General features: G+C 39.0%; 7 protein-coding genes across 24 annotated transcripts; 4 read left to right on the forward strand and 3 right to left on the reverse strand.

Annotated features, from left to right (window-relative positions):
• Window positions 1-9434: 9434 nt before the first annotated feature.
• Window positions 9435-15610, reverse strand: LOC137100315 (somatostatin receptor type 5-like). 2 transcript variants are annotated; one of them, XM_067478068.1, is made up of 4 exons: window positions 15291-15610; window positions 13106-13828; window positions 12648-12992; window positions 9435-12226 (listed from the first exon to the last, which is right to left on the reverse strand). In XM_067478068.1, the coding sequence occupies exons 2-4, from the start codon at window positions 13805-13807 to the stop codon at window positions 12155-12157; spliced, it is 1119 nt and encodes a 372-aa protein (XP_067334169.1). In that variant the 5' UTR covers window positions 13808-13828; window positions 15291-15610; the 3' UTR covers window positions 9435-12154. The 2 variants fall into 2 exon arrangements, with proteins under 2 accessions (XP_067334169.1, XP_067334170.1); XM_067478069.1 differs by lacking the exon at window positions 15291-15610 and adding an exon at window positions 14849-15280.
• Window positions 15611-24775: 9165 nt separating this feature from the next.
• On the reverse strand, window positions 24776-26048 carry LOC137100504 (myeloid-associated differentiation marker-like). The gene has a single exon (XM_067478365.1). The coding sequence runs from the start codon at window positions 25828-25830 to the stop codon at window positions 24973-24975; it is 858 nt and encodes a 285-aa protein (XP_067334466.1). The 5' UTR covers window positions 25831-26048; the 3' UTR covers window positions 24776-24972.
• Window positions 26049-26400: 352 nt separating this feature from the next.
• Window positions 26401-28942, reverse strand: LOC137100505 (myeloid-associated differentiation marker-like). The gene is made up of 2 exons (XM_067478366.1): window positions 28660-28942; window positions 26401-28222 (listed from the first exon to the last, which is right to left on the reverse strand). The coding sequence occupies exons 1-2, from the start codon at window positions 28924-28926 to the stop codon at window positions 27638-27640; spliced, it is 852 nt and encodes a 283-aa protein (XP_067334467.1). The 5' UTR covers window positions 28927-28942; the 3' UTR covers window positions 26401-27637.
• An 8268-nt stretch (window positions 28943-37210) lies between these two features.
• LOC137100220 (LITAF domain-containing protein-like) lies at window positions 37211-43013 on the forward strand. Of its 2 annotated transcripts, none has more exons than XM_067477889.1 (5): window positions 37211-37456; window positions 39879-40020; window positions 40562-40603; window positions 41994-42138; window positions 42266-43013. In XM_067477889.1, the coding sequence occupies exons 2-5, from the start codon at window positions 39894-39896 to the stop codon at window positions 42369-42371; spliced, it is 420 nt and encodes a 139-aa protein (XP_067333990.1). In that variant the 5' UTR covers window positions 37211-37456; window positions 39879-39893; the 3' UTR covers window positions 42372-43013. The 2 variants fall into 2 exon arrangements, with proteins under 2 accessions (XP_067333990.1, XP_067333989.1); XM_067477888.1 differs by having other exon boundaries at window positions 37222-37456; window positions 39873-40020.
• Window positions 43014-44526: 1513 nt separating this feature from the next.
• LOC137099678 (interferon-induced protein 44-like) lies at window positions 44527-47544 on the forward strand. Of its 2 annotated transcripts, XM_067476829.1 has the most exons (8): window positions 44527-44637; window positions 44862-44873; window positions 45003-45036; window positions 45130-45325; window positions 45596-45745; window positions 45915-46086; window positions 46194-46309; window positions 46435-47544. In XM_067476829.1, the coding sequence occupies exons 2-8, from the start codon at window positions 44864-44866 to the stop codon at window positions 46597-46599; spliced, it is 843 nt and encodes a 280-aa protein (XP_067332930.1). In that variant the 5' UTR covers window positions 44527-44637; window positions 44862-44863; the 3' UTR covers window positions 46600-47544. The 2 variants fall into 2 exon arrangements, with proteins under 2 accessions (XP_067332930.1, XP_067332931.1); XM_067476830.1 differs by lacking the exon at window positions 44527-44637 and having other exon boundaries at window positions 44711-44873.
• A 2035-nt stretch (window positions 47545-49579) lies between these two features.
• On the forward strand, window positions 49580-52967 carry LOC137099679 (interferon-induced protein 44-like). The gene is made up of 8 exons (XM_067476831.1): window positions 49580-49699; window positions 49915-49926; window positions 50055-50085; window positions 50464-50659; window positions 50986-51135; window positions 51798-51969; window positions 52055-52155; window positions 52304-52967. The coding sequence occupies exons 2-8, from the start codon at window positions 49917-49919 to the stop codon at window positions 52463-52465; spliced, it is 822 nt and encodes a 273-aa protein (XP_067332932.1). The 5' UTR covers window positions 49580-49699; window positions 49915-49916; the 3' UTR covers window positions 52466-52967.
• A 2689-nt stretch (window positions 52968-55656) lies between these two features.
• On the forward strand, window positions 55657-79293 carry spag9a (sperm associated antigen 9a). Of its 15 annotated transcripts, none has more exons than XM_067476808.1 (32): window positions 55659-56178; window positions 59102-59222; window positions 60951-61021; window positions 61155-61243; window positions 61790-61940; window positions 63793-63879; window positions 65453-65588; window positions 65704-65797; window positions 65893-66014; window positions 67549-67560; window positions 68074-68088; window positions 68362-68419; window positions 68540-68692; window positions 68790-68841; window positions 68987-69117; window positions 69331-69387; window positions 70508-70672; window positions 70829-70958; window positions 71525-71614; window positions 71725-71838; window positions 71966-72152; window positions 72305-72520; window positions 72870-73080; window positions 73279-73395; window positions 73604-73684; window positions 73769-73836; window positions 73910-74061; window positions 74250-74421; window positions 74647-74760; window positions 76340-76516; window positions 76689-76823; window positions 76942-79293. In XM_067476808.1, exons 1-32 carry the CDS (start codon window positions 55879-55881, stop codon window positions 77058-77060), a joined length of 3897 nt encoding a protein of 1298 aa, XP_067332909.1. In that variant the 5' UTR covers window positions 55659-55878; the 3' UTR covers window positions 77061-79293. The 15 variants fall into 15 exon arrangements, with proteins under 15 accessions (XP_067332920.1, XP_067332909.1, XP_067332911.1 ...); XM_067476810.1 differs by having other exon boundaries at window positions 71725-71832; XM_067476809.1 differs by having other exon boundaries at window positions 55660-56178; window positions 73913-74061.
• The last annotated feature ends 35322 nt before the right edge of the window (window positions 79294-114615 follow it).

A 114615-nucleotide genomic window follows, 5' to 3' on the forward strand; every position in this document is an offset into this window, starting at 1 on the left:
ATGTATTGATTATTGAATCAGACCTAAACGATCTTCATTCTGCTGCAACATTTCTGTGTTTGTATGCTGAGCAACAATTTACTCCCTCCTTTGTAATCATCACAATCATAAAGTCTGAAAGCATGTTTTTGTTGGGATGCACTAATTTAGTTCCAATTTACCATAATTTGCAATCTTGTTTATTGTCAGTTTTATAGGTGTGTAGCTACAGATCCAACCGGTGACTTATTTGATGCAAAGTTATGATCAAAAATAGCAGTCAATACCACTTTGAAAATGCAGCAATTTCAACTTTACTTATTTATTTTTTTTTCACTTTGACTTTGCTGACATCCCTTTCCATGTCCACAAATCAAAATAGGGTTCTTCACATTTATCTTGTTGGCTGAGAGCATAACAAAAAAGGCAACAGAATTATACCCCTGAGTATGTTCTAAATTTTAAACATACAGCTTCTATAATTATAAAACAGTATATTAGGCTCACATATACAAATGCACACTGTATTGTTCTGGTATTTGCCCTTCATCAGTTCAAATCAAAATAGATTCCTGGAAGAACATGCAGCTCGTGCACCAACATCACAGTAGCTACTGTAATAAGAATATTAAAAACCTTCACAATAATTAACCTCGCTGCAGCTTTTTTCCGCCCATTATACACATTTCTTTGTGTGTCATGATGTGAGGCTGAGGGGTGAGAATAGCCAGAGACTGTGTAAAGAGAAATACTACTAAGAGTTTGTCACAATTAGCAAAGCTTTACTGAGAATTAGTAAATGTTTAATGAAAGTTCTTTATTGCACCTTATTTATGTGGATTATTAGGAGCTACCACAGACATTTAATGGGTTATTTTAAACATTTTCCTATCAAGTGGAAACATTAATTCCATAAACACCTGAAGCTTTTATAGTGTGCGTGCTGTGCTTCAGCATCTTTTTAATTTTCCACTCAGCAGTCTTTGTATACAGATTCCTGGGGAACTGTAAACACCTGAAGTTAACAAGATACACTGTGCTCAACATCTTGTTTGAGAAGAATGTTTGAATATTGTATGTTGCAGGTTTGTGTGGATTTTTGTTTATTTGGGTTTGTGTGAAAATAATCAGTCTGCCCATTTCTCAGTTTGACATTGTCCCCTGTAGTATCAGCTCCGGCTCACCACAGCTGTTATGGCAACAACCCAATTCTTCCATGGGGAAGGATTCTGTTTTTGCCAAGCCTCGTAAATTTCTGATATGGTAAATTATAAGCTTCAGGGTACTAATTTATAATAGAATCCATGATTTACATTTAGTATCATTACATCAGTATAAATTCAGCAGCATTTGCACAAACAGAGACAAATCTCTGGGCCAGTGACAGCTGCCATTCAGTGTCAATAGAAAACTGGGGATTCAGTCCATCCTGCTGTGCGAGACAGACAAAATGACTCCAGTACTATAACAGGGACAAGCTGAAGAAAGCTATACATTATGCAAAAATGCTGTTATGGAGTTCAGCGATAGCCGACGAAGACCCAGTTGTGATCATCTTGGTTCTAGGAAACATGGCAACAAACATTACATGTAAATATGCAAAAATACTTATGGTCCCAGACATTCAGATTCCTCAACCAAATGCCAACCAGTTCCCAGACAGTTCCAGCTGTTTTCCAAGTGACCCTTTCTCCTGTTGTCTTGATTCCACAGTAAACATGCCCACTGAGGTGTCACTCATTCGATAGCAAATTGCCACAGAAAAACTCACCCACCCGGTTCTGCAGAACAGCAGCGTACTTCTTTACATTTGGTTGTTTAGATTACAAGCTTTCTATTTTACTAAGGAACATTTCAGCAGTATGTTCACCAGTGTAAGAGTTAGAGAGCTTGAAGTAATGAAGGACCTGTCAATAATTCATGGAGTACACTGCACTTATTGAGGTAAATAATTGGCTGTTAGTTATTAGTGATGATTTTACCAGCTCCTTTAAATCCAACCATGTCCATGTCAGTTTTATTCATATTATTCAACCTATTTTTTTATATATATATATTTTTAATACACATTAGGTGATTCAGAGTCAAAACACTTAATCTCTTTGTAAATGTTTGAGTCCAGGGATCAAATGACCTCTTAGCCATTGGAGGACATTATTTTTTATACTCCATTAAACTTCATCTGTGTTTCCCAGTGCTGTACCCACTCTTTCCCATTGTATCACTCCTATCACTCATGTCAACGTGTGCTTTTTCTCACAGGCTGTTTACTGGGTGCCTCCGTGTCAGCGACTTCTACCCTTTCTTTCACCTCTGCTAAAATAAATGCTTAAATTCCTTTCGGTACCATGACCACACAAAATGTCAAGTAGTTTATTTAGTCAGACAAAACACTCACCCTCCTCCGCTTGTGTGTTTCTGTGCGATCTCAGGGACTTCACAGTGCCAACAAACACTTCTTGCTTGTCAATAAGCTTGGGCTTGTCTCCTGATGTCTGATTTATGTCCTCACAGAAAGCACTAGTGCATTGATGACATGTCCCATGCTCAGAATTATTTTCCACTTAAAATGAATCACACTGATTTCCTGAAAGTGATACTGAGCCCAAAACACAAGTGTTGCATAGCATGAACCTGAACACCTGATAAAAGCTGCCCAAAACAAACAAATCAGCTGTCATGAATTTCTTATAAAGTGATATATCTGAAGTTAAGCAACTTCATGAGGTGCAGAGAGTCTTTTTCTATTGATTCCTTTTATTTTTGAATCCCTCAGTCACTGCTAAGTCTGTTTAGTTGTTATATGAACTCTTAAAGAGAGCTGCTACTTTCACTGTAGACAAAAGACAAAAAACAATAAAAGTACCTTAGGTCATATAAAACAAAGGGGCAGATTTTCATAGCCGTAGCTGCATCTACTAACCGTTGATTTCGTGAGAATAAACCTCGTTAAAACTGGATCATACGTCATAAATCATGGATTTAACAATTCTTTTTAAAGGGTCACCGTGTTGAATGATAGTTATGGCAGGAAACCACACAGTAGGTGTGCCTGTGAGCTGGCTGCTCTTTCTTTCAATAAGTAAAAAGGCAAACTTGCTGGTTGGATTGGGTATATGCAGGTATTAACTTATAAGTTTAACATTTGGTAAATAAAGATTATTTAGACTGAATTGACTCAAAGTTAATTAAGTCTTAATAATGGGAAACATGTTTTCACCTCTACTATAGTGCCCATACTGTGTTTGGATACTTTTAGACTGGGCTTGTTTAAAAAAGGAAGTTACTAAACTGGAGTCCATGCTGGTGTCCAGCTGTGTGTCTTTAAAAGCTGTTTTCCTGATCTCCATTTGTCCGGTGGCTCTGTGAACCACTGCTTAAATAAATCTGGGGTTGAGGGAGAGCACTGGGGACACAGTCTTTCCTTTAGCACAAAATGTATCACGTCCACCACAAATGAGAACTGCCGTTCTCTTCCAGCTCCCATGATATGTGGTTGGATCCCTAATGAGCATGTTAGTCCTGTAGAATGGGCCTGAATGTTTTCAGGCTTTAAAATAATCATTTCCCATAAATAAATCACTTGTTGTCCCACGAAAATAGGATTTCTCTCATCAGTTGATTTCACATGAAAATGATGGCTCTTGATGCACGTGTGATGCAGGAGTCAGATTCTGGTTTGGCAGCTCTAATGGGAAAATCTACATGTAGCTAATTTTCTAAAGGTGTGTCGGAGACTGTCCTCGTTTGTACAAGGGGGCGACATAAATGCGCTATCATGGTTAGAAGTAGCAGTTTTACGCGTGGATGGATGGGTTAACAAAGCAGACGACTTTCCCACGGAAAACTGGGGGTAAACAGCTTTCTATTGTTTCGTTGTAACAAGTCACATGAGTCGAGCCATGTGAGTCATCTGCATATCTGTGAATTCACAAATTCACCAAAAATTACAACAATTAAAAACACCTAACCATGTTTTTTTTTTTTACTACCTAACCAAATCTAACCTACCCAAACATCGGCATCCCTGTGTGGGCGCATATGAGAGGGTAGTGACAAATGACATAGATGGGTGTTTAGGCTGGAGGACTTGTTGGTGTATCACCACACAATCATAATATTGGACAATCCCAAGATTTAACAAAAGTAATTAACTTAACTGCAGATTTTCAATATTCAGTAGGCTTCTGCTTGAATGCTTGTAACCATTAGCTCATGTAACCTTAATGTGTGCAAGTGCCCACAACAGAAATGACAGCTGGCCAGAGGTTCAAGCTGACCTTCAATGATACAGGTGCAGGAGCCACTTCAACAGGGAAGTAAAGCCCAAAGTGAAAGCTACAAGCTTCTCTCCTGTGGAACCAGCTCCCTGTTCAGGCAGAGAGCCTCTCTACTTTTAAGACTATAGGCTTTAAACTTTTCTTTTAGATCCATCCTATGTTCAGAGCTGTATCAGGTGACTCTGAATCAGCTTTTTGGTATGCTGCTGTGGAGTGCACTGAGCTCCTCCCCTCCATTCCTTTCCTTTGCTCCATATGTATGTATATGTCTCAATTTCATGAAATTTTCTTTGTGTCTTCTTTCTACCGTAGCTTCTCCCTCTGTGTCTTCCTCTCTGCACCTTTCTGCAACTCTGAAAGTGTGTGATTTCAATGTGAAGTTGCACCCTGCCCAGTATTTGGCAGTTGAGTTAGTTGCTCCCGGTGATTGTTGGCAAGCTGCACAGACGCTCCACTCTCAGTGTCTGTGATTGGGATTGTGGATGAGAAGCATTTTGGTAGCAATGATTAAAAAAAAGCGATTTACAGTATAAGTGCAGACAGAGCTTTCAAGGTAAATGGCCGCTTACCCTGAGCCTGGTGCCTTCGAAGGCATCTTTCAGAGGTTGTTTCTGTAGTTTTTCCTCTTCCATTTCCATTCCTTTTTGGTCAAGGGGAATTTGTTTGTTTCTTCATAAATCTGTCCTGTATAATCATGACTTTATCATATATATACTGCCTTGAGATATATATAATTTTTAAATAGGCTCTTTAAAAATAACAAATAGCAAACTTTGCCCAAATAACAATTTTTTACCTAAACAAAACAATCCGTTGTAACTCCAATAACAGAAAGAGCACATGCCTCGCAAGATGGCACCCACATCCCCCCTAGAGTTAACATGGCATAACTTCACATTCGCTCTCTATCCATTCTTTTGCCAGATATGACAAAGAAGAGGTTGTGTTTTCCCGGAATTATCTGGTGCTGGCACCTGAAAGTGGCTTATCACCCTCCCTCATTATTGTACTTTTGTTTGTTGCTTCTTGCTGCTCTTCTTTTCTTTAGTCCCTGCTCTCTGCTTACCCCAAACGGTTGAGGCAGATGGCTGCCCACCCTGGGCCTGGTTCTTTTTTTTTGTTATAGGGAGTTTTTATCTCCCCACTATGTCCTAGTTCTTCCTCATGTGCCTTGACAAGATGTCCTAATGTTTGGCTTGCAAGCTAATCTGCCAACTTGTCTTCTGACCATAGTAAATCAACTGCACTACTGAAAAGGACAAATGTATTTAATAATCACAATCTTCCTGCTATGATTTGGAGAATTCTGTGCAGACCTTTGAGAAATAGTACTGTAATACAGGTCATTTTGTTTTCAATTTCAAAATAAGTTGTTTGCATGACTATTCATATTTAGAACAAAGTTGTGTTTGGTATTTAGTTTGTTTAGTTGATGGCATGAGCTTTTGTCTCACTGCACTAAATAGAGGTGAGACAACAGAAGAAGTGTGGCAGGTTGCTTAACAAGTTTACCGTGTTTTCTCTCTTGCATTCTCTACCAATTTTCCAAAATAGTATTATTGTGTTTTTCTTTTGTGTTTACCTTTTTCTACGAATAGAAAAGCTAGCAAGAACATCCAAACAAAGATCCCAAAGTTAGCTTAATGACCTGACCTCTGTCTGTCACATGACCCTTGTCTTGCAGGTTACATGCTGTGCTCTGAATGAAACTTGGACCCATGAAGTTGACTAATTCACTCTTTTGGGATTATGTGAAAATAAATATGCCCACTGCAGAGCTTCGGGCCTTCTGAGACTAAAGTCAAAGAATGTCCAAACCATTAGTAGTACTGTACATGGGACCAAAACTGTTTATTCTTTTAGTATTGCGGCCAAAAAACATGTCCAAGGTTTGTTGATGAATTAGAGCATTTTATTACAATGCAAGCTGACAAGGAAAATGTAGACCAAGTTAGTGTACGTGCGCAGAACCATCACATTCATTATTCTATTCAGTAACGAAACATTAATGTGCCCTTTGATCAAGTACTTAGAAAAATTTTAACCTTTCATGGCTGATTTTTCTTAGAAATCACCTGAGAGTCAAAAAACAGTTCTGGTGTAATGTGCACTTTTCTCTGTTTGATAATAGTACTGGTTCTTTCACTTGACATTGAGGTCAATAGAACAAAGGCTGCATGACCACAACCAACAAGGTAACCAGAAGCTGCAGAAGGCACAGAGTGTGTTTCTACCCCTACAGCCTGCCACAAAACTGGTTGCCTGTAAACACACATGGAATAAGGGCTGAGAAAAAAAACTGCACTATCATTTAGAGAGGTAGACTATAAAGGGATAAAGAAGCATGTAAACGCAAGACTGAAGAGTGGAACGGATTAAATGTTAAAAATGGGAGAGTTGGTGGAATGAATAACTCAAGCAAGACATAAATAAAATGCTGTGATATACAAAATCAACCATCTATACTAAGTGCACTGCATTTGCACATGTGTCTCAAAAATGCGTAGTTGGCCCAAGGCGTTCAGGAAATTTACTTTAGCTGCCTAGGGCCCCTTGGCCACTAGGGAACTCTCAAAATAGTAAATAATGCATGCTAGTCAGTGCTCGCTTTTTGTCATCTGAAGCTTCAAAAGCTTCCCATACGGTAAGAAAATGTGAAGATTTATATGTGACCCACCTGCAACAAGCCGAATGGTTATATATGTTCCTTCATTGTCCCACAGTGGCCTGATATTGCAAAGGTAATGCTAGCTCAGGAGAAAAAGCTGGCCAGTTGCCCTGTAGAGGTAAAAATCCATCTGAGAAGCTGTGGGGGGCAGCTTTATACAGCATGTTGTTTTGTACAAGTTGACGTTTCCCCCCAGTCTCTGTTAAAGAGCTGGTAGTGACCCATGCAAAGTCACAATGCCATTAATGAGAAACATGTCACGTTTTGTTATGTTGGTCATAAACACCCACATAATTTTAATCCTGTAGGGATTTAATTATTAAAAGCTGCCTTCGACTTTACAAGTATGAGATTTTCAAGGAGGTTTTACGGTGCTGGGAAGTCATGCAGTGATGGTGATGAATTTGTTTTACTTCTCATGCAATAAACACTGAGGAAATACACCTTTCTACCACATTTACATGTGTCACTGTAGTAGCAAAGACAAAAAGTCATAAAGATTGAAATAATGTAAATCAAATGTAAATGTAGATCGCTTGTTCTACAGGCCATTCGTTTGCAACAACAAAAACAAGAGTTTGCGAGCCAAATCTCTTATCATGCTCATTGATAAACTTCATATTTTTTGGTTGCATATTTTTGCATAGATATTTCACACTTGATTTAACACTTGATTTATACAGGAGAAAACAGTAATGAGAAATTCCCTAGCAATGAGGTTTGTTTCAGATGTCAAATAATGAAAAGTCTACGGACAAAGATTTACAACATATTCTGACACAGCTCGGAAACAAAGGCCTCAAAGGAAAAGTTCAAAGAATTCACCTTTTTTAAAAATGTAATGCAGCCAAGCCTGGCTAAGTAGCAAATTCACCAGATAGGCTTTGGATTGTAACAGGGAGGGTAGAAAGCCAGGTCAACATGCACAAGGGAGAAGGCAAAGGGCAAAGTCCAGAATCATGCAGGAGGCTTAAAAACAGATAAGCGCTCGCACAGACACACACAAACATCTGAAATGCTACAGGTGTGATGTCACAAAAGACAACATGGTTGACTAGTGGAAGTGGAAGTAAACTGGTGTATATAAAATATACTATGGAGGAACGATGAGAAAGAGGCGAGTAGGTAGATGTGAGAGACGACCACATTTTCATTTCACAGCATCAGATAATTACGCTTCCCACGGCATCAAATATTGATGTTTATTATGCCCTTTGGCATCTGATATGAATCTGCTCGTACCTTTAGTGTAGAGACACAATGCCAACAGACTTGACAAAGCGGCCACTTTTGACGCCTTGGAGAGGAAATCAGGCAGGAGAGAATCAGGTCACAGGGAAGACAGGAAGGTTGGGGTCCTGCAGGGTGGCTGAGATAGCCCAGGTCCAGAAAGATGAGACAGTAAATGATGGCAAACTCAATTTGCACATTTGTTGCACATAAATTGTACATGAAAATGTTATAATGTACATCTAGCATAGGGTGTAAGGGGAAAATTTAGATTAGGGCTTTTCCTAGGCTATGTAGATTTCTGCAGGGTTGTTTTATTTACCATTTTTCTTCGCTTTATATCCTTTTCAGCCTGATGACTTTAAAACTGCGTAGAATGTAAACAGTAAACGGTCTCCTTTTATAAGACTTTTATCCAAAGAAACACCTCTTCAATCTTTCACTGTGCATAGGACATTAAACTAAAATGGACAGGGAAAAAAATCTAAACCTCTTATTTAAGCACTTTGCTAGTGACACTGTGTTTCAATATGATTCATTTATTAAAGGTACAGTAACAGCATTGCTGGTCCATTATTCTGGGTATAAACAAGCAACCAAACAAAACCCCATCACCATTAACAACACATAAAAAGTCAGCACAAACGAAAATGTAGAACCATGTTTAGCTTTGCTGTCACCAGCTTTTTGGGTTTTTATGTAAATGTTTCAACATAGCATAGCTTTGTTCTACAGTTTTATTGACATGTAATACATCAATATCAGTTCCTATTGCCTGCCCTGGAAAATAAAGATATGTATTCCACTTCTTCCCACTGTGTACCACTAAAAATACCTACACTTACATTAGAAAAATAAAAAAGAAATACATTGGATTATGTTGAGAGACATTAACACTGAGCTCCCACTTTTCGGTTTCAATTTGAAAAAATTACAGTCTAAAACATAAACCTGCCATAATATTGATAAATCAAGCCGACTATAAACATCAACTGTACCGTGTGTTCATAGCTGTACACAATAAAGAGCTTTGTTTCATGTAGGCACATCCCAGCAGCAGCTCTGTCGGAATAATGCGGGGAAAACATGATTAACAGATTTAATGCCTTATTTATACTTGTATTTCAATGGTACCAAGACTTCATTTTGTCTCAATTCGGTGTTCAGTAACTCAGTATAAACATCAATCACAAGGTCGTTGCTTATCTCAAGTTACAAAGTTGGACATGCAACAGTGTTGTGTAAAATATCAAAACTCAAAAAAGTCGGGCAGGAAAATGATTTGACCTTTTATTTCACCATGGCATCGGTTCCAACAGTTGCTGTTTTAGGAACAAGGGAGAAATTAGTAATTCACTAGTGGCTATTGTATTTCTAGGTCTTTTTCACAGCTGGTGTCAAAATGTCAAAAATAGCCTATTATATCTAACAAATAAGTCATGACCCATCAAACACATTTCAAGTAGTCTGACATCAACCAACAGCACATTGTGTAAATGTTACTGCAGTACAAATACCGTAAATTACGAAAAAGAAAGAACCACGATTGAATTTAAAATGTTAGCTATGGTAATAGCTGGTGTGTGTTTTCTCAGTTGAGAAAATCAAAGACAGTATAATATGATGACTCACATGGCTTCACTTTGTACTATTATACTACTATCCACAGAAGCAGTTTCTCTTTTTGAGCAAAAGTTCAGTTTTTTGGGAAATATAAATTGTTGCCTTTCTAGCAGACAGTTAGATCAGTTCACCATCCATCTCCTGTTCAGTAAAATCATAGAAAAAGTGTGTTTATTGCTTTGTTAATGCAACAGCTCTAAGGCAGCTCAGAGATAAAAACGCTAGCTAAAGAAAGAAACACATTTAGATATAAAATACTGAAAAAAAGGATTTATAGCATGTGACAAGAGATAAATGAATAGTAAATAAATGGACACATGATTACAGCTTAGAAAATGTACTTTTAAGACACTGTTTCTTTTACATCTAAGACCACAGCTAGCTTAGCTTAGCATAAAGACTGATAACAAGGACAGTTATTTTATTTTCATTTTCTGTCGTTGCACCTTATCCCGTGAGTTCAGGTTCGCCACAGCGGATCATTGTCCGCACATTGACACTTATAATTAGACATTCAAAGCAACTTACAATTACACCATCGGGATTTAGTCTTTGCTTAGTTTTAGTTTAGTTGGGTTTGGGTCTTGCCCCAAAACACGAAGGCGTAAAATGTAAGCGTAAAAACCATTTAACATTTAATGTGATACTATGTGCCAGACAATGCTTTTGCTGGGAGCATCCCACTAAGAACATATATTAGTTGCCGAGGTTCAGAGGTGCTGTTAACCAAATTTTGTTACGGTTCGACAGAACCAGGTTAGCTGTTTCCCCATTTCCAGTCTTTATTGTAAGCTAAGCTAACCACCTGCTGGTTATAGCGTTTTATTTAACAAAGAGACATGGGAATTGAATCAATCTTCTCATGTAATTCTCTGTCAGAACATTATAATCATATTTACCAAAAGACTAAAGCATTACTTTCATTTTCTCACTAACTGGTTAATTTCAGTCACTTGGACTTAAGTCTGGCCGTACTGTAATAGACGGATTTCAGAGCGATGTGATCAGTGACCTGCACACATCTCAAGAGGTAGAAAACATCTTCAAATGAAGGGGAACTAATCACAAGATCAAGTCGCAAAGTTGTTTTTGTGGGTAAAACTGTACAAATCACAAAACGAATGAAAAGAAAAGAGCGGAAAGTTTAACAGTTTAAGTTAGAACAGGTCACATTATTACTGTGATTCTGACACTGCTTCGTTTAATACATCCAGGGCTCTGTGTTTAATATGGGTTTAAATGAATATTTTTGTAAAAGGTGACAGACAGACGTTTGCGAAGCAGACGTTTTTTGTTTGTTTTTTTTTGGGAAAATTTTGCCTTTGTTGTTCTATTTAAAAAACCTATCACATAAAAAACAATGAGTTGGTGAACACAGTGTCTTTTCACGATATATGTTGGATCATTAATACTGATTAAAAAACTGCAGTGAAGCTTTGCCTGTTTACACTGCGGTCATCTCTTTGAGTTTGCATTATCATTAACACGCTTTTCATGCATTAGCTATATGTTAGGTTTAAACTGTGCTTTCAGCTGTATTTGAAACCCTGCGGGTCATTTCTGAATTGAATATTATTAACATGAACACTACTGGTATTATAGCTAACTTAGCTGTCAGAAAAGTTAATCAAATGTGAAGTCCAGAAAGAAAAAATGTCTATTATGTGATGTGTGTCACAAAGCTTCTGCCTATATAATAAAAATATCCATATTTACATGATCGTATTATTGGAGAAAAGTGTTTTCTACTCCCTTCGAGGTGTTTGCATCCTGAATTGTTTGTAAACGGGAAACCCGTCCATATATTCAGTACACCTGTCGGTTAGTGTTATAAAATGTAGGCCTTCATTATACTGAATTTATCAGGGCAACAATTAAATGAAATGTATAAGGGCTGTTGAGTGTTCTACGTAATCTCTTACAGCAATAGCAGCAAATACAAACAAATACATATAAGAAAACAATGATTTCACTAAAATAAACAATGATTTTACTCAAATATGAATATAAAATACCATTAAGAAAACAATTGCCTCTCTCTATTATACACCTGTTTGACAATAAAAGCCTATTGCTTTTTGATAACATACATTTAAATGTATCTTACATCACAACATGAACTTGAGCTTTATACAATGCAGTCAATCAGGTGACAGTACAGACGCATAAAAAAACTAACAGAGAGGCCAAGTTCTGTGTTGTATGCTGTATTCTCTCCTTTGTCACTCCCCCGGCCATCTCTAAAAATGTTCCCGTCAGTGAGAGAGGATCAACAGCATAGAAACACCAGTCAATAATAGATCCGGGGTCAATTGTCCACGTTCCATGTACAGTACTAGTGCACCAGTATATAGTGCTTGAAAACTCACAGTGATCAATGGCTATTCCCTACTTTTGAAGTGAAAGGGTCACTCTCAAGGTTCCCAATAACATCCATCTGGAGAGACTGAAAGTGAGGACACAATAAAGACAGAATCAGAAAGAGTATTGTTAATGAACGTAACAGAAAACTTTGACATAAGCTGTTGCTCTCAATGAAGCAAAGCCTGAAAATTAGAAAAGGTTACAGAAAAGAGAACATTAGGCAGACAATCACCTTCATCATTTGGATGGTGAGAGCTGCTGCACTTTTTTAACAATTACTTAAGGACCAAGTGGTCCTACACAGGACTTGTTGCTTAGTGAAATTATCAAAAAATTACTGTGATGTATTTATATCAGTCCGAACGATTGTCTTCCAATGTGTCCAACCATTGTTTAATGTTAGATTGTCTTTAAAGGCAGAACACCTGGTGTCGACTGTAGCCACAATTAATAATGTATCTATGTAGGATTTCTGGGTGAGCAAAATAGACTTGTTGGTTTACCTTGGGTGTCATCCGTCTACCTCCCATGTTGTCTGTAGTGCCAACACCATTTGGTTTGTGGAAGCAGAGCACCTTCTGGAAGCTTTGTTTGAAGTTGTCAGACAGGAAGCCATAGAGAAACGGGTTGGCACAGGAGTTGACGTAGGTGAGAATGACCGAGAAGAAGTAGATTGTAGCAGTCGTTTTGTTCTCAGGGATGATATGAACCAGGTTGACAATGTTGACAATGAAGAAAGGCATCCAACAAATGACAAAAACCAACACGATGATCACCACCATGTGTGTCACCTTACGCTCCGACCTTCGCCGCCTAGTCAGGCCTGCACGCACGCCTGCAGACCTCACCTGTATGATATGGTTAGTAGAAAAGGGTTATGAGAGCAGAACCTCACAGTAAAACCTAAAAATGATGTAAGACACCAATTAAAGCCAGAGGCCAATTTTATCTGTACTATTACCTTGATGACAATGAGCAGGTAGGAGATGCAGATGACAATAAGAGGACCGAAGAAGCCCAAGATAGATGTGTAGAGGATGAAGGCAACAGACCACAACTCATTTGGGTCAGGCCAAGATATGTTGCAAGTGTTAAAGTCCTCCTGCACATGGGAGTAGATGGTGACCGGCAGGACAATCAAAAAGGACACCAACCACGCCATGCAATTGAAAATCTTGGCCACCTTTGGCTTCCGGAATTTGGCACTGCGAATTGGATAAACCACAGCGAGGAAGCGATCAATGCTCATCACTGTCAGGCAAAAGGTGGAGGTGAACTGGCTCATGGCATCAGCAGTCATGCACACCTTGCAGAGGAACTCCCCATATGGCCAATACGAAAGTGCACTATTTGTGCCTAGGAAGGGAATTCCTAGGATGTAAAGTTCATCAGCCAGTGCCAAGTTGAGGATGTACAAGTTAGTTACTGTCTTCATCTTGGCATAGCGGACCACCACATAGATAACTAATGTGTTACCCAGAAAACCCACGATGAAGACGATGGTGTAGATGACTGCGGTAACCAAACTGAAGGGCATGGGTGCCTGCGGGTCGGAGTTATTGTTGGTGTTGTAGCTGGGCTGGGAAGAAGACATGTTGACACTCTCAGACACTGATGTCCAATTGTTGCCATCCGCGTTGAAGGAGGGAGTAATGATGTCCATTTTGCTTACACTATCCAACAGCTCAAGACAGAAAAGACAGGAACAAATACAGAATTATTATACGGGACACTTACACTTAACCTGTGTTAAAAACATAGCTTTGTATTGTCGGTGGTCTACGGCTCTGTGAGTTTCTCATGATACCGTTTGCACAGTACACATTTAGGACAACAAATGGGTGCTCTCTGGGCAAGATGCCCACACTTCGCAGGAGACAAACTTTGTGCAAAAACTTTCCACCGAATTGTTTGGGCAAGTGGCCAACACGCCATTTCTCTTAATGGGAACTGCACTTTTGAAGACGACCACATTAGTTAAGCAGGTTTCAAGTATTTTCAGTGTTATTAGATTAGATTTAAAACAGAGGGACAGAGAGTGAAACACTATCAGCCAAATGGCAAGAAGCCCAAAGCCTTCGAACATTAAGATTGCTGCAGTGACGAATGAAAATGATGTTACGTGGGACATTGGCCTAAACTGCGAATGATTTTGTAAGCCCCCTTTGCACAAGTGAATATTAATTGTTTGTTGAAAGACAACTTTAATGACTAACAGCACTGATTTCTGCAGCGACCTTGCTCTTGGGCAGTCATGCACTAATACATTATATAATTGCTGCAAAGTTTAGCAACAACAAACAAACAGACAAAACAAATGAAAAGCCAGCTCCTGTCCTGGATCTGCATCCTTTGGTTTACACTCACATCTTTCTGTTGCTTTCGCTGCTTTCAAGTCATTTGTCACTCTGCCTTGTAATATAATGCAAACATAGCATTTGCCACATATTTTTGGTGTTTGATGACCATTTGAAAAATGATTTCATCTTAAAAGGGCAAGGTCATCTATATTTTTCCTAACGTTTTCCTTTATTTTAGAATGACTTATCTACATAGAGGTTTCTGATTTACAGTCTGTGATGCAATAAAAACACCAAAACACCAAAACCCTAATAATGTTGAGAAATGCCGTATATATACATATACATTAATATATATCCCACACAATAGATTTAATGTTAAAGTGGCCTTTGCATGTCCTCACCTGATGCCTTGTGGTTGACCTGGATTAACAATAATATTCAACTGTCGTTGTCAGACGTTGCAACCTGAGGCTGAGAAAAGTGTTGCGCAAATAAATAAATTGGTGAGCAGATTTACTGAACCGCACTCCAAAACAGGGCAGCCCGCAGCATGATGTTGGGAAAACAAACACGAGAAGCCCCAGTCCCCTTCAGACTGCTTCAGCCTTGACATTTTTGTCCACTAAACTCTTAAGAGCCAATGTCCACTGCAGCCAGGAAAGCATTTAAAGCGTTCCCATGCCCGACTCGAGTTCATCAAATAACACTGAGGCAAATAAAACTTTTCCAAAACCCGATAAACTAACCACGTCCTCTGCTGGGAAACAATTGTCTAAAAATTCCAATCCATAAAAATAATTTTCTTGTAAATGCCGGGGCATTCGCAGGCGGAATTCCACCTACCCGTGCGCTCCCCGTGCGCCTTTTATCCTCTCCACTATCCGGATGCGCGATGCTCGTCTCCAGGAGTATTCATGGTGTTCTGCAAATGGGCACTGTCGCTGAGGTCAAAATCAAGTCTTAAGCATTTTCCTGTCGTCGCTTGATAGAGAAACCACATAAAACTTGGCATCTCATCTTTAGGCATTTTCTTCATGTCAGCACGTTCGAATCTCCATAGTCAACGGCGTTGAATGCTCAGGGCATTTTCTCACAATTCAGTTGTGAAACAAATCCTGAATACGTTCCCAAGATGATGAGGATGATTAACATGGTCATTTAGTGACTGGACTCACGGATTGAGTATTTATATGGAAAACATCACCCCGCCTTTTGCATGTGAAAGTCCCACCCACGGGTTTTACAAGTCACTCACAACTCTTGTTGTACATTGCAGAACCCTTTTTACCAAGTACACTTTATAAACAGTCTCCAAGTCAATCATGATATTATACTAACTTTCTTTGTGTGTGAAGTACAGAATGAAATGGAGCAATACCCAGACCCAGCTTGGGGAATAAATGACCTGGTGGCGACCTGATTTACCTGAGACTGGGAGAGAACTTCTCGATTATAATTGCCTGGGAAAGCTGTCTACTTTTATAACATTTGCTTCATGTTGTTGTCCTCCGGGTTTGTGCCGTGTTAAAGACAGGCTGTGGTGCACTCTCAGCCTAGCAGTATGTTTCAGTGTGTGTGTGTGTGTGTGTGTGTGTGTGTGTGTATGTATATAGTATGTAATCAATTCCTTCATCTGTACTGTAAAGCACCCTGCAGGGACAGTGGGAAGTTGATGACATCTTATACTTTATGGGCCCCATTTGACTGCTCCTAACCCCCCCCAGATGGGCAGATTTATGAGACCTGTGAGTATATACGTAAACACCGTCAAACAGCTGTTATGGAGGCCTGGCCTGCAGGTGCAAGAGTGTGTAGTGCTACTCAGGATGCCAAGATAATGATATGCCTCATTTACACTGTGTTTTCTTTAGTGCGGGCGATGGCAGATCTCATTTTCAAGGTTACAATGACTATGTCAGTACACACCGTTCCTAACCGCACCAAATCTTCAGTACTCGAGCAGATAAACTGGCTGCCAAAGACTGCTGGCATCACAGAAAAAGCACCAAACCTAAAGGCGTCAAACCGGACTGAAAGCTACAGTATAGTAAGCAGAGGGAGGCTATTGAATTACACTCAGCTGCAAGTTTATTAAAGGGCAACTCCACCAGTTTGACACATCAAAGTCAAGTTTGCAGGTCAGGGTGACAACTTTTAGTCTACTCTTGTTGATAAAATGTGGATAATGTGAGTTTTCGTTTACTCAGTACCTCATTACTAAACTGTTTTAGGTTTATGCAGCAAAATGCACAATCACACTCTGATTGCACTTGTTTACTTGTGGATATGTAGATTTTCACTGTAGTCCTCAAATCCCCCCTGACTTGTAGTGCTCATTTTATATTCCACTAGTGTGGCCCCTATATATATATATACACTTGTAGTAGGAGGTTTACATTTATATAAAGCTGTAAATTAGGAACTAGTGTGTGGACAATGAGCTGCTCTAGCTGCTGTAGGTTACAGAAATATGTTCAATTTACAAGAAAATCCTTAGGGGATTAACATAGATTTGGCAGCAAATGCTTAGTAATAAATTATTGTGCTGTGTGTAACTACTTGACCTGTGAGAATGGGTGAGATGTGATTAATTGCACGTATGCAGTAGTTGTACGTGTGGAGACAATATACTGCAGTACGTGCCACGTAACCTTCTATGTTCCAGTCATAATATTCAGTTTTTAATTCTTATCATTAAATCTGTGGTAAAAAATATTTATTATAACAATGATAATTCATATTTTTAGAATAAGACAAGCTGTTATTAGGCGATAAACTTTTTTTTTTTTTTAACCAGTTCTGTCGTTTCTCCCCCTGATGAGTCAGTTTGGGATCAAACAGTTTGTATGAACCTCCTGCCTTTTTAAATCAGGCTTCCTCTCTGTGGGCATGTGCGCTGAGATCACATCAGCACTGTTTTGTTTTTGTTTTTTGTCTGTTTGTTTGTAAAAAAAAAAAAGAGGTCAGTTGACACCACTCAGGCTGGCGACAAAAAAAAAAAAAAAACTGTCAGGGATCGATTGGGAACTCTTGAGGTAACAGGTGTGCAACTTATGCTTATGACATTTAATTGTGGCTCATGAGGACCCTCTCATCCAAGATAAATCAACACTCCACCTCTGATTACGAGGCAGAAGGGCTAGTGTGTCTGTGTGTGTGTGTGTGTGTGTGTGTGTGTGTGTGTGTATTGATGGAAAGAAGCAGAAAGGAAATTAATGAGATGATGTCCAAAGTGGCGACTCTGCGGCTGCAGCTGTGTGTAAGGGTCAAAGGATGAAACAATTAAAACTATTTATGGACAGAATGTACTACCAATCAGTCAATCTCTGTGACTAAATGTACCCTTACCTCACAGTTGCCCACGTGAACATCACTTGTGAGTTCACTTTTTAAAGTTTATCATCTCCTGTGGTCTGTTTATATCATGAAGTGCCCATGTCATATTCAGTTTTAATTAGATCAATGTGTACATTTGTTTTTTGTTTTTTTGCTAAATGCTGTAGCCTATTTCTGCTTCGGAAAGCATTAAGAGACACCGGGAAAGTTATGTAGATTCAGGTTTGTTAGAATTGTGCTTGAGGCATTAAAGGTTAATTGCCAGTTATTGTTACACAGACTCCAGATGGAGCTGTTGACTGTGGAGGTCTTTGCTTGCGTTAAAGGCAGCAACTCTGTGCGGCTGCCATTGCAAGCTAACTGGGGTAACACTGCAAAGTTTTAATGCGACGGGTAGTATGAAGCTCGTCTTAACAGATGCATGTGCAAATTTCAGGGAGATTTGAGATTCTTTAAAATCACAGTTCTCAGTAGAATTACTCAAAAGGAGGCCTTAAATGTGAAGTGAGGACACTTTAATTAAAATGTACTTTTTATTATTAAAACCTTTGTTTGAAATACAGGAAACAATAAATGAAATCAATTGGATTGACCACACTTTGCCTTTAAAATAGCAAAAAAAAATATCTGTGGTTCACTGTTTTTCAAGGTACTGTATTTGCCAGGTTGGTATCACTGAGCATGTTACAGAACTCATCGCAGCTCCTCTGTGAATTGAGATGTTTAAGCATCTTCTGTCTACATGAAATCCCAGACTGACTCTATAAAATGAGGTCGGGGGCCATACTATCTGTTGGGAAGAGAATTCTCTATGACCCTGGCTGTACTGTACGTTCGGGGTGTTTGCTCCCCAATGATACTGTGTGATGGATAAGAATCAACATTTGCATAGCACTGTGTGTTTCTCCAGTGTGATTCCACTGTTATTCCTATCACCCTGCAAATTGCAGAGTTTGGATTAAGTGATACATGTAACTCAGTCATGGATTGTCCTTTTGTGGTTTTCTGTATACTCAGGTTGAGCTATGACTGAGGCCTGCAGCAATCCTATGTGAGGACTGAGGTACAGGAGTGTGATTGGATTGTTCCCAGTTTGACAGGAGTTTTTTAAACTTTCCACTAAGAGACTGTGTCTTGAGCAAAACAGATAAATTTCTGTCTGTTACTGCACCCATGAAAGTAATAAGTCCATGTAAATACACTATATTGAGCAACTCGTTTCACTTGATGTTGGCCCACAGTTTCACCATCACATCTGGAATTCATTTGAGGCTTTGGGGGGTTTCATTTCAAAGTTATGATGCTTTCAATGTAAATTCCTTAGCCTTTTCTATATGACCCGTTGCTCACAATAGAAGTCATCTCTGGCGCGTTATGATCTCTGTGTGCTGTCTGTTTCGCATACAAATATTGTTTCTTGCATTAACTGTGGACTGAAAGTAAATGAATTCAGAACACAGACTATTTTGTTCCAGGGAATAGTAGTTTAGTAGTTTTTTGAAAGCAAACCAATACTTTGTTGTCTTTCTAAATTCACTAATCCAGGATGAATTGGATTGACAGAGCCGTTAAAAATCACCTAAAATTAAACCCATTCTTAGTAAATTCTTATTAAACTCTTGGCTTCCTGTTCTAGTGCATTTTCAGTGCGGTTTCGTGTTTCTTTTGATTGTATTAATAAGTTGTTGAACTTAATATTTTTATTACCAACTGAAACCAATTTGACAATTATAGTTATAACTTGTCAGGACAGTATGTTTTCAATAGCTAGCAAGTGGATGAAGCTAGAATTCTCCAAAAAAAGACATATAATCAGGCATTCGGGCAACATTTGGCTTTTACATAAGTGACGGTGTCAGTTTGTATAAATCCTCTTCCTGCAGAAAAGGAGATCTCCACAAAGTGGAAGGAGTCCAATACAACCACTCCAGAAGGCAGGTGTTTGTATGTGAGAGAAACATTTTGAAGAAAGCACCAGCTTAATCGAGTATAATGGAACTTGAGTAACATAATACACAGACCCTTGTAACCTAGGTGAGCAAACATCTTATGGAGCTGAAGAAAGAAGGAGACTTTCCTCAAAACAAGTCATAGTCCTTAAGGTTTGGAGTTTGAAAACCCTGAACATAGAATTTGCAGCAATAGCATTGCAAATGTAACCGTGCTCTACTGTTACCGTGGAGTCACGTCATATAATTTGCAGTTATCAGTGCACATTAACCCATAATTGTTTTTGGAAGTAACGTTGTGAACCTGCTAATGAGTTAGATGTGTTAGATAACAGCAGAATTTCCTGCTCTCTATTTGGTTTGTCCACGTTTAAACTGGCAAACTTTAGTTTTTTTCCCCCATCCACAAATCTTTTCTTTTTATTGTAATTTTATATAATTTTCTGTAGTTTATGTTAGGAAAACATTTATTTAAATACCTTTTTTTTTTTTTCATTGATAAAACTGTACAATGAAATTGTAGGACTGGTTGTGTCCTGCAGTAAAATATGCAAGATGAGCTTCTCTTGGAAAGTTCCAGGTCAATATTTAGAATTTCTTAAGACTCTTTACAGTTTTCACCAAATTCTTGGAGTTTTAGTATTTGAAATACAAAGCCTACTTTTTTCATTTATATGTTAAAAACAGGGACCCATTATCAAAGACTGTCTACCACCTGTGTAATCATACCACATTTATAGAAGCTAAACTAAGTGTCAAATAGAGAAGCTTGGATTTGTCTGTAGTGTTTTTGCCCCAAATATGGTTAAAAAAGGTCAAGGAAAGTGGTGTGGAAATAAAGGGGTAGAGAAACGATTGGCAGTATTAGATCTGAACCTATTGCTGACAATGTGGCAGAGCTTAGTGTATGTCAGGCTGAAGCTCATATGCATGACACACGTCTCCCACACACAATATTAGCATTATTAGATTTAGCAGCTGGGTTATGTTTTGTGTACATGGATAACTGGGTTAGCTTGATTTGATTGTTGATAGTTTGACATGGGCCTGTTTTGTTTTTTTCTATTCAGATTGAAGCTGGCCTAAAAATGATGTAGAGCTGTTGTCAGAGCAGAAAATCTTTAAATCAAGCCTGTAGAGTAACAAACTCACGGACATTCAGTTGGAAATTACGGAGAATATTTCTATTGAAAACATATTTGGAAAAAGGTATATTACAGTTTCAAAAGATAATATGTAGGGCAATAACTAATAATTTAGCCATTTTCAGCGAGGCAAGTGTCACCTGATCATGGAAAAACTGCTTTGCTTGTAATGTAATGATGGATGGTTTTTTTAGAACTGTAAAATAGTAGATTGGCCTTAACATGGATGACAAAAGTGACACTTTTTAGTCCAGCAATCCGGGGAATTTTAGAGTGGTGAACCCTGATCAACATGGAACAAACAGTGTGAGATGGTTGTTTTGCCACTCAGATGGGAACATAGCTTGAAGCAGTGGTTTACTTTTCAAAAAAGGGTGCAACTCACAGTAAACATCTTATATACACAGTATACATATACACAGTACAGTACAGCACAGTACAGGTGTACAGTAGAAACACACCGGCAGATTTGCTCACACATTTTATCAAATATAAGGTCTGTGAGATTTTTCCCTCCTCATACCTGTGAACTTCGTACGCAATACTTTGTGATGATTCATTTTCACAAAGACCTCCTCCAACCCCAGGAGGGGGGTATGACTCTTAGATTTGCACAAAGACGAATCATAGGCCACTAATCAGAAAAGAAGTTTAATAAAGGATAATGACCACGAAAATCCGACACAGAGTAGGTGTGAGTGTCAGTGACTCATGCAGTTACAACTTCGCTTATCAGTTTCATTTCATCATTTCAGTGGATCACAGCGTGCATCTAGACGAGGACCTTAAAGATGCTCAGGTTTCAAGCACACGTGTCAGTAAACTGTGATCTCTCTGGGGCAGTATTTGCTCACATACACGTACACATTCAGTATCTACAGCCAGTGGTGGAAAGTAGTAGTAGTATTTAAATAAATTTTTCACGTATCAGAACTTTACTGAAGTAAATGTAATTATCTTTACTTTGACTTTTACTCTACTACATTTAAAGGTAAAAATCTGTACTTTTAACTCCACTACACATTTCATAATAAACCACTTTTTCCTTTTTTTTAATGTAAACTAATAGAGAGACACAGTGAGGCATGGTGTCAGTTTCTTCTTCCATGGTTCTATGTAAAGATTTATTTGACATATTAGCAGTACTCAAAGTGAGCTAGTGTGCAGTAATTTTACTATTTGGCTTCCTAAACTTGAGCTTGGTGTTGCCTCCCTCTACTTTTCACTCAACATGAGTAGTTTAGCTGAAAACTGAAAAAAGCATCAGAGCTTTAGCCCATCATTTATGTCTGTTACCATTACTGAATGTCTCCCCAAACATAAAGAATCACTGTCCACAGAAAAGGACAGAGAAGAAAAATAGTCAAGTACTTTTACTTTTAAAACTAAAAAATATATATAAAATATAAGTCATGTATTTTTAACTAAATAGAAATTTAGCGGGTACCTATACTTTTACTAGAGTACATTATCTTTTGTTTGTTGTGTAACTTTGACAGTGAATTGGATTTGCTTTTATAATGAATAATGTCACTATGCTCTGGTGTGTACGAGTCTGTACTCATTAACTTAATTGAGTGCTATAATTAAAGGCAACATTTTGTGACTTTGAAAGAGCGTAATTACACAACTAACACAGTTTTGCTGGAACCTGAGGGGTGATGCATCATTGTCACTGATTGTCCCAAGAGGCACGAGCATTATTTTTGGAGGAGGTGGGATGAAATTGTCCCTTTTTGTGCAACCAGAAACCCTGACATGGCTTATTAAAACGAGTCAGAGCCCTATTACTAACAAAGAACATTCACATAATTCACATAATTTACTTCTAGTTTATTCTTTTCACAAAATCTTTTGAAAAAAATCAGCTGTGCAATTTCATTATAATTACACCGTTTTTATAAATAATCTGAAGTAAATAAGTTATGGGTATTACACACTTTGATATGCAGCATATTTGTTGTGAGATTAAGTAAAATAATGTAAATTTAAGAATAAGTTAGAAGTTAAATAAATTCAGATGTATATTTAAATACATAAAAAATGTAAGTATTGCAATATAACAATTAATAAAGAGCTTCTAACACGCTGTAATGAAGTTTCATAGATATGTTTATTAATGTAACTGTCAACAATTACAACATACTCCTGTTGACACCACAAAATGGGTGTTAGTGTATACAGTTCCTAACACATTTTAAAACATATTTTTAGATTATTATTACTATTTATTATGATTATTACAATAATAATGACAATAGCACAGTTTTTGGCCACAAGTAACACCACCAACAAAATAGGTCTGTTTGTTTGCTCACTTGAATCCGTCCTTATCAACATTTTTGAGTGGCATCAGCAGTTCACTGTGCTTGTTCTGTTTGTATGCTCGTGCGAGATGCCCACACTGCAGCATGTATGGAAAAATATTGCAATACGCACAATATATTAAACCTATATTCATGGAGAGAACTTGTAAAACTTTATAATAACATCAAACATGTTTTTATGTATAGCAATGTTAATTTTGTTGACAAATATCGCATATTAATAAAATGTCTATAGCTGCACAATTCTGATTAATTTTTTTCAATGTATGCTGTTAGACGTATACTTGTATACTGAATAGCACAATAAAAGTTGCCATGATAAGGATCTGGGACTTTCCATATCTAATCATTACTTACACAGTTTAAACCACACCGTTAACCACTGCTTCTTTTATCTATTAATACTCCTGTAGATAATGATTATGATTGTTAACCAGTGCCACCATTGTTTTTTTCACATTTCAGATATTGAAGGAATGTCATTGATACGTTTAACATACACCAGCTGTTTGTCTAGACAGCACTTCCCTTTTCCCATTCATTAGTGTTAGAGCTGCTTTCTAATAGTGTGTAAGGTCTGTTCTGTAGCTAAGTTTGACGTGACATGATTTCCATTGTTTGGGGATGGTTTAATTGTTTTTGTCCCAGGTGTGATACAAATCAAAGCCCTACTGCAACGTCTGACATATATAGACTGTTGACCAACACGTGGTCTGTCTTTCTGACGGACTGACATGAGAAGAAAAGCAAAATTTCCACGCTTCAGTTACTCCTTTTGACCTGGGTTTACTCACAGAGATTGGTGTACCAGTTAACACAATAGCTCTAGGATTACAACAGAGACCTGGATGACGTCCTTTTAAATTTCCAATTCCTTAAAAAAGGAAATAATTAATTGACGTCATAGTTTCGAGCTTTCCAGCTGTGTCTGCCACACAACCAAGTAAGAAAAGAAACTAAATAAGAAAAAAAGAAAGATAACACCTTGCAACAAATCCAACTATATATGCAGCTGCTGCTTGCTGATTAAAGGATTTGCTTTTTCAGTTTTCCCACACTTCCTTCCAAAGTCTGAAAATCTCTTGCTGTCTCTCTTCCCTCTCTCTGTCTCAGCAATCTCTCTGTCTAATTTGTCTATTATTTATCGATGTTTTTCTCTCCACTTTCTTTCCATCCTGTCTCATCTTGCGCAGACTTCTGTGGTTGCTGGTCAGCATTCATATCCTAAATTCACTGTTAATGACCTACACCAAGCATATGTTTAAAAAAGAGAAGGAATTAGCATTATTGCTGAATACCATATCAAAAAGCTCCTATAACCAGCAGCACAATTGGAAAGATAAAAAGCATTAATGTGAAAACAGAGGCACTGTACTGGAGGTTCATTTGCTGCGTAATTTGACTATTATTACTATAAAATAAAGTAAGCAGGCCATATTACCTGCACTGTTTGATCCGTCTTTGTGTTGCATCAGCCAAAGTTCCAGCAGATAATTTTTTGCTTTTTATGACAGTGATACCACGGTTTTAATCATTAACTCGAACCAGTAACTACTTCTTTGTACACACCGTAGGCGGCAGCCAACATTTTATTACTCGTTTTTGAAAAAACATTTAAAGAACCGTTAATATTTTTTCGTTTAGTCATCATTGACAACATGTCTAAAACAACCATGAAATAAACCTCTAAAAGGAGATTTTACAAAGTGCAAACTATAACTCAAACCCAAAACACATGGGTTAATTCATGTTAGTTTTAATAAGCTGGTTATTGCTGGTTATTGACAACAAACACAAGACGTGCAGTGTACACAGTGTCCAGGGTGTAAACAATAAAGTTAAGGATGGTCATGAAGGTGATCACCACTAGTTTATCCCAGGAACAGTGGTGGCCACAGTCACTAGGTCTCCTATTGGTACTTAAACTATACAGTGGCCAGATAACCATTGCTGTCATATACATCACTGCTGCCAAAATGTTATAGACAATTGCCAACTTGTCAAAAGGGAATGGAAAAAAAGATGTCAGTTGTCCAAGAGTGAGCAGGATCATGACGATGGCAAAGATGAAACACAAGGAGTACACAGCTACACACCACTGCAGTCCTGGGGAACCGACGTACTGGCCGTTCTCCAAGGATGTGAAGATGAGACAGGCGAGGAAGATCTCCAGCATCTTCATTATCCCGGGCAATGTGGAGAGGAACCCGCTTGTCTGTCCTCTTGGCCGAAGGCGCGTCAGCACCACCTCTGCCGTATACACCCCGAAACAAACCCAAGAGACTGCGGAGGCACCGATCTGGCGGTGGCAGTTATTGCAGGTGAAAAAGGTAGGGTAGATGATGGAGGCAACCAGGAGCATGATGCTCGCCAGTATAGCAAAGGCAGCTGTGAAGTCATCCCAGGCAAAAGGTAATTTCGTGTAGACAGTTGTGAACTCCAGGATGAGTATGAGAAGGGTGAAGAAGAAGCAGAAGCACCAGGTGAACATGCACCACACCCAGTAGGGGGATGAGATATATCCCACCGTTGCCACCAGACTAAAAGCCATTAGTGTGAGGATGGTTGCCATTATTCGCATGATGCCCACAGGCTGAGTGAGTGACCGTAAATCCACACTGATCATGGCTGCACCAGATGAGCGTCTCTGACCTAAGAAAATATATATAGTTTAGTTCAAACTTAGTTTGTTCTAACTATTACATCCCACAGTACAGCGAGGCTTTGGTATATAAACCAGATTCTGTGGAAGAAATCCATGTAGGCATGAGGAGCATGCGAAAACTTTAAAACTGAAACTCAAAGTGTTGTTCGGTACTGTATACTCAAACAGAGCATCCTGGCCTTATCTGCGTAGTTTATAGCCTCTGTTTCACTCCCATGATTGGACACTGGTTGGGTGTTACCATGTTCACGTCCCTGACAGACATGCTGGACTCTGGTCCTTGGTGCAAGCCCACTTTCAAAGCTAATCTCCAACACAAGGATGTAGTGTATGTCACACCCTAAAGGTTATGGCTCCTCTCCTGCCCTTGAGTCCGCTTCATTTATTGTTTCTGGGTAGAGCAAATAAGAGAGTCTGAGGGAGGGTCTGTCAAAGATTTTATGGCATAACGATAGCTCTGTTTGAGGAGCTAAGAAAATTTGAATGTTTTCTTTAACAAAACCACTTTTAATACACACAGACAAAAACACAACATCATGTTTGAGCATTTTTTATTTTAGTTATATAGTAATGTAATGACTTTTATTTACATTGCATGCAACCAAAAGTAAGGCAAAGGTACAAATATCACAATCACAGAAGTTTTTTTGCTGCAGTGCAACAAAACACGTAAAATCCACCACACTGTGCATTCAGTGCCAATGCTTGTATGGTGAATGTGGCTTTCAAATAAATGCATAAACACATTTTACTTCACTCCACATGTTTCCTTCTATTCTTTACTGCGATGACTTTTCTTTCTACTTTGATTGGTGTTCTCTCTTCCTTTGTCTTTTGTTTACAGGACCAGTAAAACCTACACTGGTCAAAGGTTTTAATTTTAGATAAGCAAAGCTGGCTTTAATCCATGTTCTTTTATTACATTTTTAGAAGACGACAAAACGTACAAATGTGTGAAGCACATTATATGTCCATTGTTACTTTTAGAATAAATGGGCAACATAGAGGGATACATAGCTTTTGTGACAGTAATACATTTGTTTGTTAATCGAGAGTCTAAAATACAAATCCATTCATTTTACAGTGATAAATACCAAATAAAATCAGTAATACATATTATCTGAGAAGGTAAACCAGACAATAGTTTGAAGCGTGTCACAATTTTTGCTTTAAAGAAATTACCAAAAAAACCAAAAAAAATCACATAATAGTTTCAGCTAATCACGTTAATATCAGTCGATTATTGGACGAGCCACATCTTATTGACTGCTCATTTTGCACTGGTTATGTGCAGAAAAATATTGGTGACCAGTGCATGAGTGGAGTTTTGAGAATGAACCCTATAGCTACTGCATACATTAGTGTACACACATACACAGACAGGGTGGATCCCACTGCAAATATTTAACAATTAAACATATTATTTTACTTAAAAAAAAAAAGGAATGGTTGTGATGGTAAACAATCCTACTAAGGAATTTGGAAGTGAGTCATCTGCCATAACACTGATATGGCAGATGACAAAAATAATCAGATGAAAATCCCTGGAGAGGAAAAGGGGGCAGTAAAGGAACTGGGATTACATTGCATTTGTCTGAAGTCAAATATGATAAAGAACAAGTGTTTTGTCAGATCAGAAACAGAAACAAGGTGTCCTCATGGAAACGCCAATGAAATCAAATATTAATACATTACTGACATTGAATCTTTGAGTTCAAGTGGCCTTATTTAGAGATTGCTGAAATACTGTATGAGGAATTATTGCAGCCTATGTACTGGTAGTGAAGAAGACCAGCCTAAATGAATAAACTGTATCTACAATATAAGCAACAAGGTTGAAACAGGTCATGAAAGAGATAACCACAAAATTATCCCAAACACACAAACGAAGACAGACGCTGGGTCTGGGTGTGTTGCCCAGGCTGTATAATGGCCAGATGACCACAGCTGTGGCGTACATCAGCACTGCCAACACATTGCAGCCTGTCAGAACTTTGTCGAACGGTGCGGGGAAGAGAGACAGAAGGCGGCCGATGGTAAAAATGATGACAAGGAAGGCAAAAATAAAGCAGATAGAGTAGACTGCGATGCACCATTGGAGCGCTGGTAACCCAGAGTAGTCGAGTCTGCCCAAGCAGATGAAGATGATGCAGGCCACGAAGGCCTCCAGAACCTTGAGGAGGCCTGGGACCGTGGACAGAAAGCCGCTGATCTCACCAGGTTTGGCTCGAGTTAGCCCAACCTCAGTGGCATAAAGGATGAAGGCCAGAATGGATGTGACAGTGGCCCCAATTTGCCGGCCACAACTGGAGCAAGTGTAGACGACAGGATAGAGGATGGAGGCTGCCAGCATCTGTTTGGGAGAAAGTCAAATATAACCATGATGCTATTCCTTCTTTAAGCTACTTTCTAACTTTTAATATATTTAATTTAAGATGCTGGTAAAAATGTTTATTGTAGAAAAACACGGAGCTTCCAGATACATTTTTAATGCAATTGTACAATTAAAAGAAGCATTAACCTAATGAAACCTCTTCTTCAAAGGTTCTACTACATACAGTAGACATAAGCAGTGTTTTTGCTAACAGTATTATTGTGGGGGTTTGTCGTACTGCTTCACAGAGTCCAAAATATGCATATTGTGGTTCTTTATATTTATTTTGTTTTGCAAATTATAGACAGTAAGTGAGAGTTTCCAGTCAGTAATGTAGTCAACCTGCAACATGTGACCTGTTTTCTTTCAAAATCTAAACAAACACAAATACCAACAAAGTAAAAAATGACACACACCATTAGAGTAGACAACATGGCAAAAGATGTAGTGAAGTCGTCCCAGGAGATCGGCAACTTTGCGCCGAGACCGATGAGTTCCAGGACGAGTATGAGGAGGGTGACGCAGAAGCAGAAGCACCAGGTGAACATACTCCATGTCCAGAAGGACTCAGTGGTGTGGCCCACTGATGCGACCAGGCTGAAAGAGATACAGGTGAAGACGACCTCCAGTATCCGCACGATGCCCACAGGTACGGTCAGTGTCCTGATGTCCGCGGTAACCATGATGATTGTAATCCAGTGGTCAGTTTAATGTGGGTCTAGTTAGATGTTGCATTAATTTTTCACTCCCAATATTTTTTCCACTACTGTTTAAAATAGCTTTTTGGTTTTTGTCAGGTCGAGTTCCTCATTCTGCGAGGGCAGCCGAAATGGTCATGGCCGAGCCGTTGTGTCAGGTGAATGAGCAACTTCTGACCACTCCCTACTGGCAATCCTGTCAGACCTTCATTCTCAGGTGGCTAAGCCAGGTGTTGAATGCGCAAGCGCAAGAACAGACCTTTGTATTTGCTTGGTCTGTGGAGGCGGGGGTAGCCATCTTTTATTTACTTCCATTTACCTATCAGATGCATGAGGCATAAAAATAATTCTGATATTGTAAAAGCAACTACGTCTGACAGAAACTAAACCTAAATACATAAGGCTGTTGTTTCAACCTAATCCTCTGTTCTCATCCATTATATTTTCTAAGGTAATGTGTTACAAAAGGTGTCAGAGGAACACTGCTGCTAGTTCTACACAAGCTGCACAAAATGTACTCTTATCTAACTCCGAATGACCTATTTACCTTCTAAATGGGAAATACATCCAAGAGGGGGGGTTCCTCTTCTCAGATAGAGATAATTAGCTATAATAAGATACCTAATTCAAACAAGTCCTATCAGACCTATTCAGGTGACAAAAATATAAAATTCTTAACAAAAAAAGAGGCCATAGTTCACAGCAACATTATCTGTCATGATCCAGGTTTCACACTTGAATGTGTAAGAAACTCTAGTCAATGCAGCACGAGCACACTTTTATTATTTATCCCCACCTATATGTTCTTAACAGAGGCAGAAGTACTGTACAGTGTTCTGTTTGTTTAGCAGTCATATTAGAATGTCACCAACGGCCACCAACAGTTTTTTTTTTATCATGGCTGGTTTCACCAGTCACATTTGTTTTATGTCATCGTGTAGAAAAGAAGCAGCTTTAACAAATTACAGATGGCTTTTTTTGCAACTGAATGATTGTATAAAAACAAAACACAGAGCATATACACCTAGCCCGTATTTCTTAATGTTTGTTAAATGAGTAAAGTAGCTATTTACTATACAGGATTATAAGTAACAAAGATAGGTTCCTATCATACCAATGATGGAGGCCTTCAAAACAACAAAGTAAAAGATACTGAATAAACTGATGTAACACATAACAGCGTGGACTCACATTAGACCTGAATTTAACTCATTCTGATTTAGGTATCAAGAAACGTGATCCAAAAGGCAGCAGCATGTTTTATTTTGCAAAAAAAGCCAAAAAGGACAAATGTGAAACCCCTCTTAAGGTCTCCGCACTGGTTTCCAGTAGCCACCAGCATCAGACCTAAATCTCAGATTCTTCCCTACAGAGTGGTCATCTCAACAGCACCTTTCTATCTAAACACACTCATCCCGATCTACAATCCCTCCTGTCAACTGCAAACGAACAGCATCTGGTGGCCCCTTCAAAAAAATCCCAAGCAAATCTTCTTAACTCAGTGTCCCACATGTTGAGCAGCTTCACTCAATATTTAAAAAGTTGTTGAAGATGGAAATCTTTTGCGACTTCGTACACACTTTACACTATGTAAACAACCTTTTCCTATCTGTTCTATCTGCCACTTAGATCTCAAAGAACTAAATCATTTCATCGAACTTGTAAATCACTTTGGATTAAAGCATTTGCCAAATGATGCCAATTGATGTAATGTAACGTAAGGCTGATTTGTTGGGAATTGACCCCCAGGGAAAACCTAACCTATGGTTGATTTAGTTATACAAAGCTGAAGCTGTTTTTTTGCTATATAGTCAGCAGGTATCTATTCATAAATTAAAACACTGGACAAAGTGGAAATCTGATGCGACAATATCACCACATGAAAAACTTGGGTGGTCACCAAAGTCAGTACAAAGCTTTACGGGGGAACATGAATGTAAACTAGATTTAACCGGCTGTCTACACATTTTACAAAGTGATGATTAATTTATGTACAAAAGCTCAAATCAATCCATCAACAAGTAGCTGAGCTATTTGAGTCTGGACACATGCGGTGGTCTGACAGACACACAGGTCATTATTAATCCCAGGAGCCTAGCATGACTAAAATAAGCGTGAACTGCGTTCAGCAGCGACAATATATGTCGAACCTACATAACATAAACAAAAAATTCAAGCAATAAGTATTTGTTAATCCAGGGCATTTGCAAAAAAAGAAGGGCAGAGAGTTGTAACTATGATCAGCATTGGTTTGGTAGGTTTAATGTTGTGTGTGTGTTTTCAGCCATACAGGTACAATGACTATTAAGTGAGACTGATTGGTGGAAGCATCCAACAATGAGGTAACAAATCATGTTTCATGTATTACATCATGTAACAAAACGTCTTGGTCATGATGCAACAAACCATTGCCTGCACTTCTGTAGATTTTGGCTTAAAGACCTGTCGTTCTGACAACACCTTCAGATAAACTAAAGCCAGTTTTTGGAAAAAAAAGAATAAAATCCAGACCAGGGTCAAATCATCAGCTATCTAATGTGGATAATATGGTGTTGCAGGTACAAAGAACGGATCCTGAACTTTGGCACTAATAATCAAAATCAATCTGCAGTATGTGCCTGTAAGTACAGGAACAATCACCGGCTCCGGAAGGTCACAACGTTCCCACAATTGCGATGTGGTCCCCAAATCATCAGGGAAGGCTAAATTCAGAACTTCTTTTCCAGCTGAAATTTACAATTCTGTCATAATTCTAGACAGAGCTAAAGGGACACAATTTTGGGTCAAATGGGGTCATATTGTTCCCATGGCAGAGAGCCTTCCTCAAATCATTTGGGATTTTGAGAGGCACCCCTGTATCATGTTCTTATTTACACATGGCTCAATGTTAGCTTTCCACTTAAATGCATTGCATAGGATGCACTCAACCTAAACCTTGAGACAGGGAGCACAACTCTCAAGTCACCAATGCGAAGCACAGCAGCAATGAATGATTGTGTTTACATTTGAAGTTAAGTTCTGTGGCACATTGGTGAAAAACTAAATACACTTACAATACGACGTATTATTATATGTTAACATATGACGTATCACTGGAAACAACAATTGAGACTTTAATTTCAATTGTCCGGGTGCTCACACTCGTGACCTCTTCTCCTGTACATTGCAATTGATCCTAACATTGGTTTCAATTGTAATAGATGCAACAAGTTACTAAAGAATAATACGTGAGTGAGGGTTCTCATCCATTGAATAAGAAAATCCTCGCGTTTAGCACAGCTCTCGTGCATTTTCATCCGCTTCCTCCGCTCAAACTCTTCTCTTCCTCGCTTTTTTGGCTTGTATCCTTTGGACGGCCCATACTGGATGGAAAACCTGCCTTCTGCAATGACAACGTGTGATCATGGCACTACAGATATTGCTTGAACAAAGGCATTAAAGGAGCAGATATAAAAGATGTCTGTCAATATTTGCTTGGTTACAGGCAAAAGTGGACGTGACAATGTGAGATAAAGTGCAGCTGCTATAGAAATAACTCAGTAGACGTTGCTACTATGAAACTAAGTGTGTGTGTGTGTGTGAGACACTCTAATAAACTATTTTACCTTTATGGAATGGATGGAAATGGAAATGTGTTCCTCCGTCGCATCTGAATGGTCCCAGAACAGCTTGAAATTTCACAGCTATTTTATATTTACATTGGTGCCAGACTTTCAGGAACACTGCCGACCAGGAGTTGCCATTGCGGTTGCATACAGTCTAACAAGGTAACGGCCACTGTTGCACTGTGATCTGTTGTTTTTCACGTCGCAAATCTAGGACAAGTTTTGTTAGTGAGACAAAGTAATAAATGTCAAACTCCTGTCAAGCATTTAAAATACGCTTTACATCTGGCTAAACTCTGCAGGTTCGTATACATACATACGTACTATGCCAATATGATATTTAAGACTATTTTCTTGCACCACTCTAATTCTCTTACCGTCTTTCGGTGTATTCAGAACATTACATTCATTTTATTAGAGCCTCTGTTATTATTGCCTCTCAGTGTGACCCTTCATACATACAGCAGTGTAAAGTACTTCATGTCACAGTTTGGCCGAACTCAGGTTCTGTTTGTTCATATAGATGAATTAGTGTGTACTGTGACAATATTCAAGGAACACAGTGCATGAATGTATCTTTGTGAGACTTTATTGCATTTAATGAATATGTATACTCCAAAAGACTTCCTGTTCGACTCTCATGGACTCAATTAGAATCTAAGTGAATTACAGCAACAGGGAACAGACATAAACAGGCTCAAACTCTTTTAGTCGCTAGAGTATTGCACATACAGATGGGCGCAAAAGTTTGCAAGTTATTTACTTTCAAATGAAAAAATAGTAAAACTTAGATTTGTTTTCATCAACGTAATATTTCATGCTCAATTAGCTAATTCAAATGTCCATAAATCCGAAATTAATTTGAGTTAATTTTTACAACTTAATTACTTTATCAAGAGGGATGAAAACTTTTGCACTGATATAATTCATTCAATATTATTATTACCTTTTTTAGACACAAGAATGAAAGTAAACAAGAACATTTAAAAGGACATTTATGATGAGCTCTGTGAAAACAGTAGTTAAAAACAAATGTACTATATGCATATGCGTGGAGTGACTGGAGGGAGTTAGTGTCACTGGGGTTAACATATGACTAAATGTAAATGTATGAAAAGGGACGTACCTGAAATAATTACATTACAGAAGCAATTAATGCTATTTGCAAAAATTAATTAATATAAATACATGAACAGTTTTCTGGTGGCTCGGTGCAAGATCTGCTAATCGAGTACAGTTCTCACTTTAAAAGGTAAGACAACACTCTTCTACTGACCTATTATAGCAGCAGCACTGACCGACTGTGACGATGCTTTACAGAATAATGACAGAAAGCCAAACCACAGACACCAGCTCACCGACAGAAAGAAAGTTCTTCGCAGGAGCCTCTGGAAACGATAAGATGAACCGAAGCTCCAACTTTGTCACATTTCCCCGTTTTCCAACTGGTTCTAATTAAGGACCGAGTTTCGATCTCCACCCTTTTGTAGTCATGGTTAGAGAAACGATCACTTGGTTTGGGTTAGGGACAGTAATGAAACAAGTGCACATTGACCAGGCATGCATCTCATTCACTGAGGTTGGTGCTGCTCTAGTGGCTTTTTTGAAGGCGCATTATTTATCCTAATAATTAATCTTTCTCCGTAATTATGGGGCTGAATACAAGATTTACAAGATAAAGTTCATCCCAGTGAGACACACTATTTTATTCTTGTTGCCTCACCACCCGGGTTCCGCCGTATCCCAGACCTGCTCACGTGGTGTTTTCCATCAGCAAGGAAGAAACAGTTCAGCACCTTCTCCCCTGGAGGCTGCGTGCTTTTGGGCGAGGCAACAAAAGAGTGCTACAAAGAAGGGAGGGGAAGAGAGAGTGTTACAGAGGCCAACACGTACAGTGTGTGAGGGTTAGATGCAGCAAACTAAATAGCACAAATCACCAGAAGATGCCCCCTAATTCTCCTTTTACCACTGCTCTTGTTTGGCCATAACATTTGAAAACAACTGGAAGACCAGTTAAGAAAAGAAGGGGGAGAGAGAAACAATGATAGCGAACGCTTTTAAAATGCAACTTCCATGTTTTTTGATGAGGCAACGTGATGCCTCTGTAGGCTTAACAGGTGGTACGAGCACTGTAGATGGAGCTAAACGGCAGCTTTTATGTTGTGTCATACATGAAAACAAGATAGACATCAACACCTGCAAAACATAGTTACTATTTACAGCTGCAGCCAACTGATGGTGACATACATAGGTTTCCCTTTTCCCTCCCTTTTCCTGTATTTTTTGACCCAGCCAGTTCAAGCAGGTCAGTACTTTCCACAATGGAAAAGGGTTTAGAAGGTTGCTGTTTCATTGCAGCCCATTAAATCACAGGTCTCTGCATCATTTTTCGTTCTGTTATAAAATAGGGATGTGTTGAGGCACAGTTATTTCTGGGCTGCTGCATGAAGGCTGTTAATCAAATGCTAACGCAACAGAACACAGCGGAAACAGAAAGAGGTAGTGACTTCAAACACAGCTGCTGCCAAGAGTTGAACGCAACACTAACCTAAAAAAGGCACCTGACTTTAAATTTAGTAAACATACACATACTTGAACCCATTGAGAAGTGTTCCTAAACCGAAAATACAAAAGTGTTAAACATTACAATATTGCATCATGGTGACCTCTAGTGGTCATAAATGAAATGTAGTTGTTGATTTGAAGTCAGCACAGCACTTTCTTATGTCCACCTGTAATCAACAGTGGGGCTCTTTGCATTCCAGATGCGATGAGTAATGTTCATGTGATCATCCTGTGATCTCTCCATTTCATCACCCGGACTCCAACAGCTCTTCATGTGTCCAAGTAATGAGTTCATTCACATTCACTTAATGTGTGGGAAAGCATGTCTGGATAAGCAGGCTTGACAAATAATTAGTGTTGTGAAAGAATGAGCTATGTTTCCTTCCACCAGAGAGAAATGAGATATTGGACTTCTAGCTGGAATAAAGTTCCAGAAAATAGTTCCAGAGAAATGTTGCTTGGTTAAAACAGAGCCAGTCAACATATTGTTAAAATTAGTGATCCACTTTCTATTTTATTACCGCAGCTCTTTCACTGCTTCTGCTTGATGTAATTTTTTCTACACACAGTAAACCAACTTCCTATTTTGCAATGACACATGCCAATGCCAGGGCATTGTTAAAGATTTCACACAATCTTCCCAGAGTGTCCTACTGTTGAATTAGAGATTTAAGACTTTTTTTTTTTTTAAATCATCCTAGTAATTGATGGAAAAATACTCTGGCCCCCCTCAAATGTGACCTCAGCCAAAATGAGTTTCTGACTTTTCCTCCACTGCCACCATGTGGCAGACTTTCATCACTTCTCCAACAGGACGAACTGGAGCAAACATCATGAAAAAAAATGTAGTACCTGCAATAAATAGTGTACTTTGTGTAACTAAGGCTTCGGGTTAGAGTTAGCAAAGATTGTCAACATAGTAAACATTTCATTCGATTAACATGTTAAGCTTCGTTATTCTGACTTATTTGGTTTATATTAAGCCTATTGTTTTTCACACATAAATATGATGTCAGTCTTTCTGTTGAACAAACACATTGTCTTTTTAACACATTATTGTATCTTGTGGCTTGTAAATGTACCGGAAAAAGAAACGACCCCCTGACTCAGACTGAATGGTGGACCAATAATATTTTCTGCTTTGAAATTCTGTTAAAACCACAACCACCACAGCTTTACTGCTCTGTTCTGCATTCTGGGGAGAACAATGTGTGGACGAGGTGCAACTTTTGCAACTTTGTAACCTACAATATACATGCAGCTGCACATTTGCATTTGAAATCTTAAAACCTTCTGTGGTAGATTTCAAGTGCACATAAAGTGACGGCTGATAAAGAAGTGCTCCAAAAAGAGGTTTATTCAGAATTATGTACACCACAATGGAGAGATCCTCAACACAAACACAAACAATTGCTATTAGTCCATCTTTTAATGTGTAGGATATCTACTTCATAAACAGTACAACACACAAATCCATTACATTGGCCATGCAAATGCACAAGTTGCACCTGTGTTTAAAGACACTGCTCTTTTACTCTAAACTTTTCCACTATGGTGGCAACATCCTGATGATTCATTACTACCAAATCCCACGCTGTCATAAAACCCATGATAAGTGGATTGCATAAATACTCTACAGCATTGCCTAATGTTGGGTTTGTCAAGTTTATTGTGGAAGCAAGCGAGGGTGGAGTTAGTTTTTTTTTTTTTTTTTTCATCCAAACTTCCACATGCCTCTCTTGAAGCAATGCAAGGAAAACACTAGGGCGTGTGGCCAGGAAACCAAAAAAAAAAAAAAAATAGTGAGAGTGAATGGATCTGTGGAAAAAGCAAACCCAAGTTTTCTAAAGCAAAAGTCTTTTGTTGGTCCTTTAATTCAGCGAATTTAATGATACTGCTGTACCTCATATGTTCTTTAATGCTATTTGTACACAGTTTCTAGGGTTGGTGACAGATTACTGAGGCATTATGGTAGGTCAACAAAGGACACTTTGTTCCCAGAAAACCCACGACTGCCTTTTCTTTTTTTGGGGAGATCTCTATTCAAAACCCTTATGCTCGTCCTGCTCATTATTTAAACAGAATTTGAACAAACACTATAAAACAATGCTATTAATTTTCCAGTGAATCGCACAGTCCCATAGGAGATATTTGGGACAAGAAGGATGGAGGAGGAGCATAGCAGAGTTGTTGCTTTATGTTGAGAGGAAGTAGATAACCACAGTAGCAATAAGAGCTCAAATCGTCCAGCACTCTTCTGGTTTTATTTCAAACCCTCCTGCCTGACCCAGGACTACCAGCATAAAAGAAAGGTTGCTTAACCCTTTTCTGTGTTGAAGCCGCTGGTAAGTAAAGCTTATTTGACATATTACTTCTATAACAGTGAAAAAAAAAAAAAGCTGGGCATGCCCTTTTATTAAAGTATTGTATTGAAATTATATGTCAGTTCAAATATCCTTGTGTCGGAAGCCTTTTCTGGCCATTACATGTGAAACTAAAAAGGGCGAGGCTCAATACTGCTGTGAGTGGAAGGTCTTCATCTGTGTATGTGGCTCATGTTGCTCTAATTGTTTTAAGATGGATTTGCGGTGAGACAGAGCGAGGCTTGCAGGGACTAACTTGGCTTATTCCCTATGAGCAACAGACTAACCAGCAAACACTGTGGCTCTGCATTCTTTCTTCCTTGTTTATACATAAAAGCAGCTCAAGCAGCTCTGTTTAGACTTGTCTTTAAGTAGCGACTTTCTTTATGTGCCTATGTGTGTCTTTTGTCCTTTGTGACAACTGATCTAAGCAAAATGCAATTTAAAAAAAAAAGGTATTACTCAGGAAGCACTCGGGGCTCTAAAAGATCAAGTATAGACTTGTGAGAGCAAAGTCCTTCCAGCTCAAACCGTCCTTCTCCTCACCTTTCCCACAAAGTAATTTACTGTAAGTTGCTGCTGTCCACTGCTTCCAGTCAGCCAGCTCTGACGTAAGAGCAACTCTCCACTATTACTGCATTATTAATGACAGCAATCACTGTCCAGCTTTCCAGTGTAGCAACTTGAACTTTGATAGTGCATGAGCCACTTCAATACTTTGCATTTCATAGGCAAATTGTGTAATTTTACTTCCCTGCTTTTATTTACAACCTTCAACAATCAATAAAATGACACACTTTACTGAGTAACCAGCATTTTACTATTAAAGGTGACTTTATTCACATAAGTTTGTATTCTGTGTTTCTACTTTAGGGGAGTATTTTTCACTCTGCCTCTAGCCAAAAAAAAACAAAAAACGTATGTCCTCCTGTAAAAAAGGACTGAGTAGGTTGTAGAACGTAGAAAGCTTTGCCACGAGGGGGTTTGGAAGCATGAGTAGTTCAACAAAGCAGAAGAATTCCCCTTGAGACCGGAGAGTGTTGGTCATCATGTGTCACGAGTCCTGTGACATACATTATGTGACGAATCAGTGAATTATAGCAAAAGTATGGCATTTTGAAAACACCTGAAGATTCATATTTAGTAACTAACCCTGATGCCAAACTGTAAATGCACAATTGTAATTTTTTGACTGAATACAGGAAACTGGCTCTCATTTTGGTGCCAAGCGACATGGTCTCATATTTCAGCTTTAAAATGGGTGCCTCCCTATATGGGGGTGATATTTTAACAAACAATTCTGCTGGTCATATAATAGGTTTAGGGAACAATGACCTACATGGGTGTTAAGGTTGGAGGAAAAACGTCGCCATGAGGATGTTGTCTGGAAAAATCAGCCAATCAGATAAGCAGGTCAACCATAACTATGACCTTAGAAGTATGAGCAATGATATGACAGAGTCTGTACTGATGATGTCATGTGAAAGATGCATAGGGAAGTTGGAGAGAAGGCCCCAAAACTAGAAACACAGTCAGCTAGTTGAATATATATTATCAATAACTGTGTACTGCTATAAATGATATAATTTTAAATTAAGTACTTTTGATATTTTAAGTGTAGTTTTATAACAATACTTCTCCACTCATTTGAAATAACAATAAGTTACTTTTAATAAAGCACTTTTACTGTGTGGTTTTGGCTTTTCTACCAGAGAGAAGTTCTCCCATATCAGATATAATCCACACCCGCAGTGAAAGCTTTTTAGATTAAACCATAAATAGTAAGCTTGTTGTCTGCACGTGGGACAGGTTAACTTGACTATACCCTGGGGATGGTCACTTAAGTTTGGTGTGGAAAGAGGATGTGAGACATTCGTTTCACACCACAAAGACAATTTGAGTCATCATTCGACTTTCAATTCAATACATTGAGCAACTATCGCTCAATGTATATGTTAGTGATATGTTAGTATATGTTTATGTCCGATAGCATTAAACAGTCGAATCTAAAATAATCCTTCACAGTGGTTGTAAATGCAAAAGTGGCTCCTGATTGTTTGTCTCTGGTTTCACTAAAACCGACCCTTTCGCTAGCTTTTCCACGTAGCCCTTACTAGATGATGGAAATGCCAGCTTAAGTTATTCATTTACTAACTTTTTTTTTTCTGGCAGCAATTCTTCCAGTTGGGCAAACGGAATGGATGTAAAATTGATCCAGTGTTTTTTTTTAATTATATACAGTAGATTACAATGTAAATCTAATAACACCAAGACAAATCATATGTAATTTGAGCTGAAAACATTGCTATTTTTCTAATAGTGTAATAAAAGGTGAAATCCATGTACTACATTTGTACTTCTTAGCATAAATTTCATGAATAATGCAAATATTTCTTAGTTTCAGTCAAGCTTTCAGAAGATGGACAAAGGACACCCACCACACGAGTCAGCTCCACCATACCCAGGTCCACCTATGAACTACTGTGCCCCTATGCCTCAGCCGGGCTTCGTCGCGGGTGGACCTCCTCCTCCTCCTGGATACCAAGGTAGTAAATATCTGCGGTCAGAGCTCAAGTGAAAAGACAATGGATTCTCCAACACAAATTACGATTTCTGTTAAAGATAATTATATTGTACACTCACTGGCCACTTTATTAGGTACAACTGTACAATGTAATAGAGCAGCTCTGTCACGACTTCTACTTAGATTATAATTACTCAGCTTTTAAGTTGAAACTTTCAGTAAGGTTATAATTCTTCTATTCTATTCTTATTGAGGTCACAGTGGGGGGTGGGGTCAAACTGGAAAGCATTAGATTAACATGTGGTTCTAAGTTTTTGGCTCCCTCATTCATTTTAAACAGTGTGGCCAAAACATTATGTATATTTGTTCTTACCACATGCTTTTTATTGCCTGTAGGCAACTTACAAATGCATATTCAATCACAGGATGTTAAAAATGTGTATCTACCCAAAATCCACCAAAAACATTACCCCACATACATTACAAATTTTATGCATGGAATATTCTTTTGGTCGCTGATATCTCAAAGTATCTGTCTTAAACTGTGTTTTTTTTTAACCCAGGTTATCCTTATGCTCCAGCCCAATCTGCACCTGCTACAATAGGTGAGGCCACACATCAGATTCAAAATAATATTCTTCTATGTAAGACACAAACACATCTTTGTGAGTGTTATGAATGCACACGCACACATCCAGGCCCATTTAACTATTGAGCAGTGCTTTCCTGTTCACAGACTGACAAGTGAGACAAAGTGATGGCAAAGTCCACGGCCTCCTATCCGACTGATCTAAACAATATGCTAGTTGTTGCCTCAGCGCTTAACAAAAAGCAATTGCTCAGTGCTGGGTCTGTGTAGTCATATTTTGAGTATTAAGTTTGCAGCACATCTCGGGAAAATTGCCAGGATATTGCTTCTTCACACGAACTCCACACGTGAAGTTTTTACAGTAGCAAATGTAAACTGTGTTGAAATTATCCCATTTGGACTGATTATTTTTATTTACATTATACGTTCATTGCACCCACTGAGATCAGTCTGAGCTACCTTCTGGTACTTTGATTTGGATTGCCCAGAAGCTTCATTACAATACAGTGATCAAGGAAAAGCTATTGGTCAAGCAGAGAACTCAATGTAGAACAGGCTCGAGCAGCCTCTGCTGGCCCTCCTGAGTCAGTGCATGTCATTCTCAAATTTGATGAAGTTTACAGTAACGTAAGCAATGTGTGACCAGCTGGCAAAAGCAGTTACACATATTAAATTGTACGTGTGTTGAAAACAAACTGTATGAGCCAACCAGGGTTTTCCCTGTTTTTGTTTATATTGTCCATTGTAAGGCCAGTTAGATTAAGAAGTGTACGTATAAGTGTACTGATGATGTCATTAATGACATCATATAACTGTGTTTGAAGTTTGGCTTTTAAGTTTGTGTGACTAGTTGTCGTAGAAACTGTGTATACAAAAAGTTTGTTAGAAGAGCGGGAGTTCAGCTCAGCCTTTGGAAAGAACCGCCACAGCTATAGGAGCCACAAGGTACAGCTATTAGAGATTTAATTGATTTGGGAACGTGTTTGTGAAATTACAATTTGCCATCGTGTGCTGTAAAATCACTCTGTTATCAGTGGAGAACAGTGGAATTCAGTAACAGCTCGGTGTTCTTCCTAAAACATTCTCTAGAGTGGATAATTGTTTGACCACCGGATACCATTAAGATCATCTCCACACAAACACAAAAAACGTCAGCTAGTGCCTGACGAGCTGCAGGATCCTTCTTCGTATTGTCTCTCTCGCTATGCATTCTTGTGGATTTGACTCAGTATGTTTTCAGCTATGTGTCCAAGGAACTCAAAAAGTGTACAATTGCCAGTTGTTGGTGAACACATACTGCAGGTTGAACTCATTCTAGTCGTGGGGAACTGCTCAAAAATTAAGTTTGTATAAGTGAATGTAGAGAAACCTGGTATTTTATTCATATCTATATATTTCTGATCCAGTGACTCACGTGATGGTAGCACCTGCACTACATGATGTTCCGGGACAAACAGTGTGTCCTCATTGCCAGCAGTCAGTGGTCACCCAGACAGAGCACAGAACAGGCCTGCTGACGTGGGCCATTTGTGGTGGACTCGCCCTATTTGGGTAAGAACAACCTTTTGTGAATAAACTCGCAGCACATACTGAAATGATGTGAAACCATAGAAAAACACACAAAACATCCAAATTACTTCCGAAACACAACTATAATTAACTATGTTTCCACCTACAGGTGTTTTCTTTGCTGCTGTATCCCATTCTGTGTTGATTCCTGTAAAGACGTGGAGCATCGTTGTCCAAACTGCCACAATATTGTCTACATATACAAGCGAATGTGATTGTATCTCAAGAGTACATGACAAGGCTGAACTCAGTACTTATCTTCCTGTATAGTTTAATAACCTTACTTGCTCTACATTATGTCCATATTGTAACAAAATAATCGAAAATGCACTTATTATCTTTTGATTTAGAGCACATTTTCTGTGTGAAACTATAGTGTGTGCTTTTACTTTTGTAAATGCCAATGCAATAAACTTTCGGACATACACTGATCAGGCATAACATAACACAATATTTTTGCTACCTCATTTCTTTTAAATATACAGCTGTACCTCAGTTGGTAAAGGCAGTCGTCCGCGGACCACAGGGTCAATAGTTTGATCCCCGGTCCCGGCTATTTGTCGAAGTGTCTCTGTGCAAACACTGAACCCCCAACGGCCCATTCCCGTCCCCAGCTCTGGAGTGCCGGTCCAAGCCCGGTAGGAATTGGGGAGGGTTCCACCCTTTAAAAGTCAAACTTATTGCAAAGCGTATTGAATTGCAATAAATTGGACAGATGGTCATAATGTGATGTCTGATCAGTGTACATATTTTTACCAATCTGTGAAACATTTATTAAATATATATAACAAGAAATATGTATTCAAACATATATATATATATATATATAAAAACAATAAAAAGACTTGTTTTCAGTTGCCTGCTGTGTCTGCAGTATGATTTGCTTAAACAAGTTGTACTTTTGCTGCACTCAGTGACACATTTGATGTTGGATTTTTTTCATGGTTGAAAACTCTCTTGAACTCGGACTCTGACTGGGACTTGGGGCAATTTCAAGACTCGCACTTCACCGGTTTAATAGCAGCACTGATAGAAATGTTTACAAATGGTGCTAAATTGTGGTGCGTTGCATTAATCGAAGAAAAAAGAATAGAGACCGTATCTATCCAGATTTCTGTTTTACGTTAGACTTTTGGAAGTATTGAAAACTCACTGAACTACTGTTATAGTGAAGATATCTTAAAAAACTGATTAATCTCAGGCAGGTTCTGAAACTTTCTCACATTTATGAGATGCCGAACTGAGAATTACAAGATCAGCATCTTGTAAATATGTTATCTGGATCTTATAACTCGTAAATAGAGATTTGTAGTTCTGTAACTCATAATTACAAGATCAGTTCCTCATAATCATGAGATTAGGGCTGTATTTTGTTCCGTTGAGAATGCAGTGTGCCGCCGTACTTAATCAACTAAAGGCTGTTTAATTCACAAAATAACTGTGCATGTTGTGACCAAATCAATATAATTATTATGTGTCTTTTTTCCTCATCCATTGCTGACTTCAGTCTGTGTTTTACTGCTGTGCACAGTAGCAGACTGCACAGTGTAATGTTCACGTTCCTATGGGTCGTACAAGAAGAAAAAACAACATGTTGTTTAGGTTTGACAATTTGTTAAATATTTAACTGTTGAACTGTACTAATTTGAAACTTGTGCCATTACAGGTTGTAATTAGGCCAATATGTTGCGGCTGCACCTGGTTCACGCTTCTTGTGGAATTTACTCCTCTGAGAGGTTCAGTCCTGTCCTATTTCACAGTGTGGCTTAAACAAACCTCTGTCAGTGAACATTTTTAAAACAAATCATACTGGCTTAAAGACAGAAATATGTCAGTAAGACCGCTTTGCGACCAATGAAGTACACTGACAGACCATGTTAAAAACTATAACCGAACAGTATGGTGCCTCAGGTTGGATTATGTGATGATAAAACCTTTTTGAAAAAGTCAGCTTGTTCGCTGATTTTGATTCCTGCTTAAAAAACAGTGTTTTGGTTCAGGAAGACAGAGATAGAGGAAAAGATGGATAGTGGGAGAAACAGGAAATGATTCAGCTAAACAAAGCTGAAAACACACTTTAGAAATGAACTATTGCTGTGGGCAACAGTGCCAACTACTGTAATATTTTGCAATTACACACTGTACAATAGAATGTACATAATAACCCCCTATGACCATATGTAAGTTTAAGCAGCTTACATTAATATTTAAGTGTTCCATCATTTAAATACTTAAAGTGAGAAATTCACAGGCAACTGTACCCTTATCTTCAACACACCTTAAACAAACGTGACACTTTTAGATTTGTTGCATGGGTGGTCTCAAAGTGAAACTATTGTTTTGTAACTCGCATGGGTGGTGACCAACGGAAATCCTGGAAAAGAGAGTGAAACCAGAGCTAAAAAGTAGCCTATAAAAGGTTTTGTGTTGCTACTCTTTAAACACTGATCTGCCACTTTGTCCAGAGACACATAAGCACAGGTAAATACGTTCTTTGTCCTCAGATATGGTAAGAAAAGCTACAAACTACAGTATTGAACGTTTTCAAACCTTTCAAGTAGAAACATGCTCCAAAGACAGGCTTAACGTCATAACAAAAACTATTTGAAGTACTAGGCAGAGCGTTGGATACCAGAGCAGATTAGCTTTAAGTAAAGGATCCAAACACTATCTGCACATTTACATGTAAATCTCTTATTTTACAGATATGGGAGGATGTAAGTACTGACCTGTCACTGTTACCTGTTTAATGACATTATTCAAAGAATATATCTCATGATGTTTTGTGTAGGATGGATGTAATTTTGTCAGACTGTAGGTTAACACACAGTGTGTTTTACCTTTAGCACTCCTTAGTCAGCCATGGAGGCCTTTGCCAGAGTGAGTATATAGTCATTATAGATTTCTCTGTATATATTTCTAGTCCTTAAAAAAGTCAACAGTTTATTCCAACATTTCTTTATTATTTAACAGGACCAAGGAAAGTCTTAATTTTGTGAAATCATACAAACCTAAAAACAAGGAAGTCAAACATCTCAGAATTCTGCTTCAAGGGCCAGTTGGTGCTGGCAAGTCCAGTTTCATCAACTCTGTTGACAGTGTTTTACAAGGCAGAGTAACTGGTCGAGCTTTGACTGATGCTATCTCTGGGAAAAGCTTTACAAGAAAAGTAAGAATACCTGTTGGTTTTTGTAATTTTGAAGAAAGGAATTTCAGGATTCTTCGAGAATATAAAGTTAAAAAATGTTTGACGTTTAAAACTTAATGGAGGTGCATAAAACTGCATCTAATGATTTTCCACAATATGTACAAAAACGCATAGATAAATAACATTACCACGACACAGAGACTTTTTCAAAAAATTGTAACTATTTGTGTTGTCTCAGGAATTACACATTTGTCAGAGATGTGCTAAAATGGTGTCATTAATGTTTTACAGTACAAAAGTTACAAAATGCGCAAAGATGAACAGAACTATTGTTCTTTCATTTTGAATGACATCATGGGCTTTGAAAAAAACACTTGTGATGGAGTCCACAAGAAAGACATCATACTGGCTCTGATGGGACATATGAAAGAAGGCTACGAGGTACAATCCTTTAAACACTAGCCCCCTTCATATTTTTATTTAGTGTAAATCACTAAAGTGCTTTGTTAAAATTATTAATGTTTAACAACTGTGATCTTGCTTTGTGTACTTCCGTTCATTCTACTGTAGCTTGAGGATGAATGTGCACCCTCACTTTATTATTTTCTAGTTCACTCCTGGCAAACGATTGATGGAGAATGACCGAAACTACTACTCATGTCCCACTCCAGATGACAAAGTTCACGTTTTGGTTTCTGTTGTTCCTGCTGGCTTAGTATCTATTTTGTCTGATGACATTTTTAAGAAGATGAGAGATGTTAGAATTGCTGCTAGTGAAATAGGTATTGTAACATCCCAGTTTCTGTGTGTGGACTAATGGTGCCATATAAGTTTTTATGAATCAAAAACAAGTGTTACAAACTTTGATTATATGTTACGGCATTTACAGGAATTCCCCAAATTGCTCTTCTCACCAAAGTTGATGAAGCCTGTCCTAAAGTCCGAAAGGATATTAAAAATATCTACAAGAGCAAGTACCTGAAAGAAAAGTCTCTATTTTTAAAAGTATGTTTTTGAATTCTACATGTACAAATGTAACTTAAGCTACAGTTCCCCATTTCAGCACTGTCTCATTTTTATACCACTTTCCATTTATTGATTCACTTAAATGTTGTAATTTTAACACTTAGGTCCTCATATTCCACAAGTTGCTGGGCATTCCACTGAACTGCATCTTTCTTGTGGAGAATTACGATTCAACATTTCAAATAAACAATGACAAGAATGCTCAAATACTGTGCGCACTAAGAAAGATGATCGAGTTGGGAGAAGACTACCTCAATGAGTTGGAATGATTTGAGTACACTGTAAAAAAGATGTAAATTTACATGCAATGTTGCGTAAAATTTCATATCATTTTACATAGTTTTTTTTTTTAAATAAGGGTCAAATATTACTAAATTTACATCTAATCACCATTTTTTTATTTTTTGCAATCAATTTATAATTAAATCCCAAATTACAAAAAAGTCAACCCTTTTTTAAAAAATATAATTAAAACGAAATAATTTGACAAAACACACATATTTTTACAATATTTTGTTAGTAAAAAAAACACAAAAATATTAAATTTACAGTCAAAACAAATAAATAAAAAATGTGTAAGACTATCTTTTATAAATATTGCAAATGTTTGTGATTATACTTCATATATGTATTTTTGTTAAGTTAATTAACACTCAAAGATTATATTTACATAAAAGATGCAGAAGTGTGTTTTAAAAAATATTGCAAATGCTTATGTGTAAACTACATGTACGTATTTTTACAATGTTCTGTTAGTAATATTGCAATATGGAGTTACTTTTACTCTCAAAATGTATGATTACAAAGAAGATGTGTTGTATTTTATAAATATTGCTAATGCTCGTGATAATACTACATTGTTTTATTACAATAGTGAGCACAATGATTTTACACCAAAAAATTGAAATTACAAAAATATGCAAAGCTGTATTTTATAAATATTGTCAATGTTTGTGACTGTACTATATTACCATATTTTTACAATTTGTTAGAAAAAACGTGACTAGAAATTAGAAAAGATGCAGGGCTTTGTTTTACTAATATTGGTCACAATGATCACATGATCATGATCACAGTACAATGTTAAAGAAGACAGATTTATATTACAGACCGCTCTACCTTCCTGTGCCACCATTGCCCCTACCTATACAAGCTTTTGATAGTAAAAAAACTCATAAATGTATTTTATACACATAATAAAAAGTGTTCAAGAATGTCTGTTATAATTATCACTATTTGTGACTGTACATGTCATGTAGCTAATATTTCACATTATTTTACAACATTTAAAATGTTTTTTGGGTCAAATAACTTTAAACTTACAGATAGTGACCGGTATTTTAATTTTTATTATATTTTGACATCAATTTAATTAAATCAATAATTAGATTTAAATAAATCCATAATTTAAAAAAACTGTCAGCTGTTATTTTTTGAAATACCATCAGAACTTGTAATTTGACAACATAAATGTGTTTTTACTATGTTTTGTTAGTAAAACTAATCAAACATTAATTTTATAGTCAAAACAAATAGTTTTAAAAAACGTAAAAGTTTTTGTTTCCTAAATGTTGCCAATGCTTGTGTCTGTACTACATGTATGTATTTTTAGAAGATTTTGTTAGTAATAATACAATATGAACATACTTCTAAATGTATAATTACAAAAAAGATACATTGACTGTACACTATATAGAAAATTGGGAAGGTAACATCTCATATAATTTTACAACGTTTGAATATGTTTTTAAATAAGTGTGATATATTTTTAAATTTACCGATTATGACCTTTATTGAATTTTTTTTATTTATAATTTTTCAAAAATTGAAAGTCACGTGTCAGTTTTCAGTTTGAAAATGTGGAGCCGAATGATTGAAGCAGTTCTCTGCTCAATGTGAGGAGCAGAGCAGAGCAGAGCTACATGTTGGTCTGAGAAGGCAAAGTGCTTCAGCTTAACACCACAGTAAGTTCTGTCTTCAATCCCTATCATGTGTTAAATTTGTTAACCACAGAAAAGCAGTTTTGTTAAGAATAATGCGTTTTTTTCTACTCGTAATAAACAGCACATTTATTTTTAGCCCAACTTAAGCCTGAGACACAACAAATACCCTTCACATTAGTTACAAAGGTAGCTAAAGATTCTCCGTAGTTCTAAACACACCCAGTATATGTCAGTTGGTTGGGAGGCTTAATTTTCTTCCTGACATGTAACACATCTTGTAATATAACTTGCACGAAAAAACATTTAAACAGAACTGCTATTTAATTTTCTTTGTTTTTTTTTTTTGTCTTTTTAGAGAACAAATGGAACATTCCAGTGTGTACACAGTCAGTAACAAAAACACGAGGAACAGGATTCTACACAAAACTGCTCTCCATCTGTAGCTAAAAATTCTATCAGGTAAGACAATATATGTATTTTTCTTTATACTGAGCATCTTTGGCGCAAATATATTTGGCACTGTGTTTCAAGTAATGCCAGTTTTATATGGGCACTCTTCTTGGTATTAATATATTCATGTTACTGCGGTAACTGACTCTGTGAACCTAACCTGCCCTCTGGCAGTTTCCCTCTTTCTCCTGACTTTGTGAAGGCCATTCCAATAACCTGCTTTATCCATTTCACAACCAGCTTTGTGTGCTTGTCCTGTTAAAGGAACCACATGTATTTAAGTTTCAAACATTTGTCTGATGGTTTGAAGTTATGTTGAAGAAATCTGAGTATCCCTTCTTTTGTAAGAATGTAAGAATGTTACAATGTTTACCATGTTGACCATTTTAGTGTAAGGTGTTAGTGATTGCTAATGAGAACAAAATGCGTCTTATGCAGATATTTGGTCATATTCCAAACTTGTGATCACATGTATGGACTCCAAGTGTGAATTTTACAGACCGTGTCACACCAACTAACAACTCATAAAGGTCAATTATGGACATAATGTAATGTTCATGATCCTATGGCTCGTACAAGAAGAAAAATCAACTTGTATTGTTGTTTAGGTTTGACCATTTGTTGAATATTGAACTGTTCTGTATTAATTTGAACATTTTTAAAACAAATCATACTGGTTTAAAAAGACTGACAGACCATGTTCAAAACTATAACCGAACAGTATGGTGCATCAGGTTGGATTATGTGATGATAAAACCTTCACCTGTCTGTCAAGAGAAAATGCTGGGATTAATGCAGGATTAATGCAAAAAGGATAGTGGAAGAAACAGAAAATGATTCAGCTAATTATTGTAAGTCACATATGGGTGGTCTCAAAGTGAAATTGAAGGAAAGAACGAGAAACCAAAAGGGAAACCAAAGCTAAAGACTCCATTACCACTGATCAGCCACTTTGTCCAGAGACACAAAAGCACAGGTAAGGACTTTCTGTTTGTCCTCAGATATGGTACTAAAAGCTACAAACTACAGTATTGAACTTTTTCAAACCTTTTAAGTAAGACATGCTCCAAAGACATGGTCAATATTTGAAGTACTGGTTGTAGAGGATACCAGAGCAGATTTGTTTTAAGTAAAGGATCTAAACACTTCCAGGTGTCATCCACATTTATATGTAAATCTCTTATTTTACAGATATGGGAGGATGTAAGTACTGACCTGTCACTGTTACCTGTTTAATGACATTATTTGAAGAATTTAATACATGATGTTACATGTGTAGTAGGAGTAATACAGCTTTGTTTACAGTAAGCAATATGTTTTTCCTTTACCAGCATCTAGTCAGCCATGGAGGTCTTTGCCAGAGTGAGTATGAATAAATAAAAAGTCAGAAACCCAGTATATACCAAAATTTTTTAGCTGAATTTGTTTCTACTCTGCAAACAAATTTAGAACTCAAAAACAATGAGTAAAGGGGTTTTTTCACCCTGCAGTTGCCGCTAACTTGATGAAAGCCAGTAAGAAGTTCATGTTGTAGATAACTGAGTAAAGTTAAGTAAAAAAATCCAAGTTAGGGTTACTATTGGAGTTTACAAACCATTCGGTTGTTACCAAATCAAATGGTTTGTTACTGTTTTGACAGATTTTCTGTATGTCACTGCAGATCATTAGTCACATTGTAGTGCAATGAATAATAAAAATCATACAATATTTTAATATAGTGTTTTTTTTCTTATTTAACAGGAGCAAGGAATGTCTTGATTTTGTGAAATCATACAAACCTCAAAACAAGGAAGTCAAACATCTCAGAATTCTGCTTCATGGACCAGTTGGTGCTGGCAAGTCCAATTTCATCAACTCTGTTGACAGTGTTTTACAAGGCAGAGTAACTGGTCGAGCTTTGACAGATGCTACCTCTGGGAAAAGCTTTACAAAAAAAGTATGAAAACCTGTCGGTTGTTTTAATTGTCCATAAATCTTAAAGAATTTCATACATTTTAGGACTTAAAAAACATGATTAAAATTGCAGCAGATGGTAAAGTGACTACATTAATATATTAATCATTATTTCATACTGTTGGTAGGTATTTTCCATACAAATTAAATAAATGAAATGTGTTCTTGTTATCTTTGCTGGATTGTCTTCCACAATGGGAGGAGAAATTATCCACTTTGACAAAAGATTTTAGCCATTTGTGTTGCTTCATGAATTGTAGATTTATTAGGGATTATATTAACTGCTGCTATACATTTTCTGCTTTGCAGTACACAACTTACAAAATCCGAAAAGATCAAATCACCTTTTACTCCATCATTTTCAATGACATCATGGGTTTTGAAGACGACACAAACAATGGAATCCATGTGGATGACGTCAAACTGGCTCTGATGGGTCATGTCAAAGAACACTATGAGGTACTATCATTGAACTCTAACATTATTATGCCCTGCAGCATGTCTTTGGCTTCTTTGGCTGTTTTTCTTTGCTGTCCACTGAAGACATTTGAGTTTAAGAGCAAAAGATATAATCAGAATTTTAGCTTTTATTTCATAGTATTTATGCCTTGGTACATTAAACAACAATCGGGCACAACATTAATATGGGTGGTCTTAATAATGTCATGGAGAACAAGGGTCAGCATAGCCACTCTGAGCAGTCTGTGGCTGCACAACCTGTGCAAAGCTGGTAGAATTACACAAATACACACTCAATACTCAAATAAATGTGCCTCAGTGAAGGCGAACCCTCCATAACAAACAAGCAAACAGAAGAAATTAAAAGCCTGGAAAAAGGAACCAGCAATTTGGTGACTTCAGAGAGTTATAGATGGGATGCAGTTACTGCCAACCAAATATATGAAGTTTTATTTTCTTTTTGTTACAACTGTTCTGACTGATACTTTTGGTGTAGATACAATGTGAATGATCTGATAAAACTGGTGCTATCTTCTATGCTGTGTAACATATAAAAGGTGTAAATGCCATAAATTCTTAACTTTAATATGATATCTTTTGATTTTAAACTGTATGTCTGCCCTCGTTCAAACATTGTTTGACTGAACTTCATAATTTTCTAGTTCACTCCTGGGAAGCAGTTGATGAAGGATGACGAAGGCTACAACTCATGTCCCACTCTGGATGATAAAGTTCATGTTCTGCTTTCTGTTGTTCCTGTGAGCTCGATATCTATTTTGAGTGAACGAGTTTTAAAAAAGATGAGAGAAGTTAGACTTGCTGCTAGTGAAATGGGTACTGTAACATCCCAATTTATATTACTATGTGTGGACTACTTGTGCCATATACAATGAATAAAAACACTTTTTTGTATTTTCAGGAATTCCCCAACTGACTGTTCTCACCAAAGTTGATGAAGCCTGTCCTAAGGCTAAAAAAAATCTAAAAGATGTCTATGTGAGCGAGTACCTAAAGGAAATGGTAACTCCTTATTTTTAACAATATGTTTTACAATGATATGTATATGAAGTTACAGTTTCATAATTTGACTTTTTTCTTCCAGTGTCTCATTTTTATACCATTGTACATTTATTGATGTAGTGAGATGTTGTAACTCTTAAACCTACAGGTTGAGAAATTCAGCATGTTAGTGGGCATTCCAGTGAACTGCATCTTTCTTGTGAAGAATTACAATTCCGAAGTCCAAATAAATGATCAGATAAATGCTCAAATACTATGCGCATTGAGACAGATCGTTACCTTTGGAGAAGACTACCTGAACAACCTATAGATCTGCAGCATATGGGCTGCTGACAAAAATTATAAATCTTATAATCTTATATCTTTTAAAATCTTATAAATCTTATATATTTTGCAAGTTTTGAGTACAATATGAATATTCTGTACAATACATGAATGTCTGAACCTTCCCAAGTCTCTGACAAAACTTCAAATTTTATGGTAAAAAAAATTGTAAGCCCAATGTCTTGTCACATTACTTTAGTTGTAGCTGGATGACCCACTCTGCAGATCCTCTAAAAGGATGAGGTTGGTTGCAAGGAAAATGTAATATCTATTTAATAATAACATTGACAGAAAATTGTTTTACTGTTTTACTGTAATTTTATTGTTGTACTGCTTATTGACATACAGCATGCAGTTTTTTTTAAATAAAGCCACTGTCCATTGTCCCCTTGGTTTATTGTTCTGCTCTTGTATACATGACTGAAAAAATGCTCATATTTTGACCAATTTTTTTGTGGGACAACAACTGGCCAGTATAAATATTGACATGGGACATGTCTTGGCCATGTTTGTCCACCATGCATACATAATTCCATAGCGGTGCCCAGATCAAATGGTTCTCCTCGCCCCTTTACACACTTTGTCATTTTAGGGTTTTGTTCTTTTCTTTTGCATCTACGACATGAAATTCATGCACCACATTTCTACCAAGCGACGCCTTTCACTAATCACTTTGCAAACTTTTCCTACAAACATTATTTTGACTTCCCGTGTGTTTCCTATTTTGGCCTCAGTATAAGGGCTGGGCTGTGACAATTTACCAAATTCAGCCTCAAAACCAAAGAGTGCAAACGTGTCAGGATTCTGCTTCATGGACCACTTGGTGATGGCAAGTCCAGGCTCATCAACACTGGAAGCAACTTCACACAAAAAGAAGGCATCCATGTTGATCAAAAAAGTGATTTGTTTGGACAAGATGGGGCTCAACATACTTGGCAAGGGCCACATGATGCAGGTAGAATCTAATTAAAGACTTGAGTCTCTAAAGAAGTAGTGTGAATAAAGTCTGTAAGGTTTCCAAATGTTTCCACTCCAATAACATTTTCACTTTTTGAAAATCATTCAGTGTATTACTAAAGGTTAACTGTGATATAGTACTGTGTCCCTTTGAGCTGTGACTCATCTAACTTTTCGCTTACACTTTGTTTACTCAAGCAATCCCATATCAACACACACCCACCTACATGTTCACAGAGATATACTTTTCATTGCCCACATAAACACCTTCCAACTTGACTCACAACTTGTCACAATAGACCTAAAGTCAAAGTAGTCAGTCACTGTTGTAAACCTCTTTTGTGACCTAATAATGTTATACTAAAAATGTAATTAGGTTTGGAGACACAAGCAACTTGGTTTGCTTTAAGGATTATGAGTTGGATCAAAATTCTTAAACTTGGAAAACATTGTTTGTCATGATTACAACGACGAACAGGTTGTTAAAGATATAATTCTCGCAAAAGATGTTTGATATGTAACTCAAGTGACAAACATAAGGTGCTCCTATGGTAACTCCAGGTGTTGAGCAACTAGTTATGAAGTGAAAAAAAGACAAAATGCAAGATGGTCATCGTTCACCAGGCGGCACTGTTGTCAAAATAGTTTCTGTTTTGCAGTCCAGAAGTTACAAAATGTAAAAACGAAGAGCAGGGACTTTTTACCTTTTGCCTTCAAGCTTATCCAGTTGCCTTAAGTAGCATCATGGGAGGGACCCAATTCAAGGAGTTGGTGTTTAAACCTCACTCTACGTTAGGATGATCATGGGTACAAAATGACAAAGTTCATGTTCTGGTTTGTGTGAAACCTGTCAGCACAGCAGATTTACAAAGCCCTTAAAAGCCAAGATGATGGACTTGCTGTGAGTGACACTGGTGGGTTGTGGTTAGTCACAGAATTTAAAGTGTTTGTAATGATACTTAAGTTGGAATATAGCCTTTTAGATGTATTATTCTAGTACATAAATGTTGCTTGCTGCTGCTTAGTTTTTTCTGCGACTTGAGCCCGACTTACTATGACATCACCCATGCGTAGAAACAGTTCTCCACCATAGACTATATATGAAGAAATCTGTACTTACTGTCTATGAAGACAAAACCCCAGGTCATGGTGGGAAACGCCTGGCTCTCATCTGATCCGATTGGTTCAAGCTATTCCTCTTTTGTTCAATGTAAAATATTTGCATTTTGTTTCACTATGAAGACAGAATAAACGTTGTGATTTGCCAGAGGCTGAACAGTTTATAAAGGTAGTTCACATGTTTTCACATCAAAATTCAAAAGCCACACACAAAAAAAATCCTTAACGATCAAAAACTTTAAGTAGGTTTTTTTAAATGAGGAAGACATCTTTGATATGTGGGATGTAAAGATGAATTAAATAACATCTCTCCCGAGAGACTAAATATCTGAAAAATCGATAATGGAAAATGTGTGTCTGTTTTTTTCTCCCCAAGTATTTCGACTGTTTAACATTTTTGTACTTTCACATCAAACATGTTGCGTTTCATGATAATTTTAAGCCTTTTCATGTGAAATAAAGTAATTTAGTAATTATCCTGTGACTCTTGGACGGGTCCTCACGGGATGTAACTTCCTGTCCAGAGGTCAACTTTGCTACTTCTCCCCCTCATGTGGTCTGCAGGTTCTTGTCCACCCCCCCACCGCCGCCCGCTCTAGCGACGAGGAGCGCTTCTTCATCCCGAACGAGCCTGTTGTTAGCGCGATGTGACGTCATCACGTGATCTGGTCAACAAATCAGCTGTTGTGATGGTGCCTTAAAAACAGTCGGAATAACAAGATCACTTGATTTAAAAAAAAAAAAAAAAAACGACTGAAAACTCCAGGATAGTTTTCACCTCCCTCGAAAGGGGGTGTAGCTACATCTCACTTTCCCAGTGTGATAAAGTAGCAATACTTTCCAAAATATCATGAAGTGCATAATTAAAATATGCATTTCTGACGTGAACATCATCTTTTTCAGCATGTTGATGTAGGCGGTATTTGACACTGCAAAACATATGTTTGTGAGTCGATGTCTTTTTGTGTGTTTGAACAAAACATTACGTTATGTATAAACTATTTTTTATTGCTATATTAAATCTGAATTCTTATTACAGAATAATTTTACTTTATTCCCAATTTGTGTAGTATTGCTGAGAGTTTGGGAATTCTAAGCTTTGAATGGGCCAGTGAACGCAGCATGGGACCAGTGAGGAAAAAAAGAGGAAGAAATCCACGTCGCCTGTCTTGCATCGTAATAGTCCGGCCGCGTAATGTCCTCAATGTGTGCGTTCATTTAAACTGACGTTGCTTTTCATTAAGCGGCTAACGGTGTTCATAGTGGCGGGCTAAGGAAGGAGAACCCACATTGGCCCTGTTTGCTGAAAGGGAGAGGACTAAAATGGAGCTGGAAGACGGAGTTGTGTACCAGGACGACCCGGGGACATCAGCGATGATGTCTGATCGGGTATCGGGCCTGGCCAACTCCATTTACCGCGAGTTCGAGAGGCTCATCGGCAAATACGACGAGGATGTGGTGAAGGAGCTGATGCCGCTGGTCGTGGCCGTGCTGGAGAACCTGGACTCGGTGTTCGCGGAGAACCAGGATCACGAAGTGGAGCTGGAGCTGCTGAAGGAAGACAACGAGCAGCTCATCACCCAGTACGAGCGGGAGAAAGCGCTGAGGAAACACGCAGAGGAGGTGAGATGAATGAGCTGGTAAAACGAGAAAAAAAACAAAAAAACAAAAAGAACACACACAGGGATGGTCGTCTGCATCCTTGTGTGCTGCTCAAGTGTTTTCCCCTCCCAGCATCCCTGAGCGATGAATTAACCCATGCACGTGGCCCCACCAGCATCCATGGTGATTATTGGGGATGTAAACAAGGCAGCGTCAGATGGCCCTGTCTTTGTATTAGCTGTCTCTGCTGGCAGAGATGGTGCCTTTAACCCAGGGATGCGACGTTTTGGTCACTGCCTCAACTCAAGCAAAACACTTAACATGTCTGTAATCTACCAGTACGCCTATTGCATCAGATAGTGGAGCCACACCAGAGCCTGAGACACTGTGTCTGAAGAAACAGCAGGTGAAGTGAGTCAGCACTTTGGGCCATCACTGTAACATGTAATCAAAAAACGCAAGATGCAGACAGAAACATGGCATTTTTGCCTCTAATACAGCAGCTGTTCACATATACAGTAGGCTACCACGGGTGGAGGTATCAGTGCCACAGTACACGCAAAATGTCCTGTATTTGAGTAAAAGCATCAAAATAACTTTGAAGTATCAAAAGTAACAGTTGGATAGTAAGTGAATTGAATGATTTAAATACCGCTTCCTTCACTTCAGTAGGATCTAGTTAAAGTAAGCAACGTACTAGTACTTTTTATGCAGAGAAATGGTATCTATTTGGGTTTTACTGTGTTATACTGTGATGTGATGGTTTTTTTTTAGAATAATATCACATGCATGAATGAATCACACTGTACAAAAGTTTTCATGTGCTCAGAAAAACAGACCTGTGTAACTACACTTTGCGCAGAAGAAGTAAGAGACAATGCTCAGCAAACAAAGTAATATTTATCACTAATAATGATAAATATAATAATTATTATCATTCATTTGGAAAAGTAGTTTTCACTGGAGAGGAAAAGATATGAAATTAAATAATATGAAAAATTACCATTAAATATATTTGTCAGATTTGTAGAACAGGTGCTTTCGTGGGTAAGGAGAAATGTTCTTTTCATTCTAGTTGAGCTTGAGCTACTTTTAACTACTTTATGTACTGTATACTGTTGGATTATTAAGTCCTAACTTGCCCACATCCTTCATTTTAGTTATATTTGAAAACCTCATCATGATGACATCCTCAGGGTAATTCGTCATGACATGACGCAACTGTTTTCTCAGGCTCAGTAATACTTCTCCTGATGTGTAAAACTAGTGTAGTTTCCCTTTAAAGTCGCAAATATAAATATCAGTAATGTCAGTGTCAGTTTAAAATGGGGAGAGGGTAGCAATCAAACAAGGGCATTGTATAGCTTAGCATGTTTAGTTGATGAAATGCAGCCAAGCTAAAACCCAGATATGTGTGAATCCTCTGCCTCCTGGCCCTGACCCTGTGTATGAAGGGTGATGTGATGTGACTCGCACCATCTGCCCCAGCTTGGCTGTTTGACTCTGAGCATTGGGACAGCAGGGACACTGGCACAGTGGACTTGCCCATGCACACACACACATGCACATGTAACAATAGAAGCTTGTATGTTTATAGGAAGAATAAATATGCATATTTTGGTTAAACCAGCCTTCAAAGGTTTGGGAGAGAGAAGGGGTGTGGTGAGTGTGTTGGAGAGGCAAGATATTACTTCCAGGTCATGTCATCTTTTGTCAGAAAGCAGCAGAAAGGGAGCATCTCCCAGTTTGAGCTTCATCTTAGACTTTAGTGTCAAGTCTCTCATTGACCCCTCTACTGTAACCACAGTAGAGGTTAAAGTAGAAGCAAAATGTCCTACAGTTGAGTAAAAGTGGAAAAGTATCCTTGAAGTGTCAAAAGTACCATTTACTCGCTGGCATTAACATTCATTGTTTTAACCCATCATCCAGTTCACAGCTGGTCACTGTGCCCAGCGATAAAACCAATAGTTAACATCATCTTCCTGTTAGTTTCTCAGTTCTGATTTGTCAAATCTGATCCAGTTATATTGAAATCAAACGAAACGGTGCAAATTTCTTGGTTTGACTCTCTGCAATGCTTTGCCCAGTGTTTCATGTATCTTTATGATTATTATAAAATCGCAATAAAGGCGAATCCTCCAAAAGTTACTAATCAAGCAGAAATAATCACAATTCTGTGACTGGTTAGAAGAACGAGCCTAATTAAACAACTTTTGGAAGCACAATATCTTTGCAACGCTCCTACGATTTAATGAGTCTGGGTCACAGAGCCCTTTGCCGGCTGACGATTTTGTGGGGCCTGGATGAAAACTGTAATTATATTCAATTTACTTTCATAAAATCCTTAAGTACACTAGTAAATGTTCACATTTGAGAATTACGTTATGTTGCAGATTCATATTCTGTCAGTTTCAGTTTTCTAGAACCTGCCTTTTTGATTAAGACAAGCTTTAACACGTCTGCATATCAAAGCACAGTAATAGTCTCATGGTCAGACGAAGGAGGGCAACCACATTAGGGCCTTGACATGCGCAGCTGGACAGGATGTGGATGCTAACACACAGACAGAGGAACAAAGATTCTCCGCTCAGAGGGCCGCATAAAAGGGAAGTGGGAAGAATTTCCGGGTGAACCAATGAGTTCATGACCCCATCGTTGACATCCTGGTTCAGGCTTTGTTGTGGTACATGTTGCATACTTGTAATGCATTATATTAGTAATTTGTCTATTAATTGTATTTAATTGTTGATTAAATCCATCCATCATCTCTGTTATGTAACTGCAACCAGAGAATTGAAATTATTTAGCCTGAGAACTAACTAAAACAAAAGCAATTTTTTTCGCTGGTCAGTTAATCTGCCTGCTTTAAACTACTCAGAAGACTCTGCTGATGAATCTAATCAAGCTCTTTCTCTTGTGTGTGTTTGTGTTTGTGTATGAGTAGAAGTTCATTGAGTTTGAGGACACTCATGAACAGGAGAAGAAGGACCTGCAAAACCTCATGGAGAGAATGGAGTCTCATTCCCGGCAGCTGGAACTCAAGATCAAGAACTACGCAGACCAGAGTGAGAGCTCATCTTGTCTTTCCCATCACACTCACAGTTCTCTATTGTGTTAATTATGTCTCAGTATAAATTGTTTCATTTGTTGTTTTTTTCCGCGTACAAGACTGTTCTGCCCTTTCTTCGTCTTTTACTTTTTTTAAACTCTCTTCGTCTTCCTCACTACTTTGATGTCTGTCTCGTGGCTTGTTATGCACAAACACACACTCTCGCTCCCTCCCGCATTGCAGGGTTAACAGTAATGGGATTATAGGATTTCTGTTATTCCCATCCTCTTAATGCGACAGTGCATTACCGCCCATCTTACTGGTGGATTAACAAATAGAAGCAAAGTGACTGGATCACCCATTCTGTCTTTTGGAAATGGGATTCATACAATCGCTGGTCCAGTATTTACTAGTATTACAGAGGCCGACTATTGGTACTTAGAAGGAAAATATAAGTAGGTCATTGTTTGATTCGTTCTGAAAATCAAATGTGAATCATGTTATAATTTAATTTCATGCTCATATGTCAAAGTTATCAATTACAGCTTCTAGGGAAAATACAGACCCTTGAGTGTACACACTTGTCAGGCAGCTAGTCTGAGGATTTATCCATGAGTTCACTGTCAGCACATCAGTTTCCGTCTGCCACTCCCAATGGTTGGTAAATCATTGATGCATTACGTTGCAGCGTCTGAGTTAAGGAATTCCTCTGTCCAGGACAGAGTCCACAGCATTTGTAGTGTTGCATTAATAAAGTCACAGTTAATTGTCAATTGTAAGTAACAATAGTATAATCTTAGATTTTTGAAGTGATTCTCCAGAATTTTGTCTTGGCTTCATTTTCCCTTGCCAGCCCTCAACGAGATCTAACAATTTATTACTCTTATTTCTATTTTTTTCTTTGGACCATTGCACTGAGATGCAAGCTGAGATTTAGTACTAATTTTGGGACCTGGTGCTATTTTTATGTATTGTACTAATACAAGGCCTCAGCACATTCTACTGCATCCTTCAAGCAACAGTCAACAATCTGATGATGAGGATTTTTATGTAGACACACATCTCAGCCTTTAGGCTTCCCAGCAGAATTACGACATTATATCAAATAAACCTAAGTGGGTGATCACACAGCTCCCACACAGACTGTGGAACTTGCACTGTTATTGCTTTGTTTAATATATTCTATTAAAGTGAATAACTTAAAGCATAAATTCAGTCAGTATTATAGCCTAAATGTTCAGCCTCACATTAAGCTCCTCATATTTGCACATAACTAATACGACAAAGGAGGGATAAGTGCAGATCCCAGCTGTCTCCCCTGTGTGTACCTCTTCTCCCTTTATTTTATTACTTTTCATGAATATGATGACTCATGAAAGCAGAACTAATTCCAACAGTAGGAGTCAAAATGCACATGTAGGAAAGACATATGTTGTATTACAGAAGCTCTAGCAACTGTAATTGATAGTGTCTCTAATAGGCTTTTCACAGTATTTCTGTGTGTTGCAGCAGCTTTCTGGGTGGCGTAGGCTGAACCTGCTACACTAATAGGGGATCAGGGGTTTTTCTCACTTCCCAACATTGGAAGTGAGATTAAGTGTTAAGTGAGATTACCCCTCTGTCTCCCTTGTGGAGAGAAATTATGCTCCCACCTTTAAGTATGCGATTGCGTAGCACGTGCAAAACCCCAAATAGTCAACAATCACACAAATACAAAGATTTGAAATAAACGTGTCTGTTTTAGTTGGCAGGTTAGAAGAAAGAGAGCTGGACCTCAAGAAGGAGTACAACTCCCTTCATCAGCGACACACAGAGGTAAGTAGTGGAGAAAGGAAGGAAGGAAGGAAGGAAGGAAGGAAGTAAATGTTGTTGACTTATAATAAATAACAGCCGTTAAGACTTGTTTCCTCTATTTTTTGTTTTTGTTTTTTTGCTTTGCCTACTACAGATGATCCATAATTATATGGAGCATGTAGAGAGGATCAAAATGCAGCAGATCAGTGAGACTTCAGATTCGAGCACAGTTGGCCGAGTCAGGTAAGATCCCAAAGCATAATTTTGTGCTTAAGAGGCCACATAATCTGTAATTAAGATATTTTAATCTTTTGGAATTGTGCATTTTGAACAATGCTGTAATCCAAAAAAATACTTATTTTTCCTATTTTCATATTTATTCCCAACAGTTTATCTAACCTTTGCGTAATAATTTTACATAGGTTTACTTTTGAAATCCAGCCATACATGTTTGAGCTATAATGAGATCTGGAATATTTACAGCATTATGTTTCCATTAGGTGAATACTGTAGTCATAACAGCTTATTCTGTGTTATAACCTGCATTTCTGCATTTAATCAAAAGTTGTAATTATATTTACATTTTTTATGTGAATTCAAAAATAACAGTGTAGTTAATGTAGAAAATATGTGGTGTAAGGAAATGCTGAAGGTAAATGTACCTGTCTCCTCCATAGGAGCATAATATTGTTTTGTCTTTGAGGGAAAGTGTACACACAGTGTAACAACCTCTCACCTTCTTACAAATAATATTGAAATATGTTTTCTTCTTATTCTTCTTGTCTCTAGGAGAGAGCGGCCTCTTTCTTTAGGAATTTTCCCATCGTCTGGTGGGGCCCCTCTCATAATCCCAGATCCCCAGGCCAGAGCAGAAACCTTGGGTACGGAGGGCTGGAGGTTCACTGACCCAACACAGCCACGGTCTAACACCAGCCTTAAGGTGGGTGTGAGAGAACATCCAAACATGTTAAACTTTTATCCCAGTTGGAGATATAAACATGTATTTTAGTGTGATTTGTATTTTTTAAATTTCCCCCTCAGAGAATCAACTCATGTTATGTTATGGTCAGAGTACACGATGTATAGCATTACAGAGTAGTATAATGAAAGACCATGCTCTCCTCTCCAGACACTGTTAATCTATCTGGATTTCTTTCTTCCCTATCTGTGGTCCACAGTGCCACTCGTGTCCTGTTTGGCAACATTTTAAATGATGATTGTCCAGTCTGAATTATGTTGTGTAGACTGATCACTAATTGCAACACTGCAGTTGTTAAAATCAAATCCAACATCAAATCTTTTTCAAATGATTTGAAACCTGCATATTAGCTCCCATTTATCTGACCACACACACTGTTTTGGCTTGAGGCTTAGTAGTATACGAGCATAACATATGAAGATCGCCATAATCTAATTTGGTGGTTGTACGTTTTAAGCCCTCCTGCCAGTTTTAGAATGTAGAGAGGCTTTGGCTTTGGATTCATTTTTAAAATAGAGAGCCGTTTTTAAGGCTTAGTTGTGCTTACGTGTATTTTATTGGGCATCTGACAAAGGGCACCTCTGTTTTCACACATCCTCCTCTTTAGCTATTGATGAATATGCAAACTTCCCCCGGTGCAGCAGTCAGAGAAGATCATTAAACCTTGCTCATGAATATTTAGCATTTCAACTATTTTGATTTTGATAATAGCAATGTGCTGTTAGCTGAAATCAGGCATGTTTATATTATATGTAGTGGATGGTGCTCTTCAAGACATTTTTTGGTGCATGGGGTTGTGTTTGTATCTGTGGCAGTTAGGACCTGCAGGGTGACAGTGTTATTTCATCTCACTGCTGCGTTTTTGTTAAAACTGGGACATCGGCTCTGTGGTGCGGTGCATGATGGGAGTTATGCCACTGTATGGCTCGCAGCCAGTCACTGAGGGAGAGAAACAGGCTAGCTGGAGTTTGATTGGTTCTTATGTAATCAGAGCCACAGGATGGTTACGGTTCAGGCCACGGCCTTTTTAACATGGGTGGGTTTGAAATGGAGACAGGCTTTTAGACTTAAAACAGAGGCGTCATTTTTTTTTTTTTTATATGGCAGTGGGTGGTGAGTAAAAAGGAACCTAATCTCCATCCACAATTCATGTAAACGAATCCATCACATTATCTCTGAAGCTGACAAATCAAGTATGAGTCATTGTTTTGTGTTTCATTCCACAGGAACGGAATAAAACAGTGTGAATTAAACTTGTAACCTGTACAAAACATAGACATGAATTTTATAACCTTTTTGTGAGAAATCCAGGTGGTAGAAAGTTTAACCTAAAAAGGTTTTTCATGGATTTATTTCATTATTGGGTGAAATGCAAATGTATTTAGTTTCACTGAATGTAAAATAATCTCAGGGCAGGACAATTATTGCTTAAAATCCAAACATATTCAGTTTACTATCACAAAGAAAAAAATCCCCGAATTTGAGAAACTAGGATTGGACGATTATTTGTATGAAAAGTGACAAAATACTGACTAATATCAAAATATGCATTTGCTCTATGACTATTAGCATTAGTTGCTTTTGATATACAGAAAATAAATATAACAGATTTATTACCTCAATCAACAAGTCAGTTACTATAATTTTGAGCTAAACACATACACAGCCTTGCATGTGTCTTTAACTTTCCACAGACTTTTGTACCTTTCTAATCACTTCACAGACATGCACACTGCTGAAGTGTGTTCATTTCTGCTGAACTGCTTCTGCACATGTAAGCTTCATTCTTACTCTCCCCCCTCCCCCCAAGCAGTTGGACATTGCCGACCCCCCAAAGGAAAGGGAGGGTAAGAGTACGCAGGACTCTACTTGGGGGAATTCACTGGCAGACGACTGCAAGGTAGTTGGATGAGTGGCAGCTGACGGAAGCGTCGCTGCGAGCAGCAGCAGCAGCAGCAGCAGCACGCCTGCCTTGGCTGTGGACAGTGCAGTGTTTGTGTTTGCGTGCGTGTTTGTGTGTGTGCGTGGGCTTCACTAGCGCCTTTCACTATGCTGTTTCATCTTTTCAAAAGCACCGCCTCTCACTGTGTGCATCTGTAGACTGTCGCTTCACAGACCACCTGTGCTAGATTGTGCTACGTGAAACCATGTCCTGCCTGAAGGCTACGCTGGGGACCTCTAAAATAAACGCACACCACCATCCGCTGTGTCACAGATGGAACTGGTTAATTATTAATCTGTCAGAGTCAATAACAGCGTGGTTGCATGTGGCATACAATTAGTCTTCATTTGAGTTAAAATGCATGAGTATTACATTTTACATGCTTCTTTGTACGTTTGCTCAATTCAACATCACTCATTGTAACAATAACATACATTTTGCAGTGTTGTGTCTCTAACTACTTAATGCTGTAGTAATGTGGAACATTATGTTTAGTGGCTTTGTAATTTCATTTTGTTCTATGCTGTTTTTAGTTGAATCTGCTGTGGATTTGTGTTGTGTACTAGAGGTAGAACGGCAGCTGTTAATTGTGTTATTTATACCCCCCCCCCCCCCCCCCAGCCTGTGGTAGCTCTGTGTGGACTTTGTGTCTGTGTTTGTGTGTTTCCTCCCTTCAAAGTTTTCCCACAAGGTTTTTTTAGTATTGTAAGTCTCTTTGTGTTTGTGTTTATTCACAGTTTGCTCTTCAGATTCTCTGATTTCTTGAGCTCCTGTTTTCCAAATTATGTTGTAGCTTAGTATTTCAGATTTTAGTGTTTAGAGAAGCAGACGTTAGACCAACCTCATGTTAACCTTTAATAATCCACAACTGTGCCGTTTGTTGTTGTTTGTTTGTGGACGAAATGCACTGATCAGCCACAATATTTATACCATCTGGTGTTATTAATATAAATATGACAAATATGTCTTTTATTAATAATATTATGAACCAATGTTCATATATGCTTATGTTAAATTGTGGGTTAACCACCTGTCTGCACAAGTATTTAAAATGGGCTTTACCTTTATCAACAGTGATCTTTGAGCCTCATTTTATAATAATAACTGTACATATGTGTGTATTAATGTGGGTACTGTACATGACTTTGACATAATTGCCCTAATCAGTATGGTTTTAAAAAATTGTTTAAAATTTTCTTAGGCGAGTACTTTTAAAAAAAAAAAAATGTAATGGGCTGCTGAAGTGGTACTTGTAGTGGAGTAGTATTGAATTTGTGTTCTTCTGCCACCTCTGCACACAGTGCATCACATTTTGCTTTGTAGCTGTTCAGAGTGGCCATGCTGACCCTGTCCTTATTGACATTATTAAGACCACCAATATTAATGTTTTGGCTAATCAGTGTATGTTTTGTTATGTGTATGGGTAAAAAAAAAAAAGAATTCTATTACTTTTTGTCGCTTTTGTTTTATTTTGCCAATAATTATGAGCCCTGTGTAAATGTTGCTGTAAACCGGTCCCCTGTTTCTACAGGATGAGTTATCAGACTTCACTGGCTCCAAGTCGGCCACTCCAATGTCCACCACAGCCTCGGACATGGAGAGGGAAGATGGGAACAGTAAGAGCACTGAGGTGCAGGTTGCACCAGGAACTAGATCCATATCAGTGGGTAGGTTCAGACATTATCAAACTGCACTAATAACAGAATCACGTTCATTTATCCTCACTCACACGCTGCTTACACATCCTTTCTTATCTTTGGTTATCTCGAATGTTCCGTGCAGGTTTGCCTGAAAATGAGGACAGCTCAGATGTGCAGGACATTATTGAGTCGACCCCTGAGCTGGACATGGATCTCATTGGTTCCAAGCCCTGCAGGTAGTACAAAGAAGCCTACTTAAGCTACGGCTGGTTTTAAACAAACGATGACAGGATAGCAAATAATCACCTACTGCTGTTAAAAACTTTTCCAGTACTCCTACCAAAGGCATTGAAAACATGGCATTTGACCGCAATACAGACTCTCTGTTTGAGGAGCTGTCATCTGCGGGTACTGGGCTCATAGGGGACGTGGATGAGGGGGCCGACCTGCTAGGTGAGTAAAAACGTTATGGTCATTGAAACGATGTATTGCTTTATAAAAAAAATACTATGTTTAATAAATAGCTTCCTGTCAGGTACCACAAGTAAATTGGTTGTGTTGTAATGATATCAACTATATTAGGAATGGACCCAGCTGCAGTGGTGGAAAGTAATGAAATACAAGTACTTTGTTACTGCACTTAAGTACATTTTTCATGTGTCTGTACTATACTTAAGTAGATTTAATTGTGGGTACTTTGACTTTTACTCCACTACATCAAAAAGCAAATACTATACACATATCATAATCAACCACTTTGTCCATTTTTTATGAAAACGAGTTACACAGGAATCGCTTCGTTAAACCAGGTGCAGTTAGGCTGTTACTCCCTCCATCCGTAGCTTTAATTAAAATACTTATTTGACATATTAGCAGTACTCCAATGAGCCAGTATGCAGCAATTTTACTCTGGTGTGTTATGCTGAGTGATATATATTTTGTTGTTGTTAACAGATTTCTGTGGCTCTTTGTTCTGTGCATCCTGAGCTTATGTCCAGCTCTCTTGACGTTTTATCAGTGGTTGTGTCAGTGTTTTATTCTTGAAAGCACAGTGCTGTTAGACTGTTATTATCTCTATGTAATGTTACCACATAAGTAGTTTAGAAATAAAACTGAAAAGAGCATCAAATTATAGCTAAAACAGCATCAACCCATCATTTATGTCTATTACCAATAATTATTTATTCCCCCCCCCCCAAAAAAAAAGAAAACATATAATATATAATATGTAATATAAATTATGTACTTACTTACTTACTTTTACTTAAGTAGAAATGTAAGTGTGTACTTACACTTGTACTAGAGAAAATTTTTCTTTATGTATTTGTACTTTTACTTGAGTACAGTTTTTGAGTACTTCATTGACCACTGGCCAGCTGTTGTTTGGGTGAAAAGCCTTCTGGCACATCTTCCCTGGGGTACGTTAGCAAGAGATAATGGATTCTTTAAAAACAAAAACAAAGCTCGGTTTACATTGTTTTGCGTGTTGTGTGAAGATTATTTAATCATATTTATGATGACTAATAGCATGGCCAACACTAACAGACCTTACAGTCTTAGAGTTAATATGTGTTGGTTTAGTTTTCATTTTGGTTGATCAAGCTTATTTACTCTTATCAAAGCTGGTATGGGGAGTTTAATTAAAATTAAAAGCATTTCGATGATTTCATAAATGAATTTGAGACAATAGATAAGAAGTTTTTTTAAGTTATATTTTGTTTTGGTCATTATATCAAAACAGCAAAACCCTGGAATATTTCTTATCTTTTTAACTAGTGCTTTATTTCACTCTTTTTTTTGTTATGTTTGCCTAGTTGCTGTCTTTCTGCTGATAGTACCAGTCACAAACTCACTGTAGCTCCAACAGCTGCTGTTTGCTGTAATCCTTTACCACGTGCTTTGGTCCGTAGTCTTAGCCATATACCCATGTTAACATCACCTCTCTTTCTCCCGTGTCTCATCCTCTGGCTTTTGTCCATAATCGCAGTGGAGTATTCGGGTGTGTATGACCTTAAGCCTTTCCTTAGCTTTGCCCCCCGCCCATTAGTCACTTTCTTGCCACATCTGTCACCCTTACAGTGTCACAGCTTCCTCTTCATTATGTTTGAACACATTTGGTAGGCTCACTAATGCATATTTATAGCTTTTCAGCTGCCTATATTTATGACTACATTTGACAAAGTGTGGTGCATGAATGATGGAGATCAATGCTTCCTTTGCTGGCCTAACTGGTTTTTACAGCTTATACATTTTTGCCCTTGTATTTTTACTCTTCTACTATTCTACTGCTGCAATTTTTGAATTTAACTAGCATTTAAGACTATTCAGCGTTTTTATCATTTTTGCTTGTCGGGTCAACAGTTACATGTTTAGCTGTGGCTCCTCCATCATTTTTATCATTCCACTGTCTCAAACTGTATCCACATTTCTCTCTCTCCCTCTTTCTCTCTCTCCCTCTTTCTCTCTCTCCCTTGTTTCTTATCGCCTGACTTGGATTGCATGGTTTGCTCAGACCTTAGTTTGATTGGTAAGACCTCACCCACTCTATCCATCCTTCTCCTGTCAGTCATGTGACATGTGATGTGGGTTTGTGTGCTGTGGAAGTTCTTTTGTACAGTAACAAATATCTCAGTAGGAGATATTTTATAATATATGTAGTACATTGTTAAGTTTGATTGTAGTGCTATAATCTACAGTTGTGCGTCTTAATATGTAGAGTTTATGTAGTCATTGCTGTAGCTGTCTGTCAAATATTTCTTTAATGTAATAGAATTCTAAAATTGTCATTAATTATGTTCAGGTATGGGCCGGGAAGTTGAAAATCTAATTCAGGAGAATTCCCAACTCCTCGAGACAAAGTAATTACAAATCATTTTTGTTTATTGACATTTTTTATCCTCTGTCTTTTGCGCTTAGAGGAAAAAAAAAAACAAAAAACAATTGTTATGCTAAAATGTCCGTGTTTCCTGTTTCTTTAGGAATGCCCTGAATGTAGTAAATAAAGACTTAATACTGAAAGTGGATGAGTTGGCCTGTGAAAAGGAAATGTTGCAGGGAGAGATGGAAACACTGCTGCTAGCTAAGACCAAGATGGAGGAAAAGAACAGAGAACTGGAGGAGGAACTCAAAAAGTAAGTTCAATGCAGGTTACCAGTTTATTATTCCAATAATTGTAAATTACAAGTATTTCGTATATACCACAAATATTCAATAAATGGTATTTTCCAGAGTGCGACTGGAGATTGAAGAAGGTAAACTGAAGACTAAAGATGAAGAAGAAGTGAGTGTTTTGCACCAGTATAACAAGGCCTGCAGCTAAACCTTTCCCATATTATCTGCATATAGTATAGTTCATTCCTAAAATAATAAATGTATTTCTGTGTGGTTCATGTATGGGGTATGGGTTTAATTGTGTGCTTCCACAGAGCGATGTGCCCACAGCCCAGAGGAAGCGTTTCACCAGGGTTGAGATGGCCAGGGTGCTGATGGAGAGGAACCAGTACAAAGAGAGACTGATGGAGCTGCAGGAGGCAGTGCGGTGGACAGAGATGATCAGGTAGACAACAAAGTGCTGCAAAGGAACACACGTGCGCGCTATTGGATTAATGTATGTAAAATTATTTTTAGAGAAACAAATATATTAGTGATATGTTAACTAAAGAACTGCGTTATATGTGACATTTAGACACAGTGATCCTTCTACACTCTCACCCTGTGTGTCTTCACACTAACAACAGTTAACATGATATCATCTAATTCTCTAATTTAGGGCCTCGAGGGAAAACCCAACGCTCGCGGAAAAAAAGAAATCCAGCATCTTTCAGTTGTGAGTCTTCTCAAATTTGTGGTTTCTGTTCAAAAACACTACAGTTGTAAGTACATTTTGCAGGGCTTGAGTTTTGACAGCCTTCTAAGTTTCCTCCTGTGACAGTTTCTCACAAAATATTCAAAACATTTTTTTTCTTATCTTTTCTGGGATGTGCTATTGATTTGGCAGCATTGGGTAAAAACGGTTTAATAACGTCCCCCCGGCCAAACCTCTCTCTTCCCCTTCATTGACGGCCAACTGTCCCTACATTACAAGTGGATCCAGCTTTGATGTTTGATGTTATCCACAATCTATTCCCCATAAAGTGCATCATTATCACAAACTGCTCAGAAATGACCCTCCTTGTGACCCCGGGCTTTCCTGTCTCCTGCCTGCTGTGTGCCTTTTGATGTTTTCCTACTCTGTCTGCTCACAGGGAGCTAAAGAGGCACAGAGTTCGTCCAGCAGCCTAAATTCATGTAAATGTACCGTTGTTATGAGTAGGATTTGTTATCCAGTAGATATTTTTGGTTTTATCAGGCCTGTGTGACAAGACATCAAGAAAACACTGACCAACAATTCAAGCTGTAAGCTAATAACTAGTATATCATGTGATATTTAGCATAAATAATCACATATTATACAGTAAAAATCACTGGATGCGAGTCAGAGTGCAGCATCCTACAATTAAAATGAAAGATGGTGTTGTGCTGTAACTAACTCTTATTATCTGCATAGAAATTATATTTAGAGTAGGAAGATTAGAAATTCTCAAACCATTATTTAGATTTTTATTTTTTATTACTTTGAACTATGTTTTTGTCAACTCTAATGTACTCATATCATTTCCACAAGATATCTTTGTAGCCAGTATAGATGTACCTGGTCGTAGAAGATAAAACTATGCACAGCAGCTTGACAGATGCCATTGATCCCTGGTGCTAATGTTACAAACAGGAAGTGCTCAGTTAAACCCGACTCCCAGCATGCTTTACGTCACTGTACATTAAACGTTGGTGGTGGAACCTTGGTTGTCTGCTTGGTTGGTTGCTGTACCCCCCCCTCCTACCTTGCTTACTCCCTGCACTTTTGTTGGTTCTGTTTCCCTCTTGGCTTTCTGTAACTTCACCACCTGCAGCTTCAGCAGACTGTTTAGCTCCTCCTCCAGTGTCCCAGCTATAAAGAAGGTGGAATCCCAGTCCATCATGAGATACAACTCCCCAGGGAGCCTGGTGAAGAGAAGTAGCACCTTTTCCCAGTTCCCCACTGAGAAGTCCAAGACCTTTGACTTCCTAAATGAAGAGTGAGTAATGGAGGCTAGTAACTGTAAGTTTGTATGTCATTGTGATTCCTGACCTCTGGAAAAGTCTAACTTAATGTTTGACTCATTCCCACATAACCTGTAATTGATACGTATGTTAGCTGAACTCGTTTTCTTTTTTCTTTGCTCTTCTTGTAGAAAGGACCAGTGCAGTTCTCCGTCGCGTAAGGAGCAGAAAAGAGCCCAGTACAGACAGGTCAAAGCCCACATGCAGAAGGAGGATGGACATGTGACTGCACATGGCTGGAGCCTGCCCAGCAAATACAAGGTAGGAAAGTGTGGTTTGAATAAATCCAACGATGAATTTAAGTTTGCCCTCACAATTGTCAGCCACATGGGGATTGACCTTGTAAAACTAGACATATATTGAGGTACCAGTGGCATATACTCCGAATAAACATTGTAAATACTTTTTTGTTATATGGGTTTCACTAAGGAATATGTTTTATGATGTACTGAGGCTACCACTGGTTCATCTGTTATGTTACAAAAATATACTGCTGTGTTCCTGAAAACATGTAAAGTGCATGTAGCATAAATGGGAACACACTAAGGTGAAAATATAAGCTCGTGTTTGCTTACTCATGCAATGTTTTACATTGACTGACTCAGAGGGAAGTCAAACTTTGAAAGAACTTTTTTATCACAATTAATAGCTATTTTCTTCAAAGCTCTTACTACAGAGATGTTGGATTTAAGTAGCCAGCATAATGTTACCTTTTTCCTAATGGAAGAGTCTGTCAAACACTGTTAAGTCCCAATTTTGATTCAATCTGTTCTGAAATTTGTTGTAAGATCTTTTGGGTTTTGCATGTGTTGGTTATTCTCGGATAGGTGGCAAATGGTGGACAGGTGGAGAACAAAATTAACCTACCGGTACCAGTTTACTTGAGACCTCTGGATCAGAAAGATACTTCATTGAAGGTACTGGTAGATACAGTAGAGACATGCACAATATATTTTGCCTGCATTTCCCTGAATTCTGATGAAATTCAGATACAGTATTTATAATGGGTTTCCCCTCCGTTTCCCAGCTGTGGTGTGCCGCTGGGGTCAACATGTCTGGGGGGAGGACAGTGGAGCTCACAAAGCAGACGAAGGGCTCTCAGTGTAGCCTGGACCAGTTGGAGCAAGAGAATAAGGTTAGAGTAAGTAACCTCAGAAATAGGCTGTGGTTTTGTGTTTTGAATTATGTTTAAACAGTTTTATTTATTAAACAGAAGCAGTGATTTCAAAAACCTGTTCAGACTTTGATTATGTTTTTTTGTCTATAAGGATCAGGAAAAAGGGGAGAAGGAGAAGGATCTGATCCTTCAGGATGAGATGTGCAGTAGAGTGTGGGTGTGCACCAGTACCCACTCCTCCACTAAGGTTATGGTGCTAGATGCCACTGAGCCCTCTGACCTGCTTGACAGCTTCTACTCCTGCAACACTCATGTTGTCTGCATTGCCAGTGTGCCAGGTACGTTTATTGAGCGCAATGTTTGTTAGTTTAAAGGGAGGATTTCTCTGATTTCCATTACTGGATGCTTCTTTTCTTAAAGTTTTGTGTGTATGTGTATGTGTGTGTGTGTGTGTGTGTGTGTGTGTTTTATTTCTTTTTTTCTTGTCCAGGTGTGTTGGACACTGACTATTCAGCGGGTGAGGAGATATCCCAGGACCTAGAAGCTAACCAGGGTGACGGAGTGTCACTGGCCGGCAGTGTGGCCAGTGTGGGCTCAACGGGCAGCGATGGTGCCCTGGCAGCAGAGGGGACAACTGCCATCCCCCAGACAGCCACCTCCGGTGTTACTGACCAGTCAGCTGAGCACAGTGCAGTTTCTGGCTCAGGTACGTATCTACTGGAACAAGGATTTAATAGATAATTTCTTTGTTTGTTCAGCTGTTCTGTTACTCAGCTTTGATACAGTTAGGCTAAGTGGAGTTCGAAATGTTAAAGAAAATGATGTGCAATGAAGGCAACAAAACCATAACCACAGTGGCTCGAGAAAGAGGTTAGAGTCACAGCCACTTTACAGTAAAAAGCTGATGTCTAAAAACTAGGGTGCGTATAATTTCCTGATGGCCTTCCCTACTCTGCCTATTGGCTTGTGAGCCTGGAAGTCAAGACCAGACATACATCAGCAGGCAGAGAGAGAGGGATGTCACAAATGCCCGTTTTCTTCTTCAATGCACACAGTTGACATGTCCAGAGAAACCAGCCCAGAAGAAGACGGAGTTCCCACAGCGGAAGAAGCAACAGAAGCGACAGAGGCTAATGCTGGGGTGGGTGAAGAAGGAGTAGAGGATCAGGGTGTGGATCAAAATCAGCCTGGAATCTACACGGAGCATGTGTTCACGGACCCACTGGGGGTGGGCCCCACTGACTCCCTTCCTGCTGACACGCAAAGGTCAGAAATCGTGCTCTAGACAATTGTTGGGTGTTTTAAGTAAAATATCTAGATATGCAGGGCTCTGGTGCTTTTTCTTTTTGTAAATGTTTTTTAAAGTTAAAAGAAAACTGATACATACAAATCTGAATAATATTTAAGTCTTATGAAGGGTGCATTTAAAAATAGCTACTGCAACCTCGGCCTTCTGTGATGCAGGGCCTCAGGGGAGGATGGAGTGACGTCCCTGGCGGAAGACTCACACCTGACTGATGGAGAGTTCTTGAGAATGAGCAGCGCCCTTCCCACCATGTGGCTTGGAGCTCAGAACGGATGGTGAGCAGTGACCACATGATGGAGCTATTTAGTGCAGCGAAATATTAATGGACAGACAAAGACATCCCCCTTGTTCTAAACCAGTCATTTTCAGTTTCTTTTTTCCTTTTCTTTTGCCTAAACTTTCACCAGCTCCATTTTCTCATTTACTTTAAAAAGCCTGTATTGACTTACCTTGATGAGCCTTTCCTCATCTCTTTATTTCAAGTCTGTACGTCCACTCGTCTGTGGCTCGATGGAGGAAGTGTCTCCATGCCATCAAGCTGAAAGACTCCATCCTCAGCATTGTGTGAGTCTCACAGTCTCACACACACAACAAACGTACACATTTAAACGCAGGAAAAATCTGTAAAACCGTGTCTCACTATTACAGGCATGTTAAAGGGAGAGTCCTGGTAGCACTGGCAGATGGGACTTTAGCGATTTTCCACAGAAGCATTGGTAAGTGTGTGGTGTAGCTCTCTGTGTGGCTTGACACAATAACCAGTTCTCAAATGTCTTTCTTTCTCCCAAGTAGACGGTCAGTGGGATCTAACAAACTACCACTTGTTGGATCTGGGGCGGCCCCACCACTCTATCCGCTGTATGACAGTTGTCCATGACAAGGTCTGGTGTGGTTACAGGAACAAGATCTATGTCATTCAGCCCAAAGCCATGAGGATAGAGGTGCAGTACTACATACTATACTATAAACATTCTGTCATACACGAGTTTCCTTTACAGCCCAACACAAATTATTAAACCCGTTAGTCCAGGCAAAAAGACTTTATGTCTTAAAGAAATACTACTAATGCTATTTAACATTTACAAAGCATTTAAACATCCCATCATCTCAATCTGTCCTGCCTGAGCAGAAGTCATTTGACGCTCACCCTCGAAAGGAGAGCCAGGTTCGGCAGCTTGCCTGGGTTGGAGATGGGATCTGGGTGTCCATTCGACTGGATTCCACCCTGCGCTTGTTTCATGCTCACACCTACCAGCACCTCCAGGATGTGGACATTGAGCCCTACGTTAGCAAGATGCTAGGTATACATCCAGTTCTCTGCCTCCTAACATCTCATCTCTGACTTTTATCTGAGTGCGTAATAGTTTTTGAGTTTATGGGAAGAAAAGAAGAAAGATAAGAAGCCGTTTTACCTAATGTGACACAAATACAGTACTTAGTGACCATATTTTGGTCCATATTAAATCATTATTATTTTGCACATGGTTTGACACATTAAACCACTGTGCACTCTACATGTTTTGCAGGTACAGGAAAACTGGGATTTTCGTTCGTAAGAATAACAGCTCTCATGGTGTCTTGCAACCGATTATGGGTGGGCACAGGAAATGGCGTCATCATCTCCATCCCACTTTCTGAAGGTATCACGCAACTTCATGAAAACCTTCTCTTATATAAATTGATATACACTCACTGACTACTTCATTATCTGTACAATCTCGTGTAATCCAATACTTTCAAAAGGTTATAATTCGTCAGTTTTAGTATAGTAGTAGTTAACTATGTGTTTGGAGTTGAGGTCATAGTGGGTGGTGGAGTTGTACTGGAGTGCACTTCTAATGTTTTGGCTGCAAATTTCTGCCTTGGCAGTTGCTAAGTAAGTAGACTGTACATTCACTATTATTATGAAAGGGAGGAGGATTCTTGCTTTGGATGCAGTTTGTCTCAGACCAACCTCCCCACATTTTGAATTCTCTCCTTATGTTTATTCTTGCCAGTTAATTCATAATTAACACACAATTATTTAATTTTTGAAGAAAAAATAAGCGTGGGATGTAAAAGTCAGTAATGTATGAATGCTTAAATTAACGGCTTGCTGCACGGCATGTGACAGGCACACTGAACTCGTAGGCTGTGGTATTAATCACAGAACACCAGCCAAGTTCTCCCAATTACAGCTCAACCACCTTTACATTTGCTGGCACCTCCCTACAACAAGAAACATCTACTGTACGCGGCTCCACAGCAAGGCACTAAGGCTGCCACCATCTCTAATAATAAAGTATGTGTAAAGTAAGGGATGGTAGTACTGGAACCATTGAGTTTCTCTTATTAAACTCAAGGCCCCCTCTCCTTCCCCCCTCAATGCTCTTCTTCAGTTGCTCTTTTATATTCCACCTCCGCTTTAGACTTCAGCAAGCCACAGTCCTGACAGTCTGATGTGCCTCAGGGATTATTCAGCATCATACGGTACACAGCTTCACCTCTTCTTTCTTTTTCTGCCTTGTTATTTTGTCTCCGCCTCTCTCTTCTCCCCGTGTATCTGCGTCCTAGATTTCTCCTAGGGCACATTTAGACAGCGCAACAATTGTTACCTCCCAGGTGCTACTTGTTGAATAAGAGATATCTGGGTTGCCATGGACACAGGTCTCACTGTCGACGGGTAGCCCACATGAAACCCAGCAGGTGTCAGGTTAACACTGCACATCTGTGCTGAAATGGATGAGTGTTGGTCTCTGTCAAATTGTCCACGTTGAATTCATTTTTCCTCTTTTCTCTTTATTTATCTCTCTATATTTTTTTTACCTTTCCTGTCTTCGACTGCTCTTGTTAGGGTATATGTAAGCCAGTGTGTGGTCAGCTGGGTATCTAGCTCTATACTTTTCGAACGAGCGGTTATGTTTTCAAAAACAATGAAACCAGAAACCAGTGTTTGCAGACTGACATCAACCACAAACTGTGGACTTTATGTTCAGGCCACTTCTGCTCATAACCCTTGTTTATATCTTTGGGTGGTGAATCAGCTTCACACTCTGTTATATAAATAAGTATAGGTGAGTGTGCGTGAGCCATTTACTCTTATCTCTGATTTTAACACATTTACAGAGCAGGACATGGTTTTAATACCGAATAGCGATTTTTGCATTTGGGCTCAATTTTTATGTACTTTGCAGTTTCTGCCATCACCGCTTTAATATTTTCTTACTTTTTATTCTGCAGCCAACATGGCAACAGGAACAGGGCCAGCTCGACCCGGCAGTGCTGTACGGGTCTATGCTGATGACAGTTCAGACTGCGCAATACCAGGCAGCTTTGTGCCATACTGCTCCATGGCCCATGCACAGCTGTGTTTCCATGGACATCGAGATGCTGTGAAGTTTTTTGTCACCGTCCCAGGTAAGTGAATACTTTGTTGAAGGACTCAACAAGTAAGGATCAATGCTGTTTATATTTGTTACATTTATTTTTAATTGTTTAATTTGTCTTTTGAACCAGAAATAAAATACATTTCAGTTGCTTCATGATCACAGGTTCAAAAGCTTTATTTCTATGCTTCTCATTGTCACAGGTCAGGCAGTGCCACCTCCTGGTAGCGATTCAGGCTCTGATGATCCTGCATCTGAATCGTCTGACACAGCAACTTCCGAGCCCAAAACATACCTGGTCATGAGTGGAGGCGAAGGCTACATTGACTTCAGAATGGGTGAGAATACAGTGTTGCCACTGGTTTTAGTACGGTCAGGCTATTAGAACCAGTTAAATCCCCTGTGAGCTGCCCGGTTTATTTTATTGCTCTTTTCACTCCTCGTCTCCCTCCTCAGGTGATGAAGGCGGTGAGTTGGACGGTTTATCAGAGTCAACTGCCGGCCAGCAGGCACTGCCCACTAAGGCCGAGCGGAGCCACCTCATCGTCTGGCAGGTCACAACTTCTCATGACTAAAAAAAAAGAGAGACTGTTGTGTCAACACCATGGCCACCCTCCAGCCCCTCCAACCCCTGCATGCCATCCTACATTTTTCATTTGATTTTATTGATTGTTCTTAAAGCCTGAGTAGTTGACAACTTTGTAAAAAAGTCTATTTTTAGTCCATGTTTTGTACAGTTTATTCTTTATGAATTTCAATTAGGAAAGGTCACGTTTATGTAAACCTACAGAACACGTCCAAGGTCCAGGTTTTCGCTTCTGTCGGGTGACATGTTGGAAAAGCAGGTGCACATAGAGAAAAGGCCAAGCTAGCACATGTAAAGGTGTGGGCAAAGTTTGATCATTTGATGTGTAAACATTTATCTCCAGATGTTTAAAACAGGTTAGACAGAAGAGATGGGAAAAGGGAAAAGTGGTTGAAGGATTTTTCAGTGAAGAAGGAACAGGAAGTTTTAATTTGAACTGATGCATATTTTATATTTTACACATAAGACTTTTACATTTTTAACCACATCTATCTGTCTGTAACCATCAGGCGTGTGTACTCATTCACCAATGTTTTTCCTGTGTTGTGCATTTTTATTATCTTTACCATTAGGTCTGGGTGAAACTATGATACAAGGCAAAACCGTTCAATAGTTTAATTGCGCTTTCTGCAGTGACCATTGGTTAATAATTAGAAAAGCAGTTTGCACATAAGTACGACACAAAGCCAGTTTAGTCTTCGCATTATTAAATTTGCTTTTACTGAGCAAAATTGCTAGGATGAAACACTGCATCAGAGGGTGATTTAATATAGAATGACACCAGACCCTCTTTTTTTCACAGGATCATGTTTTGTGATATAAACAGTGTCTTAGCAGTTTGGGTACTTTGGGCCAAGTTTACTGTACTGTAGGTAGCCTGCATGGGGAAATCCTGTGTGTGTGTGTGTGTGTGTGTGTGTGTGTGTGTGTGTGTGTGTGTGTGTGTGTGTGTGTGTGTGTGCGCGCATCTGCTCAGTAGTTTTGAAGCTAAACATCTGTCGCGTGAGAAAAGTCTGCTTGTGTCACCAGCTTGCTGAGTCCTGGTTTGCTTCAGCTTAATGGCACTTTACAACGTTAGACGTCAGTCCCTAAAGGTCTCGCAGAACAGCTAAGGCAGGGTACACGTCACAGATGTGTGCCAAGCCTGTGAAAGGAACAACATGTACACCTAATGTCAGGCAAGGTGTCAACCCAATAACCAAAGGACTGAATGAGAAGCATTGTGAAAGGGACAATTGCATTTTATTTGCAATTTACAACTTGTGATTTAAAGCGTTTACATGTATATTTTCAGGTTGTCATAACCTTGAAAAAGAGAAATCTGACTAAATTGCATTATTGTGTGGCACCTTCTAATGAACATGCACACAGCACTAAAGACAGACTCTTCTGATTCATCCGTCCTTGTTTTGTTGTTAGAAATACATCTTTTTGTTGTTGTGGACATTGTACATTTTGTCATTTTCTGTAAGGTCCTTATTGAGTAATGAGTATTTTGATGACTGTAACACAATGGCAAGAGGAAGTGTTTAAATTTGTTTTTATATTTGAAATTTTGGGCCAAGAATATAATTCTGTCCCTTTCAAAAAGTAACTTTCTCTTGTGTTTTTGCCATTCCAGTATTTATTTTCTTTGTCATTGAGCCTTTCTTGGTTCAGAATGTAACTTTCTACATGAGCAAAATATGATAGGAGGCTGTTGTAAACAAACTAGTCCAATGAGGTTACACGATTGTTAATAATGGTTCTATGTAACAAAGCAAAATGTAATCATGTTGGAAACCATAAAATCACTATGTGCAGATAATAACTCTGTGGTTTTCAAACAACACATTCGTGTACTAAGCTATGCATGTTTTTTTTAAGAGAACACTGCTATGTTATCAGCTAATCTCTGTGTATTGCCACCGTTTTGGGTGGGGTGGAGGTCTGTATACTGTTTGTGTGTGTGTGGGTGTGTGTGTCTTTGGGGAGGTGTGTATCCCTCATGTATGTGTATATGTAGGAAGTTTGAATGCAAGACACATTTGTAAGTGTGTGACTTATTTTTTTTGCGTGTGTGTGTGTGTGTCTGTTTGCCCACTCTGTCCATCCCCAGAGATTGGTCACATTTACCCACTGTACTAGACTTCTATGGACTCATAACGTTGGTTCCTGGTCAATGTTTGCTAAACAACATCATAGCCTTATTTTTAACAATCTATTAAATTCAGTTTCATGGACATGTTGCTGGGTTCATGTGTCTTATTGTGGCTTGCTGGCTTTGGAATGAGTGGGGCCCAGTTCACGGATTCAACGTCACATGAAGCTGTGCACCAATTAAGCGACGTTCGAATCCGAATCTCACGACAGTTGTTGTTGGGCTTTTCTTTCCAATTAAACAAACTCGATCCAACCACACACACCCACACAGTCCTGATGAAGGAACTAAGTGCTAAACTCTTATTATATAATACCTCAAACTGTTTCTTTGTGACTTGTTGCTTACATAATTGTGAATATAATAGAGAAGTGCTGTAACATTTCCATGTTATAAACACTATAATCCTACAGCACATTGTGACGTGTATACGTAATTAAACACAAATATACCAACGCTGACATGCTAAAAAACAAACCTACCATTAGTTACAATCATACATCAATTTGTGTCCAACGTGCTGGACAGAAGTTTTTCCACATTGTACAATGCATATTACAGTATAACAGTCTCAGAACGTAGTATTCCAACACTTAAAGATTTAGGTAGCATTTACTACATTTTGATTTGAAGGCATTCAAGTCAGTAACTAATTACATTTACCTGCCTACAACACATGAACTCACTCCTCCTCAGTGCTTGTTCTCTGTTACCACCAGATGGCACTGCATGTATATTTCCCAAAATTTCAACTCACTTTCACAGTGGTCCTACTCAGTGGTTCCAAAAAGACAAAGGCTTGTGCATAATATAAAAATTACTAAAAAAATAGGACCTCATTGAAATAGGAAGTAATAAATATACAGTATGGTTTGTCCCATCATCCTCTCTACAGCTCATGCAAACTCTGCATGCAATTTTATCGGTCAGCACAAACCAAGAATTTTTTATAACAACATATTTTTATTAACCTGACGTCTTTAAATTATATTTTTCGGGCTCCAACCATGTGTCTGTGTTAGTTGCCGTGAAGCAATGAGTTCATGCAGTGTTTTCCTCAGGTCAGTAGGAGGCTGTGCTGTTCAAAGCTTCTGTGGGCTGCAGCACCATCACACAACAATTTCCATGAAATTACATGACAGCATAAAGCCCACCTCCCACCTCCGTCTATTTCTGCTCCATCCCACCTACTCCACCCCTCCTCCTCTTAAGCCATGCGGGGGCTGACAGTGAGGCCTGCACAGACATACCAAAACATTTCTGACGTCACTGAGTGCGTTGTAGCACAAACAGGGAATTCTGAAGAACGGATGCCTATTACTTGTTATAGTTACAGTTTAAGACTAAAGAAACATTTGATCTGCATAAAGTTAAAATTCATGTTTTGGACATGTGTTAGTATAGAATTTTCAAACAGGGAAGCAGAAGATGTAGGTTGTTTTGTTGGGCTCAGTGGGGTAATTGTTTATATGAAGCTTAACCTGGTCCTAGATTACAGTAATCTAAACCCATAGACCCAAATATGTGTAGGCAGGGATCAACTGTTGCGCAACATCTGCCCTTCTTTAGTTCATGAGCCTCCTTTAAAGGTCAAATCTTTTGATGTGATGTATTTTTCAAAGATCCAATCATGCATCTTAGATCACAGTAGAAAGAAGCGACAAAGACAGTGCTGCTGTATTTTAAACACATTCTTTGCTTCTGTATCATACTGTAGATTATGAAAAAATGCTACATGTGAAATACAGATCAACAACTTTTGGCTTGTCCCTTTCAGGGATCACCACAGCAAAATGTGTTCTGCAGGCTGGTTTGGCATGATTTTCTACACCTGATGCCCTTCCTTCTGCAACCCTCCCATTTTTATCTGGGCTTGGACAGGCACTGCAGTGGCCCTTGGTGGCTGTGGCAGGGCCACACTTGGTTATGTGGGATTTGATCCTGTGGCCTTCTGCATCCTAACCTTATGCTCTACCCACTGGGCCAACAGTCCCACCTGCTATGTGTGAAATATACTCTCCTAAAAGCTTTCTTGGGGTGCAGTGTACAATACTATCAAAAATGCTTGTGGTATGTGAAGACAGCGGTGGGAGACTGTGTTCGTTTACTTAGAAGACATTTCAGATGTGTCAAAGGTGGTGGATGAAAAGCAAAGAGAGGGACAAGAGCTAGAGAGAAACAGAGAGGGAGAAAGAGAGAGGTGAGCATGTCAACTTTTGTTTTAGAGAGATCAGAGAAGAAGCTATGCAGAAAACACTGGAGTCTAACATGTAGCAGTGATGAGGAGAGAAGAAGAGATGCATCTGCTACCCACTATCAGGTCAAGAACCCCCTCCCCCCCTTGCAAAAACTGAAATACTGTAGCTGACACACAGTCAGAAGTGTTTGTGTATGTGTGTGTGTACGTGGTTTACTTAGTCATCCAGCTCGAAATCATGGTGCTCTCTGTGGATCTGTTCCCACAGAGAAAATAATACAATACAAACATTTGCATTTTAAACATCAGACCTGTGTGCATGCTGATCTTTTCTGCATGTGTGTTGAGTCACCATGTCTCATTTGTCATTTTACCTACAGGAAAAAAAAAAAAAACATAAAAATTAAATAATCAGTTGCTCTGTTCCAAAGACATTCTCAGAGCAAATAAAGCAGCCAGATGAACTGGTTCTAACAAACTTTCAAGGGAAGAATAAAAATATGTGGGAAAGTTCCAAAGAAAATGATTGAACTACTAAATTTAGATCATTAATACACATGCATTTGCTTGTTGGTGTGTACATGAGTATCTGTACCACCTCCATGAACACTATATGGCCCCAGTGTGAGAATTCAGCAGGATGAGGCCACACAGTCAAATTACTGTGAGAGTGGAGATTTTAAATCCAGGCACTAAAAATGATTTATTATGAAGAAAGACACTGGGAGCAGAGAATGTGAACTGATCAAATGGAAATATTTAAGATGGCTCATAAATCCAATTACGGCCCTGTTTTTCCAGTCTGTCCGTCTTTTCCTGTGGACGATTTCTGTGTGTGCACCTATGATGGGATTTGATAGCCTCCCCTCGGTCTTGGTGAGAGTGCCTCTGGCCTCCCGTGGTGCTGCGCAGTCATTCACGGTGATGGGCTTGGATAAGCATTTTCTGGCCCAATACAGCGAGGCGACACAGCATTTGTAGAGAGCACACCATGAACAAAACACAAGCTTCCAAATGGGGCCTCATAACAGATGAAATAACTAAAACTAAAAATGCAATATGAATTTGTGGCTGTGGTGTTTGGGTCTGTGTGGATGCCTATTTATAGAAAATGACTAAAGTGCTGAGGGGACTGAACTGGGGTTGAAAGCAGGGACACAGTTTAGTGTGACACCATGTGCTATCTGGCAGTTAAGCAGAGGTTATATATGGGTGCTAACCAGTTGGATCCTCATGCTATTTCACTCTATCCTCCTCCTCCCTTCCTATATTTAGGTAGAGCTGTTTGAAGTGCGAGCATGTGGTTTAACCTTGTTTGTGAAATAGGAGGAAACCTGAATCTTTAACTATCCGCCCTGTTGCCCTGTGTCTCTTTCTGTATGCGCTGAAGCGAGACTCCAGAAAGCAACAGAAAAAAAAAAAGGTTACTCTTCGCCATTAAGTTGATGACAGTGCAGCCAAATATCAAGAAGAGGAAAAACACATGTGGAGAAGTGATAGGAGTTTACCTTAGGTCAACTAGTGCATGTGGGAAGCAGCGGTTGGCAGTTGTCGCGGTGACAATGTGCTATGAATGATTGACCAGACAGATTATCAGTGAGCAACTCTGGGCATGTGTGTATAATATGCGATGTGTTTAATTATTAAGCGTCTGCAGCACATGTGTGTGTGTGTTTGTGAGTGCAGTTCTTGTGTGTTTGTATATGTCAGTAACCAGCAGGGCAAATGAGCCTTTTTGTCGTCTGTGTGACATCACTGCCCAGGAGCGCATGAGAGGCTGTAACGCCACAAGCTGCAGGGACACGTGGGCAGGTCCTCGCTTCTTTATTTACCCCCCCTTCCTTCCACCCCGAGGGTCTGGTCACTCTTTAACGTATGACGTAGCTATACTGCTGCTATCGCTCGTCTTCTCTCTTATTTGTGCTGTCATTTAAAAAAAAATGTTTTATTTGTACTATTGTGTTTTGCCCAGTGGCATTTATTGGATGATTTTAGTCTTATGAGTCACTCTCCCTATTGAGTTTTATGATTCATTGGTTTTCTCTCTGAAAAGCCACTTTTCAGAGAGCTTTTAGTCCATCTGAACTCATTCTACCTCTGCGATCCAGCTTTATATCTTCTGTAATCTTGCACACATGCGAAGCGAGAGAGCTGGGCAACTGCTATTAGTTAGAAAATCCTTGTTGAAAGGACAGTCTGCTTAATGAATCACATAATCTGAGTGATGCTCATTCCTAAACGTTACAGTCTGTGCACTTTGAAGACTTCTTTACTAATTTATCATACAATTGCCTAATAAAATATGTAAACATGAGGTCATCATACTTTTTTGACATATGCTTTATTTTTCTTTTGCAGTGTCTTCTGCTTTGAGTTCTTACCTATCCTACCAGCCTATGACTCAAAGGACCATAGTGTCACTTTAAGACTGCAGACATTTATGGTCATGCATTGTAATAACTTTGGTAATGCTCAAGTTTCATTTAGTGCCACATTGAAAAAAAAACCCCAAAAAGATTCCTCCATCATTCTTACCATCTGCAGCTGTTCTTTAGTGTAGTAGCTAACATTAAAACCTAAGATGGTGAGCACGTTAAACTTTTTGGAGCATGTGAGCATCCTAATGTTAACATTTGGCTCAAAGGAGCATTGTGCCTTTAGGCCTACAGACCATATGCCACAGACTCACAGAGCCACTTGCATGCAGTAGCTATAGGCTGTTTTTAAAAAGGGTTTTCTTTCCTAAATGCGTCTTTAAGGCTGAGGCCTGATTATTAGCCATCTATTAAAACCTACAGTATGATGTTATACACCAGGATTTAGTGTATAGTGGAACTTCAGCTGTCATAGTCTAATTTTGCCTGTTTGTGAGTTCCTGTGTGTGCAGCTTCAATAGCTACTGGCACATGGTGCTTAGGATATAATACTGTGATCTCCCCCCCCCCATCTATGTGAAGGTTGCAGCGCAGAAAACTGGGCCAGGAAAATAAAGGTGCTGAGGTGTTCTTACCATCGCAAAGCTTCCTCTGCCTCCTCGCCTCTATCCTCCCTCACACACTGATTTCAGCCTCCTACTGTACCACCTAAGATCTCATTCTCCAGGGTTCTGTCCTCCTTGCTGCCCCACTCCTCTCCTGGCTCCTTCAGTGTTGTACTGTATGATGTGACCCCATGGTGGGCCCCCCACATGTTACAGCCAAGGCACCTGGAGAAAGTATGGTCAACTTCCCTCAGCAACAAACTGACACCTATCTGTATGCAGCACTCTGTGTGTATTCGTTTATATTTTTTTTCAGGATAAGCACCTTTTTGTCTCCTTTATGTGTGTGCGGGTGAATATCATGTAAGTACCCTCAGGGCGACTGTGGTGCAGGAAGGTAGAGCGGTTGTCCACCAATCTCGCAGTTGTTGGTTCAATCCCTGGCTCCTCCGGTCACATCTCAAAGTGTCCTTGAGCAAGTTGCTCTTAGTTGCTTAGTTGAGTGTTGGCCAGCTGCATAGCAGCTCCCCCATTGGTGTATGAGTGTGTGTGTGATTGTGAGTGCAAATGGGTGAATGAGAAGCAGTGTAAAGCGCTTTGAGTGCCAATAGGTAGAAAAGTGCTATATAAGTGCAGACCATTTACCTTAGACACACAGCTTAGAGATGGACAGGATGGGCACTGATTTGTCTCTCACTGAGGGGTTAGCTTTCTGGGCAAGAAGACATACTCATGAAAATAATCCAAGGAGGACCAAATTATCAAAATGTTCGAAATACAATGCATAATTGATACTTGGGTAATGGCTTCTGTGCCTAAGTTGCTTAATCACAATGACATACAGTTACACACAAAGTCAGTCTATACTTACTGCATACACATAGGTGCTACTAAAGAATGGACACACAAGTGTGAATTCACTTGTCAGTCAGTTTCATGTTCTCCACTAAGCAGTGAATATATAAAGAGCTCAGAATTTTTTTTATCTTTTTTGTTCCCAGTTTTGTTATATTATGTGTTTTTCTTTTTTTTTTCAAGGACTAACATTAAGTATGCTATACACCAAAGGGAATGTGAAGGTCTTGGGTATGGAGAAGAAGGAATGTAATAAGCACCTATATTTGAAAAACAAACATATTCATGGAGACAGACCCAGCCCTGCAGTACATACAACTCAGTTTCGAGGTCAGCAGCAAGCATAAACCATTTGAATTTGGCACGCTTTACTGAATACAATCACTCATTTAAACATAGTTGTTTTACAATTACACCACTGACAAGTGCTAAATATGGCCCACATGCATTTCTGTGGGACACATGTGGAATGAAATGTGATAGATAGTCAACATTCTTTCGCAAGACACATTTAATGATTTGCATGTCTGAGAGGGCTCATTAAAATGCACATTTTTTTAAAACTAATTTGCCCGTCTTTGTATGTAACGTCTACTGACTCGGTGTATTACGTTCCCCTTAAAAAAACTAAGTACTGGACACACAGTATGAGCAAACTGTTAAGCTGCTGACTGCCGTTTCCGAGTTAATAACAGACAGATACGATGTGGTGTGGCGTCGGTGGAGTGTTGTTCAATCAAAAGGGTTTATGTTGATGTCTAAGTGAAGGAGAAAACAGTCAATCATCTTGTGGTCAGCCCTGTGCAAATCATGTGTCCCCCCCCACCCACCCCCCTTAAAATTTAACCTTGTCCTTGCCAGACCACAGAGAGATAAGCAAACCTGCAAGCTCACTTCTTGGTATTGTGTCAAGGAAATGTAAAGGCATAAAGAAATAAGTGAGGGCTTGTAAACTGTGAAGAGAACACTGGCTTATTTATTTTATACTGTCTGTTTTCACTGTAAAAAGTTTATTGGTATCCTATTGTAAATGTGCAATTAATTTTCAAGGGTCATATCGTGCAGCTTATATGCTTGATGCTTTTTCTAGTGTTGACATTGTCATGGCCAGGAGCTTGTGTTGTTTATATGAATGTGTGTTTGGGAGTTGGAAAGCCTTGAGTTGCTACTGTACCTGATTAATACAGGTTATAAAACCGTTGTGAATACACACTGTTGTGTTTGTTAGTTAGCCATTATTTTCTGGCAAAGAAAAGTATTATACAAAAATATATCTCTGGATTTGAGATTCATCCAGCCCCTTGCGTAGTTTCACCACTGTCTCCCCTTTAACTTATTTATATTGCAGGCACTTTCTTTGCTTTACCTGAAGGCTGTAGGCACAGAGATGCTGCTCTACAGCTAGACTGCGTGAACTGTGATGGATGACAAAGCTAGATTATACAGTTTGTGCTTCAGATGCCTCAGGACCAAATGGAAATTAAAGCAAGACTGAAACCCACAGTTCTGTGTCTGCTGTGTAGTGTTATTGAAGGCCATTATACCTGATAAAAGAACCTGAATCACATCTACAAATCAATTCAACACGCTGCCAGCGATGGGAAAAGATGTTGTGGCTTACTCCTGGTTTTGAGAAATAACACTACACGTGGATTAAAATGTACATTTCTTTTATTAAGACATACAACAAGTGTAAGAAAATGCTTTGCTGCTGTGCACCACGATGTGATTACAGAGCATCATTGGGTGCAGTGGCAGGCTTGTGGTGAGGCCGAGTCATAAATCTCTGACAGGGAGACAGATCCTGACAGATGGGAGCAGAGAATTCATTTACGGTAAGAGCACCGCATGTCTTTGGTGCTGGAACGATTTGTCATTTTCACTTAGCAGTACAACTTAGCAAAGTGGATCTTAAGTGGAAGCACCAATGTCGACGTACATGTCAGTGCTGTGAAGTGGGTGAAAACAAGCTAAGTTTAGTAAGTTTGGGCCTTTTGAAGTAAACCAAGAAAACTGAGGAAAAACAGAGGTTTTTCAGTTTTGTCAATTATAAGTGAATAGGTTGACATTTTAGGGAATGTTTGCTTTCTTGCCAACAGTTAGATAACGGATCAGTACGGGTCCCACGTCTATCTGATAAAATATTAACCAGCAGCCAACCAGTTTGGTGTCGTGCTTAGACCAGGGAAACAGCTGGTCCCAGCATTGTCCAGAGTTAACTAAGTCCATCCACTGATACTCAAGGTGCTCACTGATACGCTGGTCCTATATCTTGTTATATCTTGTTTGTCAAATTTGCACAAGAACCACTGTGTAAAAAAATAGCACTTCCTTCTATTATGAGGGGCTGTGTGCCAGACTGTTTCTTGGCCAGCACCACTTACTCCATGGATTGTCCTCTGGCTGCCTGACAACTAGTCTTAGGTAGGAACTAGTTTAAAACAATAATGCAAAAAGTGCCAAAAATCTAAATTCAGGTAAACCCAAACTCTGTAGGTGTTCTCATCATTGGCCACCAGAGGAAAATGTACAGATAAACAGCCCAGTTACAGTATTTTGATAAATGAAGGCTTCGGGTCTTTGCCCTGTCACACTCAGCCCTGCTGCCCTTTTCTCCTTGTAACGCCTCTACTTCCTCTGCCTCCTGCACAAGTTTCTGTGTCCTGTTGACGAGTGAGCTGAGAAAACTGTCAAAGATGTGTTCCCATGACAACCTCCCTCCAGTATTGGGAACATGGGAGTATCAGGGAAAATCCAAGTGTATCTGTATGTGTGAGAAATAGACAATTTAATATGAAGACCTTTTTTGATTACAAAGTTAACTGCCCATATGGACAATGTTGAGCGTCCACAACCAGTTAGTGAAAGGAAAGAAAACACAGGCACACATGAATATACTTTCACATGAACTAGACATCCAGCACAGATGCATTTGCATTTATGGAAACACGGATGCAAACACAAACACAAACACTCACACACATTTGGGAGTAAGATGAAGTTGTAGTAGGCTGAGATCCCAGCAGACAGACTGTGCTGGATGTGTTTGTGTTGTTATTTGTGTCACGTCCAGCTCAGCAGTGAAGCACTTCTACAAGTGTTGCCATGCATCAAGAATTTCCTCCCTGAAAACAAACTAGTACATGTAATACACTTTTTACTCAACTGATGGGAAAACTGAGCAGTGACATAACCGTTTGCTTTATTGATATTATTATCTTGGGCTTAAATAGGTCATGGTTAGAGATATTGCCTTTTCTTGTAAAATAAATCATGTTGCGACATGTTTCTGGCACCTGTCAGTTCATGGCCTGAAGCACTCACTGTGTACCCCTGCGCCTCCCACCTAGTTTCCTACCTTTTTTTCCTCCCCCACAGTGGGTGTTGTTTTCACTCAAACTCTGTACATTTCCTTACAGTCTTTTATTTAACTCGCTCCTCCAGTCCCGTCTAGATTGTTATTCTTGTATCTCAATTACATGAAAGAAAAAAATAATCTTTTTCCATATCTATTGACGAGCCTTGAGCTTCTACCCACACAAACACCTCCGACGTACACACAAGTCTTGCAAGACCAAGGACATCTTTAAAGTTACAGTTCTGAGATGCCATCTTGCTGAAACTGTAAGTTATAAACAATGCCTCCAGGGACTTGGACCTGTATTTCATGCACGCCAAACTAAATCATTCTCTGCTCTCCTTTGTCTGCTTATACCTCATGTGCTCTACGATATGCACGAACTGAAGCACGTACAGTAAAAGCACTGTCTAGTGGCTTTCACTAGAACACACAACACACAATTTAAAAGCCAAACAGCAGGGCAGAGGGGAATTACATTTACTAATGTTTCTGCCAAGGTTGCACTGCTGTGGTGGAACACGGCTCTCTGACCTTTGCAATGCCTCACAGGAACATCATTCTCTTTCAAGACAAGTTGAGGTGAAGAACCTGTACCGTACATCTTAGCCGAAAGGGGAGCGCATATCTTTTTATGTGACATCGTACCTTGCTCTTTTACGAGGGTGCAGGTCGCACGTAATAGGATAGCAACGAACAGATTGATGACGGATTGGAAATCAATATAGAATGGTGTCAGATCTGGTGTTAGGGTGTTTGATTTGGTTTCATGTCATGTAATTTGAAGGAACAGTATGACACATGGAGAAGGGAGACATTAGACTCTTGGATGCTCAAAATCATGAAAATAGCTTGGTGGTGTGGTCATGGTGCCCGAGGGACCTTTCTTGGAATGTAGGTGTCGTCAATGTACACATTTCTAACCTATTTTGAATTGAATATTTTGAGAGGACTAAAATGTTCAATCATCTCAGGCACCTCAGTATTTTGCTTTGACTCAATGATTGAGCTCCGCATAATGGTATTAACTAAAATCTAACTTTCCAATTATCAATCAAGAGATCAGACATGACCTTTCTATAGACCAGCATGTTGAAACCTGTGTGTGCTTGGATCACCGCAGGCTCATCGTGTCAATATGCTAGTCCTCCCACAGCTCCAAGCCTTATCATTATATGGTTGAGTAAACTTGTTTTGAAATGGAGCAAAGCTTTCCTAAGAATCACGTTAAAGGAAAAAAAAAAAACAACAACACCTTTTTTTGACTATGGAGCAAGAGCCAAAGATATTAAGGAAATAGTGAGCTCAACAACAACTACTGTAAAATGTGGTTTTAATTTTAACAACTGTAAATGCCCCGATACAGTGTTTGTTCATACGCTTGCACGATAAAAAAAAAGCGCCTCGGGCCAACAGGCTTCGGTTGACACAGCACCTCTTTAGCACCAAACTGCCAGTCAGCCTAACACTATTTTTTAAATGCTAGATGCCAACTGTGCAAACATGGGCGTGTTAAGTTTAGGCACTAAATAAACATAGATTTAGGTTAGATTTAGCACAAATGCCATGAGTAGGCTTAAAATCACTGCCTCCTTAATGTCACATAATGTTTGTCACTTATATTGTCATGTTCACTATACTGTAGCAGCTTGATGACAGAAATGTAATGTTCTGTCTGAAAAAAACTCCTGCATATACTGTGTCATATGACACTTATTTAAAGTGGTTAGTTAAGGTGGAGCTAGTTTATCTGTTTGAGAAACAGGTGCAGCGCAGTGGTTTCCAACTATTGGTTCATCACAAATCGAGTTGTAAGGCGAATATTAGGTAATAGACAAAAACAGACATTTTTCTGTTATTTATCATCTTTTGATTATCATCTGTTGACCTTTGAAAGAGCTTAATGATTCTGGCTTTGTGAAAGCAGTTTTTCTCCTGCCCTTTTATCTACATCTGTCTTTTGGACAGTTTCTGTCTTGTGTTACTTCTTTATATACACACATCCTTCCACATTCCACTTTTCATCCATGCATCTTTTACATCTTCTGTCAAGCTGAGATGTACAGCATATTTATCAAACTCTAGTCTGGATTTAGATTCCCTTAATTCATTTCCATGGTGAAAATTTGTTTTTAGCTGTTCAGTCTCTGAAGTAGCTGCAGTAAAGTATCAGAAGGGTGATAGAGAAAGATTCAGCTGTCTGAATTTTAAATGCCAGCTTGTGGGCGGCAGAATGTAGGAGCTCCTCACTTATTGTGAAGGTGCGGGAGTCACAAAGTGCAAAGTAAGAGTTATCAGTTTGACGTAGAACTAGGTTACTGACTGGCTTTATTGACTCTCTGTGCTCTTTATGTGTATATATGCGTGTGCGTGCCATGATTTCATTTAGTAGTACAGTGCACAAGGACATACACACTCACATATACACATGCTAATCAGCCACTTATGAGAGTTGCAGTCCAGAGTATTTGACCAGTCACAACCTTGAGGAGACTGGCTGAGGAGACACAGAGCTGGCGAGAGCAGCTTTGCTTGGGTATGAATAGCAGGGCTAATCGCCACAGGCAATGAGAAGCTAGCTGCAGGGCTAAGAATATGCTGGATTGCTGCTTTGTGTTACAGCCAGTGAGCCTCTCTGCTGAGCAGGACAGTGACCCACAGTGCAAGAGGATTGAGGTCAGCTCGAAACGTTCTGCAGCCGAAGCTATAGCTCGAGCTTATACAAGAAGTTATTTTTATTCAAATACATGGCGAAGGAGTAAGAGGCGTAAAGAGTTGCTCAATTATCTGAAAATCACACAATAGGTTGTGCAGTCTGGAGTTTTTACGCACAGCACTGACCAATGGCTTTAACACTGACACGAATAGTACTGACAACGCTGCCCTTCTGTCACTGTTTCCTGTGCCTTTGCGTTCAAACGCACAGAGCAGCACTGGCCATTAATAATGTACAGGCAGAGATTAGGACATGCTGGGTTATTTTAATGACGGTTTCCTTTGCTCGGTGAGCTCGTATTGTCTTTCACAGCTCGTATGTCAGATTTTGCAAAGCAGTTATTTATCATATATGCCTGTCTTTACTGTTTGTACACATGTGTCCGTACTACATGTGATTTACATTACTACTGACATGCTCCCAAGGAATATTGTGATATATTTGTTGACAGTTTATCCCCAGTGGTTTTCATCTATTATGAACAAACTTGTAGAGACTTAAAATTGTATTTTATTCCACCAGAGTGAACATGATGGCTTCTTTTATTATTTGTGTCATGTGAATCTGGTTTCCTTTTGAATTAGCAAAAATGACTCAAGCAGAAAACAAAATGTAGAGACTCTGTTGATGTGCTAAGGTTCTATTTTTATATATAATACCACCATAAGAATACCATTACACGGCAGTGCAAAGTTCTTTTGGGGCTGAGAAAAATCAGCACGTGACCAACTGATGATCACCTCCAAAGCGGAGGACCATCCTGGCTCTAATCAAATGCCGCCATTCTACATCTCAACTATTTCAATGAGTCGCTGCACATACATTTTTATTCAATATTGACAGTCCCTGTCAATATTTCCTATATGCAAAGAGGTTGTAATAATTCCTGCAGGGTAATGGCATGTAGCACTATGAGCACTATTATTCACATGAATGCTGCAGAAATTGTTTGTGATTAGAAGGATTTTTTTGCAGCAACATATCCAGCCCCAAAAATATTAACAACCATTGAGCTTTATCAATTCATGTCCAGCAAAGTTTGTGAAACATGAAATGCTGTTTAACTATTAATGGCATGTGCCTCTTGGCAATAAAGTCTGTCTTCTCTGTGTGAGGCTGTGTATGGATCTGAGAAATGACCTGAATTGAAATGACAGAAGTGGCTGAGGTGGAAAAACAAATGGTTTACGAAGCAAAGTTTACAGGAAGAACTTGGTCTCGCTTTTCTCACTCGTTGCCATTTTTCACATTCAGCCAAATGCATATTCATCCAAAAGCGCATCCCCACTTCGACCGCACATCAGACATGTTGTCACAGAGCACTGAAGTAGTGCTACGTCACAACAGCTTCCTGATTAGTTTGTAAGAATAGTGATATTGTTCCGAACCAGTTGTTGGCCCGTAGGTTAACCTGCGTATGTGCCCGGTCGCTGCACACTAAGAGGCATCAGCAGAGCTAATAATGACTAACTAAGCTCCATCCATCCTCAGATTAGTGGCGTTCCAAGGTACTGGAGAAATAATCAACAGCAGGGAGAGTGGTGGCTTTCTCTCTGACAGCTGCATCATCTTTATTTCTCTCTTTCTCTGTCTTCTCCTGGCTTTTAGCTTCCTTTCTCCCCTCCCCAAATCTTTTCTCGCTCTCTCCACTCTTCAGCCTCCCACCTTTCTGTTTCCGTTGACATTCATTTCACTAGATCTTCTTTACTACTTCTCGTTCACAAATCTCCATTTTTTGTGTTCCAATATCTTTTCTGTGTGTTAAAATGTAGCTTTTTTTTCTCTCCATTATCCTTCTCCCTGTTTCCTTTATTTATCTGTGTGTCTTTTCATACATGCTCATTTCCTTCTTGGACACTGCTGTATAAAGCTTTTAAAGGAAAGCTGTCGGCTCTCAAAATAAAGCAAATGCTCACCCCACACAAGTGAACTTGAGGAATGCAGAGGCGAATGGGACGCACTTCGACTGAGAGACAAATTATCCGATTCTCTCTTTCCTTCTTTGTGGTAGTGTAAGGACATCTCTTGTGGCAATGTGAAGATATTTTTATCAGCAATGTAAAGCACCATACAAGCACAGAAGACAAATGCTGTAGATGTAACTCTGCAAAGTCATAACCATCCATCTGAAAAATACTGTACACATTTGACATTTTCAGTGGAATGGCTGTTGATTAATCACCATAAAGAACATTAGCTACAGCAGCCCTGTACTCACTTTCTCTCGTGCAGGCAGTTGAGACGGTAAACATTAAGGGGAGGCTGGTCATTGCTATGCATCCATAAATGCCACAACAAGGTTGTTCTCCTAATTCTTCCCAAATTAGCTTTGATTATGCTTGTTTGTGCTTACAAAAACTCAACCATCCAAAAATAATTCAAACCTGTCACCTGAGGAATTGCCTCCCACTTAGTTTTGATGCATTTCTTTTGTAGGCAAAATATTTCAGTAAACCTCTGAATTCATTTTGCTCCTTTAAAGATTATTAAGTCTGATCCAGAAGCAGTTATGTAGCCCAAACCCTGACTCTTCCTTCACCGTGCTTCACAGATCCTCCACATTCTGGCCCTTTCTCACCTGTTTAGTTCAGGTTAGTCTTGGTCTTATCAGGCCTTTAAACTTTGTTACAAAACTTTCATGGATCATGCCTGAACTTTTTGTGCTACTGCTACAGCACTAGATACAAGACTGTACATGTACATCATTTACAAACTAATAATGGTGTAAACAAGACATCCTAGTGATTTTTCTTTTTATAATTAACATTTTATATTAAGTTTTTATTTGCAGATGATGAGACTCCTAATCTTAAAAGAGTATATTTAAACATATGGCTTGTTTTACGTTTAATGTTACCCAACTTCCAATGATACAAAGGTACTGAGTGCACATTGAAATGTAAAAACACTGTAATAAATAAGGAATTAGTCCATAATTTTTTAACAAATATTTATACGCAAATTATTGTCCTTTTTGTACTACTGAGATTTGCCAGCCAATCACAATGGAGGTGCACCAATTTTTCGTACATTTCAATGCAAGCATATGTGAACATCAGTATTTGAAGATTATAAATTGATAATGGGTAAAGCTTGAAATATAATGTACAGGTGCAGGTACATGTACTTGCACCTGTACAGTCAGTCATGTTTATCTCTTTCTTTTATCCTCTTTTTTTTTTTACAACACAACTCTATAACTCTGGCCCCTACACCTTGGATCCTGTAGTGTCAGAGCGTTGTATGCTTTATGACCATCTCAGGGGAGACTGAACGATTAGTTGGACACTCTAACATCTTCAAGGTCAACATCTCGCAATGGCCATTGTAGAGAATATTTCAGACTCTACCTGGATGTAATCAGTAGAATAACTCATAGAACTCAGGTTAAAGACGGACTGAACCTTTGGTGGCCTGTGTTGTAGTTCAAGAGACAAACAGCAGAGAAGAGAACAGAGAAACAGGGTGGGATTTATGCCACGGCCGTCAAAAGCTGCCCTCACACTTTTCTTTACGGCACTAATATGAATTAGAGTTAGGGTGCAGAGAGCATAGGGAATGTGATAAAAGTCCACCGGTTCACCTCACCATCAATCTGCCTCCACTGCAGGTTATGAATGGTAAAACTTTTAAGATTAAAAACTCGGTGGCAGATGATTTTATACTACTGCATAGAATTATATTTTAATATACACATATATAACTGCATAATTGCAAAATCCCATTTTAGTTATGTTATGTAGCTTCATGCTGCAATTTCAGCCTATAATTTCCATTACAATTGGACATACAGATTGGTTTACTGACCGCCCTTATGCATTGCATTCACAAAGTTGTCAGATCCGCCCCCCTCACTTTTTTAAAATCTTGTTATTTTGCTCCCTGATGCTAACGTTGTTAAAGATTCAGTGTTTTCCATTATTCTACACTTAATGCCAACATAATTTTAGAAATGTTTGCAGAAAAATTAAAAGGAAAAACCTAAATATTACATGTACATAAGTAAACAGACTTTTTGCAACAACACTTGAAATTTAGTTCAGGTACCTTCTCTTGATGGTTGCTGAGCTGTTTTTACAACTTGACTCGAGTCCACCTGTGTTAAATTAAACTCATTAAACATAATTTGCAAAGGCACACACCTCTCTATAGAAGTTTCACAAGGCAAGGCACATATCTGGGGAAGGCTACAAAACCAGTCACCCAGCTAAACTGAACAATCGGGGGATAAAGGCCTTGCTAAGACTGAAACCAATGGTCAAGTTCCAGAAGCACAACCATCACTGCAGCAGTCCACCGATCTGGGCTTTGTGGCACAGTGGCTAGACTGAAGCCTCTCCTCAGTGCAAAACACATGAAATCCCACTTGGAGTTTGCAAAAATGCTCCTGAAGGACTAATATATATGCTTAGAACATGTTTATATCCTATCCCTTTACTTTTCCATCCCCATCCCAACTGTTGTATCTTTTATGATAATACCCTTTGTGCTCATCCTCACTAGCCCTCCTCACTTCTCCATCGCGATGCACCTTCACAAGCAAACATACACTGCATATACTGTAGGTAACACATGTCTTGTCTTTTTGCCGTATCTCACACTGTTGTTATGATGTTGTTATTATGTTTTGTATTGTGTGATTTGTACTGTTCTGTTTTTTTGGTGAAAAAAAAAAGCAGGCATTGGGAGACTGGTCAGGGTTGAGGAAAAGCTGAATTGAGGAAAGTGCAAAAAAAAACCTGTTCCACTTGTGCTCACACAGGGCCAAAGGTTCACCTTTCAGCATGACAACAATCCAAAGGACACAGCCAAGACAGCAGGAATGCTTTAGGGACACCTCTGATAATGTGTCTCAGTCAAATCCCTGACTTGAACCCTATTGAACATCTCCGGAGAGGTCCGAAAATGTCAGCGGCCCCTATCCAACCTGACTGAGGTTGAGAGGATTTGCAAAGAAGAATGGCAGAAAATTCCCCAGTGCAGATGTGCAAAACTTGTTTCATGATACGCAAAAAAAGTCGAAGCTTGATGGCTATCAAAGGTGCTTCAACAAATCACTGAGCAAAGGGCCTGAATGTGATATTTCACATGTACATAAGTATTACATTTAATGAATGTAAGCAAAATATTTATTCTGTTTTGACTTTATCATTATGGGGTACTGAGTGTAGATCAATGAAAAAAAATGAATTTAAACAACTGTAGTATCAGGGAGCAACATGACACAATTAAAAAAAGTGAAGGGGCCTGAAAAGTTTCTGCACTGTATGTGGAAATTATTTCTATATTCCAAGTATTTTCTTGACATGAGGTGTAAGAAAGCAGCTGATAGCACAAAATGATGAAAAATCAGCTTTTAATAATTGGATCTTAGAACCATATTCACACTGCACACTTATCCACACAACTGAAATATTTAGAAGAAATTAAAAAGCCTGTTGGTTTTTCATGTTAAAATCCTGCCGTGAGGTAAAAAGCTTTAACTAAAAACGTTTTCCATAAGATATTCATGCATTTATGGATTTGTGGGTGTATTATATTAAATCACTTCCTTTACACTCACAACATTGAAGTATTTAAATCCATCATCTTGGATTCAGCAGTTTGGGAATATGACCTGTTTGTAAATGTTTTTGGTGTCTCTGGCAGCTGTGCTTTGTGCCAAAGAACTGCCACCCAACTCAGAGTCACCACCTGGAACCGGTCATGTTGAGGGTTATTTAGAAAAAGGGAGGACACAGTCCAAAACGACTTGTCCAGCATCCAGTCGGTCCAGCTGCTCAGCTCTTATGGGTGGATATGATTGATGATGAAAGTGCTAATTGCTCCAGCAACCACCTCCTAGTTTTTGGATGCTTCTTCTGACCCCTGCTGCTTCCCCTCTGGTGCTCCTAATCCAGCTAATAGTGGAACTGCTGAGATTGTTTCCTGGAGGTGAATGGAATCGTTTTTGTGTCGGGTAGTCAGCTCCTCTGGAATCCCTTTAAATTATATTTTTCACTGCTTTAGGCTAACTATATCAATCATTAATGCATTAGAATTAGTTGAACTGCTTGCTCACATGTGCTCAGAGATGTGGTGATAACTCAATGATTTTAGTGAGCAGCTTGTTAGTTATAAAGTGTAAAAGATCAGAATTACTCCAATTTCTAATCCTATTATTTTGCCCTTAACACCAAGATGTGCACATTTTTTTTCAATTCAGTCACTAAGTTAGGTGAGTTTAGTTGAGTTTGATAAATCCTACAATTACCTACTGTCTAGCAGGTGCAGATTTACCCCATGTTTTACAAGTGACCCTGGTTAAGAATTTATACAGTAGGTGAGTACGGTCATTAAACGGATGTAAGTTTTGGTGTTAGAAATACATCTATTCCCTTCAGGTATTACTTTGTTTTGTAGGTCTTTGTGGTGCAAGCATTTACTTTAGCCTTACTCGGTCTCAGTAAAGCGGTACATGCTGTTTGTTTTGGGGTTAGGGGAGCTGCTGTCCGTCCACTAAATCAAAACAACACTGTGGTAACACCGTTGCCAAGCAATCACTGGGAAATGCTGCCCAGAACACCACAGCGATGACCGCATATCAACGGGGATGTCACGGAACTAAAACAAACAAGCAATAAAACAAAACAAAGATAACACAAACACACACTCTCGCCAGTCTTTCTATAATTAAGAGGACACTGACGGACGCATTCTCCAGCCCCTTATTTTGCTCATAAATATTACAGAGAGTAAATGCTGAACCTTAACCTAAATGCGCCTAAATCCTCGAGATGGCTGAATTAAAAACAGTTTCTGAGCCATACAGTATTCTGTATATAGTGCATGTCATGGGATACATATGCCAGGCTTTAGCATAAATGTGGGGAAGAATAAAGGGAATGTTGAATTTTCCACAACACGCTCACGCTCAGCACTTTCATATTACATAGCCCAGGCGTGTAACTTTGTCAGCTATGGATTATTCCATCATCCGTGACCTGTCACGACATGCCTCCTCACATGTGTCCCTCCTGAGAAATCACAACTACTGTAGTTCTGCAAAAAAATCAAAAGACCAAAGAGGCCTTAGGAGAGTAGAGTCACCTTTGCCTTTGTGTATCGCTGTGATGTGTTTGAGCGTCATCCAGTGAAGAACAGAAGATCCTGCAATGAGCCCAACTTTTAATTGGAAGCCTCACGAATATTGACGAGACTGTAGCAGGCAGATGTGCGACTTGATGAAAAACTTTCAACCTCATGAAAACTGTGTCCAGATCTTGTTTTACTTTAAATGCCCTGCCTTGGCCTCTCCCCTCTGCAGCCAATTAGACTGCTATACTACCAGTGGCTGCACTACATTAATTCATTATGCAAAAACAAACTTTGAAAGTCTCTCTTTCTTCCATGCGGCTTGTTACCTTTTGATCATTCTACAAATGTAGCAAATAGAGCTCTGACAGTCCGTACAAAAATGTGAATTTTAAATCCCTTGATGTGCGTCCTGTGAACGCATTTACACCTAAGCTGATTTACATTTGTGCAGCTGGTGGGAAATATGACATTGAGGGGAAACAACCCGACCTGTTTTAGAGATTTGTTTTATATGTGAGGTAAAGGACAAATCCTGGTCAAAAATAACTCCAAGGTTCCTTGCAGAAGTATTGGAGGCCAGAGTTATGCCATCTAAAGTAATCATATGGTTGGACAGAATATTTTTTGGCATATTTTATTCAGTTTTGTCTGAGTTCAAAAGTAAGAAATTATAGGACAATTAGACCTTTATGTCTTTTAGACATGCCTGAAGTTTGATTTCATCTGGTTCATAGATAGATATAGCTAGGTGTCATCAGCATAGAAATGGGAATTTATGTAGTGTTGTAGTGTAGTGAGACATATTTAAGGTAAAAAGTATTGGTCCTAACACAAGTTTTGTTCAACTCCATGACTAACTTTTGTGCAGGTGTAGTATTTATCATTAAAATAACCAAATTGGACTCTATCTGATAAATGAGATTGAAACCAACCTGGTGCAATTCCTTTAATCCCAATTTCATGTTGCAGTTTCTGTAATAAAATGTTGCCATCAATTGTGTCAAATGGAGCACTAAGATCTAACAGAACAAGAAAAGAGCCCATTATATGAAGCCACAATCTATGTTTACACCCATAACTATACAGTAAACAATTGTTAACACATGTTGTGCCCTTCAAGGTGTGATTACCTCAGCCTTGGCTACTCTTCCACCTATTATGCTGTCACCAAGCAATAATCAGTTGTGCAGCATACGTCTGACAACATACTTCAGCTTCACAAAAATTACACAGATTCCATGTCCTATGTTCATTTTATATATAGGATTTCTGATTTCAGCCACGCTTCCCCATCAATATGCTCTGTGAGCACTGCTCTCTCATAGAGCCACATGGCATAAACATGCAGGTCAAGACCATGACATCAAAATGAAAAAATGGTTTCTTATAGTGAATCAGAAAAAAATGACAGATGCCCATCCGAAAGGACAGGTGCTTTAATGTGAATCAATAATACAGACCGCAGTTATCAATATGTTGACTGCGATAGCACGCTGCAACATGTTCTTTTGACATGTGGCATGTATGCAGGAGATAGGACATCAATAGAGAGTAAATGGTTTTCAGGTCATTTGGACGTAAAAATGCTGCTGAAATACAAATGACAGTCTTCCCTTTTAAACTGAACCTCAGATGATAATTTTTCCCTCCCTCAGCAAAAAACAAGAGTTAATAATTGCTGATTTTATCACTTGTGCCATGGTGTACTGTTCTGGCTTTCTGTTAATCTGAAGCTGATAAAAGATACTCAGCTATCTTCATTGCTGACCTGACTGTTTACTTTTCCTACTGCCATTTTTCCAACCCCTTCATCCACCCATCTGTCCCTCGGTGTTCCCTAAGCTTGAGAGCAAGAGCAGATGGATTTGCGGTGTGCTGCCTGCTGCCAGGTGGTCAAGCGAGAGGGATGGATGCAGGGAGCGAAAGAGGAGGAGCCAAAGTGTGCTCCCGTGGTCACGGCACAGCGGTGCAGTCTGCTCTGACCTGCGATAAGACAGCGCTGACCCTTCCCTCAGCTGCCCTGGAAAATCATGTGGATTTTTTTCCCCACACATCTTTGACCTTTTTTTTTTTTAGTGGATCACAGCCAAATCACCTGATGTTTTCTTGTGCTTGTCATCTTTTTCTCATTAAACTGTAAACTGTAAATTTCATTCTTTCATAATCTCACGAGGCTCCCATAAAAACAAAGGGTAGCTGTTTCTCATAGCCAGAGCTCAAATGATTAAGAAACACTCTTTCCTGTCTCATCTTCTAAAGTAACAGTACGCAACATGATGAATAAAACATAAGAGGGATGTCATAACTAATTCTGACTGCTGGCTTTCTCTTCCTGTCTTCCAAAGATCAAATGCTTTTCTCTCCATTACGTTGCTTAATGTAATGCATCAGAGTTTACATTAAACATGACTGTATTTTGTCTAAACTCATACCTCTGCCTGTCCTGACCAGGTTAGAGGAAAAATTGTCACTGCCCACCTCCTCTGCCTGCTCCTCCCCCTACTATCCTCTTCTCCTCTTGTTTAGGATCAACTGCAGTCTCTGGAAGGACATCAGATAGCCATGCAAACACACACACACACACACACGCAAACACACACACACACACACACGTAATGACTGTCAAAACCAATTTATGTTTTCAGCATTACCAAATTTTTCTTCAGAAATTACAGTAGCTGCATTGGTGAGAATAAACACTTTGTGTGAATAAAGGTCATCATCTTGGGAAAGAGTCGGCCATGAACCATTTTCTTATACAAGGAGGCTCCCAACCTGGTGATGCAACTCTTCCCTCTTTCCTTCTGTCAGCCCTCACTTCAGGGTCCTTGGCACCAAATATTGGTGTGTGTGTGTGTGTGTGTGTTGATCTGTGTTTGATTGTTCAGGGGGAAGACCATGCCCTTGCCAGATCAAGTTTATGCAAGGCCCTTTAGAAAGGAAGCATCAGCAGGGAACATCTTCCATTTACTGTACATGGGTTTATTTAGCCAATTGAGGGACTTGCTGTAACTGCATTTTTAATCTATAGGGAGAAATATCTTTATGAATAAAAGAAATTGCATGCAGTCTGTGCACTGTTCCTTCTTATAAAGACTCAACAATATGCATCATACTTTGTGACATTTGGCCCAAGCAGCTTCTCTCTCGGTGTTTAACAATCAGGTGTTCCTTCTAACATTTCAAACTGAGTATATAATGTTTTAATGCATGAGACATTATACATGCAGTGGCGCTTGAAAGAGTTTTAAGAATATTGTAGAGTCTGTGGAGCCTGTCCCTGTCTCTCCTAAAAAATTTACTGTAATTTCACAGTAAGTTTATCAAAAACAAATTAAAAATGAGAAGTACACATGGAGTTGAGTTTCAATATGGTGGAGCCAGTGATTAAACCATCAGCCTTGTGAGTGGTGGGCAACCCAGTCAAGCTCTATGTTTCTTCTATGCTTCTAGACATGTAGATCATTTTTATTACTTTTTTCCCCACTTGTCCCAGTTTGTTTATGGGTAGGATTGAATAGACAGTTGTACAACAAACAGATTGCATCCTTTGGATGAAATGTAAATGTAAAAAAATGTAATAAAGCTTTTAAGGGTTGTCCAGCTAATGAACCATTAGGTTCTTAAATGATTTGATTACATTTCTCTTTTTGGGAAAAGGTTTCCAAGGCAATAGAAAAATGATGGGCATCCATTTGTTCCATGACGTAACATAATTATCGGGCCGTTGATTCAACACGGCCCTGAATTTTAGAGATTAAAATTCAGGACAGCATCAGGATGCAGACTCGTTTTTCACTGGTGATGGAAAACAGATTGCTGGGATACTTATGCCAACTAACTGAGCGAAGGATTAGAATGAAAGAAAGAGTATTTGAGGTGAGATAGGTGGCTGTATGTTGTGATGGAGAGGCAGATGGCACAACCAGAGAAGAGGTCAGCGCCAGCGTGTATCTGCAACAGCAGTATTTCCTCTCTCACAGAAATGAGTCTCTCTTGGAGCCTCGTATATACAGCAGGAGTAGTTGCAGTCTCAGGAAAGGATTACATTGTCCAATCTCACACCTGGGTGCACCCCGGTTCAAGTATCCTTGTACTGTTGATGCCGAACATCAGAGAAATTGATGGGAGCTTGGTTCCAGACCTGTGAATTACCATCTCCATCTGAGATTTTGTAGAGAGCAATACATTCTTTCAGCCTTCTGATGTAACTAATACTAGTATTAATGACTACGGCAGGGTCCCATTGTAAATTCAGTTTGGTAGATACATTTACTGGCACGCCTGAATGGATCAGAATCTGTGCTTTTCCTAATATGATGTGACATATTGGCTAAGAGCAGTGGTGATACTAGACTTTTTAGGGCCCCATCGAGGCCTTTGCTTGCTTCTCTGTCTGTTACACTAATGTTGTATGTATGATAGTTCCAGGTAGACAGCGGAAAGCCGTCGGGAGCCCCCTTTTCCCATTGTTTGTGTATTTTCATTTTATTCTTCATTATATTTCTACTCTATGATAGCTCTACCTTTTTACATGCAACCATGTTACAAACATGATGAAGTGGTTTATTATATGTCAAATGTAGAAAATATGGACTCAAGTCAAAATTAATTCTTCATCAACACAACTACTCACTCACAATTTGGGATGAAAACAACAGAAAACGTTGGTAGGTTTTTACTCGGACATTTTCTTTCTTTATTCTTTTATATTATGGCTGTGACACAGCTCCGGTTTGTTCACTGCAATAACACGCTTGAAGTGATCGTAGCCTAAATGGTTACTCTGATTGTTACCTACAGGTGTTTGTCCTCAAAGGAAATTTAATTCAAGGCTTCTTGTCACATTTGCAAAAGAAAGGTATCTTTGAAACTGAATTGAGTAGAGTTCTACACTGACAGATGTCGGATCAGATTACCCGAGCCTGTGTTCTCTAACTTAAGCAGCCAACTGATCACAAATACCTGGCCCCAGAACAGCTGTTTGGATTACTTACACTGCCTGTGTATGACAGACGGCTGTGTTCAGTGAGCTACAAAAGGTGGGGCCATCAACATGACATCAACCAATCGCAGCGAGGGGTGGAAACGGGCTTCTACCCAGCAACAGACCTAAAGGGCCTTCCAATGCTCAGCTGGACTCAGGTGAGCTGACAAAACAGCCTTAGGCCTGAGAGGAACTTGGCCCTGTCTCACCATTGTACAACTTGAATGCTGTAACTTAGTCTCAGCTAGGAAAAAAAAAAAAAAAGACTCACTTGGGAACACATTCTCCATAAATCAATAAAAATGCTTTTAGGATTCAGTGAAAGCAATCAAAGTTATGTGTGCTTTGTGTTAGCTGTGTTGACACAGCAAGGAGGGGAAAGAAAAGTACATATTGCAGTAAATGAGCGACAGTTATCGAAAATGTCAGGAGAGGGGGCAAAAAGAGAGAGAGACAATGTGTTTGCACATGCAGTTTTTCTCTCCAAGAAGCCCTACAGTGCATTTTTAGAAACTTGGCAGATAGACCAGCACAGTGAGTGAAATATTAACCTTTGTTACTGCCAAAAGAACCGCGGCTGGATCCAAGATAAGAAGAGATCCCGATAGTCTCAAATAAACTGAGGGCATTAAAATTACTTGATGGGGTGTTGGAATCAGAAATAAACATCTCTCTGCTTGCTTTCATCACCAGTTTACTGAGCCTTCCCAACATCCCCTATCAAGAGTCATGACAGCCCAAAGCTGCTTATCAAAGCTTGAGGATTTCATTAGTAGTCTGAGCTAGTCCACTGTTTTCACTTCTTTGACATTTTCTCACATTAAAGTAGGTTTTAAAAGCATGCAGAACATTTTGTCCTTGAAAATGTGGCTCATATATTGTGCACGCCAGCATATTAACTCCTGGACCATTTGTTTTTGGTTTTGACACCTCTCTTAATGCTGAAACTGTAAATCACTGAGTGAGGGTGACAGCGGTGACATTACCAATTCATGCATTAACACAGATTGCTGAGCACACACTAAGAAAATACAATCTACACATTATACATTTTACAAATTATGGTTTTTTTTTTCTAGCTTTCACACTCTTACGTAATTCTAAGCAATGCACTAACACTTCATCAACACCAACGTTTTTTTTTAGCCGAGTTTATCATTAGTTTAAATAGAAACAGTGCATTTGCAACAAGGCTGTTCTCACATTTGTTTTAATGTTTCCACAGAATGAACGCTTTTCTTGTCTCAGCAAAAATGTCAGTACCCGCACACAGTAACTACTACATCAATCAGTGATGCTTAGACACAGTCTGCTGAAGCAGATACAAACATGAATACAAGCATAAGAGGGAGCAGAGGAGATGTGTCGCTCTGCATAGAAAAATGACATCAAGTGCTGTAGTAGTTTGCTGTAGTAGCTTTAGAAAAGGATGGACATGTCTGAAGTACAAGGAAAAAAATGCAGATATTATACAGCAAATATATATTGTGAGAATACAACCTCAACTGGATGTTTTCTCTAAACACAATTAGCCCATCGACACCAAACGTAAATGGCAAGTTACAGTACAAATAATTGATACTAAACAGGACTATAAAATACAATGCAATACAACATCCAGTTTGTGGGGGCATTCGTCATCAACTCATGGGTGTTTATGTTACAAAATGTAGTGCTTCACTCATTTGAAACATATGTTGTGCTGGAACGTACATAGTGATTGATAATGTTTGCAGTTTTGTTGCATGGGATTGAGGGATGCACAAGGAGAATGATCTGATTCAATCAAGATACTTAAAGAGATTCATAAAAGTTAAATTTTGTTTTGCAAATATGCCTCCACATTAATATGTTTACTAGATGTGTTCACCAGTGCTCTCTTTGCTGCAATAGTAAATGTTTGTTTTTGCATGCAAAGAGGGATGTGGACTTTAGGTGTGTACTTATGCTAATGTTACGCCTTGCCAAAAGGTTTAGCAGTAGCCCGCGATATAGACGACAAAATATTTGATTTGTTTATGCGGCGTAAAATGCAACATGGAGGTTTGTTCTGATTCACATATTCCAGTATTCTGACACACACCAGTCCGCAGTGTCCTCAAGACAACAGTGGAGTTATCAATGGTACAGACATGGTAACAGTACGCACATACGTTTGGGGAAAACATCGTAGTGTAGCTAACATTGTTAGACATTGTTATTGTAGATGTTGATTGACCAGTCAAATGTCAAGATGCAGATGTTACAAAAAAAATCCGTCAACTCATCAAAGTTGTATGTGCACAGTATTTGCAGGGTGTACTTTAGCTAAACAAAAGAAGCACAGACAGACTGTGCCTGAGAAATAAGAGACGTTCCACCTCAGGGCTCAAATGTTCAGTAGCAACTCTGTGTGTAGCCCAACTTTAATTTGGCTGCAGCATTTACTCAAATGTTGACATAATGTTAATGCGTATAAAGCTGTGAGCCCTAATTTATAAAATGGAAAAACTAAGTGTGATACAAAGTATGTATTTACCGTAGGAACAAAAAATATGTTTGAATCTCTGAGTTGCTGGTTAAATAAAAAAGTTACTAGAGTTCATAGGGCTTTAAACCGGCCTGTTAGAATAGAACTCAGTTGTTGAGTAATATAAACAGGTTCCACCCAGTCTAAGGTGTTGCATGAATTCAAAGACCCTTTTATGTGAACAGAGAGGCCAGTGTTTTTTCTTTCTCTTGCTTTTAGAAACCTAGTAAACACTTGAGCTTTGGCTCGTTCTGCCACACAGAGAATATTCCTGTGGACAGGATGTGTGGTTAAGGATCACTTCCTAAAATGTGTTTCCGTAACTCGTGCGTGTATCAGTTCAAAATTCTTAATGTGTACTAAGAAGAAAGTCACACATCTTACTGCCGGACCAAAAACAGTTAATTTGGGGTTTTTAACGTGTCATCCTTTTCACATTAAATTTCTTTACCTTCAAAAATATAAGTTATTTAAGATGTAACAGTAGGTTTCTCAAGGGAAAGTCTGGACATGCTCACTGATTTGCTATAAGCACAGTTAGTCCAGAGCTATTGTGTGTCTCTCCCGATTGTGGGTCAGAAATGGGACAGAGTTGGACTCTTTGTGGACTCTAAAGATGCAGCATGTCTGATGGAGGTGATCGAAATGAGCTCACCCATGTGATGCTCGGTTACAAACATGTATTCAGCGACAACACCTCTGAGCTTTAAACTCACATATCTTATACATCAGTTTGTTTGGAGACATGTGTTACTACTGCTGGGACTGTGACGGGAATATTTCTCGATGACATTGAAAAAAACAGTGCGCACAGTCATGGGCCTTTTTTTGTTTGTCTCTGAGTAGAAGCACGGTGACACAACCAGAATTTATTGGAAAGAAATAGTGTCACTAAAGATGGTGAAAGTTTCATCTACTTATGCAAGCACAACCTCATTTACTATTCAGTGGCTCTCTGTGGTTTATGTAACCAGACATGTTGATCAAATCTTCCTTTGAAAGTCTAACAAATGGGAGCTTGTTATCAGTGCATGGCAGTCAAACATAATGTGAGAATTTTCCGAATTCCATACAAACTAAAGAAAAACTTGATTTGGCCTCATTCGACAGGCTGTCATAATAAAAGCTCTCGCTTGCTCTTGGTTCCATGGTGTGAAGAGAGACTGTTGCACCATTAATAGTTTTTATTTCTGGGCTTCTTCTGTTTTGTTTTTTGTTTTTTAACACCAATTACATCAAGAGCAAGTGCACTGGCAGTGGGCTCTCTGAGAAACCCTCGCACGGCAAGGTCAGGACGGAGGCCGCTCCTTGTGTGCCTTGTTGGCACTTTAACAAAACAGGAGAATGGTCTGTAAATGCAGCATGCTGTCTGATGCTTCAAGGTATTGATTATATGTTCAAATTTCCTGGAGGACAACAATGACTCAGCACTTTTTCTCCCACCCACCATGTTGGACCAAATCTGCTCCGGTGCCCATGACCATGCGGTGGGAAACATCACTGAGTAGCAGATAACAACTGTGTGTTAATAATCTGTGATTTACAGCTTTCTTTGTTAGTATTTCTTACACTTGCTGTTATTTATCTTCCTTTATTTGCCGTAGTGATAATGCAAGACCACAGCACACTGAGCTACAGCAGGGGATAATCATCGCTGAGGGCAAATGCGGTCGACACTGCTGCTAGTCACTGTGGGAACAAAGTAAATAGCAGATACATTTTCTAGTGAAGGGATGATAGAAATGTGTAATAATGTCTTTAAGGACTTAAGGGAGCCACGTTGTATTTCTTGTGTCACATGCAAACGGTCATGCAGGCGCACACGTACACATGGAGTAATGAAACCCAATTGGGAGCCAGCAACAGCAGCAGCAGCCCACTGCAGAATTTCTCATCCTTATTTTATGGGGTCGTTAGTGTGTCCTTGGAGACAAGGTGGACTGTGATGTAAGAAGTGATCTGGCCAGGCCGAGGCGATAAACGGAATAATCTCCAGGACGAATGACCTTGTGAACCCATGATGCTACACCACAGGGCAGCTTACTCGGACTCCATAGTGTTTTTGTCAGCTCAGTTTTTGTTGGTTTTGTGTCTGTGTGCTTGTGCGTGTGTGTGTGTGTGTGTGTGTGTGTGTGTAAAGAGAGGAATGTAATTAGCTTAAAGCTTAGTACATTCTCTAGCTTGTTTGCACTCCTGATCTCACTAGCATGAAATGCAGTGCTTACATTGTCTCGGGAAAAGTCCAACGAAACAGGCAAATGTGACAAAAAAACAGATTTTTAAAAAATCTTTTTGCATGAATTATTTCCCCCTGAGCCTGTTGCTGAAAGAGCAAAGCATATTTGACACACACACAACAGACATGTTTTCTATCGTTTTTATCTAGTGCCTGCTCCTTTAAATGTCTTATATCACTTTGGCCAGCTGTGTTGTTTTTAAGGCATTTTATAAATAAAGTTGGATTGGATTAGATCCCTTTAGGATTCTGACCGCTTTGTGGTTGATGTGACCCTCCACAAGGAAACATTCAGTATTATGGACTGTGTTCTTCTCACAGAGCACAATTTTCCTATTTAAACAGTATGTACAGACCATGGCTAAGAAAAAACTAATATCACTGAAAATAAATATTTGTACAAATCAATTGGTAATTTGTCTTACTATGAGAAATTAAAACAACGGTTGGACAATTACACAGTTCCATGACAGTGCTACTTATTTGTCTTGTAATGGTGTTTGTTATGCTGTGTGTGCAACAGAATTCCCTCTGTGGCGATGTAATGACAATGCTTTGACGATGAATCGCTGTTGAATTATGAATTATTTATTTTGTCTTTCAAAATAAGGCACCTCCCAAAGCATTACACGTCCATTACTTTTTATTTTATTTATTGTAACATTTGGCTTTTAATTAGATCCCCAAAGATGGGGATGCATGTTTTTTTTTAATTACGCAGAATCAAGTGATTAGCCTTGGGTACTAAAAAAAAAAAAAAAAAAACACAAATAATAAAATAACCCACTTTCATAGATTGTTTACTATTAGCTATATCCTTATCTTTTTTTTACCAATACAATATGTCAGACCTTTATCCAAATCAATTACTTCAGTATTATGTTTCATTGCAGCAGAGCCAGGTTACCCCAAGAGAAGTAAGGGCCGAAAGGCAGGAACAGGAATGTGAGGTTGGCCTGTTGAGCAGCAGGACTATATTAAAACTCCCTTTGCAGCTTTCTGCACCAGCACTCAGAATCTGGGATGAGTCTTCGACCAGCAGCCAGTGGCTGAAGTGCAGGAGGGCCCACTCCATCCTGCACACTTGAGTGTGGCTGCAGCATTCCGGATGAGCTGAGGGGGCTGAAGTCACAAAATAAAAAATAGTAAAAGTGCTGGAACAAGGAAGTGGGCAGAATTGCTGATGGAATAGAGCTGAGTTTAAACTTAAAGAAATGTAGAATTGCTTCAGGCCTAGGTGATTTGTTGTTTTGGTTCATGCGTGTATAATATGTAGAAATGTAAGGTGAGTCTCATGAGTCGATGTTCAACACTGACACGAATCTGTACAACACATCAAATATTACTAACGTACATGAGCCTGCAGTCAGGTACACTTTATGTCAGTCAATGTTAATATTTCATATGTTGTAGAGAGTATAATAAAAGATTGAAGTTTTATCTGCTTGCTCTAATTTAATACTTTTTCAACTGTGAGGAGTGTGACAATTTCAGCTATAAATGTGACTGCTCTTGCGATATAAGAGATGGTTTCACATAAATGAAGAAGCTTTGTTGTTAAACCCTGGAAAAGCTGAGATGGAATCACTGTCCCAATTACACTAAAACAGCTATATATTAAAATTCTCTGAATCCTATATCTTTTACTCTCTGCTTCTTGGTTAAAGGAAGAGCTTGCAGATATTGTATTGATAAACAGCAGATTTTTAATAATAGGAGTCCCTACAGTATATGAGTTCATCTGATAAAGTACTATAAGGAAGTGTGAGTTTCTTATTTCAGCGGTGCCTTCACAATCGCATGTACTGCATGTCAAGATGTAAATCGAGCCCGGGTTCATCAGTAATGTGAGATTGTGCTGTCACATCACTAAATGCTATCTTTGTTGTTGTCCCTTTTCTAATTTCCACCACTCATATTTCACCTCGCAGCTGTTTGCCTGCACATATATATTTAGCTTCAGGCTCCATTTTGTATTGATTGTATCTTCTCTTGGGGTTTTTTTTGTGGGCAACTTAGTAAGCCACATTTCGTCTGGCCCTCCATCGTCCTTGGGGGTGCTATGCTATTATGTGCTCCTCATATTCCAGCCCCAGGCTATCGATGCCTAAAGCCTTCAATAGTTTCCCTGAGCAGAACATTTTGTCAGAAGTGTCATGCTGTTTTAAAAATAAACTACCAACACAGGGATAATTTGTCTACTTGAGATGCAGGGTATGCACTGCGTGACATTACAATTCAGTGTGTACATGTATGGTGCACTACGTGTATATGTTTACCTGTGGAAGCACAGTTCCAGAGCATTTCTGCAGTACCCACTGTTTCTGCATGAGAGATAGGCCTGTTGGGTTCAGAATCAAGCACGTAAACAGGATAATAATAGGACTCAGCCGTTTGTACACAGGATACAGATATGTAAGAATAGAAACAGCACAATGGTTGCGACTGATTCCCAAAGCAGCACAGAGCTATCTGACATCAGAGTCACACACAATTTCCCTCCTCCTGTTTCTGCCTCTCTCCTCTTCTCTCCCCTCTTGCCATCATCCCCATTGCCCCCCAGGCTGTTCCACAGTTTGAAAAGCAGCAGAGGTGTTTCCATTCTGATGCATCCCTTCCCTTCTCCTTCTTGTCCCCTCACTAGAAGATGTGTCAGACATAACACAACACCATAACTTGCTAAGTGGCAGTCCAGTTAACCACAAAAAAACCTTTGCTAAAAATAAAAAAAAAATCCTTATTGCCTTTTTAGATTTCATTGCTGGTATCTGACCAGAAAAAGCCCTCAGTGTGCAGATAATGGTTCTTCCACTCGCTCCCCATCTTCTGTTCCTTTTGCCATCTTCAGTGGCTGCTGCTTGTACTCTGTAGTATTTGTTTTCACAAGGACCTAGCCACCGGTGACCTCTTCTCCACTGGCTTGCTTGGTTGTTGCTTTTCATCACTCTCTTACGCCTGCACATCCACCCATCCATGTTTTTATGCACAAAAGAACAAGTTAAAATGCTGCATGCACGAAGCTTCACTTCTAGGGCACTAGCTCTGAACAATGAGACCATTGAGCAGTGCAGTGAGAGGAGGGGCAGCTGGGCAGCTCTGGCATTCAGACTGGCATTTGACAGAGGGTCGATCAAAGGTTGTGAGACTTTGTCTGAAACACAGGCTGCAGAATGGGTAATATTGGGTAATATGCACGGCTGGACTGAAATGAAAATGTGTAATGTCAGGGTAAACAAAACTGTAATCTACACCTGTTTTCTAATGTTGTTGTAATTGCATTACAGGTATCTCTAAAAGATGCAGTGCAGCTGTTTTTTAAACATAGTCACATTTGCTTATGATATTTATACTTATATTTATTATTCCAATGGAATCAAAATGGAAAACATGCTTTTAAAACTACATTTTAAATTCTGTTCACATTACCATTGGCTGACAGCTTAATTTACTGCCTGTGTGTGTTCAGATCCTCCTATAGGTTCCTCATTGAATGGTCGATCGAAGCTTTAATTATTTCACTCTATGTGCTGCACAGACAATACAAACACATTATTTTTAATGCGGGTTGTGGCACAATAGTTGCAACCAGGTCAGTTTTTGTCCCCTGTCACAAACTGAGCAAGGCAACCTGACCTCTGAATGACCGAGCTGCAGTCACCACAACCCAGACATACAAAAATAAGGAGAAAAAATATACTTTTACATTTTATTCACACACATAGTTGGACATAGTTGGCATCGCCTCATGATGAAATGGCAAAAAGAGTAAAACAAGTAATTTTGTCAACCAAATATTTGTAACATAATTACATTGAAATGGAATATAAGGGGGTGCAAACTTAACCCTAAACCTAACATAATAGCAATTATCAGAAGTAAGAAAAAAGTAATATAATACTGAACCTTTCATTGGTGCAAAAGTTTGCATCCCCCTTAGCTTTAACTAATATCAGATGAAGGAACATTTGTCCGACCTGAATGTGCATTAAATATTTTGTTGATGAAAAATATTCTTTCTTTTTATCTTTAGCCCTTTCAAAATAAGGGGTAAACACAGTAACACAGTGCCTCACAGTCTCATGCCTTACTCTGCTCAAGCCAACACAGCATGTAATCCATATGTTCTCAGCACTGCAAGCCTGCAAGCCTGGGGTGAGGCAGAGTGGGCATTTCTTCTGATAGGGCTCTCTAAAAATAAACCTGTGCCCTTACATAATGACCAAGTCAGCGGGAGAGCAAGAGTGATAAATATCAGCAGGGTCTCACTACTATCAGCTACGGTGGGATGCAAAACACACGCAGCAGCTTCAGACTTCAGCTGCCGGTTAAGATTAAACTAAGCACCGTAATTTGTGTGTACAGTGTATGGAAAATGTTTTTTTATTCAACATAAATTGCTAAACACAGCTGATACTGGCTTCTTATGTATGTGCTTCACACAATAGTGTTGATTTCTTGTTTCTGTGATTTTCAAAATCCACTTCCTGTTTGAGGTTGGGGTTTCATGAACATGCACACGAATGGTCCCTGCTTCACCGGGTGTTTGGGAGTTGAACTGTTCTATGTGGGAGGATGAGGTATAATAAGACAACGGGTCAGTACGAGGCATCATGTGTTTGTTCATACGTAGGTCCCAGCACCCATTAGTTTTATTCTTCTAATAGCTCAGGAAGACCTTGAGGGAACGTCTTCAAATTTTGCAAATACTTTCACTTGGACTCAAGGATAAAAGTACCATATTTTGGTCATTGGAAGTAAAAGGTCAAGGTCACTGTGGCCTCCAAGTCTGTCACATTCTGTGCCTAGGTAGGGTCTATTAAATTTGGCACATGCATCCATGAACTGCCCAGACTTTAGTGGTCAAAGGTCAAATTGTTTTGAAGCCTTGAATTTAGTAACCCAGATAATATAAAGTAAAGTTACTGTGCATTTTAAAGCCTTGGTGGAAAAAGTAATGTTACCAACATTTTAAATGGCCTTAGAAAGTTTTTGGCATTTGGATCACTTGGGTTGAGATACAGAAACATACACAACAGAGCCCTGAACAAATTTCCTGGATATTGTCCTCATTTTTGGTCTTCTAACGCTCATCGAACTCCTTGTACACATCCTGCGCAAACTAGATTTACCCCAACAGATTTATCATACTTCCCTTTGTGTACTTCAGGTTTCTCCTTTTTTGGCTGTAATTCCAGGTGAAGCACAAAGATGAGTAAAAAAACAAAGGTTTTATGTTATTGTTTGTAATTCTGCCACAGACATTCAAACATCCAAACTAGATACAAAGACGATACAGCTTTTAAGGTATAAGCCTAGTCCAGATTGTTTTGGTCTGCATCTGCGCTGTCATTGGCTCCCAGAGTGCAGGAGAGAATGAGTATTTGTTATGTGGATCAGAATCACGTTTCTGATATGTAACATGGAAAAATGTCTGACGGGTTTAAAGCTCATATCTCTGTGTATGCCCCCTCCCGTCTCTTTCTCATTGCAGTGTTCACCACTGGTGGGCCCTTCATCAATCACTGCTACTGATCTATCTCATCCATCTCCGAGGTCGATGTCCCCTACCTCATCGCTCTTTCATAAATCAACAGACAAATGCATAAAAGCAGCTGTCTCCCTTTGTTTTCTTATTGTTCTCCCCACACTTCTTTTGAAAAGGACCCTTAAATGAATTCCAATGGAAGATGTGTTATTACTGTACGTACAGTGACCACCTGTGTGCTGTTTGTGGTTGAAATGAAGCTGGAGAGAATGTGAGGAAAAGATAAAGATGTGTTTCAGGCAGCAACTCAGGGCTGTTTTTCCTACTTCATCCTCTCCCGGACATTGCGTCACTCAACATTGGAATCACACAGTGTGGCTTGTATGTTTGCCGGAGGACGTATTAGAGCGACAGGCAGATGGAATGGCACTTTCGCTCTGAAGAGATTTAAAGGATCAAAGAGGGTGCAAGGGAATAGGAGGGGGGGGGTTCCGTGAGAATAGTTACCATGGTGACCATGACATCACCAGAGGCTTGTGCAGTCTACCTCAATGGGAGTTGTGTTTGTGTGGAGGTGAAGGCAAACAACTGTCTCGAGACGACAGAAGGAGGCACTTTGTGAAATCTAAGTGACACAAATGGGGCTCTCAGAGCAACAATTGGGAAAACGAAGCCTTTTCCCTCACACTGTCTCTGTCTTTCCTCTGCATCTCTCTGGGCAGCCGTTTTAACAGATCTGCGTTATGTCAGGATGCTAATAACATTGTGTGGTCATATGGACCAATCAGGTCGTTTATTTGTTTGTGGGACAAAGAGGCAGGAGAAAAATATAAATTTAGTGGGTAAACTTTCTGCATTAGTCTATTGCATTGTTGAGGCTTTTTAAAAATGGTAAACTATAAATGCAAAGGTGTAAAGAGTTTAAATACAGCACTGAAAGCAAGCAACAGACACACCCACATACACACGCACACATCATACAAATGTAATCATTATTTATGTAG

The sequence above is a fragment of the Channa argus genome, chromosome 15, assembly GCF_033026475.1.
Source record: "Channa argus isolate prfri chromosome 15, Channa argus male v1.0, whole genome shotgun sequence".
Classification (NCBI taxonomy): domain Eukaryota; kingdom Metazoa; phylum Chordata; class Actinopteri; order Anabantiformes; family Channidae; genus Channa; species Channa argus.

Coding starts and splice junctions, on each gene's coding strand:
- LOC137100315 (XM_067478068.1), bottom strand. CDS start 13,807: ATGGACATCATTACTCCCTCCTTCAACGCGGATGGCAACAATTGGACA. Junction 12,993..13,105: donor ACCTGCTCATTGTCATCAAG/GTAATAGTACAG, acceptor CATATCATACAG/GTGAGGTCTGCAGGCGTGCG. Junction 12,227..12,647: donor GTAGACGGATGACACCCAAG/GTAAACCAACAA, acceptor CCTCACTTTCAG/TCTCTCCAGATGGATGTTAT.
- spag9a (XM_067476808.1), top strand. CDS start 55,879: ATGGAGCTGGAAGACGGAGTTGTGTACCAGGACGACCCGGGGACATCA. Junction 65,589..65,703: donor AACTAGATCCATATCAGTGG/GTAGGTTCAGAC, acceptor TGTTCCGTGCAG/GTTTGCCTGAAAATGAGGAC. Junction 74,062..74,249: donor CCAAAGCCATGAGGATAGAG/GTGCAGTACTAC, acceptor CTGCCTGAGCAG/AAGTCATTTGACGCTCACCC.
- LOC137099678 (XM_067476829.1), top strand. Junction 45,037..45,129: donor CCATGGAGGCCTTTGCCAGA/GTGAGTATATAG, acceptor ATTATTTAACAG/GACCAAGGAAAGTCTTAATT. Junction 46,087..46,193: donor AATTGCTGCTAGTGAAATAG/GTATTGTAACAT, acceptor CGGCATTTACAG/GAATTCCCCAAATTGCTCTT.
- LOC137100220 (XM_067477889.1), top strand. CDS start 39,894: ATGGACAAAGGACACCCACCACACGAGTCAGCTCCACCATACCCAGGT. Junction 40,021..40,561: donor TCCTCCTCCTGGATACCAAG/GTAGTAAATATC, acceptor TTTTTAACCCAG/GTTATCCTTATGCTCCAGCC. Junction 40,604..41,993: donor ATCTGCACCTGCTACAATAG/GTGAGGCCACAC, acceptor TTTCTGATCCAG/TGACTCACGTGATGGTAGCA.
- LOC137100504 (XM_067478365.1), bottom strand. CDS start 25,830: ATGATCAGTGTGGATTTACGGTCACTCACTCAGCCTGTGGGCATCATG.
- LOC137099679 (XM_067476831.1), top strand. Junction 50,086..50,463: donor CCATGGAGGTCTTTGCCAGA/GTGAGTATGAAT, acceptor CTTATTTAACAG/GAGCAAGGAATGTCTTGATT. Junction 51,970..52,054: donor ACTTGCTGCTAGTGAAATGG/GTACTGTAACAT, acceptor TTGTATTTTCAG/GAATTCCCCAACTGACTGTT.
- LOC137100505 (XM_067478366.1), bottom strand. CDS start 28,926: ATGGTTACCGCGGACATCAGGACACTGACCGTACCTGTGGGCATCGTG. Junction 28,223..28,659: donor CCATGTTGTCTACTCTAATG/GTGTGTGTCATT, acceptor TCTCCCAAACAG/ATGCTGGCAGCCTCCATCCT.